General features: G+C 39.2%; 14 protein-coding genes and 1 pseudogene across 19 annotated transcripts in view; 6 read left to right on the forward strand and 9 right to left on the reverse strand.

Moving 5' to 3' along the window:
• The first annotated feature begins 6,671 nt into the window (after positions 1-6,671).
• LOC144644638 (uncharacterized) lies at positions 6,672-37,174 on the forward strand. The gene is made up of 12 exons (XM_078504171.1): positions 6,672-7,118; positions 21,372-22,110; positions 23,564-23,810; positions 25,255-25,544; positions 26,302-26,602; positions 27,303-27,532; positions 27,971-28,124; positions 29,038-29,141; positions 29,669-29,812; positions 30,916-31,110; positions 34,169-34,258; positions 35,429-37,174. Exons 1-12 carry the CDS (start codon positions 6,793-6,795, stop codon positions 35,489-35,491), a joined length of 2,883 nt encoding a protein of 960 aa, XP_078360297.1. The 5' UTR covers positions 6,672-6,792; the 3' UTR covers positions 35,492-37,174.
• On the forward strand, positions 11,727-16,949 carry LOC144644656 (uncharacterized). Its single transcript, XM_078504188.1, has 7 exons — positions 11,727-13,591; positions 13,694-13,903; positions 14,433-14,562; positions 14,835-14,986; positions 15,445-15,518; positions 15,695-15,839; positions 16,294-16,949. Exons 1-7 carry the CDS (start codon positions 13,354-13,356, stop codon positions 16,623-16,625), a joined length of 1,281 nt encoding a protein of 426 aa, XP_078360314.1. The 5' UTR covers positions 11,727-13,353; the 3' UTR covers positions 16,626-16,949.
• A 701-nt stretch (positions 37,175-37,875) lies between the features above and the next one.
• Positions 37,876-43,680, reverse strand: LOC144644659 (uncharacterized). Its single transcript, XM_078504191.1, has 2 exons — positions 42,395-43,680; positions 37,876-40,161 (listed from the first exon to the last, which is right to left on the reverse strand). Exons 1-2 carry the CDS (start codon positions 42,708-42,710, stop codon positions 39,161-39,163), a joined length of 1,317 nt encoding a protein of 438 aa, XP_078360317.1. The 5' UTR covers positions 42,711-43,680; the 3' UTR covers positions 37,876-39,160.
• A 250-nt stretch (positions 43,681-43,930) lies between these two features.
• LOC144644669 (uncharacterized) lies at positions 43,931-46,621 on the reverse strand. The gene is made up of 2 exons (XM_078504201.1): positions 46,143-46,621; positions 43,931-44,648 (listed from the first exon to the last, which is right to left on the reverse strand). The coding sequence occupies exons 1-2, from the start codon at positions 46,514-46,516 to the stop codon at positions 44,078-44,080; spliced, it is 945 nt and encodes a 314-aa protein (XP_078360327.1). The 5' UTR covers positions 46,517-46,621; the 3' UTR covers positions 43,931-44,077.
• A 403-nt stretch (positions 46,622-47,024) lies between these two features.
• Positions 47,025-50,428, forward strand: LOC144644667 (uncharacterized). Its single transcript, XM_078504200.1, has 2 exons — positions 47,025-47,553; positions 49,319-50,428. Exons 1-2 carry the CDS (start codon positions 47,144-47,146, stop codon positions 49,887-49,889), a joined length of 981 nt encoding a protein of 326 aa, XP_078360326.1. The 5' UTR covers positions 47,025-47,143; the 3' UTR covers positions 49,890-50,428.
• A 2,056-nt stretch (positions 50,429-52,484) lies between these two features.
• Positions 52,485-59,151, forward strand: LOC144644684 (uncharacterized). Its single transcript, XM_078504218.1, has 2 exons — positions 52,485-52,605; positions 58,401-59,151. The coding sequence occupies exons 1-2, from the start codon at positions 52,551-52,553 to the stop codon at positions 58,745-58,747; spliced, it is 402 nt and encodes a 133-aa protein (XP_078360344.1). The 5' UTR covers positions 52,485-52,550; the 3' UTR covers positions 58,748-59,151.
• A 2,974-nt stretch (positions 59,152-62,125) lies between these two features.
• On the forward strand, positions 62,126-71,395 carry LOC144644668 (uncharacterized; annotated as a pseudogene). Its single transcript, XR_013569161.1, has 2 exons — positions 62,126-62,607; positions 70,059-71,395. The product of XR_013569161.1 is annotated as an uncharacterized LOC144644668 (transcript).
• Positions 71,396-71,640: 245 nt separating this feature from the next.
• On the reverse strand, positions 71,641-84,386 carry LOC144644674 (proteasome subunit beta type-4-like). The gene is made up of 9 exons (XM_078504206.1): positions 84,226-84,386; positions 82,123-82,199; positions 81,805-81,934; positions 77,329-77,412; positions 73,832-73,894; positions 73,653-73,734; positions 73,087-73,203; positions 72,456-72,544; positions 71,641-71,766 (listed from the first exon to the last, which is right to left on the reverse strand). Exons 1-9 carry the CDS (start codon positions 84,360-84,362, stop codon positions 71,754-71,756), a joined length of 792 nt encoding a protein of 263 aa, XP_078360332.1. The 5' UTR covers positions 84,363-84,386; the 3' UTR covers positions 71,641-71,753.
• Positions 84,387-84,659: 273 nt separating this feature from the next.
• Positions 84,660-86,440, forward strand: LOC144644698 (vacuolar protein sorting-associated protein 72 homolog). The gene has a single exon (XM_078504227.1). It carries the CDS (start codon positions 84,678-84,680, stop codon positions 85,695-85,697), a length of 1,020 nt encoding a protein of 339 aa, XP_078360353.1. The 5' UTR covers positions 84,660-84,677; the 3' UTR covers positions 85,698-86,440.
• Positions 86,441-87,581: 1,141 nt separating this feature from the next.
• LOC144642069 (uncharacterized) lies at positions 87,582-96,292 on the reverse strand. 3 transcript variants are annotated; one of them, XM_078501067.1, is made up of 2 exons: positions 96,078-96,292; positions 87,582-88,778 (listed from the first exon to the last, which is right to left on the reverse strand). In XM_078501067.1, exons 1-2 carry the CDS (start codon positions 96,130-96,132, stop codon positions 87,712-87,714), a joined length of 1,122 nt encoding a protein of 373 aa, XP_078357193.1. In that variant the 5' UTR covers positions 96,133-96,292; the 3' UTR covers positions 87,582-87,711. The 3 variants fall into 3 exon arrangements, with proteins under 3 accessions (XP_078357193.1, XP_078357195.1, XP_078357194.1); XM_078501069.1 differs by lacking the exon at positions 96,078-96,292 and adding an exon at positions 92,724-93,089; XM_078501068.1 differs by lacking the exon at positions 96,078-96,292 and adding an exon at positions 89,941-90,018.
• A 1,613-nt stretch (positions 96,293-97,905) lies between these two features.
• On the reverse strand, positions 97,906-102,893 carry LOC144641624 (uncharacterized). The gene is made up of 2 exons (XM_078500671.1): positions 102,777-102,893; positions 97,906-98,475 (listed from the first exon to the last, which is right to left on the reverse strand). Exons 1-2 carry the CDS (start codon positions 102,826-102,828, stop codon positions 98,135-98,137), a joined length of 393 nt encoding a protein of 130 aa, XP_078356797.1. The 5' UTR covers positions 102,829-102,893; the 3' UTR covers positions 97,906-98,134.
• A 13,835-nt stretch (positions 102,894-116,728) lies between these two features.
• On the reverse strand, positions 116,729-120,593 carry LOC144642070 (uncharacterized). The gene is made up of 2 exons (XM_078501070.1): positions 120,156-120,593; positions 116,729-117,265 (listed from the first exon to the last, which is right to left on the reverse strand). Exons 1-2 carry the CDS (start codon positions 120,205-120,207, stop codon positions 116,913-116,915), a joined length of 405 nt encoding a protein of 134 aa, XP_078357196.1. The 5' UTR covers positions 120,208-120,593; the 3' UTR covers positions 116,729-116,912.
• Positions 120,594-122,742: 2,149 nt separating this feature from the next.
• Positions 122,743-126,711, reverse strand: LOC144644699 (uncharacterized). The gene is made up of 2 exons (XM_078504228.1): positions 126,525-126,711; positions 122,743-123,330 (listed from the first exon to the last, which is right to left on the reverse strand). The coding sequence occupies exons 1-2, from the start codon at positions 126,577-126,579 to the stop codon at positions 122,981-122,983; spliced, it is 405 nt and encodes a 134-aa protein (XP_078360354.1). The 5' UTR covers positions 126,580-126,711; the 3' UTR covers positions 122,743-122,980.
• A 10,828-nt stretch (positions 126,712-137,539) lies between these two features.
• Positions 137,540-141,439, reverse strand: part of LOC144642364 (uncharacterized) — a gene marked incomplete at its 5' end in the record, with an annotated part of 5,997 nt that continues 2,097 nt past the window's right edge. The window contains 2 exons of the mRNA XM_078501330.1: positions 137,540-138,568; positions 138,917-139,198. Coding sequence (XP_078357456.1) covers positions 138,375-138,568; positions 138,917-139,198 — 476 coding nt within the window. The remainder of the gene's footprint in view (positions 138,569-138,916; positions 139,199-141,439) is intronic.
• Positions 141,001-141,439, reverse strand: part of LOC144641553 (uncharacterized) — a 12,480-nt gene continuing 12,041 nt past the window's right edge. For all 3 annotated transcript variants that reach the window (XR_013568573.1, XR_013568574.1, XR_013568571.1), the window contains one exon: positions 141,001-141,216. The gene's annotated coding sequence lies outside the window, so the exon portion shown is untranslated. The remainder of the gene's footprint in view (positions 141,217-141,439) is intronic.

The raw sequence follows: 141,439 nt of genomic DNA on the forward strand, positions 1-141,439 counted from the left end.
CTTAACATGTATTTAGGAACCGAATTCTCTGGCTTTGGTCCTTTTGATAGCCCCCGTTTTCATCTGTAGCCTATGTACCGCTGTAAAGGGTATGGTTTTCAAGCAGCTTAGTCTGGGATAGGGTATAGAAAACAGAGAGTTTTGGTCTAGAATTGGGTATCATTTACCGGGAGACTGATCGGTGGTATGAAGAATTAAGTCCAGAATAGGAATAGAAATTCGAAAACGAAAGAGACTTTCCTAAACGTGAGTAAAATCATCACGGTAGTAACACTGTCGAGGGATGGTTTTCCATTAAAAACACTAATAGTGATACAGTTCTAAAAACAAAAATAAAACAAGTCTGGGATGGGGTAGGGATTTTCAGTTTCTAGTTTAGTATAGGGTTGCAAAATCAGCTGAACATGGTCTGGTATATATAAGATGAGGGTTTCAGAATTCCAGCAGCACACCCCCACCCAAAAATACACAGTACATCCGGGGGGGGGGGCTTGCAGCCGTCTCCTATTTCCGCGAAGTATTTATTTATTTATTATTTACGGTTGCTCGCAGGCTATCCCATCCGGTACCCCAAGCCAGAATTGAGAATACTCGAACGAAGCGCTAGAACTGATCACCAAAACCAATATATCGCTTTTTTATACCATGCCATAGAATACAGCCAATCAGAATACAGGAAAGCCGTTGTATATTCCACGGTATTCAACCCAATCTCCAATAGTGCGCTACATATATTCTTGACGAAATTTAGTAAGCGTATTTTCTATGGCATGGTATAAAATAGTTACACAACACCTTCTCGTGGTATACTTAACAATTATTTTACGAGCACACGTTGGCGTAGTATGAGTTGGTAGATAGCCAACGAGACGCGTAGCGCCGAGTTGTATCCAACAAGCGTGAGTGGAATAATTGTTTTATTTAAAACGCCGGAAGAATTGCAATATTTGAGCTCCCCAGCTATTTTCGTTGACGCGTATCGGCTACCAAATTTGTCGTCAATTGTATATGAGCTCATATACCATTGCCTGTTAACCAATCAAAACGCAGGAATTGCAATATACCATTGCTAGTTTTTAATAATAAATCTTTGGCTGTTGTCTTTCAGTTGCATGTTCAATAAAAATGTTAAAAGTTTTTAACACAGTTAAGTGAAAAGCCTCAGTTGAACTTTTAACATTTTTTAAAAATCCATATTATTATTAAAAACTAGCAATTGTACTTTGCAATTCCTGCGTTTTGATAGGTTAACAGGCAATGGTATATGAGCTCATATATTAATCATCACAAATATGGTAGCCGATACGCGCCAACGATAACAGCTGGGGAGCTCAAATATTACAATTCTTTAACCCCCGCCCCCACTTCTACATTTCAGTGCCAAAAGTATCGCTAGTGCGGCTAAAAATTGTTTTGTCAAGACAAATTGTTTTATCAGGATCGTGCTTGATGGAATAATATGATGTAGAACTTTCAACGAAACTCCTTTCCCAGAACCGCTACTAGTAGGAGAGGTTCGCAGCCTGTTAAGATTGTATTTGACAGGCATCTACCCTCCGACGTCTAAAGAACAACTTAAAAAGCACCATGAAGCAGGATCGTCTGAACTGCCTAGTTAATTGTCCCCGCAGGGTTTTGGCCCAGAGGCCAAAACTCGAGGAGGCAGTAACGATAGGTTTTTGGCTCTGAAGTGTACTAAATGCGCGGAAACGGATAACCAGCTGGGGCGCTGTTTAATGGACGGCTTGGACGGCTTGTACGGGGGAGAAAGCTAGGTAGAGCACAGGTTCGCTGCACGGCACTCGTTACTCAATGCCAGAGGTACAGGGTCGTTAGCTTCTAGATCAGTCGGACAGTATTTCAGCGGCAGTAAGACACTCAAGGTTTAGGAACTTCTTCTATCTTCTTTATTGCATCTGGACTAAACAACTCTTGACAGCTGTAGGTAACTCGCATCTCGTAGGTAGCTCGAGGTAATTCAAAGGTAATTCAAATGTTGTACAGTACAGGGCTACTTATATATGCTCAAAGTGCGATCAATAATGACAGGTGAACTACAAGTTCAAATAAGGATTTCAATATACATCTAGTTTATCAACATCGATCTCTAGGAAGGAAATTGCTTAACACTTAAATCTTCCGTTCAAAAAGGTTTCAGGATATTGCTTAAGATAAAGGCAAATAATAGTGTTACTTGTAATATGCTAACCTCGCATTTTACAGAAGTCTGAATATAATTAGATTACTGACATAAAGCGAAATACAACGAGAAACTGCATTAAAGATCAATAAGAAGTTCATTTCCATCTTAAGTTGTATAATTATATTGATGATTCTCTATTTACAATGACCTCTGCAAGACTTTCCTTATAGTACGTGCTTGATTTATATTCGAGTGCTCTGTTGTGCAAACAACAGAGCTTATTGCTAAGGTTTTGCTTAGTTTGCAATTCCTAGTAGATTGCGGATGAGCGGAACTGATTTACGATAAGATCACTAATAGATCGGAAATTCCCATAAGGAAGGTAAATAAGTTATAATGAATCTTGCTTATGGTCAAGGCTAAATCAACAGATGACATCGTAAGGTTAAATATATTTTACAATTCCCATTTTTCGATATATTTTCTAATATTTAAATCGCATAGGGAGAGTTTGAAGTCTGCGCGTATGATCTGCTTCATTAGTTCTCCTCTGGGAGAATAGGGCCTTTTAGTATACTGAGCCTGAAGCGTTGCATCTCAGATGTTACTCGGGCTGTTTTGCCGACGCTATACATTGTCCGCACATTCCTGCATCCGATCTTATGTACAATTTTTGGATTAGCCAACGACCCTTTCAGCACACGAGCTTCTTTGCAGATTTCGTCCGTGTCCGTCATTCTGCCCTTTGTCCCAGGTGATGAAGTTGTCCACCGGAGTTAGGCAAGTCGTCGTGCTTGATCCAGTGTAGACTGTCCTCAACGAATCTCTGGTTTTCTGTAATCAGTAGTTTTTTTATGGTGCAGAGTGATTAGAAAGGGGTTGGTTTGTTGTAGGGGTTTTCCTTCCCCTTGGCAGCTGCCTTCTGGGCTGACAGGTGCTATCACCTGGGTTTTAGTTTGGAGTTTTCCATCTCCAAGATGGGCCGCCTTCCACAGCTTTTGAGCCCCACCTGCCCCTTTCACCTCGTCTGCAGCCTAGATGTGAGCCAGCTACCTTGACGTAGTTCAGCCGGTGGGTCGACACCGTTGCCCGGGGTGTGGCCGTTGCAGTGCATGCAACTTCGAGGAGCCATACGTCAGAGCTGGATGCTGCGTATGAACCAGTGCAGTTTAGCCACCCTGAGAGTGAAACCGCCTCCCTGCAAAAGTACTACCACTCACAAACACCCCATACACCCCCGTCTGCGCGTATAATATCCGTATATAGTATATACCAGAGAAAATCTCGATTTGCCCAAAGTGGGCGCGCAAATAGTATCGGGAGTTGCGCAGAATGCCCGCAAATAGTATCGGGAGTTGTGATAAATGCCTGTAAGATGATTGGTCAATGATGACGCAAGATGAACGAATGTCTGCGTGGTGATTGGGTGATGATGACAACCCATCAGCGTAAACACGTGCGCACTAGACAACAACGCTGCAACAAATTCTTGCAAACGTTGATAAGAGTTGATTTCCAGCTTGAAGTAAAGATGGTTTGAGGTTTTATTCGAGGCCTATTCATTTCACAAGGTCTGAAAGCCGAAAGCTATGCAGTCATTGAAAAGAGTTCGCTATAACTAATTCGCAGAGAAGTAAGAAAATCCACATTTTCACTTCTGAGTGGTGCTGTCTACAAAGCCCCGAAGACGAAATTTGTCTAGGAACGCGTACGAACATATCTACCAATTTGTCCGCGATTTACGATAAGCAAGCCTTAGTCCAATACCGCGACCGCGATTTACCAGGCACAAACTACTTAGCCACCACCGGAGACAAAAGTCTTGGATCAGTCCACCTCCAGTAACAGATTTTCGGTATCCTTTTATTGTTAAAAGTTGATCATTCTCATGTCATTCTTCAGTCTCTTCATGTTTGGGCTCTCAGCAAAAATATATAGAAAACAGTTTTGCTCAAATGGTAATTTTCAGGAATCGTTTTTGCTGTTTCTAAAGTTTATCCTCGCGCGCTAAGATCTAGACTTGGCACAGTGAAGCGAGTTCACATCAGTTGTGAGTTCGAGTCCGCAAAGCTAAAGCGGCCCATTGAGCGACGAAGTCGCGAAAACGAGCGACGCAAGTCGCGAGAGGTCGACCTTCGTCCCGGCGTGTCAAATACATAAAGACAAACGACTTTGTCTAAAGTCTAGCTGAAGTCTTGCTGAGATCAGGTCACTCACCACAGAAAAAAATGACAAAATGATGTCAAGATGCTGCAGTCGCGCTGTTGTATTTTTCAGAAGAGAAGGCGAGAAACCATTAGAAAACACAAACCGCCAGGGAGTGTTTTCTTAATATTAAAACATCCCAAACAGAAAATAAATTTCCAAGTCAATTGAATAGACAGAAGAGCCAAGATATCAAACGATAGAATTGACTGTAGAAACGGATGAACAGAAAATAAAACCTGATTAACAGCGGGGGCAACCTAGTGTCAACTATTTCTAGTTTATGCATTGTTGTCACAAATCGATTACGGACACACCAGACACTGTTTTAAAAGACATTTTGGTAAATTTGAGTAAGGGGATGTGCTTGACTTATATCGCGAGGGGGGGGGGGGGGGGGCCGGGGGACCAGGCGGACGTGAGACGGACGACACCCGCAGGAAGAGGAAGCGCACGGAGAGAGCCGGAGGGATGCCGTCGCGCGGGCGGAGAACAGCGGGGGCGGAGAGCGCGGGGGCGCAGCGCGAAGACGGGAGAGAGACCCCGAGACCCCGGACACGAGACGGGGAGGCAGAACAGACGCGAAATCCCACGTCAAACACCCGAGGTGGACGCATGCACACACCCGAAGAAACCGAGAGCACCCGACGACCGACACGAACGCGACGACGACGGCGCGCGAGGGAGCGACCGGGAGCGCGGGGGGGGGGGGAGGGGAACCGCGACCGAAGGCGGGGGCACGGGTGGACGAGGTGGCGCGGAGAGACGAGAGGAGACACGGTCGCCACCGTGCGACAGGCCCGAAGCGGCGCCGCACGACTGGACCGAGTGGAACACGACGCAGCGTCCCGGGAGAGGCGACCAGACGGGAGGACCGAACCCGGGAGAGGGGCACCGCCCGAGGGGGACAGACCGGAGAGCCAGGACACGGGGCGCCCCCGCCCCGGTGCACACCCACCAACAAGGGGCCACCCACCGACGCCGTGCTGGCCACCAACCCCACGCGGACGACCGAAGGGGAGACGACGAGACGACGACGGGCGGGAGGGAGGAAAGGGAGGCGAGAGGTGGAAGAACAGGAAGAAAGACGCGGAAAGGCAAGAGGGAGGAGGGGGAGAGGGGGGACGAGAAGAGGCGGCACGAAAGAGACCAAGAGGGAGGGGCGGGACGGGGAGGCAGACAGAGAGGAGAGAAGACAGACGACCAGCGAGGCGAGGGCAGGCAGAAGAGCCGGGACAGACGCGGAGAGAGACCGAGAGGAAGGGGGGGAGCGGAGCGACGGGAGCGAGAGAGACGACGGCGCCGAAGGCGGCTCGGGCGCGGAGGAGGGGGCGAGGGGGAGGGCGAGGACGGGGGGAGGAGGAGGGAAGGCGAGAATCGGAGGAGAGGGAGCGGCCGGGAGAGCACGAGAAGGGAGAGGGAGGAGGAGGGGGAGGGGGGGGGAGGGAGAGGGGGGGGAGGAGGGGGCCAGGGGCGAGACGAACGAACGCGAGCGAAGGAAGCGAACCGAATGCGAAGACGTGGAGGAAGACCACGAGAGAAAGAGGAAGGAGAGAGACAGAGGGGAGCCCCAGACAGAGGGCGCCCGGCGCCGGAGCGCCCGACGAAAAAAACCCCCAAAAAAAAAAGAACCCCCCGACAAAATCCACCCTACGGGCTGCGCGACTGTATTCTTTTGGCCCTTCACGCAATCTTTGCCTCAAAAAGTTCTGTGATGCAGATTCCTCTTATCTTTCTTCTTGCTGCCAGTGAGTGTCTTTAACCACTGCCTGGCTTTCTTGTTGCTGGTGATATCCATCTTAGGCCGAACGCACTACCCAAATCTCTGATTGCTATTTATAGCTTAGTATATTGCCTTTGAATTTTATCGCTACGTTCGGGGGGACACCATACCGTGTCGGGGGATCTGCGTACCCTTCTGCGCGACGCCAGACTGCTCTTCGGGACAAGCTGCACGAATTCTTCTTGAAACATCTCTAACGGTGTTCACTAACACTAGCGTTTTAGCTGCTGTGAGGCAAGTTGAACGATACACACAGGATGTGCCGTACTGCAACGTGCCTTAATGCACGGGGCAAAAATTCCGTACTGAGAAATTAGTGATGTTAGAAGACCAGCGTTTTTTACCCGTTTTTAAAACGGTAGAAACATTGTATCAATATGTGCGTGGATGACGGGATCAATCTGCAGCGGAACTGAGCAATTTACTTGGCTCATTTAGGCGCCATGGCTCACGATTGTACGTTTTTCCGTCCCGGCACACGAACGCGCCACTGCGCGCGAAACGTGCAATTTCCCCCTTAGGACCCCTCCCGTGTCAAGTTAAAATTTCTTCATTTCCTGGGTCCTGGAAGCCGGAGGCGGGATGACTTTGTGCTTTGCATTATTCATGACAAAAGAAGTGATGTTGTGTAATTCAAAGGATAGGATGTGAAAAGCACAAAATGGGTGCCGCAACAGAGTTACACAGGCTGGTGGATTTGGCCTTACGTTCTCCGGACGCTGGTGTTGTAAACTTCAATCACCTTCACACACTGCTGCACGCCATTTTGAACCACATAGGTTTGAGCTACGATCCGCGTAGCGGAGTGCTAAATACTCAACTAGCTGATTCTTCTGATCAGGCAGATGACAAAAGCACTTCATTTGAGCAGTCAAATGGAAAAGACAAAGCGGTCACAGAAGTCGATGACTACAGTCGAGATGAGAATCCTGTTGTCGATTCTGATCAGTTACGCTCGCATCTTGACCAAAGAAGTAACCTCGACAGGTAAAGATAATCTTCTTGTTTGCGATAAATTTATTAAAGTTCAGTTGTTCGAATATGCAAATAGCTTAAGCTGTTAAAATGGTAGCTAATGGTGTTTATGTGACACGCTTTTGTTAAATCTCTAAAACCAGGGTTTGTTAAAAATACACCGGCTATCTACTTGTAAACTTAGGTCAGCGAACCATCGCACAAAACAACACAACAATTTGTTCTGTTTATCCTTAACGGGCTGAGTTTTAGTGGTGTCCTTTTGATGGAACTGATGATGAATGTTATAAATTATTCAGGTACCGTCGGCTATCGTTTTAATGACACTTCTTTCAGCTAAAAATGCTAAAATGACTTACTGATGGCTAATATAGAACATGAGTTTCAAAAACTTCCTTTGACATCGAAGTTTTGCTCTTCGTAATTACGGGAAATGCCACATATTCTTAAACGGATTTCCACTAATTGCATGTTTTATTCAATAACAACAATAACGATAAGCGATTGAAATCCCAACAATTTTGTCATAGCCGGAGGGTTTTTACTAGTACTTGAAATTCTATTTTTAAAACTATAAAACCGGCTGCTGTAACTTTATAATCTTTTATAGTTTGAGAAACAAGAACGCTATTTCAACAAAGAAATCGGAGATCTTTGGATATGTTGACGGTTCGAAGTGCTTGTCGCTGTGGAAACGGAGCAAATTAAATTTTAAAGTTTACATTGCCCTGAACGATACAGTTTATTTGTCATTTGAAGGTTCGCCTGTATTTGAGTTTCATTTTTCTTGCAAGCTTGACCGTAAGCTTTATATATCAACCATAAACCGCCTCTGTATCTAGTTCAGTGTTCAAAATTTTTGGTGAGAATTTGACATCTGTTTTGGAGGAGGTAGAAAAGGTTTCAAACCTTAACTGATTAAATTTTATTATATCAACACGTACTTGACAATGGCTACAATAAAACCCACCACACTATTGTTTTTTAATTAATTTTTAACAATTGTTTTTTGACATGTTCCTGTTGCAATTATTGATTTCAATTTTCTTAGCCAATCAAAGGGCCAACTATGACAAGTTTCATATAGTAACAGTTTCATTTAAATGATATATGGTTGGATTTTATCCATCCCCCAGTGAGACAAACTGAAGTTGTGTTCTGTGAAGTATAGAATTTTTAGTTATACAGTAGAAATGGCTAAAGCATTTTATTAAAGCAACTGTTGGCCACCTCCGCTGGATAACACTCCCTGAAAGGGGCTTTTCAGGGCTAATATAAACACATACTAAAACAAATAATTATTGTAAAATGAACATCAGGTGACTACAGTAAACACCCGCGTATAAGAACCTAGTGATTTAAGAACCTACAGGCTGAAATTGGGCATTTTAATACCCAAAAATATAAGAACCTATTTAGGCTGACAAAGAACAAAGGCAAAAAAAAAACACTCTTATTTTGTAGCCAAAATACTGGATTTTAATTGATAGAAATTGTGAAATTTCTGAGAAACCACATGAAAATTATTTGTTTAATTGAAAATCTTTTAAATACAGAGTATAGAATACTGTATAAAATTAAAATACAAATGTTAAATCATTATGACATACTAGTACTACAGTAGCTCTCTGAATGGTATCACTATGACAACTCCTACAAATAAGAACCTAATCAGCCTGAGTTCGGAAAAAAAAAAGATAAAGTCTGTCTCTGAGCCATGAGGCCCATACAGCCGGAGCTTATCCCGGTTTCAGTAGCACTAAGCGACTGGGAGTATTACTACTCCCCCCTGGATGGGGTGCTAGTCCATCGCAGGGTTACCCCCCAGCAGTAAATTCGCCGGTACCCATTTATACACCTGGGTGGAGAGAGGCACTGTGAGAGTAAAGTGTCTTGCCCAAGAACACAACGCAGCGCCCCAGCCAGGCCTCAAACCCGGGCCGTTCGACTCGGAGTCGAGCGCGCTAACCATTTAATAGGCCACCGCGCCTCCCACAAAATATAAGAACCCATTCAGCCTGAACCCAAAAGTTCTAGGTTTTTATACGTGGGTGTTTACTGTAGTTGGCACTCACACAGGAAAAAATACCCGATTCCCATATTGGGATTTTTCAATAAATTCCCATTCTCAAAACCCAATATTGGGTGTTTTGTGGGAATTTACATAAAATTCCCAAGTTGAAAACCTACATTGGGAAATTATGGGGTACTAAAGACCCAATGCTGGGAGTTAATTGGGATTTTTTTTAGCCAATGCAAGGGGAATATTCCAATGTTGGGAAACCATAAAAAATTCCCAACGTAAAGTCCAGTATTGGGCATTAATTGGGTACCAAAGTCCCAAAATTGGGAGAAAGAAAGTTTAAAAATGGGAAAATGTAAAAATTCCCAAAGTAAAAACACAGTGTTGGGTATTGACTGGGAGAGAAAGAAGCAAAATTGGGATTTGAGTGACAATTTTTCATAAGATAAGTAGGAACTATCCAAAGTTGGATATAACCTGGATTTTAATAACTATTCCAACTCTAGAAATTTAGTGCGAACATGAAATCCACAATAATTATTTAACTACTCATATTTGAATATCACATCGTGGGTAATTGTACATCATTAAATAATTTTCTAAAAATGTAAACATTATGTTATGGGGTGTAACACTCACATTAGCCATTCCAAAATTGGGGTGTTTACCTACTGGTTCTTTCTAACAACTCGTATCATGGAGTGTTCAAGTCTACAGTTCTTTGTAGATCCTATTGTTTCCTTGCCAATTTCCAGTACAAATTCCAAGTATGCTCTTGAAGTGCACTTGTTGAGGTCGTGTACCTTCACGCACCCAGAGGCCTGACTGTCTACCCCAGCGAGGATGGGGCACAAAGAATTGCACTTGAACAGTTTTGTTCCTCATGTGTATTGCCAGAGCGAGCCCCCGCCATGGCTCTGGGTCATCACCTTTTATGAGTAACATGTCGCCCACTTCTGGATAACAAGGGACAACCACACTCGTAAGTGGAAAATGTGGCCTTTGGAAGTCAACAAGAATGTACATGTTTGGATCAGAAAGATTGTCAGGGTCTGGGAAAAGCATAACTTTTCGCTGGATACTTGGTGAGAGTAGAATTATCTCTGTAGCAGATGGAGAAAGAAGGGCTCCCTTGCCCCACTGGTAAACTCCTCTTTCAGAGCCATTCATCACAGGTTGGAAACAATCTCCCACAACAAATATATGATTCTTACCATTAAGAGTTGTCCACAGAAACTGAGTAATGTTTAAAACACCCTCATGTTCACCAGAAACTATGACATTCTCACCTACTCTGTAAAGAATCCCTCCATTCTCAGTGGTGAAATAGATACTGCGGCATTCATGTGCAACATCACTAAGGCAGTTACCCATTGGGTTGTCATGACATAGGAGCTCCATCATGACATTCTTCTGGGTTTCGTTGGAAAGATGAACAGGTTTCAATGCTCCAACCAGGATGCCACTTGTTTTAGAGAGATCAGTTTCTTGGTCACTTAAGTGCTGGATGGTATTTTCCAATTCAACTAGTGATCTGAAATGTACTTTCTCTGGATAATCAACGATTTCTTCCGAACCAACTTCTTGACATTTAAGGGATGAACGAACCTTAAGAATTTCTCGTCGCAGTTCTGCACGAGCAAATGTTATTTCAATGTTTTTGTAATTTGTTGATATTGCAATATACCGACCAACTGCACGCTCAAAGTTATAGCACCAAAAGTTGTCCGGAGAACCAAAATTTAATACATCATCACTTATGTGAGTTAGGTTGTGATTGACAACATGACATCGTGTTAAACCCTGGCTTTCTTCAATCAAGATGTTGTACCTTACAACAGCTTCATGAAAAATTGCTGTCGAGTCAATGGTCCACCCATTTCTTCCTTGGCAATACAGGTATTCAACAATTCTGGCTAAACACTCCCATGCTTCAAAGTGTTCTTCAGGAATAAGGCCTCCCAAAATGATCTCTGAGATAGGAAAGGTAAATTTCTGAAATTCCTCTGCTTTCCAATAACCTATTCTGGAAAGTCTGCTTGGATATCTAGAAGCAAGAAATTCTGCAGTCCAGGGTACTTTAGACAGCCTCTCCTGTAGTTTATGCTGATTGACAATTTGATTGTCCAAAAGGAAATTTAAGTGGTTTCTTATAACACCAAGAGAAACACTGTGCATAACATCAAAAACACAGTCTTTGCGGTAATCAAAACCATATAGTGCATGGAGACGGTGAAGTGCAGACAAGCCAGTAAACCCTGATTCTTTGGCCATTGCCTGAGCTACAGTTTTTCTTTCTTCATCTTCTATGTTTTTTAATGTTTCAATTTCATCATCCATGTTTCTCTTTGGCCAAGGATATTTGGCTGATTTTCTGTACTCTCCATAGTAATAATGATTACTGTTTGGATCCAAAGTACTACCACATTTGCAGCGACGGCAAGGGTTTTTGCCACAGAAGATTGCTTTACAAATTTCGCAAATAGCAACATGGTCTCCAGTAACACATAAAACAAGGTGTCTTAGTATTGCTGGCCCCGCAGGGAACTGGGGCAATGAAAATCTATAGTCAACTTCAATGCCATCAATAAATCCATTTTCAATGTCATCAAGGATAGGTGACAAAAAGGGATCAAAAGATATTGGCCGTCTCTCAGGTAACAGATATGCAGGTACAAAACCAACAACAAATATTTCTGATTGCTTTTGTCTGTCCTTCTTGCTCATGTTTGCTATCTGCACTTCAATTGCTCCTGATCCATGATTATATTTGCCATCAAATGGTTGAAAGCCATCCCAGTGTAGGATGTATGCAAGATTTCTCGGATCTCCGTTTACTTTCTGAATAGTATGTGCAACTGTGACTGTACAGGATTGACAGGTTACCAGCTTCTGCCCCCCATCAGTATCAGGTGAAGAATTAATTTGCTGAACAGAGATAACTCCTCCACAATTGAGACATTTGGCAGGTACTTGCCATTCCTCCTCGGGGTTCCAAAACCATTGAAGTTCCGAGAAACGTTTACCATCCCATATTTCTCTTTTGCTTTCAAACCCTCAACCTTCCCGATTTTCTTGTCCAAGCCAGTGTTCTTTTTCGAACCAGTGACCAAGAAGTTTCTTGCAATAACTAGGATCACTTGCCCAAAGATTAATTTTGGGACCCAAACCAAGATAGTAATATGGAATAGTTCCTTTCTTGTTACAGTGGGGACAGAGCTCGTCTTCTGATGACATTAAACCGTAGTGACATCTGTGGCTCTCATCAAGGCAAATCATGTACTTTTTTGCATCTCTGTAGCCAACAGAGTGCAGTAGCCGCTCTGCATCTTTCCAACATTTTGGCCACAAATGGATATGCTAACGAAACCCCATAGCAAATAACTTCTTTCCCCAGTCCAAGATATGATCAAATCCGATGTTCGACAGCTTTAATTCAAGCTGCAACTGCAGCGCATCAAGGATGGCATCTACTATCTTCTCAGTTAGCACTTTGGTGCAGTCTGGTTCATCTTCATGCGAATCACTCACTTCTCTTTCTTGGAGAGTGTCAGAATCGACAACATTAGAAATTGCAACCGAGTCATCAAACATGACTTGGTCTACGACATTTTGATGCTCAGGCGATGATGTCTCCATGTCCAAAGCATTTTGCTCCAACACACTTTCCTCTTCCAATGAATTCAAGCTTGTGTTTGCCTCTAAACTGCTATACGCGGAAAGATGAAATTCGCGTGTACGATGTCTGAACGCGGTTGATCTTGAAACAGCTTTGCCGTTACAATCACTACAACCACAGTGCACATGTTCTAAATGAGCGTCCTCGCAGTCACAAAGCCAAATTTCCCACGTTTCACCGCAAAACGGCGAAAATGCCATCGTCTGGTCACATTGTCTTTTGATGTCGGCTTCAAATGAACGCCACAGGAATTAACAGAGTACCAAGGTTAAGTTGTATGCTTCTTTTCTTAAATAAAGCCAAGTTATTCGCTTTTCGACAGTACAAAAACATTGTTTTTGTGTTGCAATATTTTGCAGTAAAGATTGCGAAGGTTGCTACCAAGTACCAATCCCCAGACTCATCCCAAACCTTTATCAACTGGGCGCGAGTAATCACTAAGCCAATGAAATGCGAGAATTTTAAAGGCGGGAAAAAAGCGCCAATCAGCAGCGTCAGCGCTAGTTTTGTATTCCAGTCGTGTAGTTCTCGGAAACATTTCCAAGATGGCGAGCGAACGGGTTAGTGTTCGTCCTTCACGGACTCCACGTACATGTTCACCTGAAGAAATGCTAGTCGAATGCCAAAAGGAATTCGAAAACGACACGGAAAGTGCGAGCTTGGACGATTCGTGTTCAATTTTAACCCAGTCACAACATATTTTTCCTGTTAAGCTGAAGAGAGAAATGGCCATGGCCCGTGTTCCCGCCAAAAGTGAATCCTGCCCAAGCAAGAATGTATCAGGTTATTTACGGCGTTGTTTTCGTTTCTTATGATTTCTTGTTTTCGTGAGGTAGCTTAGTATCGTGTTTAAGATATAAAGACATTTTATTCCTTTTTTAACAGAATGGTCTATCGCAGAGGTAAAGGAATGGGCAAAGAACACGTTTGCGAGCGACTCTATCGCAGATAAGTTTGAGAATGAAGAGGTCGATGGCAAAATACTGCTATCACCAACTGTACTGTCCGTACAAGCCATGGAAGCTCTAGGACTCGATACCCTCGGAAAAAAAGGAAAATTCCCTGAAGCGCTAAAGGAGCTTAATGGTTCCCCAGGTATGTACAACCTTGTATTATTTATAAAACGTTTGGTTTTGTTGTTGTTTCAGGCAATATATTAATAGCTTTTCCCGTCAATTCAACATTATTTTTTCACTCAGAATATGGTCGAATAAGATAAAGATTAGAAATTATAAATTTGAGACATGAAAATAGCTCTAAATAGCTCTCCTGATCACTTATGCAGTAAACAGTCAGGATATGATACAGAACTGAAATGCCATATACCGTTCGAGCCCCCGCAAGCCCCGAAGGCCCACACCGAACAACAACACCGGAGCCCCCCGGAAAGCCCCCCCACCGGAGACGACTGAACAGGGCAATGGCGTGCGCAACGCGACACACTCCCGAGGCCGCGAAACGCCCCGCAAGCCCCCCGAAAAGCCCCCCGCAAAGCCCACCCAAACCCACGAAGGAAAGCCCAGGGCAACCGGAATCTACGGTATCTAAATTTTGATTAAGGGAGCTCTTAAGAGACCACCATTATTCGTTATGGTTAAATTATTCTCGTTTCCTTTTACTTCAGCTGAAGGTACTAACTTAGAATCTCGGGCATCTTTGCCTTTGCTGGAAAATAGACTGGGATCAGGCAGACCTAACGGAAAACCAGACATAAAAACACTGGATCCATCTACAAAACAAATTTACCTTTCAGTGTAAGCAGTTTATATTGCTACTATTATGTGCAATGTTTTCTACCAATAAATGAAGAATAGTAAACTATTTAACAGCTTTGTTCTCTGGCATTCGTGTCATATTGCAACAATAATTATAAATAGCTGACAATTCTTAGCTGTTACCAATGTTGGCATGCACTATTTTCGCAATTTCATTAATGACATGAGCAACATTAGGACCTTATGAAACCCACAAAAAAATGATTACCGTATGCCTGTAAGTGGTAACAGATTATTTGATTATTTCATAGGCGAGCAAGGATCCGCAGGGCGACAGAGGATGAATTTCCTGGAAACAGCATCCCAACATTTAGAAGCAACCCTGATGCAAAAAAACGGTTGGAAAACTTGGTGAAAGTGCTGGCAAAAACCTGTACCATTAAAGAGATTGAATTTGCAGAAGGTAATTTTATTGTAACCCATAATAATAACATATCATTTATTAGAAATAACTACAGAATGATGAATTAAAGGGGCATTAAAGATTTGCAAGAAGAAACAGAAAAACACTTTGAATATGCTTTGCTTTTTCATTAAAGTTATGTAACATAAGTGCGCATGTATTTTCTTTATTATTACATCTTTGTAGTATGTTGGAGTTAACACATCAGGGTTCTGTTACAAAGAACTTTGCACCAGTAGAATTTATCATGCATATGTGCAATTGAAACACTATTTAATATAACATTTAGTGCTCTTGAGGTTGTTGGGTAACTTTTCCAGCATACAAAAACACAATCTGACATTTGATAGGTGATAATAGGTAATATACATGTACTAGAAGAGTTGGCTTTTGTAAGAAAATTTTTTGCCTGTGTCGAAAGAAGTAATTAATAATTATTATGTTAATTTTCTCAACAGATGGTATTAGGTCACACATCATGTCAGTGTTAAACGAAAGGAGACGCATGGTGGCTTTGGGGCACAGCTATGAGGTACATGTACAAATGCACTTTTCAGGGGAAAGAAGAATTTGTAGTCTTAGTTGGGCATGTGTTGTTGCATATATACATATTATACATGTTATCTGCACTTTTTCCAGCAGCTTAAACATGCTTTGTTCTTGTAATATACGCATACGTAACTGGATTCTTGTTTCAACATGTTTTAGAATAAGCGGAAGTCTGGTTCAGACTCTTCAGCTAGTGACAGTGAGCCCCTTCTAAAGAAATCAAACAGTGATTCTACAAATGCAAGCTATTCAAGTTGTGATAACAGTGATGAAATCTCTGAAGAAGGAGAGGTACACGTAGATGGTAATAGGTCCACTTCTCATTTACTTTTTCATTCCATACTAAAAGAATACTTAGTTTCTTCAGAGCATAAGGTTGATTTTTTTTTAAGGTCTTGTGTTAAAGTGCACCAAAACAACCAGGCCTGGTGTAGGATACAAAACTATAATAAAATATTACCAATGTTCTGCACCCCATCATGACCATGACTTAATTAAATTAATCATGAAAGGTCAACTGCTTAGTAGAGTACAATCAATATCTTTGAAAACAAATGACCCAGAATTTTGTTCTAGTGCACTTTCTACTTATTGATTTCTATTATATCAAAATAAAGTATTACAGTGATGTTTTATTAAGGTCCCTCCCTTCAGTGACATTGGGTTGCTATTTGAAACAATGTTAACTTGTCCATGCAGTAAAAGGTGCAAATGCATACTTTGCAGATTTTGATTGAGTTTTTGCATTACTATTTCAGTGGGTAAACTCACACTTAAAAGCGCAGAAGTTATCCTAATGGTTGCATTTGAGGAAAAGAAAATTCGCGATGTGAAACTGCATGGGCAGATATTACCCTCCTGTCGATTTCTGAAAGTGTCTGGTGTGAGAGGAAAACCTAAGCCGATGGTGTCAAAGTTCCTTTCTCAGGCTTTAATTGATAAGGGATATGTCTGTGTTAGTGACTCAGCCGACTATGCTAATTTAACATTAAGTGACGTAACTCTTCCTTCTGACAAAGACATCCGAGAAGATGTGAAAGAATGGGTAAAATCAAACCAGTGTGAAAAAAATAGAGAACGAAGGTTATGATCCTCAAGGCAAATGATGCTAGGGTTTTGCAATAAGTTTTGGAAAGTTACAGTGTAGTCTGATCTACAGTTAATCACTGTCCAAAATACATTTGTACCAGGTGCCCAGCTAATTCAGTTGATTATATGTGCAATGTAGCCATAATTGCTTTGCGAGATTTAGATAACATCCATAGGTCCCTTTCTTTTAGTACTCATTTGGACCACAAATGAACAGTTGAGCCAAGGAAGGTTAAATGGACAAAGGGGCAGCAGTGCTTGCACTATTATATGTATAATGTTAGCAGAAATGGCTACAGAATCTTCTGTACTATCTCTTCCACATTTGCGAAGCCTAAGTAAGAACTGGTATTTTGCCACATCAGAAGCAATACGCAAAGGAAATAGCATATATGACAAACACATTGCTTCACCTGGCACTCGATTAGATGTTGAGGAAGTAAAATATTTATTTAAAACAAAGCTTAACAAAGATGTTGATGTTTCTGAAGCAAAATCAGTTTGGTTGTCGCCATTTACTGATCCCATTGCCTGTACTTTTCATTTTAATCTTCAACAGTTTTCTCTTAAGAAAGGAAAAAAGTTTGCTATATTCATATGTAACTGTAAGTCAGTGTTGATTGTCAGTGAAGGAACCGGGTATGTGTTGGTGATAGATACTCACTCTCACCCTGATTTAAGCAGTGGATCACTTTTTATTTATGGGAAAGCAAGTGACGTTGCTTCATATTTATCCAGGAAATGTATGTATCAGGGCAAAAAAGTTGGAACACTCACTGAAGTCTCATTTACAGTAGTTATAGATTAAAGGTTCTTGTAGGAATGATTCTATAGAAGTCAAATATTTCAGGTAGAATGCCTTTAACTGTGCTGGCCTAAAAAATTAAGTGTACCAGCAGTATTCTTGAGTACTAATTAATTAAGGCAAATTAAGGAATAAAATCTTAAAGGAGCTATGTCAGGGAATAAAAACAAAACAGGCAAATGTTCTCAAGTTTGTCATTCACAATCCATCTTAGCCAAGGTCAGTTGAATTAATCCGTCGTTGTTTAGTTTTAGATTTTTATTACCCTGTTGGTGTTTCTTCGATAGAAAACTATTATTTTGAGGTTTACTTCAATTATCTAATCAGGAAAAGACTCAAAATACCATGACAAAGCTCCTTTAATTTAAGCGAGTATGTTATGTATGTGGTATATTTCCCCATAATCTTTATGGAGTAATTGAAATCATGTACTCTACCGCACTTCGGTATGATAACCTGGCCTTTAGCCCTAGCATCTAATTTCTGATTTGAATTTCAATACAATATGCATATGCAGGCCAATGAGAATTCAGTTTTGATCATCAAAGATTTTAAAGTTTATTTTAGTGTCTCCAAATTATTGTGTACACTGTACAAGAAATACCGGTACTTGAAACCAGCGGAGAGAATTTTTAGTCTATCAGTAATGTTGATGAAGGGGCTAATTAAAAGGTTAATGGCAACCAGATAAGGTCAGATAACAAACTCACAAATTAAGCCGAGAATCAGTTAGATACTGGGAAATAATGACAGTGATGTATTTGGAAACAAAGCTTCGGAAACAGTTTGTTTTAGGAACAGGTTTTGGAGAATTTAACTTTTGTACTTTTCATTTCAATCTCTCAACCGATGTTTTCAAAGAGGGGAGTAGGGAGTCTAACTTAGAGATTCTTCCATAGTGAAAACAGTGGGGTAGTTTGTGTTTATAGGAGGCTTGTGGAGTTGTGTTTTTTATTAGACTATTTAACAAATTGAAATTTAATGCTTAAAGAATGTAATTGTTGAAGTTCAGTTTACCTGTAAAAAAATCATAATAATAATGAAAATTAATTTGCAAACATGGATAATTTTAATCGCTCCCAATTGTCACCAGTTTTTTTAATGGTATAAATAGTAATTCAGTAGCATCCTTCATGTATACAGTGCAATCCAGGTACACTGAACTACAGTGTAGTAATTAACACCAATGTTAATCTTTTTATGATTGTGATAAACACTTTTTGTTTTACAGCTAGCATTAAATTTTTGCATGCCATAAAAGGTGCAAATTACCAGTTCGATCAACTAGCACTGTATGTCATGATCAGCTACCAAACTACAAATGTGTACACTTGTCTTGTTGAATTGTCTATTATTTTTGTGCTGTATACAGAATTACTGTTTGTACTCAGGTGATGTTGCAGTAAAAACATGATTGTATGAAAACGCTATTCTAATGTTCATCATAGGTAATAAAATGTTAACAGTTTTGTTTACTGACTAGCTTTGGATTATACACATTTATAATTGAGCAAAATAACCATTTTGTGAATCAGTTTGGGAAATTTGCTTCCACTTCCCAATATCCCAATTGTTGGTAATAATTAATACCCAAGACTGGGGAAATTATAAATACCCAAAATATGAGTTTTGATACCCAACAATGGGAAAGTCATAAATCCCCAAACTTGGGAATGTCCAAAACCCAACGATGGGAAAATTTCAAATAACCAAACTTGGGAAATTATAATACCCGACAAAATTGACATTGGGAACAGTCTCATTTTCCCAAGTAATGTCAGCTTTGGGATTAAGTTGGGTATTTCTAGAAAACCCAACAAATTCACCTTCAGTTCCCAATAAGGGAATTTGGTATTTTTTCCTGTGTCAGTTCCTGTAGTGAGCCTTTTTTCATACATGAGGTACGAGTCACACTTGAATCAAAATGTTTACACCAAAAGGATTCCTGGGTCATCAGGTTACCAAGTGGGAATCGTATCTACTAGGCCAGCAATGACCAGCTGCCAGGATTCTGAATGTTTTGTCTGGAACCCTAACCCCAATATAAAGGCTAACCGCAAGCAACCTTAGCTAAAGTAGGCTAGCCAGAGAGATATTAAGGCTAACGGCAGCACTATTTAGGTTATCTGAATGCTATAGGTAGGTAGGTAGGTAGGTAGGTAGGTAGGTAGGTAGGTAGGTAATACTTTATTTAAAACAGTCGGTAAATTCCATTCAGGTATACATAATAAAAAAGGAACAAGGGATAAAACACTAACTAAACTAACTAAGAGAGGCTAACTACTAGTAAGAACAAACAAACAAAAACCTGCTTTACAAGGATGCCGTGTACTTATAATTTAAATGCAAAATGAGCCGAACTTGTGATTTTTCAATTTGTTCTTAAATTCGTTAAGTGTGATGGATAGTTTTATTTCATTCGGTAAGCCATTCCATAACAGGGCCCCGCTGTAGCTAAAGCTTCGTTTACAATAATTAGTGCGCGGCTGTGGTATGGATAGCTTTCCTTCAGTATTCCTGAGATTGTATGTCAAGGCTTCATTACGCGGGAAAAACCGAGAACTCAAATAATTCGGAGTCAGGTTGTTCACAGCATTATACATCATAATCGATTTACTCACGGGCCTTTGATGATCAAGTTTGTGCCAATTTAAACTATGTAAGAGTTCATCAGTATTTCTATCATAATTAGAGAAGGTTATGATACGCGCAGCACGGTTCTGTAGCTTTTGTAGTTTCTGAGAGAGTCCCTTTGAACAGCATCCCCACACTACACTACAGTAATCGAAATGAGGCTGAATTAATGAATTGTAAACGATGAGAAGTATCTCACGTGGAACAAAATCCCTTATGCGTTTAATGGCGCTTACGCCTGAGGCAATCTTTTTTGAAATTTCCTTTATGTGAAATTCCCAATTTAGATTTTGATCAATATATACGCCGAGAGATTTCGTAGCGGATACTTGTTCAACAGGGATTTGATTTATTTTGATTGAGGGATTCTCAGGTAGATTAGATAGCCTTTGTCTAGATCCAATTAATAAAAATTCCGTTTTTGTCAAGTTTATTGTAAGTTTATTGGCTGCAAGCCATAATCGAATTTCTTCTAGATCAGAATTTATACATTCATTTAATTCTTCGACACTATTGCTCGCAAAAGTAATGCTGGTATCGTCAGCATACATTCTCGGTTGCGAGTGACATAGACAATTGGGTAGATCGTTGATATACAATAAGAATAAAAGGGGGCCTAAAATGGTTCCCTGTGGAACACCACATTGAAGAAACCTCTCGGATGATTTATTACAATTTACTAGACAGGTTTGTGTGCGACTATTTAAATAAGAAGAAAATTATGCCATAATTAAGGCTAACTGGAGTGTTAATAATTAAGGCTAACCCAAGTTCTGTTTACCATTCACTACATGAACTGGGTGTTACATGATATAATATGTCATCAGCTGTCTCATCATTGTCTCACTACTTGAATTGAATGCAGAATAGTCAGTCCCAAATGAACAATAGCCTGGTTAAATAATCCCACCTGGCAAACCAGTTGCTATTTACAAGCATAGCAGAGGAGTTGAACTCGGGAATAACAACAACAACAGCAGCTAGTAGTCAGAACAGGATTTGAACCTACGACCTCTGGATTTCAAGTCCAGAGCTCTGACCACTGGGCCACACTGTCTCTGTTTAAGGAGAAAATTGGAACATGTAGAAGCTGTTCAATTTACTTCCGTATCATTCGCTGTATGTTTTGCAATAGGCAATTAAAATCTTGTGAGAAGTTCAAGCCATCACACTTACAGTTTTAAAAGCTTCTCTCGAGACGAGCCTCTCGTCTCTAGAGTGGTACTATAGAAGGAAATTAAAGGAAATGATTTTGGTTATAAAAAATCTTATTTACAGTACTTAAATTATGATTCGGTTTGATTTCAGTTTACAGACAAAACAACAGAACCTTGAGAATAAAGTTCAAGAACTGGAGGACAGATTAAAGATTCTTGATAATCCACCGTCCAATCAATTTATCATAGAACAGGCACGACAGAAAAATGACACGACCCAAGATGACGCAACCAATCAAAATGTGCTTTCTGGAATGTGGCAGTTTATGAAATTTAATAAGCGACTTCAGGCCACTGAAGAGGCTATTGACAGAGTTATGACAATCTTGAACGAATTTCTTGGAAGTGATGGAAAAATTATCAGTGGGGTCAAAAGTGAAGTGGAAGATATCGCCAATGAACTGAAGAATCTGAAAGAAAGTTTTCTTGGTCAAAAAACAGATGGCATTAATCGTGGACAGGATTTGTTACCAGTGAAATCTGTTGATGTTGATGGTTCACAGCAACATCAGTTGAATTCCCTTGAAAAACGACTCCAGGATAGATTTGTAACAAAGGATGACTTGTTGGTGTATGTTAAATGGCCTGCCCTTGAAGAGGCTTTGAACGTTAAAAAAACTGACCTTGAAAAGAGATACAAATCTGAAGGACATAAAGAGGACAGCAGTGTGTTACTAGAAAAGACTTCAGATGATCATTTTGATAGTGAAAATAAAGCATCTGATACAGAGTCAGATGGAAGGCCACAGACAGCTCCACTTGCGTCAACCTCGCACACACCAATTCCAACACCTGAGATTCCTAAAACGGCTTTCACTAGGAGTACACAGGTAGGAGTCTTTTGGACTAAATTAAGCAACAATTTGGCTAAAATTATTCAGTGTTCTTTGAGGAGGTCAAGTCAATAAGGTGTTAGTAGCAAATTTGACTAAAGATGTTGAAATAATATTTAGTCATACTTATTACACCAGGGGGGACCCTATAAAAGTGCCAGGGGTAATTATGTACCTTGCAAAGGTTAAAACTCATGGGTTGATATGGAATGCTTTTTAGGGTATTAAGTCAAATCAAAGCTGTCACTAGCCAATAGGCTAGCTAGCAAGAAAGTTAGTCTTGAGCCCTGAAAAAAAAATTGGGATTAAATTTTCTAAATACCAATAATTACAAATGAAGAAGCGTTCTCAAGTCTCTCGTTCTCTCGACTTGAGAACGCTTCTTCGTTTATTTTCACTTTATCCAAGTCACCATTCCACTTAACACCAATAATTATACCTACTCAGAATAAATATTATTAGTATATTACCTGCACGCAACATGTGTGTGTCATGGCTATATATAATCAGGGCTGTGCTTTTCTAGCAGTGCCCGGGTGCCTCAGGTGACTTACTTTTGTCTTTGGGCGACCAGTATAACTTCTCTTTCATGAAAGCTTTTAAGAGCTTGGCACCCAAAATTTCACATAGAAGAACCTTTGGGCAACCTGCAATAATTCTAAGGTGGGTGGGGACAGGGGGGTCTGAACCTCTCGCCTCCTGTACCTCTAACTTGTGCTTCCCGTACCTTTTACTCCTGCTTTCCGCCCCTTTCTGTAGTGGTGCCCTCCTCTTTGTCCCATATCTATTGCAAAATATAATGAAACATTGCAAAATTTTTACTTGTTTTCTCCCGGTTCCCGCCACTTATGAATCCCGCTTCCCGCCTTCTCTTCTGGTGTGATTGAATCACTAAGTATGGCTGCCCAATCTTGTAAGCCAATCGTGGTTATTCTGGGCAGCCATGTACTTTACTTTATTTCTTTTATTATTGTATTGTTAATTTAATTGAATGTAAAGGGTGCAAATAAAGTTGTTGTTGTCTTCTCCTGCTTCCCGCCCCTTTTCTCCCTGCTATGAACTCCCACAACCAGTACTTATCAAAGAAAGAAAACAAACAAGCCTGACAACTTGTAAATGAACATTTGGAAAAGGTGCCAAAAATTTTCGTGAATTGACACTTTTATGGAAAAGTATGCAAATTAATATTACATAAACTACAAGGGAGTATTTTTTCATTGCTTTTGCAAGTTTGACAGCCCCTAAAAGCTGTTTGCAGTGACAACGATGGCCTATATTTTGAACGGAATAAATATTGATACACCACAAGCGAGAAAATACCATGAGTACTCGTGTGGTAGATGCGGATCAATGCCTACTGTTTCTTCCCCGTTTAGCACTTTGATGGCAAATTAGCCGAACTGATTGCAAAACTCTCTTGATTGTTAATGAGAATCTCCTCTTTATCTAGGAAAATATTCCAGAAATGTCTGCTGCAGATCATCCATCTCAAGAAATGGTGGAATGTCTCAGGCAGATTGGAGAACTGTCAGATAAACACAGTATTGTTGAGAAAAATGTGGCTGGTGTGATTGAATCACAGCAGGAAATAGCTGGAGAGCTGGCCAAAGTGGAACAAGCTCTGCCACAAAAAGTCAGCAAAGAAGATTTGAACATTCCTGATGATCTGCAAGATCAACTGGCTATGCTAAAACAAGGTATGCAAATCTGATTTTCAGGGCATACTTATATAAACACCTGACTTCCAGTTATTTTTTGTGGAGTACAGTATTAATTTATTACTCATTTTGATCCATTACTGTCCATTTGCTCTGCCAATCTAAAAAGCGTTCTTCAAACTTACTTTGATTACTTTGATATGACTGATCAGTAATTTTAGCCTGAGTTTAAGGTGGCTGAATACAGTTTTTACGTGGCTCAAAGGCGCGCGCTACGATTTTCTGCTTGACGTCATTATTGCTCGCGCGCGCTAAAATGGCGCTAGCAACTCTAAACAGAAACGAAAAAGAGTTCCATCTGTTTTACCGCGCTTTACCACATTTTTATACAAAAGAAAACTTCAAAATACCTTCAGATACGTCTTGAAACCTGGGACGGAAAACAATACGACAAAAAAGGTGGATAAACAGCCGACAGAGAAGTTTTAATTCTGTCTTTCATTATCGCCCGCGACGCATGGCGTCATATTAGCGCGCGCTCGCACGCGCAATTTGATTCACTTCGGAGGTCGTAAAAGCCAGATTTTGATCCAGATTTTCTCGAAAACCTACCGTACAACCTATTATGAAACTTTCACAATTAAATGTAAGGGGTGAACCACGTCCACAGCCAAAATTTTGAAAAAATCTGTAAGACAGATTTTGAGCTATTTTAAAAATCGGCAAAATATCACATTTTCCTATTTTGCGAAAAATCTGTCTTACAGATTTTTATATTATTTTGCATGAACGATAAATCAAAGCCAATTTCTTATTTCTGAAATTTTGAGGTAGGGTCGTACGGGTAGATTTTGAGAAAAACGCTGTTTAAACTACTAGTGCCAGTGTCCTCTTAAGCACTCGGCCGTTCATTTAAGCTGTTTATTAGCATTTTTATTTTCTAAATATCGCATTAGATGGTTTTAGGATGTAACAAACAGTGATAAGAGAAAGACAAAACTTTTCTGGAGATTGTACAAGAGAGTTAAAGGTTGGACTGATTTGCCCTCTCAAAACTGTATTAAGCCACCTTAACAACTCAAATTTTGGGGAAAAAAAGTTTTTTGAAAGTAAATCAAAGAAAATCCAAAGTCAAGTCTTTAGTAACTCTTTAAATGACCAAAATTAATAAATAACACTTGCAATAGTTCATTATCAACTGGAAGTTGAAAATGAACTGCCATAGCGAATTTGGAAAAGCTGACGTTTAGAGCATTTTCTCCAACAAAAGGCTAATGCTCAAAACATCGGCTTGTCCAATTGTGGCGGGTTTATTTACTTTTTTCAACTTCCAGTTGTTAATCAACTAACTGTTTCACCTGCCTGCCGAGGCAGCACAACAGTTTCTTTAGAAACCAATAACTTTGTAAAAAGGTATTACAATTTTCGATATTAATTTTTATTTTTGTAAACTTCAAAATGCCACTTTCTGCATTTAATTTAGGTTTAGAATTCCTGAATACAAATCAAGACCTGGTTGCTCTTGCGGAAATTAAGAAAATGGCTCTTGACAACAAGGAGCATATTGAGGCAGTCAAGCGTGAACTTGCCATGCTTGCTCGGCAAAGCAAACCAGCCTTTACAGGAGTGGTTACCCAGTCCCCTGTCATGGACAGCAGTGTGTTGGATGCGATTAGAGAACACTTGACTGATCTACAAACAGAACAAGAAAAACTGGCTGTAACGGCAGACAGACAGCGTTCTGAGGTAGCAGAGGACCTTGCAAGAAAACAGGTAAATAAAGGAGCAGTAGCTTGATGTGTCAATTTGTCTCCCAATCAATCAATCAATCAATCAATCAATCAATCAATCAATCAATTTATTAATGTCATGCGCGGGATGAGGTTGCCCTCTATATCCGAGCCAGAGGCTCATGTTAAAAGCGCATGACAATAATTAAAATACATTATAAAAACAATTAAAAATTTAAAAATAGCTAGATTACAATATCTTATGAGTAAAAAATTTTAAAATGTAAAAATGCTTTAACCCACCCACACTAAATGTTACACCCAGGATTAAAAACTTGAAAAATGATAATTATACTAAAAATAAGTCGCTAAAATCTATGAAATACAATAGTTACATTTGCAACTAGCCTCCCCCATTCCTTCAGCAGGGTTCCCACAGGTCAGGAACTGGTGGGGCAAAAATAAAATTCTTCAAGGTCAAGGAAATGTCAGGGAATGTTATTTCTCATCCTGGAAAATTGCCATTTTGAAGAAAAGTCAGGAAAAATTGGAATATAACACCGCTAATTTCATACAATTGATGGCTGGTGGGAACATTTCGTGTCAATGTGATCTCAGCGAGGTTTTTTTTGTTGTTGTTGCAAGCAGAGGCTGGAGTCCCCTGCTATATCTGACATTTTGTATGTCTTTTGTCAAGGAAATTTTATTTTTATCAGGGAAAAGTCAGGAAATTTTGACTGTGAAAACTGATGTCTGGATCCATGTTCAGTAATGCACAGTATTTTTTTATTTTATGGCAGGAACACATTGAAGCACTGTACAGTTACGTTGAAAAACTCCAAGAAAGCAAAGCAGACAAGGAAAATGTTGCAATGGAAATGAACATCAAAGCTGATAAAGCTGCCTTGGACAGTAAAGTGAATGTTTCAACGTTTGATAACACGTTTAGCATGCTTGACGAGGGGCTGAGGGAAGCGCTACAAAAAATGGATGATTACATGAACGAAGAAATGGCTTTGAAGCAAGCACTGAAGCAACTTTCTGTTGATATGTCAGAGAAAATGGATGGCCAAGCTTTCCAAGCTCTAAAGAACTATTTAGGTAGGGGTTAGGTATTGAGGAAATGTTAAGGGGTGTAGATTTTCTGGCAATTTTTTTTTAGCAATTTTTTTTAGCGTTAGCCCACTCCCCTGAGTGCTCTAAGCCCTGGGTTTACTAGAACTCGCCGTACAAACACGACGTCATTACGGTCACTTTTTTTGGCTGGACAAAAAGTTTACCCTGTCAGTTTAATTGAATTTAAGTAATACATAAAACTCGAGAGACAGTGTCTTGAGCATCGCATTTTCAAACATAGAGAAGAGAGTTCAAAATACGACGCACAGCTGATGATATTTAACAAACTGAGATGTTTTGAAAATTTAATGGACACTGTACTGAAAGTATTTAACAATTTACACGTTACGCAATTGAGAATGCTTACGCGATGTAAGGCCAGATGCACCATCATTTCAACGCTAGCGGGACTTCGAACGCGATGTTCGACGAGTTAGCTTTCACCGAAAGGTCTCTGATGAGTCTCTTGGCGGAGACGAAACATGCGTGTCAGACCAGCCACGAAAGTACTTTCTCAAGTGTTTGAGATATCAAACCCAAGGAGAGGACGGAGAAATGAAATCGTGAAGATCTATGCTTATTTCAAAAGAGCACATTTCTGTGTCTCCTGTTGTTTGTGCTTTTTACTGGTAAAAGGAAACAATATTTGAATGCTACATTTTAATTCTTCAACTCTCTATTTCAGAGCGGCGTATTGCAGATGTTCAGAAATCCAGAAACCTGATTGCAGCGGAGACAAAAGTGGACTTTTCTGACGCCGCTGGATTCCGTAAACCGATCAAGTTTAATTGTATCTCCTGCAGTAGACCTGTGGAACTTCCTTTAAGGGGCCCTCTTCAGGCCAACCTACCAGCCCCGAGAGGAGTCCGAACAAAGAGATCCAAGGGCCCTTATTTGTCATATGAAATGGACCAGGTTAGAATTGTTGATTGTACCGGAACGGAGTAGGGCTGTTTGTTGCGGGGTGTAAGGGAACTTCGACTCCATGGGAACGGTAATGAAAACTTAGATTTAATGAGTGGTGCAGTAGCTCAGCACGAGTGTTATACATGAAAACCTTGGCGCAGTTCTATTCGTTCGCTGCCAAACATATAACGTGAAATGACCTTTATCTGGAGAACGTAACCAACGACGGTGATATTTTTAAAGCCTCTATTTGTACTTAAACAAATATCTCAATATTTTCCTCCACGAAAAATTTCTGACCAAAAAAGTCGAATGGTTCAAAACGATTGCCAGATACGTTTTAAAACGTAAATAAATGTTTTACAAAGTGGCTGTTATTATACTGACAGAGGTATCCTCGGTGTTGAAGATATTTTTACATTGTAAAATTAATTTATGTTTTCGAAGATTCGCCAGTATCAACGTGGTCATTTCAGTGGCGGTAAGGCGGAAAAAACGTTGAATGACATCATTACCGGTCGACCATGTGGAGGGAGCCACACAGTAATGTATCATCCAAAGAGACGGTCCAGGACCACGCAGCTCAATCAAGTGTTGACAGGTTTGTTTTCTATCGTAGAATGAGTACTACTAATCAACGATAACCTTGACTGACAGGGAGATTAGAACAAAAACCTGTCTCTGAAAATTGCCCGAGTCCGCAGTTTAAAGGTGGATTTCCACTGACGCGTTATTTTACGTGCGTTTACGTGCGTGAAAAAATTTAGAGACAATGTATGAAGGCTTGCGTAACGTGTGCGGAAGTCGTTCATACATTGTCTCTTTTTTTCACGTACGTTAACGCACGTAAAAAATTACGCGTCAGTGGAATTCCAGCCTAAGTCTGAGAAGTGCCAAGGAACATATCATATGATTTGGGGGTCGATCTTGGTGATACCGTATTCCGTTATTGCGAACGTCGTTCTGTGACGAGTCTTAAGGAGGGGCATGTTGTGGGTTCAGAGAGCACACGAGTGCTTGTGCTATGTGTTTGTCCCACTACCTGGAGCTCAATAGCGCTAATTGAACGCAATACAAGATAGATAAAAGGCAAAAAAATAAACATCATAAAAACGTTTTCTCTTACTCGCCTCTCATCTATTCTGTGTATTTCCTATTCTACTAAAATATGCTAAATGAATGTTACGCAGCACTTCCCAACCGTTAATTTAAGCCGGGCAATTTCGGCACTGATCAACTGTTCTAGAATTAACTGAAATATCACAATAAAGGGGTAGAATAACTCAAAAGAAACAAAGAAAGAACAAAAAAGGGAAAGGGTAAAGAAAAAAATGGAATTTTTTTTTTTTTTTGTTAAAAAAAAAAAAAAAAGGGGGGGGGGGGGGGGGGGGGGGGGTGAGTCCCCGATCATTAATCAAACACGGTTTCAGTAATAGAACAATAATTTACACAAATCTCGACTGGGGATATAGCGCAATTAACAGTTTTAACATAAATCCACCGCTATTTTTCAGCGCGTGACGATGCACCGGATATTCCAAACTGGGGGAGGGAGTTGTCTGTTATTGACATGCTAAAAGGATCAGATGGACATGTTTACAAAGGGCGCTTTAGACAGGTATGTGAGAACTCTTGCACGAAACCGCTGGCTTTTGAAGAGTCCACGATATTCTACGTTTACCGTCGTGTGGCAACGACCACGATGTGCGATATCCGGTGGTTTCCTTCAAAATGATTAAGGAGTCCTTTATAGAGAAAAAATAAAAATAAAAAAACATAAATCACTTTATTTAATTAAGTGTTAATGTATACATGAGCACGGCTGTGCTAATTGATGAACGCACCGTAAAGAGATGTGGTGACATTACATTAATTAATTGTTATTACAGCCAGTAGTTTACAACCTTCATCTCAGAAAGTATGTCGATTTTTCGCCGTTATTTAGAAAAGAAAGGAAGAAAAGCTTTTGGACCAGAACTATAATTGTATTTTTTTATTTGACAAAAAAAAAAAAATAAATAGAAAAGTTGGTATTGGGGTACGTATGGGAATACGCAGATAAGAGAGACCAAATAACAATTCAGACTAGCTCTTTAAAAACTTGCTTTATGTAATTCGTGGTGCGAATGTGTATTTTTCTTACAGACCATCCCGCCCATCGCCAAGAATTCCCTTCACTCTCCCCCACACGAACACGAATTTACATCCTTGAGCAAGGAGGATTCGCAACTTACGTCATCACGTTCGAACTCAGGCCCCACCTCGCCACGGAATGCAGCAGTAGGGCAGGTAAGAGGAAAATAAACATTGAAATGTTTCCATGCAAAAATATGATACTTTATTAAACAAAGTTAAAACATCGATCTTTTGTCCGTGAAAGTGAATGTATATAAAAACGTTTGAAAAGTTTGTCTGAAGAAAAAGCTTCTAGGGATCTTCTCTCTCAAAAGGAGATAATTTTGTCCTGACCTATACACGTCCTTTTCGGGTTTGTTGCCTTTATAAAGGTCTGATGTTCATGGACGAGAAACCTGCCAACACCAAAGCTGCATATTCCGCGTCAGGACCGCCGCAGGCCAGAACACACCTACAGAGCCGTAACCTCTGAACTGCCGACTATCACGCTAAATCTCGAACTCTTTTACACCTTAGAATCATCTTCTTTAATTTTTAATCATTATTTGATGTATTTTTAATTTTATTTGTATTAGTTAGTAGTTTTTTTTTGAAGTGAAAAGCCCTGTGGGGAGCTGACTATTAAAGTTCTTATCTTATTTCTTGTCTTATCTTATAAATGTATAATAACGATATAAGAGCTCAAAATAGTTTTCAGAAGTTGCCGGTCATGTTGACCGGCCAAACAAATTTTAGCTCGGTCAAATAGTCGTTTCTGACCGGTCAAAATATTTAGAATAGCACTTTTAAACTACCACTCGTTTCTGCTATTCGCAAGATCGTCTTCATTTGGCATAGAAAACCCCGCTATGTCTTCATTGTTTAAGCTGCAATTTTTATGCAATAGCTCACTTCGAATTCTTCAGTGAAAAAGTCAGTCAAAAATTCGTTAGAATTGAAGTTAACGCTTAAAGATAAATTGGTATCAAATTAAAAATTTAATTTATTTTTCTGGTCATCAGTTTCTGTTTGTTTTTGTTTTTGTTTGTTTGTTTTTTTTTTGTTTTCATTAAAAGCCACGTACGTGACCGGTCAAAATGACCAACAAACCAAAACTTTGTCCGGACTAGTTGTCGTCTTGACCGGCCGTTATTTTGAGCCCTGAATATTACCAATTCCATTTTTGTGCTAAAATTCCATTATTTGCCCCAAACTCGATGCTGTACGACACCTACCACATTTTTAGAACCATGATTTTATTTTAACTTTACAAACAGGCAGCTGAGGAAATCTCTAGGGAACCAAGACAAAGCCCGCGAGAGTCACAGTCACGTAACACATCCCCAAGAACACGGATTAGACACATTGTGAAACGTCACAGCTCCGAATCACCACCCGCTCCAATCCCCTCACCGTCTCCTCCTCAGAATGAGGCTCAGAAGGCGTTGCAGAAACAGCCAAGACCAGGAGAGGTAATAGCACTGGGCTGGTCACAAGACAATAACTAATATCTGGTGTCTTTTCAGGAACTGTTGCTCTGTGACCCATTCACGCCGTCTGGAAACTCTTTTTTGCCTAGCAGCAGCACCCGTCTAATTATTACCTTTTTTTAGTTTCATTTCATTTCTCATTTCTGCTCCTTTTTAAGGCGCAAGCTTTCTTCTTTTTAAGTTTATTTTTCACAAAAAACACAAGTTGAGGTAGATAGACAGACTTTAAAGGGACTATGTCACGGAGATTTCGCAGATTTTTGGTCTAAACTGTTCTGAAGTTAACGGAAGGCAACTAAACACATAAAAAAATATATCTTTGAACATCTTAAGGTGACTCGATCGAAATAAATGACTGTGTATGCCTGTCAAAGTCTAATAACTTCACCATTTCTGACTCGATTTCCCAAACTTCGCGATTACGAAGTATACGCACGTCAATAGGCGATAATTATCTTCGCGATTTACTTTATGAACAAATATTTGGATAAAACTGCTATTTACAGAAAACTGAGCGCTAGACTTCGTTTAAACTACTGCAATTACTAATTATAACATCTTATTATGACTCTCCAAGTTTAGAAATCGTCGGAACAGCCTCGTTACAATTTGATCATCAAAAATATCTCGAGCAAACTTCGAGGCTGGGAATGCTCCAGCGCTTCCACATTTCGCTCAAAAGTACCATAACCGAAGACAAGAAAGTTCAATTCAGTTAGCTCCAAACACACAGCTATGCAGCGAGAAAATTTGAGCAAATACTATAAACTCACCATTGCGCCAAAATGTAGGGCGCCAAATCGTTTTCTAAATTACAGAAAACTACCGTCGACTTAAAACAACCGGACCATTAAATTGAACATCTTACACAAACTTTGCGCTATTACGTTTCTGAGCTGCCTTTATATGGACGAATTAATTTTTTAAAGTGAAGCACTACACCAACTCTCTTTGAGCACGGCCATTTTCGTTTGAATTCTACAGCTGACGCTATGCAAATTGCCTTGAATTTGATGGGAATTGAATAATTCACACAGGATAAGGGGGTGCATTTTACCCCATAAGACAGGATTTTAAAATAAACAGACTACAATTTTAATTTCAATTTTAGTACCAACCCTTTTCAAATTTCATGGCATAAATTAAGGACACCTCTGACATCAGAACATGAAGCAACTGAACACTGTCAATGCACCCCCCTTATCCATGTGCAAATTTTTCAAATTCTTATAAATTCCAAGGAAATTGCATAGCGTTAGCTGCAGAATCTAACAACAACATGGCCGTGTTCACAATAGGGTTGGAGTAGTGCTTCTCTTTAAAACATTATTTCATCCAAATCAAGGCAGCTCCAGAAAAGTAAAGCAGCGCAAAGTTTGTGTAAGATGTTCAATTTAATGGTCCGGTTTTTTAAGCAATTCGTACGGTTTTTCAGTAATTAGAAAAACGTTAATTTGGCGACCTTCCTACATTTTGGCGCAAATGGTGAGTTAATAGTATTTGCTCAAACTTTTTCATCGCTGCAAATAGGTGAATGTGATTTGGAGCAACAAAAGATGATTGAACTTTCTTTGCCTTCGGTTATGGTACTTTGGCGAATGTGGAAGCGCTGGAGCATTCCCAGCCTCGAAGTTTGCTCAGATAACTTTTTGATGAAATTACGAGGTCTGTTCGACGATTCGGTTGGAGAGTCATAATAAGATGTTATAATTAGCTAATTGCAGTAGTTTAAACGAAATCTTAGCGCTCAGTTTTCTGTAAATAGCAGTTTTATCCAAATAGGTTTGTTCAATAAAGTTAACATCGCGCAAAACTCACGATAATTACATCGCCATATTGACGTGCGTATTATTCTTCGATAAATTTCGAGTAAAATGCGAAAGTTTGAAGGAAATCGAGTAGAATGGTGAAGTTTTGACATTTTTGACAGGCATACAGCACGTCATTTATTTCGATCGAGTCACCTTAAGAAAGATATAGTCTTAATTTGCGGATAGAAATCAAGTTAAGGCTACAAATATCGATTTTTTGAAGACGCGCAGAAACAATTACGTTTGCCTAACGTTTTCAAATTGCAATCCGTTTCCATCCGCGCCATCCGCAGTCAATAATGCTAGTTAACAGTTTCAGTGCTCTAATATAGCAATTCTTAATAAAAAATGCAGTATTATTTCTAGGTTTCATCCCAGGGGGGTACTCCGACTTGTAAATGACGGGGATGACGAATGAAGGCAAAACTCAGGACCCAAAAAAATCCCTAAGTCTTCCGACATTACCCAAAAAAATCCCTGGACCAAAAATAACCCCTAAAAAAATACCTCATATTACCCCAAAAGCCAGGAGGGGCAAACGCCGCGTTTGGTATCACAACCATAATCGCCAGGCAGCAAGACTTTTGTTTTAATACCCTAAAAGATTCCCTATTTGAATCAAGTCACCCAAAAAAATACTTGCCAAATCTTCTTACCCAAAAAAATCCCGGAATCGAAAATTTCAAACCCAAAAAAATCCTTCGATCATCCCCGTCATTTACAAGCCGGAGTACCCCCCTGGGGGTTTCATGCGGCACAAATATAAATTTTGACTGTTCAAAGATCTGGTAAAATCCGTGACATAGTCCCTAACAAGGATAACAAGCATAAGACTAAAAAAGCGCGTAAAATTCAGTGATTTTTTTAACCATTTTTGAATGCCTGGAGTCGAACCTCGTGACCCGAAAAAAAAAACCTTTGGAATCATGATCATACAAACTTCAATTGTATTTTAGCGAATAAAGTAGTTCATTACTATTATCTTGGTTATTTGTGTGTGATTTTAGTTGGGGAGAGATTGGATGCCAGCAATGTGGGGCGCGCGAGATGTAAAGGGAAAAGACGAGGCCTTCTTATTCTTCCTTATCCATTGCTCCTTACACCGCTCCATGTGGCTCCAACACTAAAGCTATTGATCTTTGATAAGAAGTCTGTGGTGCTTAACACAATAAGAAAGAATAAGTGTATTTTTTTCTCATGTGATTGTTACTTTTATTCTTGTGTAACAGGACAGTCAGTCAAAAATGTTTACTCCAGCCGCTCCGAGGCCATCACCTGACGGAGCCGGAGAAAGCGACGAAATTGATCCGGGCGGGACTGTGAGTGCTACGTTATGACATAACTGTGGTTTTGTAAGCAAACATACCCTCTCCCCCTACCCCTTCCTCAGCTCTCCCCCTGTTCTGTGGGCTCAATCATTTTGCCTTGAACGCGACAGCAAATCAACCTGAAGATCAATTCCTGATGATAAATTCTCGAATTCTGTTGTGATATAAAAAGTACAAATACAGTTGAGCGAAAACAGTTGATCTCTCTTTGAAATAAAATTTATATTGAAAGACACGAGACAACATGGATTCTAACCATGTCCTATCTTACTTTTTTATTTTGCTCGGTAAAAGAAACGAGAATAACATTTCTGGGATTCGAACCTGGGACTTACGTGTCCAGGGGCCAGTTTCTAGAAAGCCCCGAAAACGTAACGAGCCCGTAAAGCCATTTTAAATTATCTGTGTTTTTAAAACAGGGAATTGTATATGCCTGAAACTTTGCATGAAGGAAGCCTCCGCATATTAAATATCATGGATTAAACAGCTCTTTAATCAAAGGGTTTAAGATTTTGTTATGGCTTTACGGGCCCGTAAAGTTTTCAGGGCTTTCGAGAAACGGACCCCAGATCACACACCGTAACCACCGTTCTAATTGCTGTCAGAGCTGCAATTTTTAAGCGTGATAAAGAGCTGACCATGACAACGAATGGATACTATTTAATTTGATTTTTACTCTCGTCATTTCACTTGATCAATTCTTAATATTATTCTATATATTGTAGATTTAGTACCTAACGCCAAAACGTCCTCTGCCTTACTGCAGCGCTATTCCCTGCAATTGTTATTCCATGATTGGAAAGATGATCTTGTTATGTAAAATTGCACAGTTGTCCAAAATGCTTGGACTCGATTAACTGTTCACAGCCCTCTATTTTCTTTTATTTTTCTCCCGTGGTAAACCAAGCGAAAAGATCGTGAGAGAATGTTCGCTCACCAATCGCCCTAGACCCCCCTCCCCTTCCAACGACTTGCGTTCCGCCCTTCGCTCGCTTAGCTCGCCGTTTTTCTCGCATTCGACAGATAGAGGCTGTAAATAGTCTAGGACTCAATGTTGTCTATTGTCTCCCTTTTTAAATGCATGTGTTTCTCCCTTAACCTTGGCTGGTAACATAAACGTTTTATTGTTTTGTTGATGTTAATTTTGTTATCTTTTTCAAGGGACAAGGAACTCTTCCTCCTCACACAGAGCATGATGATGAAGCTTTAACTCCGATGGATTAACTTAATTAAACCAAGAGATCACCAAAGAGAAAGAATGGCTTACTATATAAATGTTTATAATATATCACAGTTCTTTTTAGATGTATCATTTTTATCACAAAGTTTCTTTTATATGTATCTTTTTTGCGAACATAATATATCTTTATTTACCATCGCGCATTCGGTACAAGGCCTTTCATTGATCTCCACAATCGCATTCGCTTCACAATGATATTTACTTTGGCGAACTTGTGGGTGTGACGTCGAAATCTAGTAACTGTGATAAGTATGAGAAGAATAAGAAGGAAATTGAACGAGATATTTTCCTTTTAAAAACGTCCAATTGACAGACGTGTGGCTAGAGTTGCTATTTAGCCAAACAGACTCGTCAGTAAATGCTTGAACGTTTGAATTCGTGGTTCCTTTCAAACTCGGCACATTAAATTTTGCGTCATTCCATTGTTTTAGTTATGATGCATTTTTTAAATTGTTTTATCGCGTGAATTTAATGCAACATTTAAATAATGACGTCGGCAAATTTCTCTTTTTACAGTCTTTCAGATTCTGGTTTACTTGAATTTTTCTCGTTTGTTTGACTATTTTACTCTGGTGAATTGAATTCGCCCGTATGACCACAATCTGGGCGTCTAACAGGCCACGACTCTATTATCATCTGCCATAATTTTATCCCATCATTAATGCGAATTACATGTAATGCTTACATACGCAACATGCTGTTTAAGTTGTGAAAAGTACTCGGACACACTTGACGCAATGAACTTATTTGATACTAGAAGTGCCGATTGTATAAATTAAAGCAGACAAGTGTGTACTGCCGTGTACAGTAAAATACCTTTAATATTACATGAAATTTTCGCGACACGTTAATTTCGCGAATTTCGCGATTCCAAAAAAATCGGAAATTAAAGTGACGCGAACATTAAGTGTCGCGAACATAACATGATGCGAAAATTAAGTGACTGACATTATGTCAATAATCAAGTAAGAATATGTTAAGTACCACTGAAGGAAGGAGTTTTCGATGCAAATGTATGTTGTCGTCAATTGACTCAAGAACAATTTACTCATGCACGTACAAGCATGACCTACTTGTAGACATTGTGAGAACTGGTCTGTTGTTGCTATTGCCGAGATTAAGTCCCGCCATTGCGCGGTTTTTGATAATTTTGACGTTATGGTTTATTTGATGAAGTTGTTTTATTTAATTCAAAGGCATGTAAAATAATATTGCCAAAGATTTTCGCAAAATCGCGAAATTAAAGTGTCGCGAAGTATGCGCACCTCAAAATCGCGAAATTAACGTGTCGCGGAAATTTCATGTAATAAGGTAGTAAAAATTTGGAAAATACGAGAGTAAAGATTTTGCTTCAGAGAGAGGAATCAATTAAATGCAAGTCAGATAACACTTGTTTCGTATGACTGGTCCTTCTGATTAATAGAAATAAGTTTCAATCAACAGTCTTTAATTTTATAAAGAGGATTTTCCAGCAGTGGAAATGGTGTTATTTATTATTGCTAGCCTTCAAGGCTTCATGTTGTGGTTTTTGCACCTCTACTCTCGTCTATGCATAAGGCACAAAATTCCAATTCCTCTAACTGAGTGCAACATCTTTCTCTTAATGTTGCTTAGAAGAATTAAGTGATTCATCAAGGCCATATCTCCCAGTTGATGATTTAATTTATTTTCACTTCATGTCAGCTTGACAATGAAAGGAAAAATAGATAAGCCTAGATTGTATTACGTTTGCATTTTAGAATTAAAGGAGTGGGAATACATGAAATATTCCCACAAGATACGCGATGTAAATATTTAGTAACAACCAGAATAAATGTAAATACTTTTACGTTGAAAATACTGCAATCAAAATCCAACTTGTAACTGCAAAAGATGTAAATAAAGATGTTATGTCATCCTGCAATGTTTTTTTTTTTCCTACTTGAGTATTTTCAATTTTGATACATATCCCCAAACTAGTTCACTTTCAAAGCGACAAACAAATTTTGATCCAGAAATAATTATAAACTGGAAATTATTTACTATTAAGCAAAAAGTCAACAGTGTGTAGTCCCTGTGCAAAGAGACACTAAGGAGGGCACGTCAAAGCTCTTCGTACATTTTAAGGTTACAGCTAAACTATTGTACAACTTTCAATAATGTACATGTTTTGACCGCCATAAAATCTGGGTGCTGAATTGACAGCAATCTCATAATAGCTGCCACTTTTAATCAATCGGGTCCTTCAGTTGAGGGTACGTCTTACAATTTTTCTTTTATAACAAGACATTTTATAACAATATAGGAAAAAGGATAAGCTATGCGCGATCAAGAGCTCTGCATGGCGTCGCACTCGTTTGCTGAGGGCTACTTAATGAAACACAGAGTCTTTGGTTGGAGTAAATTTGGCCACCCAAGGTGACGAAGTTTATTTTCAAGATCTGCCGATATACACTTAACAAATATCTACTCAGCAAAGGTGGGGGGAAAACCGCCACCTACTAAAATTGTAAATAAAACACTAAAGCACAAAATATATAGGTAAACTACGGCAGTAATCCACAGGCAGGCGGAAGGGGAGGAGGTGGAAAATTAAAAATTCACTGACAGCGAAGCGATGTGACCAGTGAGATGGTGCGCATCTAAAAGGGGCGAGTGCAATGTAGAACACACTTAAGAAATGTGACATCCCGAGGTCGGTTGATCGTGATTGGTTGGAAACTTAATAGTCATTTTACGTCAAACGCCTTAGCCTGGGGGCGACTGCCTTCAAGGATGCCTTGTCATAAAATCCCATTATGATCTTGTCATAATGGTTTCTTTTTATAACAAGACATTTTATAACAATATAGGAAAAAGGATAAGCTATGCGCGATCAAGAGCTCTGCATGGCGTCGCACTCGTTTGCTGAGGGCTACTTAATGAAACACAGAGTCTTTGGTTGGAGTAAATTTGGCCACCCAAGGTGACGAAGTTTATTTTCAAGATCTGCCGATATACACTTAACAAATATCTACTCAGCAAAGGTGGGGGGAAAACCGCCATAGAGCCACAGAAATGTGGCACCCCCACCAAGACAGCGCAGAGCTCGACCGAAATTTGATCGGAAAGTTGCAGCCCTTGCGTGACCAACTTAACAGACCAAATGGAAAATATATATTATATAAAAGGTAATTGCAAATGCTGAATGGTAATTATATGTGAAAGCACATTGACTGTCGTACCTTCAAATCTAGCAAAGAAATGTAACTGTAATAAATTGCCGTGATCATGCATGCGGCGATGCAGCCCCTGTCTGACCATCGTCGCATACACGAACGGTATTTAAATGGCGTGAAATATTATGTGATACGGTAATACTGAAACCCAATGGTACGGTGCGGCCCCTGCCGACCCTTATCACGACTTACAGGCTTTGATATACACAAACAAGTGTAAACGACACCATAATAAGAAACAAGAACTGATTGAAACGTTCTACATTATAATATACCTAAAAAAGAAGCATGGCAGCCCGTGACTGACCCATGTTCAAAATGAGATACCTTAAAATATAGGGTTTCTAATGTAAACTCGGAAATGTATGGCAGACCGTTGCTGACCCATACAAAACAGAGACTAAAATAGGCAGTTGAAACGCTATGCAGGGCAGCCGTGACTGACCCCTGCTAAATTTAGATAGCTTGTAAAGTAGAATTTCTTATATAAAGTTTAAAGGCATCAGATTTCCATCGACCAAGAGCTCGGATCTGTGCGTCGGAGAAACCTTTGTCTGCCGCGAGGCAGGCCGCTCCTATGCGAAAGCTGTGACTTTTATAGCGTTGTGGGTCCAAACCGCAGAAGTTTAAACAGCGCCTAAGTTCTGTATTGAATTGGGTAACCAGAATGGGACTATTGTCGAGATGACAAAAAAGAGGACCGGGCTTATCACCTCGCATTTCACAGTACTGTAGCAATGACTTTACCGGACAGAATTGTAAAGTGTTGTCGCCCGTGATAATGATATCAACAGGGCGGTTGTTTATATTGTGTTTAAAGTGAGTAATGGTTATCTTAATCGAGTGGATCTTTCCGGCGGATTTTAGGAGCCGCAGGTTATCGTATTGGATGACCGCATTGGAACGCGCGCTCTTGGCCGCTAGTTCACTGATGCGAAAGAAACCGTAGAAGGCTGTCAGAAACATAGCAGAAAAAAGAACACGCTGGGCTGCCGATGAGTTGGTGCGTTGAAGAGAGTTTACGAGGTCATGTAGTATGGGTTTTGATATCGGTAACCTAACATCACTAGATTTCCGACGACTTAGCGAGGTTAATAGTTTTTGGATTAGAAATGCCTTTGTGGGATCACGCAAACCTTTCATCTTATGGACATAGCCGATGGCCGATAGATAAGAAAGAATGGTCGCAGGCGACAATTTTTTACCGTCGAGAAAGGAAATGAAAAGCGCCAAAGAGGCGGTGGACAACGGCAAATGTACTGCGTCTGTCTTATAAAATGTTGCGTGAAATTCTCGAAATAGTGTCCACGCTCTACGATAAGATTGACACGAACCAGATGATAATACAGAGCTCAATAGACTCTCTAAGTTGGCAACCAACTCGTCGGCAAAAGGTTCTCGGGCACAATGGTCGGTAATTTGTCCGCCTGGGGTGAAAGTTCCTTGAAGCGTGCTATCTGAAATCGGGAAAGACAATCGGCCCGAGTGTTGTTAAGACCGGGTATGTGACGCGCACGAAATAAAATGTTATAACTAAGACAAGTCAAAACTAAGTCGCGAATCAATATCATCACTAATTTGTGTTTGGATGTTTGTTGATTGATGATACTAACCAGCGCTGCGTTATCAGTAACAAACACGATACAGTGGTTGGCCATGTGGCGACCCCAAATACGCACTGCGACGGTAATCGGAAATAGTTCGAGAAAGGTGATATTCAAAGATCGCCACGTATCAGGAAAATGGCCATAGAACCATTTATGGTTTAAAATAGCGCCATAGCCCTTGGATCCGGCCGCATCTGTAAACAACTCAAGGGAAGGAGAGGTGTTCCAAATATCGGACAAGAAAAACGACCGGCCATTAAAGTCGGTTAGGAATTTTAGCCAGACCTCCATATCGTGTTTGGTTTCTTTACCAAGCCTAATGCGATGATGTGGGCGACGCACCCCAACAGTGAGATCAATCAAGCGGCGAAGAAAAGCACGTCCCGGGACTATGACGGAACATGTAAAATTTAATAGGCCTATTAGGGACTGTAATTCTCGCAGAGTGACTTTACGACGTTTTCTGAAGCTTTCAAGCAGTAAGCGGCATTTTTGAAGCTTATCTTCCGGCAAACGAGCTTCTTCTTTTATTGAATCGAGTGTTATTCCCGCAAACTGGATGACTTGAGATGAGCCAAAAGTCTTTTCGTGAGCAATCGGCACGCCAATGTAATCACACATGCGAAGAAAATTGCATAAATCATTTTGACATTTATCTTTGGTACTTGCGATAAATAGAAAATCGTCAAGTATGTGTAACACACTCGAAGCGCCAAATCGGTAGACCGAAATCCATTCCAAGCAAGAACTGAAAGCTTCAAAAATTGCACACGAGGAAGACAGTCCCATAGGAAGACAAACGTCAAAATAAAATTGATTATCCCATTTCATGCCAAGTAAAGGGAAATCGGACGGGTGAATTGGAATGATCCTAAAAGCAGATTTTATATCTTTTTTGGCCATGAAGCAACCAGCCCCTAACCTCTTTATAGCTGTAATTGCATCAGAAATTGACGCATAGCGAACCGAAGAATTCGCGTCGGGAATGTGATCGTTTACTGATGTACCAGGCGGGTAAGATAAATGTTGAATCATACGAAATTCCGAAGGGGCTTTTTTGGGGACAATGCCTAAAGGGGAACAGACCAGATTTTGAAATGGAGGGCAAGAAAAAGGACCAATGATTCTCCCGGCCTCGCATTCTTTAGTCAATTTGTTGAGCACTATTTGAGGCTGTTCTAAAGCGCTTTTAAGATTAGGTGATTGCAAAGCGTGCCTTTCCCCGACAAAACCGACTTGAAAACCAAAAGTAAAGCCTTTAACCAAATAAAGGAGAAGTGAAGCGTCATAGCCGCTGAGAAGAAAATTAAGCCGATCCACCTTTACGGGTGTTACTGGCTTGTGGCGCGATATTAGAAATGTTGGCTTTAACGGGGCTTCCTTTTTGTTGACTGAGTGCACACTGTGTGGCAGGGTGTTTTGAGCCACATTTGAAACAAACATGCTCAAACCGACATCCGTTGCACACCTTTCCCGCGTGGAAACGCCAACAAGTGCCCTTGGGAAATGACTGAGAGCGGAAGCGCATTGGTCCTTTGTCAGAGGGAAATTGGGTTTTTGGACGAAAATTCGTTACAGCCTTGAGCCACAGTTCCCAGTGGATGGCATCCCAAGGATACTGTTCCGGGGCTGATTGCCTGATGAAACGAAATTGTTCGTCATAATACAGCCAATCGCCTGGTTTGGCGGCGATATCACGAACAATTTCGCAGTACTTCATGAGCTGGGGCGTGTCATTGGCCTTTTTCTCTGAGTAAATAGCCACAAATATGTTAAAAGCGGAAAGCCACTGCTGTATAGTGTGAACTTTTTTTAACTGATTGACTCGGTTCGAGGGTCAATTGAGGGCGGGTTGACTCACCATCCGAAGAGGCGAGGGTAAAAGAAAATTTTTGATTATTTGGTGAAAAGGAGAGTAAAGCCCCGAAATCAATATACTCATGGGACCAGATTTTGGCTTTGATTTTGGAGCTCACTCGACTGCTTAAAGGGACGGCTACACTAGAAAAAATTTGCTTGGGTGCCCGCGAGGCTAGCCCCGGCTCAGCTAACGTTAAGCCATTTGTCGTACTTGGTTGCGTACCTTGGGTTATCCCTGCCAAAGAGACGTTTACGACTTCGTCCACCACGGACTGCTCAGTTGCAGAAGCGGGTGTGGTACTTTGTACGGTTTGTGTCTTTTCCCCAAGGGCCTCAACCACGGCTTGCTTCACCGCCACGGAAATGGAAGCCGAAAGGGCTGTTAAATTTACTGCCATGTGGGGCTGTTCTTGCTGTTCTTCCTGCCCAACTTCGTGCCTCTTGCTTTTGTCCGGGCGGGTTTCTGCCATCTCCGACAAACGTGGACGTGCCCGTTTTGCATTACTTCGTGTTGGGTAGGGTCGCTTCTTAGGCGGCATGACTTAAAAAATGAAAATTATGTAGATTAAAGGAAAAGCCGAAGGCTGATTGCCACAGGTTTCCGTTAAGATAAGATAGTAAAAAGGTACCTGACAGGAAACTGAGATTGTGGTTGTAGATTAAGGAAAAAATGTGTCATAGAGGAGCAGATTGAAAGTTGAGCCTTCAGATAAATGATAAAAATGTGTTCGATGGCAGAGAGGCGAGCTCCCCGCATGAAAAGAAATTTCGAGCCACATATATATTGAATAGGACCTCAGTGTCTGGTTGCAGAATACTAAAGTGCATTGAGGACACACCCAAATCGGGCGGCCGAGTATGATTGCACACTCATAATATTCACCAGAACACTAAAGGAACATAAGGCCAACGCCAGCATTCAAACAATTCTGCATAAAACAGATATCAGTTATACAACTGAAAGGGTGCAGCCATAATAAAAACGCTTGCCCACAGATAAGGGGCAGCGAAACATTAAACTGAAAGGCTGTCACAGTAAAATATCAAAGGCATGGCGAGGCACGTACTAAAATGAGGGCTCGATGTTAAAATTCGTTAAAATTCATCAAACAGGAATGATAGGGAACAGGCTCAATGACTCCAAGAATGCTCCTCTAAGACTACGGTAATATTTTTTCTGGCCCAACGAATTTAGATGCACACCATCTCGCGCGTAAACGTTCTGAGTTGGGCGCCAAAAACCCCTATGGCCCCAGAAAAAAGCGTACGGTATGTCCTCCAAGACTACTCTGAGATACTTAGTCAGAAGCTTGGCTTTACGGTTGAACGTTGCCGCGCCCTGACGCATAATAGTCTGGCACACGAAAATGAGGTTAACATTGTACACATCATGCAATAGTCTTACAAAATCATCAATGTTAGAGCCAACGTGTGCGGGGTCAGATGCCGTTAAATCGTTTGAGCCTAACTGCAGAATTACGATATCTGGGCAGAAAGACTTAACGACATTTAAATCGTGTAGGATAGTTTTGGCAACCGTACGGCCACCAATCCCGTGCCATTTAATCGTAGCACGTCGAGAAAGATATAACCATTACTTGTGAATAGAAACCAAATTTCGGCTATAAATTATATCCGTGTTTGAAGACGCGCGGAAACAACTTAAAAAGTTTAGCCTCAATTTTTCAAGTTGTAGTCCATTTCCATCATGCCCATCCCAGCCAAAGACGCTTGTTAACAGTTTCAGTGCTCAGACCTCTAATATAACAATTATTTTATTAATAAAAATGGACCATTATTATTAGGTGTTCAATGACACAAATATAAATTTTGGCTATTCAAAAAGTCTGTTAAATACCGTGACAGAGCCCCTTTAACGAAGTTCTTTTTTCCCTGAATTTCGCCACTACAGATTTGTCAGGGCTAGGAATGCATCCATTGTATAGTACGCGTCATTTCCGCCATTATGAAGAATGTCTTCATCAAACGCAATTTCCAAATCAATCAGCAATCGTTTGAGACTATACAGCAACGGCCCGTCTGGTAGCAAAGCCATGGCGAGGACCTGCGTGTCGAACATGTGTATTCCTGATACAGAAACACCACAGCTGGCCAGGAACTCTTCATCGTGAGCTCCAGAGTGAGTAACTAAGAAATCTGCCTCATTGATGTGCTTCTGGATCTCTGCAGCAGCCTTCCTGAGAGACTTGTGCCTGGAGGTACCAAACTTAAAGCGGTCTCTGTTGTCAGGAACATAATCTCCGTTTGCGTACTCGAGGTTTTCTTTGATGATGTAGTGAAATGTTTGCATATCTTCGTCCGGGTTATCTAACGTGGTCATAACGTAGCCGATCTCCAGGATGATACTGTGGTCGTGCTCATAAACTTCCAGGTCAAATGCCAGAATAAGCGCTTGTGGCTGGCTTTTTAGAGTCCTGTGCAGTTCTTTCACACTCTGTTTTGCTTCCTCTTTTTTCCTAAAATGTTTGAATGATAAGTGGCACGATCTGAGTTTAGACCGAAGATGAAGTGCATTTTCTTACTTATATTTGACATCGTCATTTAATTTTTTGCCCATTATACTTGACCAAGATGTTAGGAAACAAGTTAGCTGGCTTGCAGACAGATCAAGAACTATTCGAAATAACCCCTTGCGTATTAAGCCCTCTCTCCTCCGCAGAGGTCTCTTTCGTGTTTCGGGCGATTCGGACTGGGAAATAGGGAGAGGAACGGGGAGAGGTGAAAAGTAAGCGCGCGGAGCCTGGAGAGAATCAAAACCCCCGCGCTCCCCCTTTTTTTCATTTTTCGTGTTTTCGCCTTCCTCCCCCCGTGTTTTTTTCGCCTTCCCCCACGAAAGAGGCCTCTGCGGAGGAGAGAGTATTAAGCCCTAGCCAAACGGCAACGCAAGTGGACGCAAGTAGTCGCAAATTGAACTTGCGTACAAACTTGCGTTGGGTGGCAAAACGGACTCGCAAGTTTACTCGCAAGTGCACGCAAGTTGTCAAAAAAAGCCAATTAATGCCACTGTGCGCGCTGCAATTCAATATTTGAAGTAAGCATCAAAACTTGCGTTGACTTGCGTTGGGTGGCAAAACGGACTCGCAAGTTTACTCGCAAGTGCATGCAAGTTGTCAAAAAAAAAAGCAATTTAATGCGCGCTGCAATTCAGTATTTGAAGTAAGCAACAAAACTTGCGTTGACTTGCGTTGGGTGGCCAAACGGTGAAAAACTTGCGTTCACTTGCGAGCAAATTTGATCTCGACCAGAGTGAACGCAATTCAACGCAAGTGTACACAATTCCAGGCCAAACGGAGACGCAAGTAAACCCAAGTTTTCAACTTGCGTCGACTTGTGTCTCTGTTTGGCCAGGCCTTTATAGCCCACCGATTAATTTCGCGCACGCTCATTGGACAAAACACATCACGTGGTACAAATCTTTTTTGTTTTTGTATTGTTACTTCCGGGCTTTAATTTCATGTAAATGCTGACGCATCAGTGCAAAATAGTAATTTACATTTGAAATATGTCAGCAGTACCAGCAAAGAGGTGATATGACAGCTTTTGCTGAGGTTTCTTTTTTCCGAGAAACCCACTGCGATGTCATATGAGATTCCGAGAAACATCACGTCACGGTGCGAAAATAACTTGAAGAATAACAACACTCAAGTATCACAAAATCCAAGAGAAATACAAAACGTGTTTGCCTTTTTTAATATTTTTAAGAAAACATGCTGGCTAAAATCTCAGTTCAGTGAAATGAGAATTTATAGGACAACACGCCACTTCACCATCCGGACTTACTTAGTTCAACAATTTGAAAGAGGTAACTTCGACGTTTTCTTTCAGGAATTATTCAAATATATTAGTCTTTAATCGCAGATGCAGATCATAATAAGGCAATGCATCACCGATTTAAACAACGGGAAAAACTTAGCGTAGAAGTAAAGCAGTGCAAAAATTAGACGTCTTACCTTCTTATGATTTCATTATTTTCATCTTTTAGGGACTTGCAAAAATCCTTGAAGGACTGAAAATCCTGAAATGTTTTCCGTTTCTTTAGGATAGTTGCGTCTCTAATCTGTGCGACGTCTGGTAAGGCCTCGTCAATACGTTCTTCAATTTCTTCCTTGATTTGACGGTACTTGTCCGGTTTAACAAGAAGATGAACTGTACCATCAAACATCTCCCCAACGACAAACTTACAATTTCTGTGATTTCTATAAAAATTCCGGAAGAAATTTTTGATCGAGGTAGCAGCGCGAGGGTTTTCCTCTTCAAAACATCGGCACCATTTTGCTCGCATGGATTCGTATTTATACAAAATATTTGGACCCACTGAAGTCATGCTGTAAGGGAACCCAAAACGGCGAAATACTGCTTTACAATGTCTGATGTTGCCTCACTAAAATGAAGTTAAATCTGACAGAAAGGCATTTATTTATAGGTATACCCCTTTACGTAATCAAAACAGGAAGAATAATCCGAGTGGTGTTCACGTGATCTGTTCTATCCAATAAAAGAACGCGAACAGCCTACGCGTTAGAGCTCAGAAAATGTAGAATGACACATGAGCAGCGTGCCAGAGCCGGTTTTTAAGGTAAATAAAAATTTCTATTTTTATTACTTTCTAAATTTCAGGAAATTTCCCGTTCAGATATTAGTTGCATGAGCTGCATCCTAATTTAGTCGACAGAATTTGCAAATTATAGCTTTTTTCCCCCATGTTTAAGAAAATGAAAAATAACTTTTTTCTTCCGTAAGAAAATGATAATGGCTTCTTGGCGTTACAGTTTAATGATATTTACTAATAAAAACATTGAAGCTCAATGACCTTCCGGGGAAAAGTTTACTATTGGCTAAGAGCTGGAAAATTAAACATGTATTATTTATAAGGTGATAAAGGTTCTACCGGTTGTCATTATTAGCGCAGCAGTTTTCACTGAAGTACATTTTCCCTTCACTCGAAAGCACAATGGCAGAGGCAGGTGATGTCCCCGCAGCTAAATCGGAAAATCCAGTCAATCGCGATCGTTTCCATAAATACGAGTCCATACGGATCGAGTGGACGAAATATTTCGAAAAAAATTATTTCCATCAAGCTCATACAGTCAAAGGTTTCTTCAAAACCTTTCATCGAACCCACAAAGGGTTTCAATTTGTCGTTGGGGAACTTTTCGATGGCACGACTCACCCTCTGGTTCGAGCTGAAGATTACCAAGCTATTAAACAGGAGCTCGAGCGAAGAACTGGAAAGACATTACCTGAAGTTAGTAATGTCTCAGACGTAAGGATTAAAGACGAAAGAAAGTCGTTCACAGATTTCGAATCTTACCGGGATTTTTCCATGTCCCTTAAGAATGAGAACGACGGAGTAAGACGAAGGTAAGTTGGGTCGAAATATACTTATCCCCGATAAATACAGGTTCGATAAAGTTCTTAGTGATTGTGATTTGTTGTGACATGATGTTTAATGAGTATATCACCATGAAGGGCTCGAATTAAAGGGTTGATTTACTTAGATCATGGGAAAAAACATCGTGTTTATTTATTTTCTTACGAGAGATGGTTTTCTGTCCTTGCATTTCGTTTTACATAACTTCTTTGCTCCTAGGTTTTTTAATTAGAGACAGATTCGTACGACTGATTTAACGATCTAATCATTTCTCTTGCTCGCCCGAACTGACTGTACAAAGCAAGAGTCTGCGGGAATGGAACATTCTTGGAGAAGGATTTTTATCGTTTTTAAACGGGGCTTATTTTTCGCTTTGCTGTATAGTTCATGAAATGTTTGAATGTTAGTAAAACAAGATAATTTGTTGTCTTTTTTATGAATTGTTTTTATTCTTCGCACCGGTGCGCTTTTCTTAGAAAACGATGCCAGCGGCTATGCTTTTCCTGGAAAGAGCAAACACTAATAACCTTAATTTATGCCACTGCGTCACGCAACTGCATGACGTTAACTTCATTAAAATTTTGTTTTTAAACACGTAGCAAGAACAATAAAGGGAATTAAGAAAGACAGCTAGTTAGTTCTTTAACGAAAACGAACTCTTATATTTGGCAATTATGTACGATCACTGTTTCGCATTTCTCAGAAACTCAGTGACGGAAGTAAATTTATGCTTTCCTAGAAACAATGTTATGAATAATGAGGCTCAATAATCATGGTTGAGAGTTCGCATAGAAGATTGGGAACGAGTAAGAGATTTCCTTTTACACATGCTAGACATGCTAGGCGACTGGGGCAAATTTAAAGGGCGCTTTCCATTCGACCAAAAATCCCGGTTTGAAATTCCGGGTATTCCGTGTGGCGAATAGAACAGTATTTTCCGGGTTGTTTGCACCAACAAAGCAAAATAAATGGAGGACTCGTTGCTTCTTTTACTTGCTTTGGAGTTGTTCGACGACTCTGAAGTTAAAACGAACGATATTTTAAGCGAGGATGATGACATTTTTTTCACTACAGCTAGCTGTTACCTGCGAAGGTTTTTTTTATTTATTTAGAGTCCACGACTACTTTGATATACGATACCAGCATATTTCCCTGACGAGTCCAAGAGTTACTTTCGAGAAACGAGAGAAACATGCGTGCTGTTTACTCGCCAGGCCATGCTCACAGGAAGGATACCACTTCGTAACGGATCTGGACGAGCAATCATTCATGCTCGAGTAAGAGCTGTAAGCTTTCGGTGACAAACAAACACGCCGAGCACTGTGTTGAGAAGCCATCTTGACTATGCGGACACGTTTGATTCCGGCCCCCAGAAGCTGGGCCCAAGCAGGAATAGTCGAATGGAACGGTACTTTCCGGTTGTTCCGATTTTCCAGAATTTTAGTACAACCTCGCGAGGTTGTACTAAAATTTCGGAATTTTATTCCGGGATATTTCTGTTCCATTCGCTTCTCAACCCGGAATCCCCGGAATTTTGGGTTGAATGGAAAGCGCCCAAAGTTTGCAAAGTGTCGGGATTTCTTGTCGGCATTTGGGGTATTCGAATTCGTAAGGCGTTTAAACATAGCTACTAACTATGGTTTACAATGTCATGCAGAATTCAACCTGATCCCTGTTTATCGTTAACAACACTGGAAAGCCCACACAAATACGTGATCTGTTGTTTTAATAATTATTCAGTAATTTTTTTTTTAGGAGAAGGGAGGAGGCAAGGCAGCATGTTAATCTACTCCGCAGCACTCTCAAAACAAAACCAAACGCTCGCATAGTGACGTTTGATGTTGAGACCTACGAACACGACAAAAGTCTAACCCTTGAAGTCGGCTACGTAATCACAAACTTAGACAAACCCGACGAGTATGACGCCTACCATTACATAATCGAGGAAAACCTCCACTACTCAAACAAAGATTATGTTCCTGACAACCGCGAGAGATTCAAATTTGGTACGTCACAGCGCATGTCCCTGAAAGAGTCCGCTGAGAAGTTCATGCAGCACATCGCTGACGCAGACTTCTTGGTGACCCATGCAGGACACAATGACGAAAAGTATCTTGCAGGGTGTGGGATCTCTTTGGAAGGCAAGCAGCAGTTCGACACTCAGACGTTGGCCTTGGCTTTGCTGACTGGCGGACCTGTTGTTTACAGCCTGAAACGATTGCTGAGTGACCTGGAGATTGATTTTGATGAGGAGGTTCTCCACAATGCCGCTAATGATGCAGTTTATACCATGAAGGTGTTTCTTGCCCTTAACAAGAAAATGTAGACGTTTTTTTCTGTATTACCATGCATCCACAAGAAGAGGATAGGCCCTTCTATAAACTTTTAAAACTTTTATTGTATACTAACAGGAGACCTATACCTTAATTTCGTGAAAAGTAAACTTTGCTTTTGTTATACCTGAGTGACCTGGAGATTGATTTTGATGAAGAAGTTCTCCACAATGCCGCTAATGATGCAGTTTATACCATGAAGGTGTTTCTCGCTCTTAGCAAGAAAATTTAGACTTTTTTGTATTACGATGCAACCACAAGAAGAAGATAGGCTTTAGAAGATAGACCCCTCTCTAACCTTTTTTGTGTAATAACGGGAGACCTATACCTTAATTTTCTTGAGTAATGAACTTTGCTTTTGTTATAACTCGAAACTTTGGAAGTCAGTGCAGCTTTGGTTACCAGTCCTTTTTTCAGTGATTTTTTACCACCACTGGAGATCGAATATTTATTCATGAAGACTAAGAGTAAGTGACTTGTTGGTTACGAACTTTAGGCATAACTTAAAAAAATAAAAGAACGCTTCATTGCTTTTAGATCTAAAGTTATTTACTTTTTGGATAACTAGCTAGACACTACGAACTACTAAGCCTGAATTTCAGCCGTCTTCCTCTGGTCGCTTAATTCAGGCTACGAACGACTGAGCGAAACTGCCATCAGATCATCAAAAAATGGGCGTAAAATTATTTAGTTTTACAGGGGGTTTCAAACTATTCACAAATGTGCTTAAATTTGAACTTGTTGGCCTTATTTACACCACTTTATAATACCGATTGCATTGTAAAGCTGGTAAAAACGATAATCTCAGTTGTGGAACAACTAACCATCGGATTTGCAACAAGCAGCATGTAAAAGGTATCCTTAAAAAGCTGCTCTTTATCGCCTCAATTATATTCTCTAATGGTTGTAGTTTGTTTGATAGTTACTTAGTTAGTGTTTGCACAGCTACTTAACTACACTACGAAAAGATTCGGACACCTCGTTTACGTGAAAACCAACTTGGAGAACGGTAAAGACGTTACTTTACCCCAGGAATCAGCTGCTTGACAGGAAAATCCTAGAAAAGTTCTGTGTTACTTCAACGTGATTAAAACTGCATTTTAGATCGAAGGAAAACATCGGATTCCCATACAAACACTGTAATTTCTGACGGCGTTGCCTACCCGTCAAAATCGCGTCCAAAACCGCGATGAGGTCCATGTTTTTGCTGAGAAAAGGTCGGCTAATATTGCAGTTGTGGCATCAGCATACTGCAGGAGTTAAGTTATTTCTTGTTTTCTATTAGCAATTCCTTTAACGTCTGGATTCTGTCGAATGGCAAAAGCCAATGTTTCCATAGCTACTACGGAAAGATATGGAGACAGTGGATCTCCTTAGCGGACACCTCGTTCAAGTGGAAATAAATTTGAAATCGTAGCGTTGTTCACAATACAGCTTTGTATATTTCTGTAGAAGACTTTGAACCAGCGAAGAAATCTGGGTCAAAGTTTTAACCTACAAGACATTTTATAAAAGAGAAATTCCCATTCTGTCCCAAAAATACACGAACAGTTTCTAGACCGAAGATTACCGAAGATTTTCCGATTGTTGTTCGAAGGCCATACGAACGTTTCCGATCGTTTTTTGGAACTTTTCGCAAGATAAACGAAGTTTCCCTAAAACTTCCAAGGAAGTTTCGAAAACGTTTGAACTCACTCACGAGACGGAATATCTTGACAAACCAATTTTACGCTGCGCTCGCGATATTTTCGGCACCAAAACGTAGGGGGCTGAGCCCCCCCCCAAATTTTCGTTTAGGTGAAAGGTGGGGGGGGGGGGCTAAAGACCCCCTGCCCCCTGCTCTGCCGCCTATGTACAGTGAAATCTATTAAACAAATAGACTGCACTGTCTCGCCTATACAAGCGATGTTTCACATAATGATATTCTGTCTGATTAGATCTTTTTAATACATATTCTGTCCGGTAAGACATTTTTTAGCCTGCATACAATTGCTTTGGCCATTCTGTGTTTATATCTGTGATAATTGGTTGTTTTTTGACAAAGCTAATACAACTACAGTCCGACCCCTATAAAGCGGCCAGTAATCAATGTCCTGAAACTATTGTAAGAAACAAGTATATATAAGACTGTAAATAAATGTAATATACGAAGTTTGGCTTTGTTTTCAACAAGCTCGGACGGACAAGAGTCTAAAGTAGAAAATGACGCCTGAAAAAATTATTCAAACACAAGTTTGTTGTTGTCTTCGTGTGATTCCATGATTGCTTTCCATGCTATTTTTGTATTGAAATAACGTGACAGGCCTTAAGCTTATTTCTGACGAATCCTTATTAAACGGTGCCATTTCCCCGAGAGCGGCAGCTTAATAAGGGTTCTACTGTATCACTAATTGACGCCCAGGATGTTTATATAGGAATGCTATCATTCCCAGTAATCAGTAGTTTTGTAATCAAAATTGTCAAGGAGACACACCATTATTTATAGGCAGTTATTTGCAGATCACGTGGTGGGCTCTCGGGCAATGAAAAGAAAAAAAATGCAGCGAATGATAATTGCCTATGATTGCATATATTTGGCGGAGCGTCTCTTACATTTGTACGCTTGAAGCTTAACCGCCCTGGGATCAAGCAACGAATTGTGAGGAGCCACAAACATGAGCCGCTTTTTGCTGACAGTGACTGTTATTCTTGTGCTAGTAGCTGCGCCTGGTAAGTGTTTTGTTTAAATGTTGTAATGCTGCAAATATGAAATATGAATCATGTATATTTCAGTACAGTAGAGCGCTCCTTTTCTAACATTCAGAAAATTCCTTATTAAGAACAGTTTAACTGGCCCCTGCATACCAAAAGCCCATACTGACACAGCGACACGCTTAAGCTTACAGACACCTGTTTATACACAAATATCCTATACCAGTCAGTCAGGCCTGAAAGGAGCTGGCAGTGTTTGAAGATAACGTTGCGAAGTGAAAAGTTAACGCATGCTGCATACTCGGCATATTGAAAAGTTGGCTCACATCGAAGAAGGCTTTTTCAATAAGAACTGCTTAGTTGCTTATCGCTCTGGAAAAGTGAGGTAAAAAGTGAATCATTAGTAAATAATAAAGATGGTAAATTTCAAGCTCGGTGATAAATAGTGAAGAAATTATTCAACATGACACGAGCGTGGGACAAAGAAAAAAATCTTAGTCCCCGACGGGAATCGAACCCATGACCTCCCAGAATACCGGTTGGGCGCTCTAACCAACTGAGCTACGAGAGACTCGTTGTGAGCTTAGGCCATTTACTAGGTTGATATGTGACACGCGTCCTGCATACTGCTTGGAACAGCAATGTCATTGCTGTTCCTAGCAGTATGCAGTATGCAGGACGCGTGTCACATATCAACCTAGTAAATGGCCTAAGCTCACAACGAGTCTCTCGTAGCTCAGTTGGTTAGAGCGCCCAACCGGTATTCTGGGAGGTCATGGGTTCGATTCCCGTCGGGGACTCAGATTTTTTCTTTGTCCCATGCTCGTGTCATGTTGAATAATTTCTTCACCAAGTGAATAATTATTAACTCGACTCTTCTGCATAGTATTGTAAACCATTTCGTCCTCTTTAAACTGTTTATTCACAATACCTTACATAGCAACCAAACGAGGCTTTTCAAAATTGTCACAAAGAGAAAGATCCCGTTTTATTAACTTTTCTGAACATGTTTTAACTCAGAAAAAAAGCAGTAAAGAGGCCACTTAGCAACCTCATAGGATTAATAGCTATTAATCAAAAGTGCTGTTATTTTTGTCGGGCTCATTAAAGGATGCTACAACACTTCTGAAATGCAAGAAGCGTTCATGACTTTAAGTTCAAATTATGTGCAAAACTGATAGAAAATGAGCGATCGATAAAAAATCCATTCATGAGGGGTAAGAAGCTATAAAAAACGGCATCCAAAAATATATTACAACTATAATCAGGCAGAAAATGGCACAAATTCTTATTACATTTATAGCTATTTCTGTTATGCGATGTTTGCCCTGAAAGAACATTTGCCTTCGGGGCAACCCTTGACTTTAAGTGATCGAGTCTGTAAGTTTAAATTCTCTCTTGAAACAACACACTCAACGAAAATTGCACCAAATTGGCAAAACATTGAAAAACAAACAACATTATGTGAAACTATTGCTGAAGAGCTTTCATTTCAATGGTCACACACTAGAACTCCGTCCAAAGCCATAGGATTTAGAAATAAAATTGCCTTGGGGTTTGACTCTCTGCGGCTCTCTGGCATGCACGAGATGTTAATTGCTCATCTTCATTTACGTCATTCAAGATTTCCGCGTTCCAAAAAAACAAAAAATCAACTCAGGCACAATACGGGTAGGTAAACAGTAAACAGACTAAACATGGTTAGTTGGAAAAGTCGCCAAAATTGTTTTTAATGAGGAATCTGGCTTTCTGGATTACCTTCTGGCAATCCGTAAACGTTGTAAAGCTACCAGTGCCATCACACACGAGAGTTTGGTCATCGGACTAAATAAAGTTAGATTTCACTCCAGTGGGTCGGAGAGTGCAGAAAGGGTAAAGTTGGATGACAACATCTCTTGTTGGTTGAAATGCTAGTGAAAATAGTGTTTTAACATTTTTTGTTGCAGTTCACTACGTTTTCAGCAAAAACGTCAAACTTTTACAACAACAGCCTTGCTCCACACGAGCTGAAAAAGACACAATAAAGAATAATTAATTTACTGAAAGTAGCAAAAGCTAATCGAGGCGAGCCAAGTAACTTGAGACAAATTCTGCAAAATAATCTATTATGAAGTACTAAGTACGTTGCCTCTACATTTCTTTCAACTAAGATATACACACAAAATCAGCAATTCAACTTTACAGCTTCTTGCTTCTATGTGCATTTTGTTTCATATTTTTTCATCCCTCTGTTTACTGCTAATAGATATTTCGGTGATATATTCAAATTGACGCTTGTTTCATTGAACCAGAAAATTTCCTAAACATATTCTAAGCTTGTTTAGTTCTTTAAGTTGTAACGCAGGAATTTCGGACTCCAACAACTAAAAATTCGTTCGAGAAGTGTGGTGCTACTGTTCTATGGTCAGTTTTGAGGTGATCTTTAAAAAAGGCCGAATGTTGATCGCGTCGAGTCAGTGTGAAACAAATACAAGTCATGCTGGGTTTGCACGTTTGGAAGACATTTTTGGCATTCTGAACATCGTTCAGTCGTATATCTTTTATCATTGATTTCTATTGTCTGTCTAACAAACTTCAAACAATTCAAGACAAAGAGGATTGCTTTCTATCTTTGTATAAAAACTTAGTGATTATGTCGTCAACAACAATAAATGATCATTTTTTTGTCTCAAAATAAAAAAAATGGTCTGTCGTTAGTCTAAAATCTAAATCGTTGGCTTTGATTAGGTTAAAGCAACGTATGCCCAGAATTTAAGTGAATTTCATCACAGTCACATCCATCGCGGTATACGGCAGTTGGTTTGCTGGAAAAAAACAAATTTCACCGATACACACGCAGGGTAAAAGAGGCTATCCAAATAAGACTTCGTTCATCCAAGAGAGGATGAGGGGACAGAGAGGAACTTAGAGGGCGTTGGCCGGGATATGTCAAAGACAGAAAAGTTATTTTTAGACATGCGGACGTCCACAAAAGCGTAGTTCCGGTTCTAGTAAAGTCAATAAATCGGGCCAGCGTGACATTTGTTTTATCGGCTAATCAACATTCAGCATGTCATTTTTAGTGGGCACTGATTTTACAGGCGTTTGGACTTCGGCAACGATATTAATGTCAATGATAGATTGTATCGGAAGCTTTCCAAAGTAAGCGTCTCCTGTAGATGCTAAATAAAAATCATGACAGGCCTACACCAATATTATTTTCTCTTGCCTACACGGACTCCTACTGTTTATTATTACTATTTGCGACCTGATGTTTTGACCCGCTGTGTCTTATACTGAAGTATCGCTCTGAGAAGCGTGTCTTTAAGCGTTTTGCTTTTTTAATGCGACAACATAGAATAGGTGGCTTTCGAAAAAGGCCTTCTCCTTCTGCACACTATAATTATTATTGGGAAGCGTTTTAGGTCAAATAGACGTTAGTGTAGACTGGAGGTCACACAAGTCTACATGCTTTCCTGCAGTTTGTAGACATTAACACCTCTCCCATTTGCTAAATGATTTTGCCCGTGCGGTTTGATTTGGCTGATATCATTTTGCAAGATATGTTTTAATCTCTCAAAATGTTCGCCCTGGAAGGACTTTGTCGGAAGCTTTCTTTGAAAGTGTTATTTTATTTTATTTTATTTTGTGACGCCGAACCCGGCTGTTTAATTAACTTTGCTTGAAGGTGTGATGTATCTTATCACAGATGACATACCGGTATCTGTGTTTTTACGGTTTCGTTTGATTCGTCAGAGAATGTCGAAAAAGATATACCGTATTTACTCGAATAAGCGCCGCGGCGCTTATTAAATTTTTCGCGTCTCAAGTGCGGCGCTTATTCGAGGGCGGCGCTTATTTGAGGGCGGCGCTTATTTAAAATTTGGACGCCATAAAGAATTTAATCTTTTACAGTAATTGAAAATAGCGTCTTTTGATTGTCAGTCTTCGTCTCTTGCTGAAGAAAGAAGTAGCGCTAGCTGTCTTGGCAATGTTCACGGCCATCACAACATTTACAGAGCTGCGTATTGCAAGAATGTTGGATAGAAGAACTAATGAGCGAGTGGTAAAACAATAACATTGAACTGCAAAACATCGCTTTTGATGAAAAAGAAATTTACAAGTTTGTTTTAGAGTTGCTTTGTAGTGCTGCTACTAGTTAAATGGAATTCCTCAAATAAGCGCCGCATCGGGACTGCGGCGCTTATTCGGGGGCGGCGCTTATTATCTTTTTTGTCCCAAATGCGGCGCTTATTCGAGGGCGGCGCTTATTCGAGTAAATACGGTATATTTGTTTCAAAGAGACGCTGTGCCGTATTCGATCGGGCGTTTTGTCGCTTGAACTCGACGTAACGGAGGTTTTTCATTCCCCTGTTCGCACGTATGGTCTGGCACCGCATGAATGAAATGTAAGATTATCTCTAGGCGTACTGGGGTCTGTTATCTGTTTTGCATGTTTATGCAGGTAAAATTTATATGGTTTTGACTTTATTCTTCGCGAGCCATTGGATTTGAAAAAATGGTAAAATCTATCTCTTATTCCTAATATTTCCTGCGAAAATATTATTTCACAACTCGCTCTCTTCAATGAAACGTTTCCGCTATTGTTAATGACATTTCTCACACCTTGATCATGAATGGCGTGTGCGGAAGCCAAGAAAAACAGACACTTTCGTTTTGCACGCGGCTAAATATAACTTTTCCGTCTTTGACATATCCCAAGGCCTAGACTAGGAGACTACCTCTTTGTCCCCTCATCCTCTCTTGGTTCATCCTAATAACATCAATAGAGACAGCGAAATTGAAATTCCTGAAGCACGAATACCTATACGATCAGAAGACACAACAGCCGGCCAACTACAAAGCGAACCTCTGAGGGAACATCATCTGTTAGTCGGAATAATGATGAGGATCGAAATGCACCAATAGCAGCGAACCAACGTGCCATAAACAGCGACGCGCAAACGATCGACCTCATCGCCTGATGAGAGACTAGCAGTATTGCAGTCAAAACGTCGCGATCAACATCTCAAAACGATTTAATCGTGAGACAAACGAATAAACGTTCATTCCTATTTTACACCACGATGAACAATATTCACACCTTTAATGACAATAAATTTCTTCATCACTAATTATAAGCTTCGCGATTGAGTTGCTGCTTCCAACTATCATCACTATCATCTGCGCGATCAAACGGAAAAAACTATCATCAACTATCATGTTGAATTTGAACACGTCCAAACTGAGTGATAGTTGGTGATAGTTGATGATAGTGCATAATAGTTTGTGTTCAAACGCGCGTGATAGTTGTGACTATCATCAACTATCATGACCGTTTGATCGGGCCTTAATTTTAGCTGCATATTTATCAGGATTGTAGTTGAATAACAGATATTAAGAAGGAACATGATGAGCAAACAGCATTTTCCACCAAATCAGCGTGCTTTAGGGACGGTCCATTATTTTCCTGGAGGGGGTATGAAAAATTTTCCTCTGCGAACTTTTTTTTAAATTTATGCACCTCTGCAAACAATGTTTTGCGAAATGCAAACTATTTTTATACATATTGTGTTTGCAAGCAATTTATTTTGTCTTTTTATGCCCTGCAAACAATCTTTTTTCAGTATTTTCTGTACCCCCCCTCCTCCAGAAAAATAATGGTCCGTCCCTTATACCTTGAAAATGCAGTCGGGCGTATTGCTTTAATGTTTGAACAAGGCTCCTCAATTTTCTACAGACAAATCTTTCAAGCAACAATATAAATATCGGGTTGAAGCAAATTATTCAAATTGAAAGTAAATGTGTTTTGTATGTTCTCTTTTTTTGATCAGCTTGCGCCTTGAAATGTTATGATTGCAGTGGCAGTGAAGCCACTTGCAGCAAGAGCAATCTGGAGGGCAGCAAGGACAAGTATTTGAAAACGTGCCCAACAGGGTTAGACCAGTGCTATAGGACCTGGCTCAAGACAGATAGCAAAACCACCGTGACGAACGGCTGTTCTAGTCAGTTTGTCTGTGGATTAACGAAAAACGCTTGTGATAAGCGTGACGACGATGATGGCGTAGGTTGCAGGTTTGACTGCTGTGACAAGGACGCTTGCAACGCGGGCTCACCTGTCTCCTTCGGCATCTTCCTGTTGACCGCGTGCTCTGTCCTAGGCCTGGCACTGCTGAAGTAAGCCGCCGACCACGCAGGCTTTTTTGCTTTTTGATGTACTCACTGCATTATTGTCATCTTCGAATAATAAAGACTACCAGTATTGATACCAGTAAAATGGAAGCCTTTAAATTATATTTACAAACAAAGGCTCGCTTCCATTATGTACCAGGTGTACAATCACTCTTTTCCTGATCAACTCACATCTTTGCTCGGAACACGTCATGATGATAAGAACTATAAACTGAGACGCCCCAGTGACTTTTCTTTTATACGTTATAACAGTCCACTTGGTAGAAATAGCGTCAGGCGATATCCGGGCCCATCTTATGGAGTACAATATTCCTTAAGACTTCAGGAACTTTTCATCCTTAGGTTGCCACATCAGACCTGCCACGCCAAAACATTATTTATGCACGTACTCACTGCACGAGAACTTTGCGTTTTTTAAAGCTGTACTAAAGTTAAATAATTCAAGTAAAATGAAGTTGTACAACTTCATTGTAGATTTTAGCTCACCTCGATTTGTACTTTTTTAATTTTCTTTAAAAACGTCGTTTTCAGTTAAACTTCAGCAGCGTGATGTTCCGTAGGGTTCAGGTTAAGCGAGATTTCCGTAAAAACGTAAGGCCTTTTCGGAGCCTAGTTACTAAGCCAGCTTAAACAGAGGGGGTCTAAAGAGACCGGGGTTTAATATCAGATTCTGTATCATGAAACAACTAGAATTATTGTCACTTCCCGTTGGTAAGATGTCAGACCAGGTTTGATTACACAGCTAAGAACCAGCCAGTCCCCGACACCAGTACAGTAAGGCACCTTTAAAATCGATTCAATTTCATTATAAATCAGTTTTCTTTAAACTTGCTTTTCTGCCCTACCCGATCCACCAACGCCACCCAGCTCAGTCTTAAAAGTTTCACTTAATTTGCCACTAAGAAGAGCCAATATCTTTATGTGCCATTTTGTAGAGAGCTGGGTGCTTAACAACTGCAACTCTCGCCTTTCTATTTGATTCAAATACGTTGATGATAAGAGGCTGCAGAACAGGCCGTTTATTTTGCGCTCGCTGTAAAACCCGCAAAATAAACCGCCTGTTCTGCAGCTTATGATGATACCTTCACCTTGTTTAACAGTATAAACGTAGCAATTCAGTTTCTTCATTATACCTCAATAACTGCCATGCAAATATCAAATTAACCGTTGAATTTCAAGCGAACAATACAAATCCCATTTCTGGATGTTCTCATCACACGCCACAGTCACACTTTATCAACATCTATTTACCGAAAGAAGACTTTCACCGACCTGTACACGAAATGGTACTCTTTCAAGCCCAGAAAATACAAGGTAAACCTCAACGCTGCCTTTTTGTTGTTTCCGCATTTGCTCGTCGCTTTCTCTTCTGCGCTCTTCTTTAAATGAACTGAGGAAGTTGCTGTCACAGAACGGTATAAAATGAGATAAAACGGATGAAATGAGTCTGAAATTGGCCTAGCTGCACATTCACAGCGTAATCAAAACTATAACAAAATTCTCGATCGGTGATTGGTTATCAGCAGCCCGATTTGAGCACTAATAGGACAGTGTACGCGTCATGCTTGTAATTGGACAGTGTAATAGGACAGTTTACGCGTCATGCCTGTGTAATTGGACAGTACGCGTCATTTTGCGCGCGCTGTTGTTGTGCATTTTGTTGAGTAAACTATAATGTTTTTCAGTTTTTATAAAAACGTTAAACCATTTGACTAAAGGTTAGTTTGTTTCTCAAATTTTGTCATAGTTTTGATTAATTGGTAACAGGACTTCGTGTCGTCCAATTCTGTCTGTAATCATACTCGTGATTAAACAAATCGGACTCCCGCTTCGCGGTCGTCCGATTTTGTTTATCACTCGTATGATTACAGACCGAATTGGACTCCACTCAGTCCTATTACCATTATAAATTACAAACTTATTGCTAACCCGAGGTGGCCTCCCCCATAAGCCTTGCGGTTTCTTTGAGGTCTCCTCGCTCTATCTATTTGAGTTATTTTAATTTGTATGTTTAATTCTGAAGTGGCAAATAAATGATGATAATGATGATGATGATGATGATGATGGTTATCCTACTGGTATATATTGTCAATTACAATATTAATTATGTTCTAAATAGGCAAAAAAACAGTAAAAGGGAACCACCCACCACTGTCCCCAAAAGGAAATACTTTTGATTCACCCTTTTTTAGAGTAACAAAGCAATATTATTAACAAGCAGCTGAAGGCGTGCATCAATAAATTTTATCAGCATTTTATGAATACATTGACCTTAGCTGAGCTATGAAGCCTTGATAGATCAAGATTGATGATGAAATGAATGAAGTCAACTTTTTAGCCTGAAAAAAAATTCAAGCTTAAGGCTACAACGGGATTTCAACCCATGACCTGCGCGATACTGCTGCTGCTTTAGGTCCATATCGGGACCTCTGCTTATATTTCAAACCTACGTTACCTTGGAGATCGAATAGACTTTTTGCTGCCTACTTGTTATCCTGCTGTGTACATGTAAAATGACCTGCAAGTCCCGCTGCAGAGTCAAATGTCTTTTGTTGTTTGAACATGCTGACGAGTCTTGAAGGTCAATTTGCATGAACACAGAAGAAAAACAAGCAGGCTGCGAAAGGTCTATAGGCAAAGTTTGAATGAAGATCAGTACAGTCATGCCCAGTTCTATTTCGAAGCAGACGACTTCAAAAACGTCTGCTTAGTTCATCTATGCCGTCTCAGAAGTGAGAGCCAGGATTACAGGAGGTGGTCGCTTACAACTCAAGACGCGGTTACAAAGGGACGTTCGACTGTAATAGAAGGTCCCAGTGGGATTAACCGTTAGCCGTAAAACGGCCAAAAATTTAGCCGTTAGGCGTAAAAGTTGGAAAATTTTAACCGTTAGCCGTAAAATATGTTAACCATAAAAAAATTGGTCAGTAATTATAAATAAATCAAACTAGTTTACTTCATCGTCCCAGAATGGTCCTAAGCTCCTAAAATATGTTTTTCAATATTGGAAATTAATTTTTAACATTTAAAAACAGTGGAAATTAATTTTTAACTTCTGTTAACCGTAATGGAAACAATTTAACTGTAAGCCGCAAAAAAGCCAAAATTGTAACCGTTAACCCTAAAAGCCACCACCCCATTGAGACCCCCGTAATAGTATGAAAACATTTTCGACCCCAGGCCTTCGCTCAGGAAGAGCTCTTGGGTCCTCTTGAAACATGCCCCGTCATGACGCCTCGTGATTCGTTGATAATTCAGCGAGTATAGTATGCCCTCATCGGTAGAAATAGATCTAAACAGTCTTGATTGGTGGATTATTTTAAGAGCATGATGCAACTACAAAGACTAAGTGAGATAATTGCACAGTCCTTTATACCATTTTTAGCGTCTAGTATAGCGAACGCCACTGTTGTGCTTATTTCCCTCAAAGCTTCTTTTAATTTTTCAACCATGGCAAGTGCTCTAGAAAAATCACCCGGTGATGGCAGATACGATCGCTACCACAAATACGAGTCCATTCGTATTGAGTGGTCCAATCATTTCAAAAAAAGCTTCCCTAAGCAAGAGCCCATCGTGTTTGCCGTTCTTCAAAAATTTTCATCGCAACCACCGAGGATTTCAGTTCGTCGTCGCTGAACTGTTTGATGGGACAACTCATGTTCTTGTCCATTCGGAGAAATGCGCCGAGATCAAAGAAGAACTTGAGCAGAAAACAGGGCGAAGCTTACCTGATGTATCTAACGTCTCAGATGTGAAGGTAAAGCAGAAGGGAAGATCGTTTCCAGACTTAAAATCTTACAGTGATTTTTCCCTGTCGCTGAAGGCCGCGAATGATCGAATCAAAGCAAGGTAAGTGAAACAATTGCACAGTCCTTTATATCATTTTTAGCGTCTGGTAATTAATGGAGAATCGAATATAGCGATCTATTTGAGCTACGAAGCAATAGTGTAAACGTTATTTAAGCTTGACCCATTTATTAAGTAGCAGTACTGCTTCGTCAGTTGAGCAAGTCGATTCGTATGACTCGGCACAATTCGACAAAGAATCAATTAAAGATTAAGATTTTAAAAAAGTTTAGATGTCAACTACATAGACGCCGATTTTCGATAGTCCTTTCCTTTTTGTAATTTTATTCGGTACGAGATTACAAGAATATTGCAATAGTTAAAATTTAGTTAGTTGGTCCGAGAATAGTCGTGCGCACAAAGTTCGTATTTTCGGCTTCATAATTTTGCCATTTTTTAACTAATAACTTCCCTCGATTGCCCCTAATTTCAAGGAGCTGGAATAAAAATTTTGCTTTTACAGCAAGAAAAGTAGATTTACTGCTTTCTATGAAAACCACCTACCGCGCTTTTCTCAGAAAACAGAATACATGTTGCTACGTGCACGTTAGTTTTTCTTGGAATTGGAAAAGTGGATTAATATTCATTTTTTATTAACCGGGCAGAGACTGGGCCGGCCCGGTTCATAAATCGCCCGAAGTTTTGTCGTTGTCGTGTCGGTAAATCGTTCCAGACCCGCTCGGCCGCTTCCTTGGCCAGGATTCAAATCACGCACTTTTGATATTTATTCGGCAGGAGCCGAAAACCCGGCTATTAAATCACTCTTGTATTTTAAATTTTATCTAAAACCCTGATTTCTGTTAAGCGTGAAATATATATTTTTGTGTTATTCAAGCGTTTGGATTGCGAAACCGGTTATTGTTTTGACAGATCCAAACCGCAACGTCAGTCACGCAATGTTTTTGCAGCAAGCTTTACGCATAACTGCTTTAAAAAAACGGCTGGTAGCCAGAGCATTTTTGAGCCGGAATACTTTGAAGATGCTTTCCTTTTAATAGGAAGAATTATGTCCATTTTCATCCGTACACAGTTGAGCTGGCAAAGTCGCGTATCAGAGACGATTGAATGTTTGCACAGCAAAATACAGTGAAAATAATCTTATTTTGGTTCTTGATGTAAAAGCTTTACTTACACACTTCCCAAGTCTTCAGTAAACAAAATGGTAATGTATAGTATTTCTACGAACTATGATGGTATTTGTGAAGGGATCCGTAAAGCCAGCAAGTAAAACAAATGGTCTGCAAAAGGAAAATGAAATCTTGGGGCGGGTAATTTAATATTTGTAATTAAATTCTACCACGGCATGCAAAATTTCGCGGTTTTGAAATTTTCTAAATCTTTTTGCCTTTTAAAGTGTTTCTTGACCCCATCTTCACTAAAAATTTATCTAAAACTTTTTTCATGTTTCCTTTATTTTATTCACATTTGTATTAGTTGCCTTTTTAGGCTTTTGAAACGAACACGGCATCTATTTATAGATTAAGGCACTGTGTGATGTTTTTTTAAATACACATATTTGCGTTATTTGTCGTAGTAGTTCACTCGGCCGCTTTCTTGGCCAGGATTCAGATCCCGCACTTTTGATATCGTACTCAGCAGGAGCAATTCAGTAAAAAAATTTCTAATACCCCGATTTCTGTTAAACGTAAAAGATATATTTTTGTGTTTTTATTCAAGCGTTCGACTGAAGCGAGTACTGGAGTCCGAAACCTGTGATTGTTTCGACAGGTCGAAGCTTTTTTTACATCAGTCACGCAATGTTTTTGCAGCAAGCTCCTGCATTAAAAAACGGCTGGTAGCCAAAGCATTTTTGGTCCAGACTCTACTTTGAAGATGTTTTCCATTTAGCAAGAATTGTGTCCATTTTGTCCATTTCCATCCGTGTACAGTTGGACCGACAAAGTCGTGTGTCACAGACGAATTGAATATTTTACACAACAAAAGAACCTTATTTTGTTCTTGATGTAAAAACTTTACTTGCACACTTTTCAAGAACTCAGAAAAAAAAATTGAAATGCAAAGTAATAATATAATAATTTCTTCAAACTAGAATGGAATTTAAATCGGTAAAGCCATCGTGTGAAATAATAGACGGCAAAAATGAAAACTTGTCCTTTGGCGCGGATAATTAATTAAATTTTATCACGGCATGCTATTTTCACGGCTTTTAAGGATTCAAAATTTTTAATGCAATTCAATGTTTCTTCGTCTCATCTTGAATCTTTTTTTTTTACATTTAGTTGGGATTTTTAACAGCATCTGTTATCTAATACGTGTGATCTAATGCATGCCCTTTTTGTCTCGTGTCGTCATCGTCATGACGACACGAGATAATTGTACAGGGGGATATTTTCCCGCCATGTCAATATTTTTCCCGCCATGTCAACATTTGCTTTGTGAGGCCGCGGAATTTTCCCGCCATGTTAACATTTGTTTTGTGATCGGATGCCGCCGGAATTTCATATCAAAGAATAATTGTTTCTTTACAAAGGTCGCAACTTAAGCGCTGGTTTATCAAACAGTAAGTTAGGAGTATTTATTGTAAAGGGCTTATTATGTAAAAATACAGGCACGCTAAAAAGAGATGACGTTTTTTTCTGAACTTGCAGCAAACGAGCAAATTTTAAGTGGTCTAACAGGCAATAAAAATGGAACAGAAATAAGGCCTCTTTTAGCTGGCAACAGTGCCTATCCGCTAACGAACTGGCTAGTGAAACCCTACCCGGACAGAGGACGCCTGACTCAGGAGCAGCGAAAGTTTAAAACCTAAAGTTCGGTGCGCTACGATCTGTAGTGGAACGAGCATTTGACATGTTGAAAGTTCGTTGGAGAATTGCGTTGAAAAAGGTTGAACAAAAAACGAGCATCATTAAAAAGACTATGATTGCTACGTGACTTTTGCACAACTTTGTATTGAAAGGGGTGACCTTTGTGGCATGAATAACAACAATCAATTTAATAACAGAAGATAAACGATTAGATAAAGACAATTATTTTGATGCCAAATCTTTAAAGTGCCTATGAAATGAAAATCAAGTTGAACTCATTTTAAAGGCCTTTCAAAATGAAGAAAGATGGTGTTTTCCTTTTTCTGATATCTTTTCTCGTTCCAGAGATATTAACGATTTTGTATTATGCAAATTAGATAACTGATGACGTCATAAGTTTGACAGAAATTGATGTAAAAACACAAAATCAGTAATATCTCTGTAAATACTTAAGCAAAATAATTGAAACTTGGCACCAGTATTGTACCCCAAGAAATACACCACATGTTGCATATTTTGATGTTGCTATGGCAACAATCTCGGTTCCAGATCTCTTTCATGTGGATATAGCAATCCCGGGTTTTGATCCATTCCAAACCTTATCCTCCATCTTTAGGGTCATTTGGGTGCCTACCGCAATGAGCACATTACGTATGTTTGGAATGACACCATTTACTTCTCACTGTAAAGCCATAAATCGTGATATTTGATTCAAAGAAGAAAAAGACTGGGACCAAAAGTGTTGCCATAGCAACATAATTATATGTACCATGTGGTGTGATTCTTAGGGTACAATACTGGTGCCAAGTTTCATTTACTTTGCTTTAGTATTTACAGAGATATTACTGATTTTGTGTTTTTACACCAATTTCTGTCAAACTTATGACGTCATCAGCTATCTAATTTGCATAATACAAAATCGTTAATATCTCTGGAACGAGAAAAGATATCAGAAAAATGAAAACACCATCTTTCTTCATTTCGAAAGGCCTTTCATATGAGTTCAACTTGATTTTCATTTCATAGGCACTTTAAAAATGTCAACTGTGGCGTTTGTTTGTTCAAATCTAGCGTTGTGCTGTTCCATACTTTTTCCCACATTTCAATAAAAGAACTCTGCCAGTCTGGAGTCGTACTTTTTTGCCTTTCTTTTTTCAGGCGGTTCTGATTCATCGAGAGAAACATTTACACTTTCGATTTGCAAAGCCTCGTTTACACTCGGCTCTGAGGTAAAGGTAGAACTCAATGTATGACCGAAAGAGGGAAATTATATTTGATGAGTTTTCTTAGGATTGAAGAGCAGAAATGTCAATCTAAAGCGCAAAACATACATTGCTTTTTTATTTTCTTGACCCGAAGATTGACCTGAGTCAAGAGGCACTACATGTAGCTTCATATATCCTGCTGTGAATTCCACGCTACAATGGACACAACAGACGACAACAACAGCCTTTTCAGTGCATGAATGAAGCTCTTAAGAGGAATACACGTAGATGTGACGCATTTTTTTCTTTAAATTAGCTGTACGCTTTTCAATTTTGGATATATTTGAGCTGCAGCCAGCAGTTATCAAGAAAAATACAGACAAGTTTTACGTTCTTAAAATAACATTCTAACCTTTGCCGACAAGATTGTACTGAAAATCAATGAAATTAATTGTAACTCAAGCAGAAAACGCGTAGAAGAAGAATGAAATACACCAGGTTATTACAAACGCATAATACAATGTACTAACCGAAAGAGAGAAATTATATTGATGAGTTTTAGAACGGATCTGAAAAGCAGAAGTGTCTAATAATCAACAAGATGTCATTAGATGGACCTGCCTGTAAATTTTTCGTTGTCGTTGTTGTGCATATAACGCTAGTATACCGCAACTTAAATTGAGCGAGAAAAGCAGTTTTTAGCATGAAGCTCTAAAATCTCTTTGGAGTGTCTTGTCTTGTGGTCGCTTGTAAAGTTTTAATTTGTGCAATTGTGAGATGTATCAGAATAACAGCTTCACGTTGCCAATTTAAAGAATAGCGTGCTTTCATTTGATATCTATTATTTTATCTTGAGAGTTTTGGAAAGTAGTTGAAAATCATTTCTGTTTACCAAGCGTAGGAAAATGGTGGATGTTTCAACAGGATATTTACTGTAACAACTGTATTTATAGAGATTACAGTCGTGGAATATAGCAGATATAGCTTTTATATCAACGTAACTAGTATCTAATGGTAAAAATGTTGCTGAAAGAGAGGACGATGTAAACATCAGTTGTTCGATCGGTAAGCATTGTTCTTATCTTTGTGCAGACAACTTTTTTTAAATTTAGCCGCGGCAACAGATTGTATCGGGGTTAAAGAGGGATTGTAATCTAAGCAATTAGTTGGTCGGGATTGAATGTCAAAGTTAATCTTGCACACATAACACATGTCGTTTGAACAAAAGGTTTGAATCGTTTGAATCGTTAGTCGATTGAATACCCAACCATTTTAAAGTTATGACCAGTTATGGTACAGCATAGTAAGCTCTGTGTAGAAGTTAAAGTCTCTCTTTAAAAGTGAGATTTGTGCGAGTTAAACACTACTACATAGTTTATTGCGTACGTTCGCGCGGAATCACGTGTCAAGCAAGATCGAATGTTTTCTATTAAGCAGAACCTAGCAGAATATTTCATTCAGTAGATTTAAATAGCGAAGAAAATGACTGTAATTTACACGTTCTTCAGCCGCTGCGTTGTAGCTTTGTCGTTACAAAAACATTAAGACCGGCTCAAGAGTGACCAAAACCAAATTTCTCCTCACAATATCAATACTAAATCAGGAGAAGAGGTTATAAGAATTAACAAAATCATCACCACTCGCATGTCATTATCACTTAACAGACTAAGCGTTCACGAATAAACACCCAAAACGATATCTCATATAGCGTGAAGAAAGCACATGGAAGTCATAGTATAAGTATACAGTAGAATGTATGCTTAGTGAACCAAAGTGCAATACAGTGCAATGTCTGTCATCTTTTTCTGCTCTTATTGGAGTTATATAACTGATCAACTTTACAAGCAATAAATAGACGTGAAAAGCGATCTCTTTTTTAAATAAACTCTAAAAAGTGACACGAGACACTAAGCCCAGAGGGCTTTTGATTAGTCTTTTTATTTTCTTTTGTAATTTTGTTTAGAAGTTTTTCTGTTATTCTTGATATTTGACTCGTTTTATTCGGTTTTTTATTATTTATGTGACTCGTTTTATTCGAGCAGGAGCCAATACTGTAATTTTCTGGCTACTGCGCTCTTTTTAGCGAGAAATATAAAATATTTATTTTTTGTTTTTCATTCAAGGGTTTTGAGTTTCAGTCGGAATCGAACGGCGATGGAGAAATGACCTGCAATGAATCACGCAATCGAGAACTCGCGTTTGCGTGACTGCTTCCCAAAGTTGACATGAAGAGCTTGCATGTTTGAAAGCTAAAAAGCTTTCTTATCTTGTTCTTATTCCCATTTGTTTGGTGTGGTACATTTTTAAAAATGTTTAAAAACGCTTCTTAGTTTTTAACGAAATCTTTCTAATTGTTTGTTTGTTTTGGTCGGAGATCATTTGTACTCCATTTAACTGGTTTGAGTTCATTTATTCAAGATTGCACACAAAACGTTTTCAATACCTAGGTTATTCAGTATTCAGAAAAAAATAAAAATTTGAAAGCCTAAGCAGGAATTTGTCCAAGCATAGACAAACAATCCACAGACTTGCGTGTTACTCAATTAAATGGTATTTTAAAAGTTTTTGCTGTACTTGCCTATTCAAGTAGTTAGACATTAACCGCCCGGTTTTAAGCATTAAGCTTTAAGCGTCTTGTTGTGAAAGCAACCGGCAGAACTTTCTTTATCGGCTTACGAGAATTGTTAAAGACTTATTCGACGTAAGAAATGTTGATCGAGTTCTTATTTTGAACAACAACAATAATCAAAAATGAGAAATCGAAAAGCATATACATAAATGCTACAGTTGGCCGATCGCATTACAAGAATCAAACTTCCGCATCACTAATATGCCACAGTCTATAACTCATACGCTTTTCTTAGAAAGTTGCATAAATAGTTAATTCTTTCCAGGAACTTAAACGATTAATGTCAACAACTTCATTCCTGGTTTGCTTTTCATACGCAAACAAAACGTTATGCCGATGTTGCTAATGTTAAAGCAATGTGAACAACACTACACAGTGTGACTGTATGTCGCTTGTTTGTACGAGGCTTAGCTCTGTTCTGTCGCAGACAAACGATACACTACAATCATTTATGGCCACACCGAACAGTTTGTTTAATATCACTGTTAATGTTTCCGGCGCTCTGTCCTGTAAGTCCTGTAACGATATATAACATGCATGATCTTGCTTTCACCGCCATATGTTTCAGTGTAGCTTAGCAAAAACATAAATAGATGTTTGTTTAATTGGTCCGGCTGAGCCGGTACAACTAATATACGCAGTGAAATCCCTTTTATTCTGGATTTAACCTGTATCTGTCATAGTGAAAGTTTATTAATTTTATGCATTTAAAACTACGCAAAGTTTTGACATGCATTACACTTTGTGACTTGGATAGAATAGAAAGGAGCCGGCTGAGCAGCACTGTACTAGAAAAGATTATATGATAGAACGAGCGTTTAAGCTAATTTTCTTGTATCCATCGATTTTCAGGAGAAAGGAAGATGCCAGAAAGAGTGTCGGACAACTTCGCCGCTTCCTACAAACCAAGCCGAATGCTCGTATTATGGCATTTGACGTGGAAACGTATGAAAACGACCACAGTAAAATTATTGAAATCGGCTTTGTCGAGACGTCCTTGGCAAGACCTGAAGAAAGCGAGCAAGCATTTCATTTTATTATCGAAGAAAACAGCCATTTTGTAAACAAGGATTACGTTCCTGACAACAGGGATAAATTCAACTTTGGAACTTCACAGCGCATGTCCCTTAAAGAGGCCGCTGACAAGTTCATGCAGTATATCAGGGGAGTGGATTTCTTGGTGACTCACTCGGGAGCTAATGATGAAGAGTACCTGGCCAGTGCCAGCATTTCCTTGGAAGGAAAACCCATGTTCGATACACAGCTCCTAGCCTTAGCACTGCTGACCAGCGGAACTGCTGTCTTCGGTCTCAAACGTCTGCTGAGTGACCTGGCGATTCCATTTGACGAGCACATTCTTCATAACGCTGGAAACGATGCAGCCTACACCATGAAGGTGTTTCTTGCTCTGACCAGGAAAATATAATGAAACATTAACTTTGAAATACAACTTATCTTGGAGCATTACAAAACATTTATTACACAGAGTTCTAATGCGAAGTGAACTTCTCACATTAATCGAACTCGTGTTTGTCCTCCAGATTTTTAGTTATGCAATTTTAAAAGATTTAAGCGAGATCTCAGATCAATAGGCTTTTGCATATCACGTCGGCTGCTCAAAATTGATGTCCATACCTAAGCCTTGTTTATCGGCAGTCTCTTTCAAACCTTTGGTCCCTCCCACACCATTTTTGCTTGGGTGTTCTTAACACCTTTGCTGCTCTAGGAATTCGTTTTTGAGAAAATTTTACAGAACCTCGTGGTTGAAATTAGCTGAGAGCGCTAATTTTACATTTACGAGATAAATTTATAACTGCAATAGTAGCAATTGCATGTAGTGGCTTGTTTATAAGAATTAGAATCAGATTATTTACTTAGAACGCAGGGGTTTCATTGATAATTTTGACGCACAACCAACGAATAAGGAAAGTTCCTCATTCTCAGTCAGCAATAGGTTTATATGCGGTGGGAAAAAGCTATTGAAAAGTAATTTCAAGGTTGATATATCCTATATATAATTGCTATAAAACTCGAAAGGAGAATAATTTTTATCTTTCAGTTAGGCACAATTTGTTATTTTAACCAATTTATGTCGTTATAATATTTACCTTTTATCAAATTTAGGGTATGTATTAGCACTGATGTCATTGACTTGATTTGACAATAAAGAAAATGAAGGTTATAATGTTGCCATTTGTCAAAAATACAATTTAACATGCTGTCCCTGTAACAAGTTAGTAAGCAGACAGGTAAAATATTTGGAAAACAAACAAAGCTTGTAGGCTCAAAATTTGATTTCGCATACACGCGAATACCTCTAATTTCCCTTCAGAACTTTCTAACAAAATGTGTTCTTCAATTGAAGTGTCTACTACAACTCCAGTCCAGCCATTTTGCACTTTGAAAATAATACAATTACAAAACAACAAAGCAGTTATAGTGTCATTATTTTATTGCAATTTTTTTACACGTATATGATACAGACACAGAATAAACGACAAACAGAGAAATTGAACCGTTCAAAACAGTAACCCGAAGTTTCAGGTTCTACTCGTAACCTCTGCAAAAGAATTAAAATGAAAATGTCCAAATTAGTAAGTCAATTAACATTATACTTCCTTGGTCCAGAGGGTTTTCTTTCTTCTTTCATCTACTTCGCCGCTTCGCGATTCAAATAATTGATTGATTGAGAAATAGAAAAAAAAAACCCTGGAACCAGAGTAACATTATACATGTACATGTTCTTCAGAACTGTCTTAAAATACTTAACCCATTGATCAATAACTCATGCAGCAACCTTCACATAACATTCGCCAAATTTCCCCTGACTTTGACAAGAAATTTAGAATTTTTCTCACCAGATACTAAATTCCTGACGTATCCCTGACAATGCTTAAAATAAATTTTTCCCCTGACGTTTTTCTTATAACACATTTTGATATAGTTTAAAATCGCCTTTGTGCTCAGTTGTTTTAATCGTAAACACTGCAGAACAGACACAACTACACGAACGGGTGTCATCCTGACGTGAGAGTTAGAACCACCCTGTACAGAATAATAGACAGTACCACAGGAAAGTACAGCTCGGTCGATGGCTTTAATTTGAATGGAAATACTCCATTTCAAGTAAGGAACACATAACTAACTTTTGCTGTGGCTGAGTCTTAGAATCAAACGATCGAACGGTATTTACAATGTATTATATTACGCAAAAAGAATGAACAAAAGAAATAAAAAAACAAAACCTACTTGACCATGGGAGCAATTTCCCAGTTAGTGTCAGCACTGATCGCTGGTTCAATAACCACGCCATCCTTTGTAATGACAGCAACTTCAAACTGAAAGTAAATGGAAATCATCATTGACTCGAATTTAAGCTGGAAAGGATACGAATTGGATTGATGGCAAATTTTCCACATAGATGACTAGTCACTGCAGTTTACAGTATAAAGTAGTAAGCTTAATTTCTTATCAATAATTGTGTGTGCCTGCCTGATTGATCCCCCCCCCTTATTCTCAGACAGTATGGGGCCGTCCGCTCCCTGATTTCTGAGAGTGAGCGACCTCAAACCATCCAAGAATCAGGCTAGCCTTATCTTTATTCTTGTACAAAGAATCGTATCCTTTCCTGTATACATGTACATGTATACAGCATGCTACACCTTGAAAGTTTAAACAAACAAACGAACAAACATACTGCAAATGTTTACTGTCTGAACTGTGTACTCTTTTATACTTTGATATGCTAAGCCTGCATGTCCCTGGCTGCCTAACAAGCTTTGAAGTGCATTGTATCTACTTGCTGCTTACTACATCAGTTACCATTTATTGGATATACCGGTAAGTAAACATGTAGTGCTTTATGATGTAAGTAACAAACCTTGTTTAGAGATCTGGCATCTCTGTAGAACAAAACTTGTAGACATTTGGTGATCACTTGCCGTGCCTGATCTAGGGACATGCTAGGATTCTTTTCAAATGCATCACGAAGAATTGGCTAAGGAGAGAAGAAAAATAAATAAAAAAATTATGATAATTTTTGGGGGAGGGAACAGTTAGTTAACATAGGTTATTAGAGGACTACAACAAGTGACAGATGTTTAAAGAACAACACAAAACACAAACAATATCTATATGTCATACACTTTAGCCAAAAGAGGGACACATCAACACTAAATTAAAATGATTGATTTTGGGATTTTCTAACGATATTGGTGTGAAATGTAAACACAACTTTCATTGAGGAATAAATTAATGGTACTATTGGCCAACACAAGAACACATGAATGCATGTATATTTGGAACTTATTAAAAAACTAGCCATGGTATATTGCATATCCGGAGTTTTGATTGGTTTACAGTGCAAATACCATGGACCACAACTATGGTAGGTTTAGGTGCACTCATGGGATAATTTTTAATTATTACCAGAGGGGCTAACCTCACCTGTGCCAGGTACGCTCCAAATCCAGTGGATATTGTGGGTGCCTCAAAAGCAATGCCAATCTTGTCAACGCAACCTAAGAAACTGATATAAACACCAGAACGTTGTTCAGGGCTAAGGTCAACAGAAAATGACAGTGAGCAGTTCAACAAATGGATAATATATCTACTGCAGCTCCTACCTTTCACCATTGTGAACACCGCCCACTACAATCTGATTCCATAGTGGATCAAACCGTGTACGCCTGTAAATACAAGAAAGTATCAATTAAATTGTATAATTGTGACCACAATGTACAGCTACAGAGTACAAGCGCAGACAGTACAGTCACGGCTCATACAGGTTTCATAACTTTTTATTCAAGGACTTTTCCAGGACTTTTAACAAACATTCAAGGAGTCTGTTTTTTCATGCACTGACATTATTTGTCACAATATTACATAGTCATGTCAACAAACCAATACCACTAAGTGCAAATAATGTCCTACATGATACAGACAGGAAAAAGTTAGTGTACAGATATATGTTTATTTTTAATTTGTAATTTTTAATCTATATTTTATTTAATTTTTTTAATATATTTTATATCTAATTTTTAATTTATATTTGTAACACCCATTTGAAAACCTAAGTTGAATTTGCGCGCTATAAATGCATATTATTACTAGTTGTACCTATCGGTAAGTGCCAACGAGCGAAATACTCATGTTTGTTCATAAGAACAGATATTGAATGGTTTTTGATAGAACTATATTTGAAATGACCAAAATATGGTAAATTGTATTTAGGTAATATGCGAAAAAAGTGCTATTTCTTTGGTGTTCATAAGTGACACAGGCTTGATAGCCTGCGTAGCAGGCGCCGTAGTTTCCAGTGCGCGTATTCTCGCGATTGCGCACTCTTTTAAACACACTAAAAAACGTACACAGATGTCTGCTACGCAGGCTACGGGTTTGACAGATTGATAACTCTTGACAAATCTTTAAATTCTGTTCAACGTTAAAATGTCACAAAATGTAGGCAATAATTAATTAATAAATGAGGTTTTTTGTTTTTTAAATACAACACGCGATGGTTAAAATGTTTCCGTCCACAAAAGGGATAGTTGCATTTCGAGAACTTCTTATAAATCAAATCCCAAAATCAAAACTGCTAAGATGCTTTTTTAAAAATAATTTTCAGTAATCAGAGACAGTAATGCACGGGTCAGATTTCAGTCTCGCATGTGAAGTGTCAAGTTAACATTACATTTGCCGTGAGAAGCAAAAAACTTTTGACTTTCTTGTGTGTATGACATGCAGTAATTTTAGTGAGTGTCGCTTTGTATTGATGTTATTCCTACGCGGAGCGAAAATGCGTGCCAAATAAAATATAAACAGTATTTGATTTAGAATAAATCATCGGTCAAACAATTACTACAAACACAATCAACACTAAAAGGAAGCATTTACCCGACTTCAGCATTTGATTTTCATGTCTCTCTTCGATCGTAAATCAAAGCACTCCAAAGTCGAAAGATTATTTCATCGCTTTGAAGACCTTGATGTTCATTTTTTCGGCGGTCGGATATTCTGTAGGGTATTCTCTTTCGATTTATAATTCCCTAAAGGTGTATTTATCGGTAAAGGGATGAATGACCACATTGAAAATTTTAACAGCGAGCCGCGTGGACGCCATTTTGGTCATTTGCTCTCTAGCAAGGAGTGAGAGACTGGAAACCAGTTGGGAAGAACAATACAACCCAAATATGGGGTTTACTTACACCCAAATATGGTCAAAAAAAAGTCCCTTACGCAGAACTTAAGATTTTCTCTGCCTATACACTCATACGCACACGGCTCTATAATTCTGCCGCCTCGACAGCCTCGCCTCTTGGCTCGGCTGTCTCGTTGGCAATTATTACAAAATGGAATGATGCAAATGTCACTGGTTGGCCAATTCTACTGCAGTTTTTGTGTCTTTCACTTTTCATGTGTGATTTCAAGGCACTCTCGCCCATGTTTGAAATGTCGATGACTCGATCCCAGCATCTGCACAAGGCCTTTTTTCTGTTGCCTTGAAATGCAGTCACCCAGCCTGGGAATTAATTTCACACTTCGAGCTGCATTTCCCTGGAGGTTTCGTTCGCAGAGAGGGGGGCTACACAATTCACTTGGGAAACCCCATTAAAGGCGCAGTTACTTTCACAATTAGGCCTAATTAAATTCATGGATCTGGTTGGTATTCATACTGCCCTTTTTATGTTTCAGTATCATCATAACTTACTACCTAAAGCCTTCAACAATTTCTTCTTAAGTATATCATCTAAACACAATTATAATACTAGGCTGGCATCAAAATTGACCTACTATATTAATCGTGTTAGAACTAATTATGGCAAATTTAATTTACACTTTTCTGGTCCCTCCATGTGGAACAACTTGGATGAAGAACTAAATATCTCTCCATTCATTTAAGCAAACTATGAATAAGCATTATTTAAGTACTTATGGTTAATGCTGGCTTAGTATTTTAATTTTATTTTCGTTTGTATTAAAGTAATATAAACCAATTTTGGTTCAAACATTAACTGGTACTGTTTTTTTTTTCTTTCTTTCTTTCTTTCCCTCTTTTTTTCCAATGTTCCTTTTTTTCCTACCTTTCTATCTAAATTACTATTTATACATACTTAGTTACATTGTACTTAATTTTTTTTGCATGGTACTTAATTACTTATTACTTGTCTTATTTTACTTTTGTCTTCTTTTATGTACAACCTTGTCAAAGCAATTAATTTTTTTTTGTAACTACTCAGCTTGTTTAGTTTATTTCTATTCTGGATAGTTTTTTGCCTATTTTAGTTAATTTATGTTATGCTGTAATTTTTTTTCTATTTAATTTGGCAAAATAAAATGGTTGTTGTTGTTGTTGTTTTTGCAGTTACTTAGACACATTGAATATTAAAGAAACACTGAATTGTCCCGCTATAAAGAGCTTCCCCTTTTTGCAACTTCAAATGCGTTTCTCAACCGATGGTAGATATTTTAAAAACAAATCAGTTGCCCAATCTTTTGAGGTCAAAATGAGCTCATTTTGCAAGGACTTTTCAAGAAAATTCAAGCACTTCTTATTCAAATTCAACAAGTTTTCAAGGAGAAAATCATTTTCAAGGAGTTTCAAGGACCTGGCAGTGTTTCAAGGAGTATTCCAGGCCCATCATGCGAACCATGGTACTCCCCACATGCAGCAGTAACAGCCACTGTCACAACAGGAAAGAAAAAGTCTTTGTAAGCCTAGCGGTTCACAACTGTCAGAGCGTATCGCATTCACTGAAGCATGAAGTCACTAGGAGTAATGCTTCTCCCCTGGGTGGGATGCTAGTCCAATGCAGGGTTACCCCACCCCCCTGCCATTTTGTCAGATTTCCCTAACAGTTCATCGGTTTTCATACTTTATACTTCTGGGTGGAGAGATGTCCTGTTGCCCAAGAAAACAATACAATGACCTAGGTGGTACTCAAACCCTGTTGCATGTGCCTGAACTTAATCTAATTTCTAAAAAAAAATTGATTACTGTGTTTTATACATGTGAGGAACAGACATTACAATTTTGATTAAATTACTACTCGAAGGTCCCAAATTTAGATAAATAAAAATAGAAAAAAACAACAACAAAAAAAACCAGCAGTTTGCTACAAACCTGTAGTACATGACTCTTGTTAACCAGGAGTATATAGATTTAGGAGTATACCCATGACCATCATTTAAACAGGCATCGTCAATACTACAAGATCAACAAAAATTTGTCATTGCACAATTTAATAACTCTCTGCAAGGCTGCTGCCTAAGGAAATTTTTTAGGAGCCCTTTGGGCTCCTAACTTCAAAATTTAGGAGCCCAAGCCATTATGTTAGGAGCCCAGCTAAAGTTGCCGAAGACAAATCTGGGGGGGGGGGGGGGGGGGGGGTTACTTAGGCAAATATGTGGTCGACTATGTGGCCTAGGAGAGGGGCCCAGTAGCCAGCGTAGCTTGGCGTTCTAGTCACTCGGGGAGAGCGAGAAATCGCGCGCGCGAGCAAAGCGACGGCGGAAGGCAGAAGGAAAGAAAGAACGCCAGCCGCCAGACGCCTCTTAAACGGGAGAAATCTTTTCACGTAATTATGTATTTGTGAAGACCGGAAATAAAAAGGTGACGTGTTCTGTCAAACTCACGTGTGGTACAGGATGTACAAAACAAATAAACCCCGGGAAAGTTATCAGGCTCATTTTCGTTTTTGCAAAATGTCTGCAAATTCGGGAGGTCCAAAGAAAAAATCATCTGCGAGTCGAAGCAGGGGAAGAAAACCAGTTAAAGTTTCTAATGATCACTGCCGAGTTTGTTTGCCTGCAGTAGCATCCATGTGTAATTCACACTGCTTTGCTTCATTCGTCACTTGTCAAATTCTAATTGAGTGGCCTGAATGTTGCGTGCATGCGAATGAGTCATTTGGAATAAATTAAAGCCAACAAACCAATCACAGGACAGATAAGCAATTTTAGCCAATGGGAATTAGCGGCCTCTGGAGGCCGCTAATTCGAAAGATTTCTCCCGTTTAAGAGGCGTCTGGCGGCTGGCGTTCTTTCTTTCCTTCTGCCTTCCGCCGTCGGTTTGCTCGCGCGCGATTTCTCGCTCTTCCCGAGTGACTAGAACGCCAAGCTACGCTGGCTAGGGGCCCAGGGATTGAACCATCCCCCAACATTATTGCTATAATATACCCGAATGTCCCCTAGGGGTACTCCCTATAGTGGACTACCGTATTTATTCGATTAAGCGCCCTGGGCGCTTATTAAATTTTTGGATCTTGAGGGTGGGCGCTTATTCGAGGCTGGGCGCTTAATAAATTTTCACCATTTTTTGCAAGTAGTAGGTTTATTTTGCAAGAAAACAATGTATTATAATTAAACGTGAAGGTGTACTTAAGCTGAATTTTAAATGTTCATTAAAAAACTTTCAGTAAAAAAATAAAAAATTTCGGTCTTCGGGATAGTCTCTTTGTATTACTTAGTCAATTTTAATCTCAACTTCAACAATAATCAAAATTCCTTTTATGCCCTCATTTTAGGAGGGTGGGGGTGGGCGCTTATTCGAGGCTGGGCGCTTATTGACTTTTCCTACCTATAGGGTGGGCGCTTATTCGAGGTTGGGCGCTTAATTGAATAAATACGGCCTGGAGGCTCCATCCAACAGGGATACCTTTTTCAGGCTCCAGGTATATAAAAGGGTGGGGGGGCACTCCCATACATGAGCTATATAGGTATGTGCCGCTGTGAAGAGTATGGTTTTCAAGCAGTTTAGTCTGGGATAGGGTATAGAAATTTCAGAGAGTTTTGGTCTAGAAAAGGGTAGCATTTGCCGGGAAACCGATCGACGGTATGACGAATATAGTCCAAAAACTCGGAAGAGAAAGAGGCTTTCCTAAACGTAAATAAAATCATCGCGGCATCGTTGTTCACAGATGGTTTTCAATTAAAACACTGATAATGATACAGTTCTAACAAAATGGAAGTCTGGGATAGGGTAGGGATTTTCAGTGTCTAGTCTAGTATAGGGTTGCAAAAATCAGCTGAACATGGTCCGGTATAGGGTAAGGGCTTCAAATTCTCAGCGGCACACCCCCACCCAAAAATATACCGAGTGTCCCCCCCCGGGGGGATTTCATGAGTTGCAGACTATACAAAAGGGGAGGGAAAACTGGTTTTAAAGTATTAAAAGAACCCTTCATAATGCTTGAACAGACCCACCAAATGCTCAAGTCATTTAATAAGTCTTTTAAAGTGTTATTATTCAAGTGAAAAATAAGTAAAAAGATGTAGTATTCCTTTTGTTGGTATGTGAAAGGGGTGTCATCTTCATGAGGGGGCATATGGTTTCTAAAAGGGTAAGGGGCGCTTTTACATACCAAAAATGGCAACCTCGTTCATGAGATCCTGGGAATGAGGTTACAGAAAGGGTAGATAAAAAGGGTAAGGGTACCCTGGGGCAGAGTCTCCCCATAAAACTGTTTTTTACTCTGCAGCAACCTAAGAGACCCAGAGAAAAGAAGTTTGATAAGTCATCAATATCAGCAATATATATTATCTCTCCCCTCTGTGGGTTAAATCACTAGCTGGGCAGGGAGAAATAAACCAACAATGAAAACTGGCATGCATTTAGTTGAAAGCACGAACGATTTATTCATTTGTTAAGCCAGTGCCAGTCTGAGTGCATTTCATGTACTTTCATTAGTTTTTTCACATAGAAAATCAATGAACATGAAGCAGGAAAATCCAGTTCAATTAATATTTTAGTAATCAAGGTTAAAAAGAAGCAATAATTTAGAAAAAGGCAATAAGAAGTCAAAAACACCTGTGTAAACACTTTAATTAAGTTATGATCTTATCTTTGTTACATGATAACCAGTTGACAAAAATAGAACAGAAAATTTAAATTGTGAAAACACTTCAAATTACTTAATTCATCAAATAAGTTGTTTATAAAATTAATGTAGTAACAAAAGCAATTCATTTTATTCAAACTGAACATCTGAGCAGGCAAAAAGAATTGAGGTTTCCAGCACAAAAATTTGCTAGTTACGGATCAATGCCCGAGAATGCTCCTCATTATAAATGCGAAAACATGAAACAGTTCGTTGAAAATAACAACCTTAGTCCACAAAAAAGCGGCAGCAGATATGAAATGTCACATGAAAAGAAAGAGGCATACACTTTATGTTCATTCTAAAGTTAAGCGTTCAATGCTTTATAGATTAAGCTGAAAACACGCCACGTAAGTTTGTGTACACATCACGATATTTGCACGTTGTTTTACGTAAGTTTAAGCCTGTCGGAAAGGTTTTCGTATCAAGCGTTTGCAGATTAAAATTATTTCAGACCTGATCCATGACTGCAGTAGCAAACAGATAGATTTCACTTTTGTATCCGTAAAATATATTTCTTCAGATTCACTTCGAAAATTCTCCGAAACGTCAACGAAGCAAATGAAACGTAATCCAGAACATAACACATTCCATATTTGGAAGTTAGACCCAGTCCTAAACACTTGTAAGCGAATGGTTTTCGAAGTTGCTAAATTTTGCAAAGACACGTCACGTACTTGATACGCTAAATGCGAACAATTTTAGCATTTCCGTTTAAAATGAAGCAGTTTTTTGTTTTAAATGGGATTTTTTATGCCAATGAAACAAGGTTACAAGGAAAATGAAGTCAAAGGATGGGAGTGGAAGATCAATGTTTAGGCGCCCATGCGGGCTCCTTGAACAAAAATTCAGTCGCCCGCACTCGTAACTTAGGCGCCCCTGGCGACCGGGCGCCCGTTAGGCAGCAGCCTTGCTCTGTAATAACTTGGTAGATGCATGCTAAGCATGATACAATTTTAAAACTTGATTTTGGTTCATGTTTACCAAATAATTAACCAATGCCAAAGATAAGAAGTACCACATTTATCACTTAATAAAAAATTTGGTTTGTATCTGATCTTAAAATCGGTTTAAAAAAGTTGGTAAAAACGTATAAAACTGAGTTTTCGGTACATGTAACTCTCTGTTACCTTCATCAGAGTTAAAATTGGTTCAGTTTTTGCATAATAAGTTTTTATACACCGCTGGTCTCTAGGGATGTTCACAATGTTAAATAATTGGGAACATCTTTAGAGACCGGCGGTGTATAAAAACTTATTATGCAAAAACTGAACCAATTTTAACTCTGATAAAGGTAGCAGAGAGTTACCGAAAATTCAGTTTTATACGTTTTTACCAACTTTTTTAAACCGATTTTAAGATCAGATATAAACCAAATTTTTTATTATACCGTATTTTCTCGATTAAACGCTGGGCCCCGAATAAACGCCGGGTCTCCAAGGTAGAGTGGTAAGTAAGCCTTTCAGGCATTTATTTGAGGTTTAATATGCTTTAGGGTTGATGGCAAGATACATTCATGCCACAAATAACGATTAAAAACCCTTGTTTAATAAACATTTTACTCAAATAAACTGCACCATTCAAATAAACGCCGGATCCACAGAGCAAATTTGAAATAAACGCCGGGGGCGTTTAATTGAGAAAATACGGTATATGTCAAACACTGATCGCCCTAATAACATTTATCACTTGTACAGATATAATTGCCATTTGGGACTTACACTTTTTGTTCCAGAAGTGATTTAAGGTATTGGAAATCGGCATAATCCCCTGAACCACCAACAACTGTGTTATCACCAACAGCTGTAAGTCTTGAAACCTCACGAAATCTTGCAAGAGACCCATAGGACCCTAAAAGTAAAAATGTGTACTTTAGAAAACAAAAATACATGTACATGTAGCATACACAAAGTTCTGTAAGACAGGGGAACTTGAGTACATGTTCAGTACTAAATAACCCCGTATTGTTTTAATCAGGTTCATTAAACATGACTCCTTTGAAAGATTTAAGCTTGTATGGTAGCATAACTGTTACTGACCTAATGTATCAGCTGCCATTAGAACACCACCATCAAACTTTACACCAAGTACTGATGTACCAGTTGTTGTAGGATATCTGATCAAGATAAAAAAAGAAAATAACAATAATAATAAAAAACATCAATCACTAATAAAACAATTTCAAACAAAGTTTTGTTTTACCGAGGTGTAATTAGGAATTGGTTCATGCTTAGCATGCGTATATCGAGTTATGGATGCGCATGGGAAGTTTGGGGAGCATGAGCGATGTGTGAGAGTTGCTCGAGGTGCAGCCAAGAGCAACTCTAGCTTCTCGAGTACTCTCCAAGTTACCCAAGTGCATCCATAACTCGATATATGCACAGGTACAACATGAACCAATTCTTTAAAAAAAATGTGGCTTATTAAAGTGCTGTTGAATGCCTTTCTACTAGAACTTGACGCAGCTCATGTTCAAATAAATTTGGGAAGCCCATGTTCTGGTTTGTTTTTGTTACTCTTGCTTATGGTCAGTCAAAGTTTGAAGGGGTTTCCGACATTGTTTCTCCTGATCAATCTCGAAAGTGAACTGGTGATAAATAAATTTTATTCCGCGGCCAGAACTCCTTAAATTGTCTTTTAACAGGTCTAGATTGAACTCTTTTGTAGTTAAGTTGTCAAAAAGGGCTTTGTCTCGCTAAACCATCTGAATAAACACCATAAAAATAAGGTACGAAACTTTATGTTCAGCAAGCCATAAAACGTATCGCGACATTCAGTCTGGCACTGTCTGCTTCATATAAAATTAATTTTTTGGAAGTGTTTACTTTCAATCAGTTCACAAACGCAAAAGAAGTCTTGAAAAAATCTCAAAAATGCCTTTGTTGTGTAATGAAGATAAATTTGACCAAGTTTCTGTTGTCTTCTGTCTACTTAAAATCTAGTTATCCTTGGTCGAACTTCATAATCGCTTGTGCGAAACAACATTTCAAACTTTGATTGACGGAAATCTCGGAAACTATTCCGCCAGTGTTTTGATTTCAGGCGTCACGTATCAATGTAAACGGTGTTAAGGTCAATGCCAAGGGGATAATTGGAAAGTTCTTCACTAGTTTCTCGGAGCTATAAAACTGGAAGGGACTTAAATGTAACTGCACGCATTTTACACCATGATAGCTCAATAGGAATTAGATTAGGCCAGTATTTATGCTATGTTTAAAATTTTTTTAGTTGATCCTTTAAATTCATATTTTTTTGGTATAAAATCTTAAGGCCTCCACAAACACAAAAGTGGTTGCAACTCATTGATTGTCATCGATTGGCGTTAAAAAAATCTTGATATCCGATGTTTCAGAACGTACATAATACGCACTCGCAGTATGCATGAATGTTTGAGATGATTAACTGATCTTTAACTGATCGATTGGCATCGATAATCAATAAAAATTGATGATCGATGAAATCGATAATCACAAAAAACCTGAGCATCGATTGTTAATCGATTATCGATATCAATCGATTAATTGGCATCAATTGTCATCCATTGATCAATTGATTTTCTAATTATTGGTTTCATCGATTGTTCAAGCCCTGATTTAAATGTTAGAATAAAGAAACATGTTAAATAATTTTTAGAGTTAGAAGATACAGCCAAAAAAAGTTCATGATTATTACACTGTACATACAGTGCACGTGTTGAATGTCAAATTGGTTTTCAAGTTAAATTTGTTTCCAATCTACATGTAGGTTAATCTTTTCAAACTGAAGATAAAATTCTTACAATGACATAAACAACTTGAATTCATTTGAAGGAAATCCCAATTAATTAATGCACATTATTTCAAGTTATTAGTGTTATTTTCAGGTTGAAACAGATTTGAACCAATTTGATCACCTGCAACATTCATGTATAAATTTCACAGCCAGTGACAGTAAACAAATGCAACTCTTCGACTTGCGGCTCAAACGCACGAATTGTATATACTGAAGCTGTACCTATAATAGTGTGGTAAATCATCATTTAATAACTAAGTTCTCTAACCAGTTATCCTCATAAAGACATTGAACAAAAGTCGGCACAGTGATGTGGAAAAAAACTTCAGTCCTCGTGTCACTGACTACTCTGGAACCAAATTTTTACTTACAAAGTTCTCTTTGCTGGTGAAATTTGCTCAGCAGTTTTAGAACCATTTTGGTTTCCTGGAAAATGATAAACAGCGCCTGGAGATGGCCCGTTACCCCATAGTTGATCTTGAAAACCAGGAACATTCATCGCCGCCATGTTTCTTCTCTTTTTGCCTGAGTCATTCCCAGCATGCATTGAAACATAAGTTCTTACAGGGGAGGGGTGAGGTTATTCGAAAACGGGACTGCTCAATGGGGGTGAAATTTTGTTTTCTCGGCTATTGTGATTATAAATTTATCACGTATCAATAATTTATTGTTTATTATGAATGGTAACTAAAGCCATTTTAAACGGGAATTTTAACTATTCAACTGCCATATCCCGCAATCCCCAGCCCCCTACCCCTACCCAAACCAATCTTTCTGAACCGCTGATTTGCGTGGGCTCAAACACGCTTTGTCGGTAATCAAAATGGCGGACGAAGTAGAAAGAGTAGAAAGTCTTGTCAAAGGCAGAGAAACTCGGCGAAATGCTGGAGGATTAATGTCCAAACTGATAGAAGATGAACAAGAAGTTGACGATTTTTATAAGACAGCGTTCGGCGGGTTTGAAGAAGAATCAGGCGATGAGAAATACTCAACAGAAGACGAAGAAGTAGACGCCGTTGACTCTGATTTCAGCCTCTCTGAAACAGATGAAGTGATAGATGACCAGGCGGACGAAGAACCAGCAAGAAAGCGGAAAAAGCAAATTATTAAACCATACAAAGCTCCGAAGAAGGATGCAGCGACGCCAAAGGCATCTAATAAAGAGTCGGAAGCGAAAAAACGGAGAAGTTTGGTGGAAGAACCTCGGGAAGGAGTTAGAAAGTCCACCCGGGCGCTTACAGTTGAACGCGCTCAAGCAACAAAAATTCGTTTCAAACAAGAGAAAGAGAAGAAGACGCTGCTAAAGAAAAAGCAGCCGAGAAAGTTTCTTGACATGAGGCGTCTAACACAAGAGGAACTATTGGCGGAGGCTAAAATAACAGAAGAAGAGAATGTAGCTTCTTTACAAGCTTATCAGCAATTGGAGGCAGACAAGAAGAAAACTAAAATCCAGAAGGTGGCATATAAGGGTCCTGTCATCCGCTTTCATTCATTGTCTATGCCAGTTATAGAGGTAACAGAGCCGTTGGTGAAAGTCGACGACAATGAGGATGATGAGGTGAATGTAGATTCATCCAAGCGATGCTGCAGAAATTTTTTGATCTTTACAGATCCAAAGAATTTTCCTGCTGCATACTTTCCCACCCAAAAGCCAAAAGTTCCACATAAGACTTACTGTCCAGTCACAGGGTTACCTGCTCGATATCATGATCCTGTCACAGGGCTACCATTTGCAAATGCGCAAGCATTTAGATACATAAGAGAGCGGTATGCTATGCAAGCAGAAGAAATTAAAGGAAAGGCATCTGACATGGAACAAAGGCGAGGGCGAAAACCTCAGTAACACAGATGTCTTTCCTCAAGTATGCTAAAGCTACATTGAGAACTACATGTATAATATTAAAACAAATACAGAAGACTGGTTGAAACGGAAATGGGCATTTTGTAATGCCATTTGTATATAGTTTATGCATACATGTATTATTTTGTCTGTTACTGTAAATCCCTACCTTCCATGTACATGTATAACCACCTCATTAATGCGACAATCTCCAGTTACAGCTACTTTTTGTTGGCCTTAGAAAAGCAAAGTGAGTCATTTTCTTTGCCTAAGGACACATTTTAACATCCAGCAACCCCAACATGCATGTATTATGAAAGTTGAGAGCAGTGTTTCATGTACAGTGTACATCAAAGAAAATTCCCCTGAAATTTTTTTTCTTCATTGTGGCCATCTGCAATTTATACCAAAGTCTGGGTCATATGAAGGCAAGCTCGTTTCCTGCTCCAGGTTTTTTTCTAAAAAGAAACTAGTTCTGTTCCTAAAATAACATTTACAATAGCTTTCAGAAAAACTCTTGTTTGCACACTGTAGTTTATGTGCAGTTGACAGTATCATGTTTTGTTTTCATTGCCAAGCCTCTAACAGGAGAATTCACTGCTGGCTTCTGTTCATGGCTGCTGAAAGAAAAATCCTATTAACTTTACAGGCTAGTAAAATTAATTCTACATGATAATTTGTCTCCACTTTCTATTTCGATTTGATTTCAGGGAGTCTACACCCATCCCCCCCCCCCAAAAAAAAAAAAAAAAAAAAAATACTGAGGGTATGCCAGCACATTTCCGATGCAGAAGACCCCAGTAAAAAGGCTTCTGAGTTTGTTTTGGATTCCCAAGGGGTCCCAGACAGAATGGTTGAATACTTCGGGTCGGAGTTACACAATGTAACCAAGCTATTTCTGTAGCCTTTCTCAAAGAAACGTTTTGGTACATACCCCTTTTAATATAATAATATTCTGAAGATGGACATATCTTTTCAAATGTGCATTTATTAAATTGTTCAACTAATTTCTTAGAAATATAATAGTAAATGCTGTTTTTTTTATTAAAATATTGTACATGTCCCCTGTATTTTACACATTGTATCTTTTGGTTCTAAAGTTTTCACATTCAAGTTGCCAAAAGCTCAAAATCTAAGATGTGTTAAGAAGAAACTGCCTGCCTTAGTTAAACAACTGCCTTTCATGAAATCCCGGGGGGCATGAAATGCCAGTTATATATAAGCCCTGTGCTAATACAACCTTTGTCGGTAAAGTTGATTAATTTTATATGGTTTTATTTATTCAAAAAAAAAAGACTGCAAAAGAAATTATCCACGGTATTTTAGGTCTGACGTAAGTAACGAATTTTAGAAGTCAGAGAAGTTAGGTTTTGAAGAGGTTTAGACACTGGTTCTCGCCAGCTGCTCATCAACCAATCTGATGCAAACCAAAACCAGTCGCGACGCCGTCACACGCGTTCTCGGTAGGGGTGGCGGTGGGGGTTCACCCATATATGAGCTATCTTGGTATGTGCCGCTGTGAAGGCTATGATTTTCAGGCAGTCTAGTCAAGGATAGGGTATAGTAATCAGAGAGTTTTGGTCTAGAACAAGGTATCATTTTCCGTAAGACTTATCAGTTCCTTGAAGAATTTAGTCTAGACAAAGTTGCCCGGCAGATTACACTTAAAAATCAATACGACGCCACGGGTCAGTACAGAAACTTTAATCAACCCAGGTAATATTCATAATAAAGAAAGCGTTGATAAATTAATAGTTCTAGGATAGGGCAGAATCGAGAGAGAACTGGACGCCAGCGCAAAACGGGAGGCAAACGGGCAAAACGTAAAGCGCGAGGGCACCCGTCGTACTTGCTTCGTACTTGCGCTCGCTTCGTCTGCTGTTCTCTTGCGTTCTTTTGCGTTGAAAAATAAAGAGGATGTGAACATTCTAGTTTTACACCGTAAACTGGAAACGACTTGATTTCGCGACCCGTCAAAGCCACGCGCTAATCTCCTGTCTTTAAATTTAGGACTATTTTATAAACTAAGACATTCACAAAATTCTCTTTTTAAAAGAGCTCGAAACATCTGCATGATGCAAAAAGCGTTATAGCCAGCATTTTGAAGTTTGTGAGTGTCAAACGGAATGTCCAATTTCTTGAGAATTTCTTCCATGCTATTTTCTTTCCTACACTCAGGGAACAGCGCATAATGAAGTGTCAGTGTGTCAATGATTTCCTTATCTTCCACATCCAGCCCTTGCGCTCTCAAAAAATTCCTTATATCCTCTGATGACGTTGAATGAGCAATCAAAAAATCCGCTTGCGAAATGATGTCTTGAAACTTGTCCAGTATCTCACTGAGGCTTGCTACTTCTATAGTACCAAATAACAAATCGTCGTAGTGTTTTTGCAGAATGTTTTCGTTAAGCGTAGCGGAATTTTCCTTTACGATGTAGACGTGATGTTTTTTGCTGCATTCTTGCTGACTTTCCAGTGAGAAAATAACGCAACCAAGCTGCAAGATTTTCTTTGGGTCCTGATCAGAAAACTTCGCATTGAACGCTAAAAATGACGGTGTTTTTTCGTCCATAACCTCGTTTATCCTTCCTAACGAATACACACCATTAATGTGTCTTTGCCGAATGATGGAACGATTTTTGTGGCGCAGTTGATCGCTAAATATGATAAAATCTTTGAGAGATTTAAAGATTCTCATAATCTGGGGTGTTTTCCGCGACAGTTTAGCTGGTGAAATTTCAGGCAGCATGTCGCCTAAATCTGCTGCTTTTTCCATCTTTTCTTTGAAAAACGTATAGCCTTTAAAATCAAGAAAGATACCAGCTGTGTGATCGACACCATAGGCTATCACGAAGATCATTTCTTGCAAATGGCGATCAAACACGTTATTGAAGTAGTATTTGATTTTCTTATAACAGTGTCTTCCCTTGTCACGACAGGCTTGCACCCAGGTCTCTCTCAGTGTCTCGTATCTGTACATGTATTCAGGGCAACTCTTGCATACCATAGTGCAGGGAAAGAGCTCTCTGTAATTGTCTCGGCGACCACTCATTTTTCTTTCACAAACGTCACTAGCCACTATATCTGCACAAAAAGAACAAAGCAAAACATTATTGTTCTCTTGTCACCTTTTTGCATAAACTGATCACGAATTTGAGACTATTAGTAATTGGTCAGAGTGATTTTGTTACTAGTAACTGTTGCAAAACTATTGTGACCACTAAACCAGTTGGAGCACGAGGCAAATAAATGTAACCGCTGGAAAGCGCGGGAGAAGTCACGTGATGAGCAATAAGGCAGTTTCCCGCCCTTGCCACAAGTTCGTGAAGATTGGTATCAGTGTCCAACTTGTCCTTACCATTACAATACAACTTTAAGCAGACAAGAATTAGGAAAATCATCAGAGAAGGGATGTTGCACCTTCATGCATGGTCATGTATTACTCTGCAAATTAGTTCTTAGCCATTAAAGAAGTGTGGCAAAAAGCCGCAAGCAGTGCAAAGCACTACAGCTAATACCTAACCAAGTTTTAAGTGCCCACCGATTTTATGTCGTCGAACACACTAGCCATTCGAAAGAATGCGTTTTCTTGTTTAAGATTTATTCATGATCACCCCCAATAAATTGAGAGAATGTCTGACATCTCTAGACACTAAACTATCGAAAGTTAAAGCAGCGCAATTGCATTTTCAGCTACAAGTCGAGAATTAATAAGTGCTTCAATTCCAACCACACGCATACACAGAGTACATCGCATCATACATGAGTATCCTGAGAGTAATCCCGGGGGGTGGTTTAAGCCCCCCCCCCCGAGTAATCTCCTGTCAGAGTCATCTATTAAAGCGGTGTACAGTCGAATTACACGTGTTTTGACGTTCAGATCGAAGGAATACCGGCCTTCGATAGGTGGCTATGACTTTGAGCTGTTATCTCAATGGCCCACAATTAATTTGTTTACAGTGTTTTCATTTGGCATTGCAATGTCAGACTAGAATAACTAGATATTCACTGAGCTACAAACTGATACTCCTAGTTTGTGAAATAGATTTCATTAACTAAAAGTTATGGTCTTCGAGCACTAAATCAAATTATCGAAAGCTGTCTCTTGGTCTTCAGAATACTTGGGGATTGTTTTTTATAATAAATTATCCATATACGTAATGTTATTTTGATGAAATGCTTGTGTGTGTATTTCTCAGGCTTTGTAATTGTCATCAAAATAAGACTGCTGTGAAACTCCACTTACCTTCAGACACTAAAGTTTGTACGTAAAGTTTTCAACAACAAGAGCAAAATCGTGTGTGTGGGAACAGAATAAAATTACAAATGCATTTTCAGGGTCAATTTGAGGTAATTTTATGCCTCGGTGATTTAAATACAATCAAGCTCATTTGACTTAAAATGCCCTTTTGTATGTTTTGTACAAAGCCTTATCCTTTGTTCAGCTTCATCCTTTGTGTTAAAAACTAACTTAGCCATGGTTAAATTGTACAAGGTTGGGCAAGCGTGTCAAAAATGAATAGACCTTTTGCTCCAGTAGTCACGTGACTTGGCCAGCAGGTCTCAATGTGGTTACCTGGCAACTGGGAAAATCAGCTCTTATTGATGTTTACGTCAGACTGGCCAGTTTCAACACCTCGCTTTCGAAGTGCAAACTTGCCTGTAATTTTTATCGCGAACGAATTCCTAAAGCAGCAAATATGAAAAAATATATCCAAGTGAAAACTGCATTACTGCATTAAAATGATTTATCTACCCCACATACTTGAGTTCGCATCCTTTGATTTTCATTTAACGAATTTTAAAATTAACTGGGCATGTTCCAACGCAAGCTTGAGTCACGTGTCCTCCCGCTATTGCTGTTGATGCCGGCAAATGGCCAAAACGCCTACGTCTTGCAATCTCCAAAACACAGCATCCTTTATGCAGCCAAATGTATACGGGACGGACGACGGACCATTATTTTTTTTTGAGGCGGAGAGGGGGGGGGGGGGGGGGGGGGGAATAAAAAATATTCCTCTGTAAAGTTTTTTTTTAGTAAGCACCTCTGCAAACATTTTTTTTGAAATGCAAACTATTTTTTGTTAAACATATCAAACAATTTTTTTCCATATATTTTCATAGCCCCTCCAAAAAAATGGTCCGTCCCTTAGTTTAGCCTTTTTCTGCAGTAACAAATTCGGCATGAACGATTTAGGTGATTCTATTTTTAATTAGTGCTGAGTTCTGCTCTGTCCTGTTAGCTGAAAAGACAAAAAATACTTCTTGAAATCTAATCGTTTACAGTTGAATCTTGATAACTCGAACCCTCAGTAACTCGAACCTCCCGCTAACTCGAAACTTTTTCGATTCCCTTCCAGCTCATTTTCTTACAAATTTTACCCTCGATAACTCGAGCCCTGCTCGAACCTTTTACGATTTCTCTTTAAGTATCCTGTATTTGTAAATTTTTGTGACCAGGAAGCCGGGTTTACACGAGCAATTTTTATGTGACAACTTTTATTTGCTCCCGATCGTGTAGATGAGAAAAATTGGTCAGTTTTTATGTGACAAATATAAATTTTGTTGACAAGCTGGCGAGCTAGCTTTTATGTGACAAATAAAAGTTGTCACATAAAAATTGCTTGTGTTAGCCGACTTTAAACGTCGTAACTTGTCCCTTGGGTTACGATGATAAGAACGTAACCTGCTATCTGTTTGTTTATTTATTGAGTGAATTTCTAACTGCAAAATGTAAATGTTATGACAACCTTATGGGTATTCAAATGCAAAATAAAGCTAATGTGTTTTGCTGCTTTTAAGGAAAATAAATCGACAGAGCTAAAAGCACATTTAAGTTCAAAACGCTTTCATTTGGTCGGTTCAGTATAATGTGGCGTCTCTTTGCCGTCTCTTTGTTCGTTTAACACTAACAGTAATTTGCAAGTTTCAATAATTGACTTTGTCAACGCAAAATAATTATTCATAGTTATTCTAATCGGCAGCAGCTGGCATGAATACAGCAAGAAAAATTAACAACTACTTAAAATAAATATTGTAGGTTTAAACGCTCGAGAATTAGTCTACAGCTGTATGACAAAATAAACATTTTTTTCATTTTCAGAAATTTGTATTTTGCACTTTTTTACCGAACTTGTTTTAATTGTCTAACATTGAAACGTATTATAAATTTGGATACACATAATGCTACTTTTAATTGTGACAATTATTTTTTTTCGTCGTGCGTTTGCTAAGTGCAATGTTTGCCATTGTCTTACACAAGGAAAATAGTACTTTCAGCCCAAAACTGCAGCTTGGACCGATACCTTCTAAAGTCGACAAATAATATGCTTCATTATATATCACAAATTATTGCTGTATTCAAACTGAATTTTAACATGGTTTTCTTGTTGATTTTTCAATGCCGCTAGGCGCTCCTCTAATGGTGGATTTCCACTGACGCGTAATTTTTTACGTGCGTGAAAAAAATTAGAGACAATGTATGAACGGCCTGCGTAAACGTGTACGCAGGCCGTTCATACATTGTCTCTTATTTTTTACGCACGTAAAAAATTACGCGTCAGTGGAAATCCACCATAAGAGTTATAAAGGCGACAATACTCATTGATTGATTGAATTGTTTACCTTTGCTTGTAGCTCGCCTAAGAGCCAGGCATAGAAAATTTACCATTAAAGAGTTTAAGAGAAAATGCAAAACCGTAAACATGGATTACAGTACCTGTAGATATATAGCAGGGTTTCAAATAAATGTATATATACTCGATGCATCTGTGAATTCATTCCCTAAGCAGAAGGATTTTCTTCAAATTTTTATATTTTGGTGACAATGTAGTATCAAGAGTAGTGGCAGTCGCTAGCAAGTGATCATCATAAAATTTAAGTATCAACATTTTGCACTGCGATAAGGACTTAACCAAATTAGGCTATATTAAAGCACGAGTCCAATTCTCGAAGCAGCGGATTAAATATCTAGCGACAAATATTTGATTGTTAAATATCATTCTCGCAAAACAACCCATTTGTACTTACATTCGATTGTTCGCCGTCGGATAAAATTCTCATATCAGCTCGGCAGGCCGCCTTGATTGGTAATATGAAAAGCTGTTGACAAGTTATATTAAAAAGGCGTAATATTTAAAATGTAAATAATGAATTGAATGGATTCATCCAGATTATCACGAGTGGCACAAAGCAGCGCTAAAAATGCACTATGCTTTCGTTTACTGCATGTTTGCGTCGCTAGTGAAAAGCACTCTTACAGCAAAGTAAAGTGTTTAAATAAAAAGGAACGTAATTGGCTATATCTAGAAGTACTATAGAATCAGTACCTCGTTTTTTCTTTTCTTTTTAATACGCATTTAAAAATATGTATTTCAATAAGAATATGACTTTGTATAAATAAGTCTTACTGCCACGACTTAGTTGCAAATGTTATCGTTAGAAAGCAGCATCATTTATAGACACATGAAACACCGCAAGTCTTTTTCACTGCAGCTACCACTTTTTAAATTTGATTTATTTAAAAATGAAACTTAAAAATTGAGAATTGAAATCGAGGTCGACTGAACTCGGGGTTGTTATTAGGCAAGACAAAAAGCTCAAATACCCCCACCCCCCTCCCTCAGGTCACAAATCAAAACCGGAAAAAGAAAAGACTCCAACTTGGTCCTTTAAATATTTCTCGAAAGAACAACTTACCTGAAATGCCAGGCTTATCCTGTATACCTTTGAAAACAGACTTAGAATTTAGCAAGATCTTTGATTCTTGTCTTATCGGAAAGAAAAAACATTATTTCTTTTCAACAGCAACAAGACTGATTTGACTATTTTGAGCTTTCCGCATGATATATTATGGGGGTTTTATTACGCGTAAAACAAAACAAAACTGGTCCCCCAGGAAAATTTGGATTTCAAATTCACCTAAATACCGGAAAATGCATTTGAAATTTTAATTGTAGGTTAAAAGGTTTTGGTAAAAGTATTGCTTGAAATGAGAAAAAAACGTTGGGATAGAAAGACGTTGCTCCACAAAACGTTAGATAAAACTACTCACTGACCCTGACCACTCATGAACCTTTCCCACCATGTTCCCGGGTATGTTGAAGTACCGGCAAATGAGATGTTACCAGAAGGAATGAAAACAGAAAAGGCAATTTCACTTTATGTTACAAAATCAATTACTTTTAGAATGGGCTTGAAAACAAACCGTATCGTCCTATAAACTAAACCCATTTGGTGGGATCGAAACTGATCAACGATGAAACACGCCTTTTTCATGAGAAGTCCTCTTAAAAACCAAGTTTTTAATAAAGGGCATGATCCTGTAGTAGCCTAACCATTTTCCAATAACTGAAAACCTTGAAGAAGACTGTCCGCATTTACTTGTTTTTTTTTTTGTATCTACGTTGAAGGCGAGTTTATTTTAGCTATAGTAACTGCTGTTACTTTCGTCCTTTACAAACTAAATAAATAATATGGCTTCGAGAAACGAAATATTTTCAGTAATTTTTCGCTTGTTTTTTTCATTCATTATATGTTTTTCCTTGTTACTGTAAAAAAGTGGGGGGCTAAAGCCCCTCTAGCCCCTCCCTCTGAGCGGTCCCTGAGGCGTGGTTCAACATCATTATTTTTCAAACTTTTTACACGGGGAAGATCGGGCGACGTATCCACAAAATAAAGCGCCTTTTTACATCGATATTTCAATTCATTTGGTTTTCTTGTTTAGCCAATCGAAATGGTGCTGCTGAATTGCACGTGTCGTTCAGTTGCTCTTTGATCGGTTACGACGTTTTTCAACTGACCAATGAGAAGCTAGAGGTGTAATACCTAAAATCCTAAATCATGCAAAATTTGGCTCGATTCGGGTTGCGTTTGCTCCATAAATTGCAATTACATAAAAAAAGCGCATTAGGAAGAAATTTGTCCTGTTCTCTTATCCTTTATATGCTGAAATTACTCCAAAAAAACTCGTTTTTTTAAACCGTTAATTGATTCTCTTGGCTCTACGATCCTAAATTTCTCTAAACCTTGCTAGAAATGCACTTTCTGTCCGGGGAAGAAGCGCGGGCTCATTTTTACCAAGCAGCGGCTGGTAATCGATTCTAGGTTCATTTTTCTCCACAACTCCTTTAAGACTCGTAGGCGGTGGAGCAGGTGGGAAAGGGGGCTGCACCCCCAAACAAATATTTGAGGGGCTCAACACCCCCCCCCCCCCCTCCCGAAAATATCACGAGCGTAGCGTAAAATTGGTTTGTCACGATATCCCGTCTCATGAGTGGGTTCAAACACCTTCAAAACTTTCTTGAAAGTCTTCGGGAAACTTCGTTTGTCTTCGAAAAAGTTCGAAAATAATCGAAAACGTTCATATGGCCTGTGAACAACAATCGAAAAAATCTTCGGAAATCTTCAGTCTAGAAACTGCTCAGAAATCATAAAGTTGCTAGAACAAAAAACGTTTCTCCAAATATGAAAACCTGCCAAGTTTTTTTGGGACAGACGTAGCCCCCTGCGTTCCAAAACGCTCCGCCGCCTCTGTCGTTCCAACCCGAGAAGAAAGTTCGGGGATGGAGCGCGGGCTCATTTTACCAAGCAGCGGCTGACAATCGAGCCTAGGTTCATGATTTTCACCGCAACAACTCCCTCAAACAATGAAGATTGTAATTAATATAAGGAATTTCATCCTTTTTCTCTTCCGGCGTTCTCATATCTTTCTCTTTGTCTGTTTGTTTCTTCATTTTGGTTGGAAAGTCACGTTTTCAAAAATATCAAACAAACTAGGGTCAGCCAAAACAAGGCCAATATATCGAAATTGGCCTATATAACAAATCAACCAGCAAATCAGATAAATATGTAGTTGGCACTCGGCATAAGTATGGAATTTTAAACTCGAAGTTTTGATGTTTCTTTCTCTCGGGCTAATGCTTAGTCGTTTGACTTGCCATGTGAAAACCAATACTCAGGTTCACAATACTCCAAACTCAGTTTCTCTCTTTACTAAGTGTGCCTGAATTCCACTGAACCACCTACACTGGTCCGATCGACTTATTACTCTCTAAACAGTGCTGGTATAAAACGCAAGGCTATTAATTAATGCGTAACTTTTGAAGTTCAGGAACGGAGGAGAAGGCGTAATTATGAAAGTCGTTACGAATTGCGACATTATGATATGGGCTATCAGCGACAGTTTGATTTATTACAAAATGTGACGTCCGTAGACTAATTTTACTAAAACTAAAAAGCCGTCGACGTTATTACAAAAACACAATTCAGCAATGCGTTTCATTACAAAATTAAAGTCGATTTATGGTTTGATTAATGTAATGGACAGAATAAACGAAGTGCATTTGAGAGTTATTATAATATCACTGATAAGAACAGACTTACCTGCGATTCCTGGTCTTGTAGCGCCGAGAGATTTAGCCAAGCGAGGATTGATCATTGTTGATTTTATCAGAGATCTTATATAAACTGAGAGTTGTTAGCTTTATCAACTTGCCTGAACTGTGAGAACCCTGCGAGGCTCATACGCTGAAAAAATATATTCCTTTGGCTGCATGCCCTTCTTATTTATATATTTAAATGGAACAGCTGCATAGATGTCAAGCTGTAGAGCTAAATTATGAACGAAGGAACAGAAACGATAAAAATTAAAACAATGTAGCTAGACACCATACAACTCAAAAGAACAGGGGTCGGGATTTCAATTGTCAATAGTAACGTCGAATTCAAGTAAAAAATTTATCAATAAATTATGATCATGACAACAAAAAGGGTTATGACTAAAATTTAATTAGCTGTTTTCTTTATCTGTCTTGTATAGGTTTATAACAAAACAATCTCTCCCCTGCAATGGATTTACATAAAGTTTAATTATTTCCTGTGCAAAATCAAAAAACAAACCTCGGTTGACCAGTCCGTATTGAAGTGGGAAAAAAAATTAATACCAACATGAAAATGCATTAATAAACATTAGTGAACTATCTGACAAAAATCTTGTTTTTCTGAAAATGTTTCCTGTGCTTAAAAGTATTATTCAAAAAATACCTCTTTATTACCACGGATAGCAAGAAAATTGAAAGAAATTCGAAAACCGGACCCGAATTGAAGAATTCGGCTCGGCACGTCGCTTCGTCGCATTTTCTTTAAATTGAACAAGAAATCGTTGGTACCCTCATTACAGGTTAAACGCGATAGACCAAAATGTTGGACTTAGCACGGATTAAAAGTAAACGTGAGTTATCCTTGACCGCGCAAAGAACAGTCCAAATTTGATTTCAACAGGCAGAGAACAAGGATGTAAGAAACCCGCTGGGGGACTTAAATATTATGGGTATATTAAAAAAGTGTACATGCATGATACGGCGAGGCTAAATCAGGTCCCAGGGGGGGGGGGGGGGGGTACTCGAGATTTCAAGTGACGGGGATGATCGAATGGGAGCAAAAGTCATGATTCAAAATATCCCAAGGGCGTCCAAAAAAACCCAAAACATTTCTAGACCAAAAATACCCCCCCCCCCCCTCCCCAAACAAATCAGCAGCAAAACATGTTTGTTTGTGCTTAATTCGCAGAACTACGCAGCCAAGGTAATACCACGAATCTTTTTTTATAGATTGTTTTTAATACCCCCAAAAGGGTAGAGTGTTATGGGTTCGAGTTCTGACTGGGGTCTTTGAGTTGTGTGATAGGTTACCATAGATGGTCTAACACCGTAAAATCCTGGTTATAAGCGCTGGGCTTATACAACTTCGTAAGGGCGGGGTGGGGGAGGTTGATAAGAGAAGAAAAAAACGCATTAAAACGAGCCATGGTGGTGTTGAACGAAATACGTTTTTAAGTTAAAAAATTATAATAAAGAAACATTTAGCCCTATTCAGTCATGTCATTCTGCAGAGCAGGGTTTATATCCGGGGGTGGGGTAAGGGGGGGGGGGGGCTTATAACCGGATTTTTTTTGTTTCCAGGTAGATGGGCCGTTAACCAGGGGGCTTATAAGCGGGAGGAGCTTATCGGGATTTTACGGTATTTCATCAAAGGGGAGTGACATCAATCCCAGTTGCTTTATGCTACGAAATCTGATATTAAACGCCGGTCTGTTTAGAACTCCGAAAAAGGCCTTACGTTTTTGTGATAAATTTCGCATAACCTGAACCCTACGGAGCATGCGCCAGTTGCTGTTTCAATGACCACAAGTATGCCAAAATTATAAGTTTAAAACTTAATTTTAATGAAAATTTTTAAAGTTACAAATTGAGATGCACTTAAATCAATAAAGTTGTTTTGTATTGACAACTTTTTTAACTTGAATTCCTATCTGAATGAGAACTTTACTACTAAACAGTAAAAAAGACGCCGATTTCTCGAGCAGTGAGTAATACAGGTTTTTCTTCTTATTCGAAGATGAAAAGCTTAAAAATCGGCAAAAGGCCAGCGTGGTCCGCGGCTTACATCAGTAGTGCCAGGCCTAGGGCAGAACACACGGTCATCAGGAAGATGCTGAAGGAGACAGGTGAGCCCGCGTTGCACTCGTCAGAGGAACAGCAGCCAACCTTGCAATCCACCTCGCTATCAACGTTGTCACAAACGGTTTGCGCCAAATCACAGCCCAACTGATTTGTGCAGTCGTTCCCCACGGCGGTGTTACCATCTTTATGGAGCCAGGTCCTTATGCACTTGTCTGCCCCTAAACCGCACTCTTTCAAATACTTGTCCTTGCTGCCTTCCAGAGTGCCCTTGCTACAAGTATCTTCAGTGCCACTGCACACATAACACTTCAAAGCAAAAGCTGATAAAGAAAGGAACAAAAAAACTTTCACTATATGATATTTCAAATTTTACATATATATCTTTATCTTCTACCGGTATATTAACCGGCCTGAATAATCGATGGAAATCAATCATCAGAAATCCAATCGATCAATTGATATTAATCGATAACAACAGTGGCTAATTATCAGCCAATCGATGACCAATCGACAATCACACGAAAAGGGTCCCGGCCTCATCGATTGTTAGTGGTACTATCGGTTTTCATTGAATAGCTTCTTACAACTTTGAAGCGCGCATCTTAGTTCCCGCCATCTCGATTTTGCCAGCTTTTGCTGAAAAAAAAAAGGGGGGTATAAATCCAATATTTCCAGCCCAAATTTTCCCCAAATCCCATTTCCCAGCTTATTATTTTCCCAGATTTTATGTCTGTGATTCCCATTCCATGTGACCAAATCCCAGTCCCAATGACCTAAATCCCATTTTCCCAATGAAAGTTTGCCCAGTTCTCATCATTTTAGCACTTCAGGCTCCTTACTAGAATTACGCGGGAATCACTGTGATGCTAGCAGGTTTTCTTCCGATCGGGTATTTGGTGTGCTCAGGAAAGAAACATATGTCTGACAAACCAAGCCACCGTAAGCTTCTGGTATCTATTCATTTTTTTGTTTAATTTGTGCCATCCTCAACTGGTTTCAAAAGTAAAGTCGTACTGTTAATTAAAAATCAAAAGTTTCCAAGAGACCAAGTCAGGTCCTGTCAGCTTATTGGTTCAGTAGTTGGAAATAGTCTACTGGATGAAAAACGGCAACACTATTCTTTTTCCATTTAGATATATGCGAGCGCAAAATCATCGATGATAATTGATAACAACCCATGGCAATGGATGCTGATAACATTTGAAATCATTTTGTTGATAATCTTAACATCTTAGTCATTTTGTCGATCGATATTTAATCAATTGTGGTCGATTATTATCGGATGAAAAACGGCAACACTATTTTTTTTTCCATTTGGATATATGCGAGCGCAAAATCATCGATAATAATTAATAACAACCCATGGCAATAGATGCTGATAACATTTGAAATCATTTTATTGATAATCTTAACATCTTAGTCATTTTGTCGATCGATATTTAATCGATTGTTGTCGATTATTATCGTTCATCCATTTTACCGCTGTCGAGGCTGAACTGACCAGCTTCTAGTTGGCTCCCGCTTGCAGATAGCTTAGTTGCACCGTATAGCATCTTACAGCAGAGGTTTAAGCCCGAATATCCCTAGCGGGGGAGGGGGGGGGGGGGGTTGAATATTCTTCAGACTTTCTTTTCGCAACAGCTTAAGTTACGTCGATGTAACTGTATTGCGATCGGCATAGGACATTTATAAAATAAAACGGATTTTTTAAGCCGATCTGTTTTTGCTACCTAAATTTTTGGTGACTACTGTTTACCTTTATCAGAGTTCGACTAAAAGTTCGTTGGTGCTCGCGCTACCAATCCGCGCGCTTCTGGCGTTCTTAATTTTGAATTAAAGACATCTTCAAAGCGGGATTTTACAATTTTCCTAAAATGAACATTGAGCACATTTTTGCGGCCGGTGCATTCCGTTTGTTAATTATTCTTTCTCGAATATTCTTAGACATAGTGAATTTTCCGCTGGGAACTTTTAACTCTTTTATCATGCAAATTCCAAATTCAAAAAAATTTTTCATTGTTTTGTCTACCAACATGGCCGCCTTGTCACGTGGTTGCAAGCCAAGAAAGCTAAATGTAGTTACCCGTCTTTCGTTGCTCGTTTGGAATACAGAAGTATCCGAATGCCATGTGTTCAATGAAACTTTGCACGTTTTCGATTTGGCAAATTCTATAGGCAAGATAAAGACGAGATAGAAATTCTTTTGATGTTAAAGAAGAATAGAGTGATGTTGATGAATACTAAAGAATGTTAATTATTTGCATAATAAATGAATCTCAATGACGTCATCATAAGATTTCTTGAAGTCTTTTTGCGATAATTTGGCTAACTTGATCACACTTGATCACACAGGAGTAAAGTTTTGGTCGGTTCCTTAAAGAACAAAACGTATTAGTAATAATAATGAAATAATAATGAATACAGTGTATTAGCCAGTTTGGCATCCTGAATATTTTTTTAATTACCCTGTTGCGCGGCTCAATTACTCACAAAAATCCCTTAACCCTTCACCTTTTAGGTCAGTTCTTTCATGCTCCGTAAACCAACGATCAATATCATTATTGTGACTTGAACGAGTCTGGTTTATTTAAATTCTGAACACCTGTTGCTCTACCTTAATCATCCAAAGCCAACGATTCAGTGATTTTAGAACCAAATATAGTCTAACAGTGGTCTTTTATCATCTGGGAACAAAAACGCACAGTCATTACTCATTTATTGTTGTCTTTCCTATTGTCATCATAATCACTCAGATTTTAAACAAAAATAGAAAACGACTCACTATCGCCTTGATTGAAGTTTTAAGACAGAGAAACAGCAAAGTAAGGTTAACAGAGTGGTTTAACTGAACGTCTTTAACGTTCACAATGCCATACTCTGTCTCTATCGTAAACCGTGCGTGACTTGTTTGTTTCACACTCACGCGATGGAATAGCCCTTATGCATAATTACGTCAGAGTGGCTAGTTCCACCACCAAGCCTCGCTTTCGATGTACAAACTTGTAAATTTTATCAAGAACAAATTCCCAAAACAGCAATGTTGAAACGATTACCCACGTGAACACTGCATGACGGTGGCAAAGGATTGAGAGTAATAGCGAAGCGCGCGAGGTCTAAAAATAAAATGCAAATTATTATACCCCCCACAAAGCTCAGAAAACATCAGCGTGTTCTGAGTGAAATAGAAGGAATCTAGGCAAAGTTTTCGTTTTATGAAAGTGTTTTAGGAACACCGGCCGTTTTAAAAAGTGTTTTAGGAAAATCGTAAGACATTACGGTTTGTTTGTCTGAGTTTTGGTGGTGATGAGTTTTGATGATGTTTGAGGTGGAATTAAAAAAGGGCGCCCATTTGAATATCAATGACGTGATATCTATGAGCGGGAAACATAGAGATTAAACTTTCGGAAAAAGTTCATATAAGAGCGGCAAAATCTCTTAGCAACGACGTTTCAAATAAAAGAAAAGTTTAAACTATGTACTTATTAAGTATTTTATTATTCGAAATATACAAGATCTGTCGTTAAATTTTGTTTTACCAATTGCTCGCCCTTGACTAGTTTTCATTACCCTAGGGGGAGTAATTTAATACTCTTTAATGTGTTTTGTTATGTGCAAGGAAAGATGTTCTTTATTCTGTTTAACTGTAAAAAGAGTGAAAGACAGCGAAAAATATCAAACTTCCAATATTTTTACTAAAATTTGAACCAAGTATGCTATCTAATTAAAGTTGGAATAGTTTCGAGACTATTTATCAAGGCTCAAACATTAAGCCTACTAATTTTAAACTTAGTGCGTGATCTTTTAGACCAGAGCTATTGCGCCAGCAGTTAAATAACTTTCAAAACTTTACGAATTGTGAGTATCTAGAGGCAGTGTCGCACAGAAAGCCAGTTCACTGCTCGAGTTTTTTCATTGCAAGCGTCAAGCAGAACAGTGGAAAAAATTCTGGAAATTTTTTCCACCCAAAAATTTAAATAACTTATTCAAACTTCACAGATATCAAGACAAAACAGATAGGACATTTTATATCTTTACGTATGGTCTTAGTGGTGATCATGAGCTCGTATTTGGGCTTCCTTCGTTGTTTAGGAAATTGTTTGGCATAAAAAAGTTGTAAAAATGCAATGACTGTTATGATTATTTGAAAACGTGGGCCTCTTTAAATGAAACAATTTCTGATCATGGTCATAGCTAAAAACATCTGTTCTTTATTTACTCTGTTCGAAATACGTCGATTGAGAATTTCGTCGCATTTTATTTTGCGCATTTTATTTTGTGACTAAGGCGAGAAAATTTGTCCTCGCTGACGCATAGTGCGTTTAGACTAGCTGCTTGCTGTATACAAGGGAACAAATCTGGTGGCCGATGAAATATTAGCAAGTCCTAAGCATGATTGAAAGCGAGTCACATGAAATGATTTGTGAATATACAGTAATTTGGTATAGTCAAGTTCTAACTTTGCTCGGTTACTAAATTGTCATCAGTCGCTATGTCTAATAACATAAACAGCTAAGGAGTTATGAGAACAAAGCTTCGTTTAGCGTGCTCTTTTCGATCTACAAGCGTAAAGAAATCTACCGAAGTGACTTAGTAGGGTACTCGTGAAATAATGCCAACTCACCTGTTGCTACAAACACAAGAAGAACACTCGCAATCAGCAAAAAGCGACCCATGTTTGGCTCCTCGATAATTTCGTTGCTAACAAGATGTGGCTTGTATAAAGATCAGTAGGCAACACCCAAATATATTTGCCCGAGCATATATGTATATCAATGACGCATTACAATACTTGTTATATCCTGTTTGCAAACATGTTTATCAATCGACTTAGTTTTGCTTTCTTTTGATTGGTTCACAGACCAGTACATCGCCTGCAGCAATTATCCGCCTACAGACGTAGCAGAAAAATGAGTACGCATGCTCGTGTCACGCGAGCGATTCAAGGGGTGTTTTATTCTCGTCCCCATAGCCCTTTTCGTTTTTCTTTGCCGGCAGGGCCTTGGTACGAGAAACGAAGGGCTATGAAGACAAAGGGTTTTCAGTCCTAGATTCTAGGACTTTCGGTCTTCATGTATGCAGTCATAATGTTTCAAAAGAATGTATGGGAGAGTCATTTCGTTTTTGACTTCCGTTCAATAATTCTTTGTTTGAAACAGCCAATCAAAAAAAATTCGAATGAATAGAAAAATCTTATGTCCCCAGAGCCCTTCGCTTTTTCGTGGAAGGGTTTTTTCCGGCTAAGAGAAGCGCTTAGGGCTATGGAAACGAGAATGGGGGTGTTTGAGATAAAAAAACGACAACGTTTGGACCATAGAAACTGCCCGACGCGAGAACGTATTATAACAAACATGTTAGGCAATTAAGCAACACAAGAAAACTACGCCAAAATATCTTGAAGATTACAGCCTTGCAGATTACAGATTACAACTTTTTGGATTTTGGAGCACTTAGCAATTTTTTGGCATTCCAGTGAGTAACATTCCAGCATTTTACGAGCACAGTTGGGACAGGCCTATCTACACATATCCAGAAAACATTTACTGATATTTACGCATACGCTCAATCAAACCGATGCTGATAAGCATCGCAAAGAAAACCTGAACTGGATTAGGCGAGGTATCCTTCCCTGCCTTATTAGATTAACACTCGATTCAGACGCTGCGTCACACGTTAAAATAAAATGGTACATCATTCAAACTAAAACAAAATATTAAAAACAAATATTTTGAGAGCCGTACAAATAAGCAATTTTTCACGCTTAGCTAGTAGTCTTGACAATTCGGTTCAACAAGTTTCCAGTTGTAACGAGGGAAATTAGTATAATTCCCGTGATTTCAGAGGAATAGTCCAGTCAATATAAGCCATTTCGTTGTCTAACCCAAAACAAATTGCAACAAAAATAAAACATGCCTTATTCGACTTTGCATATATTGAGGAATAACATACTAAAAGTCACCGTGAATCGGAGTATTGGAACCTCGTCTTTTTTTGCGATATTTGAACTACAATGAAAGATGAGAAATTTAATTTATGCATAACTAATGTGATTTTTGCAAGTAACATTGAAGGGTCCTTATCGACAGAAATAATCAAGCTAGCAAAACCAAACAACGACAAGCCAACAAATCAGTTTACAACAAATGTAGCAGTTATTACTTATTCTATTTATTGCGTGAAATGACATTACTATTCTGTCCTTTTTGGAACAAAACCCTTTCTACTTATTGGAAGTGCCTATAATTCCAAGAATCAACACTGATTGATCTTTGCAAAAGTCCCCCGAGTGACTGAGCCGTCACAGACGCCGGGGACACAACCCCGGCGTAACTATGGGCACGCCTCCATCTCTGCACTTAATTCTTTTACAAAAGGATGAACAAATTCTTTCAGGAGTAGCAGAATGATTTTGGACAAAAGAAAAAGGGTTAAACATTTGGAAAAAGTTTGGTAACAACCTGCAAATGACTTCAAATTATTTATAAACATTAAATTCAAAATTGATTTAAACCACAGTGACAAGTTTGGTATCACTCTATATCCACTCTACATTAGCATTTGTATACAGCCACGTCAAATGCTATACAGTTTTGTACGCCAATTAGTCCAGTCAAATTAGTATTGCACCCAAAACAAATTGCAACAAAAATTAAACATGCTGTTCTTGACTTCAAATTTGGTGTAGAATACGCTGCTGAAAGTCACCGTAAATCTAAGCATTGGAACCTTGTATTTTTTATGACTTTCAAACCATTGGCGAAATTCCCAAATTGGCTGGTATGTAATATGGCGGAACCAAATAAAAAAAAGTTCTAGCGTCTGTAATTCCACGAATAATAAAGACAGCTAAACCAAAATTGATATAACAACTGATTGATTCATTACCAATATAGTAACACAAATGTTTTCATGTGTGACGTAATGATGGCGTCACAGATTGGCTTTTATGGAAAGGATCATTTCTTAATTAACAAATACATAAGCTGAAATGAGCTCGAACTTTCACGTCTCACAGATCCTCAGTGCAACTTTCTACAACAACACCTGAGCAAAGTAAGCTTATACACTGCACCCGTTTGGTACCCCAGTTGCTTTTGCATTCGATTGCTTTTAACAAGTACGCTTAAAGTGACTGCGTGTTCAACTGCACAGGAACCATGCTTTCTTTAATTACCTTCCATCGGTTTCCATCCCCAGTCCTCAGTGCACTTGTTGACTCCATTCCACTGCTGTACTTGATGATAGACCCTCAGGCTGTACTACGAATAGGCATTATATCCCGACGTGTGGGTAGCATGCTGGGTAAAACTTTGCTGCGAAAGTGCCTCACTTGAAGGACATCCAGCTTTTCTCCAGGTTTATCATTTTAGAGACAGAACAGGGAGTCAATCTCCTGCTGTAATAACGGCAACCCTAGTGGCTTGTTGGTAGTTAAATACTTCAGAATATTTCCTGAAAAATGCCCCAGAGTCGAGTTTCTTCAAGGAAACAGATTTTTGAATGCCAATGCCAATATTTACTTTATGTGCTGGTTCAGTCAGATCATAATTTATGTCCACTGCTCTTGAACAGAGTGAAAGGAGGAATGTATAATCTCCAACTATTACAGTGTTGCATCTTGTGACAACTGTATTTTGTATCAAAAGGACTTCGGCATTACCCTACGCATGTAATACGTCATTACTATGCCGTTTAAAATGCAGAGGTAGTAGCGCGACGAACCTTATCTTGTTTCACATTTTGGAAAGGAAATCTTTCTTTATAACATACACTCTTTCCCGAGTGAATCTAACATCATGCATCGCTTATCCCACATCTGACCCTTTTATCGTGAGTCATATTTGGTGGCTGGTCTTCTCGATAACCATCCAAAAATACAGTGGCAGAGCCATATTTTTTGAAACATATGTAAAGTAACGACTGGAAATAACGTCATACATACAGTGTCCTAGTTGCACATGGCATGAGTAAGGTATGGCTTATGTCCTGCCGAGAATGAAGCTAGAGTTTGGCCGTCGGAGTTTTTCGTTTTTAGGAGCGTCAGTTTTTAATTGTTTACCGTCGGACATGAAAAAATTGAACTCTAGACTTCTTTTTAAACAAAAAGTTATAGAACATTTTTATTTGTAATTTTTATTCATAAGTTTTTATTCGTTTTTAACCGTTGTCTTTTTAACATTTTTAAACTTTTTTTAAACTTTGTAAGTCATCTTTTTAAATTATAATATCTTACAGGACCCCTAAGATAACAGTACTCCAAAGTACTGATGGGTTAATCCTGTTAAAATATTTGTTTTATTTTTTATTTTTTAAAAAGGATTTTAAAATAGCGAGAAAAAGGCGTGTCTGTTGATGAGTTAATGCTTTCCACCGCAGTGGTTGAACAAATGTGACGATTGGCGTACAAAACTGTATAGCATTTGACGTGGCTGTATACAAATGCTAATATTGAGTGGATAGAGTGATACCATACTTGTCACTGGCTGCCCTTTTAAACTCTTCAGATATTTCAGGCCACCAGACCCTTAATTATTTATTAATACCATATATATGTCTTTTCCTTTTGAAAATATTTAGGGTGAATAAAGTTGTTGTTGTTGTTGTTGTTGTTGTTGTTTGAATTCAAAGTTTGAATTCATGTTTATCAAGTCATCTGCAGGTTGTTACCAAACTTTTTCCAAATGTTTTAACCCTTTTTCTTTTGTCCAAAATCATTCTGCTACTCCTGAAAGAATTTGTTCATCCTTTTGTAAAAGAATTAAGTGCAGAGATGGAGGCGTGCCCATAGTTACGCCGGGGTTGTGTCCCCGGCGTCTGTGACGGCTCAGTCACTCGGGGGACTTTTGCAAAGATCAACCAGTGTTGATTCTTGGAATTATAGGCACCTTCCAACAAGCAGAAAGGGTTTTGGGGGAGCAAATTCACGCATTACGTTTTCTGACAGATTATGTTAAGGGTTTCATCCAAGACGCCCGCCATAATTGTTTGCCGCAATTCTAGTTATCAGACGGTAACTTTTTTGACCAGCGTTTATTCTTTCATCAAAAAGGTATAATTATACTTTATCAGTTTTCAGTATCTTTAATTTTTGAAGAAAACTCAGCTTTTTTAATGAAATATCCGATTAGCGAACGTTGTTACTATACTTGCATCTATGCCAGAATCCGGCCGCTGGTAGTACGTTCTCTAAGGTACCAAAAAGGGCAGAATAGTAACGTCATTTCACGCAATAAATAGGATAAGTAATAACTGCTACATTTGTTGTAAACTGATTTGTTGGCTTGTCGTTGTTTGGTTTTGCTAGCTTGATTATTTCTGTCGATAAGGACCCTTCAATGTTACTTGTAAAAATCACATTAGTTATGCATAAATTAAATTTCTCATCTTTCATTGTAGTTCAAATATCGCAAAAAAAGACGAGGTTCCAATACTCCGATTCACGGTGACTTTTAGTATGTTATTCCTCAATATATGCAAAGTCGAATAAGGCATGTTTTATTTTTGTTGCAATTTGTTTTGGGTGTAATACTAAGTTGACTGGACTAGAAGTCAGTTTTAAGCTCACTGTTTTGCTGTAGAGATTCGACCGGGAGTCTCGTTAAGAATAAGAAAGTAATCGTTAAACATTCGATCATGTAATTGTAGTCCAAAATTACAAAAAGCTATATATGGACGTGACACAGTTGTTATAATATTTAGCCGAATTTACTCGTCTCACCGATATAATAGTGTGGTGTATTTAATACAGAAAACAGTGTGTAAACTCCGAGTTACAACACACACATGGCAAGAACTCAACTAACTCGATCGTACACGGCCTTCTTGTCACGTGACGACTCTACTAGTCCCAGGACTCCACATTCCTCCCCCCCAAGTTCTTAAACAAGCAAGAAAACAAACGTCAACGAGAAAAAAAAATTAACGCCTCTGCCCTAAAACTTAAAACTGTTCACGGGGGAGGGAATGAGTCCATTAGTAAAAACGCTGCGGGGGGTTTCTATTCCTCGCTGGGTATCGCCTGACAGGGGTAGTTGGCCCCGAGTCCCGAACCATTGTTGCACTGGGTGGTTCTCTGTCTCCATGGGCAACCTCGGGGTCATTTACATCAGGTACGGTTATCTCTGGATCCACACCTTCCTGCTGCAATGGGCTAGTAGTTGGTAATGTGACACCAGGGTTGAAACTTTCTGTGGGTCGAGCAACTAGTTGATCGTGGTGTCTTCGAACCACAGTTCCATCTTCCAACTCAATTCTCGCAGACAAAGGACCAGTTTCCTGGATGATAGTTCCTGGAATCCACTTGGGGCCTCTGGAGTAGTTTCGAACATTCACTGAATCGCCGACTTCCACTTGACGCATTCGGCTATGCTGATCATGCTGTATCTTCTGTCTTGACTGTGTTGCATGTACCCTTGCCGCTACATCTGGTCGCAGCAGATCGAGATGTGACCTCAGACTTCGTCCCCAGCGTAACTGAGCAGGAGACTCACCCGTGGTGCTTTGGGGGGTAATACGATAACTTAATAAGAACCGAGCTAACTTGGTCTCGACAGTACCATCACCTTGCTTCTTCATCCCTTGCTTAAACGTCTGCACCGCTCGTTCTACGAGGCCATTTGATGATGGATGATAAGGAGCAGAGGTAATGTGCTTGATGCCATTTTTCTGTAGAAATGACTTGAACTCGCTGCTAACAAAATTGGACCCATTGTCTGACACTACAATCTCTGGTAGGCCGTGTGAAGCGAAGGTTGTCCTCAGCTTTTCAATGGTTGCGCTGGAAGTGGCAGAATTCACACAATGGATATCCATCCATTTAGAATGCGCATCAATAATTAGGAGAAACATCTTGCCCATAAAAGGATCGGCATAATCTACATGTACTCGAGACCAAGGGCGGCCTGGTCATTCCCAAGGGTGCAACGGTGAACTGGGTGGCTTCTTTTGGTGGCTTTGGCAGGTAACACAGCTTTTCACCTTTTCCTCCAAACGTGAGTCCATTTTCGGCCACCACACATAGCTCCTAGCTAGGCTTTTCATTCTAACAATACCGGGGTGGGACTCATGTAGTATGTTCAACACTTCCTCTCTCCCCTGTGGGGGTATCACGACCCGGGATCCCCAAAGTAGGCAGCCAGCATGTACACTCAATTCCTCTCTTCTAGCAAAATAAGGCTTCAGGGCTTCTTCTTCGACTGCCATGGGCCATCCGTGAAGGACGAACTGCAGAACTTGAGAAAGTACTGGATCACGGGCTGTCCACAACTTCACTTTAGTGGCATCCACTGGGCTGGTGTTGATGGTCTCTAGAAGGTGTATAATGTCCCCTGGGATGGGCGTGGTCTCTGGAGCAACTGGAAGGGGTAGACGACTGAGGGCGTCTGCGTTTCCATTCTCTTCACCAGGGCGATAAACAAGCTCATACTCATACGCAAGCAAAGTCAATGCCCATCGCTGCATCCTACTTGAGGCCATTAGAGGTGTGGCTCGTTCAGGGTTAAGCAGCCCCAAAAGTGGTTTGTTATCTGTGTAGACCTTGAAATGACGTCCAAAAAGAAATTGATGGAACTTCTTCACGGCAAAAACTACAGCTAGTGCCTCTTTATCTAGGTGGCCATAGTTCCTCTCTGCTGTGGAGAGTGTTCGTGAGGCATATGCAACTGGTTTCTCTGAGCCATCTTTCATAACATGAGCCAGCACTGCCCCAATACCATAGGGTGAAGCATCACAAGATACCACCAACTGTTTCTCAGGATCATAATGTACGAGTACATCTGATGATTGAAGTCGATTCTTGGCCTTATCAAACGCCTCTTGTTGCTCTGTACCCCATTTCCAACAGATATCTTTCCTCAGAAGCTCGTGCAGTGGCTCCAGGGTGGACGATAGGTCGGGCATGAACTTGCCATAGAAGTTAAGCATCCCTAGAAAGGACTTCAGCTCAGAGGGATTGGTTGGGGTTGGGGCCTCCTTGATGGCCTTCACCTTTGCTTCAACTGGATAGAACCCTTCTGCGTCAATGCGGTGCCCCAGGCACTCCAAAACGGGCTTCATAAATTGGCACGTTTCAGCTTTGAGCCGCAAGCCGGCATCAGAAAGGCGTCCCAAAACTTTCTCGATGTTGTCTAGGTGCTCTTCCGTGCTGGGCCCTGTGATGAGGATATTATCTAGCAAGACTCCTGTCGAAGGTATTCCTTGCAGCAAACCCTCCATGGTTCTCTGGAAGATGCCGGGCGCTGTAGAGACCCCATACGGAAGGCGGTTATATCTAAAAAGGCCTTTATGGGTGTTAATTGTCAAAAACTCCCTTGAGTTCTCATCCACAAGCATCTGCTCATAAGCATGGCTCAAGTCTAACTCAGTAAACGTTTGACCCCCAGCCAACTTTGTGTATAGATCATCGAGCTTGGGGATAGGGTAGCCATCCAATTTCGAGACCTTATTGACGGTAAGCTTGTAATCTCCACAGACTCTTACTGTGCCATCACTTTTCATAACTGGGACAATGGGTGTGGCCCACTCGGAATATTGAACGGGTTCAATGGTTCCTGCCTTCTCAAGTCTTTCCAGGTCTTGCTCAATTTTCTCCCTGAGAGCATATGGCACTGGTCTGGCTTTATGGAAAATGGGGGTGGCTGTGGGGTCCACATGGATCTTGGCCTTTGTCCCCTGTAGGGTCCCCAGACCCTCCCCAAATAGCTGTGCATGTTTCTGCAAAATCTCTCCAAGTCGCTTGTCATGCGAAGTAAGTTGCTTAATCCTTGGCCAATTTAGCTTAATTTCTTCCAGCCAATTCCTCCCCAACAGAGCTGGGCCTTCTCCACTTACAACTAACAATGGCAAGGAGTATTCGCCCCCTTCATAATGTACATCAACTGTACACACCCCTTCGGGCTTGACCTCTTCCCCAGTGTATGTACGAAGGACAATTCCTGATTTCTCCAGTGGCGGTGCCCCGTTTTGTGAGACAAGGTGTTTGTAGGTGCCTTCACTTATCACTGACAATGAAGCCCCTGTGTCAACTTCCATTTCTAGTGCTTGCCCACCAACACTCAGCTGTACTTTGTATGGCAAAGGTCGTTTACCGCCAAGGGTAAACAAAGAATATGCACCCACACCCTGTTCTCTCCCCATTGCCTCCTCTCCCCCCTCTAGGAGATGGGTATCCTGTGGGGTGTCTGACTTCTTATTAGTACTAGGAGGTGGTAGTTTCCCTTTCTTTTTGTTCTGGCACACTCGAGATAGGTGACCCAACTTTCCACAAGCATAACATTTCGCATCCTTAAAATGACAGCTTTTGGGGTAGTGATTACCGCCACAGCGATAACAATTAACTTCGCCACCCTTTTCCACTTTAAAATCGACTTTGTTGAGCGAAGTATCCCCTTCCTGAGGGTCCCCCTTTTGTATCTCCGAGGCATCCTTATCCGCGGCCTCAATGGCGAGAGCCAGATCGAGCGCTCGCTTCAGGGTCAATTTCGGTTCGGCTAGTAAACGACGCTGTATTCTGATGTCGTGAACACCACACACAAGCCGATCACGTAACATTTCATCTAATGTTGCCCCAAATTCACAGTGTTCGGTCAGGTGCCTCAACTCAGCTAAAAACATGGCAATTGTCTCACCTGGTTGTTGAGTGCGAGTGTTAAACTTGAATCGTTGTACAATAGCGGAAGGCTTTGGCATGAAATTTTCCTGGGCGAGTTTCGCTAAATCCTCATAGGTTTTGGTCTTCGGGTCCTCCGGAGCGACCAGACTTCGTATAAGCTTGTAGGTTTTGGCCCCCACACTAACCAGGAAAATGGATCTTTTTTTTGTCCGGATCGGTTATCTCGTTTGCTTCAAAAAAGTGATTTACACGCTCAGTGTAATGGCGCCAATCTTCCGTTTCGTTGTATTCGTCTAATTTCCCAAATGTAGGCATTTTCCGTGTAGACTTCGCTTCACTCTAGTCTACCTGGTCGTGGTATTCGATCACGTTCCTCGTCGCCAAAAATGTGGTGTATTTAATACAGAAAACAGTGTGTAAACTCCGAGTTACAACACACACATGGCAAGAACTCAACTAACTCGATCGTACACGGCCTTCTTGTCACGTGACGACTCTACTAGTCCCAGGACTCCACAAATAGACAGTGTTTGTCACTGAGAAAATTACACAAAAACCAACAGTAGTTCGACTAGTTCCTGCCCAAGTAGAAATTCATTCATCGTGCGTTTGGAAATTGTACACCTGTACATCTGCAGCTTTTGTTCATAACCGCAGTTCATTTAGTAGGACAAACATTTCGGTACCTTATTTTTTTGAGTTTTCCGTTCATAATTAAAAGTTCCTGGTTTTATATTAGTTTCCACGGAAGTTCGCCAGCTGAACTTATTTTCCTTAATGAAGTTATATTGCTTTTCATTCAAGGGTTGCTCTTAGTTAGTTAGCTGAGCAAACCAATTCCAGAAATCTTAATAAGCTTTTCATTTTTAATTTTCTATGCTTGCTTTAGCTTAATTTAAGTTCGCTATTTCTAATTTCAAAGTTGTGATTTTTAATATAAGTTCTCGTATTTAATTTTGTAAGCTTCCTACTGTTGATATAAGTTCGCTCTTGTAATTGCAATCGTTTCCTTATTTATTGTACTCAATAGAAAGCTTTTGTTCACATTGTAAACACCTTATTTGTAGCAACGATATATAAGGAGCTACGTTGTAAAAGTTTCTTTGATTACATCGACGGTGTGATTAGTACATCGATGATTACATGCTACATACGAATAAACTACTGTTGGACCCAAGTTCTGTCTCAGCCTTACGTCTGTAGTTCTGAAGTTCCTTGAAGTTAGATCGCCGTGTACAGAAGCTAGTGACGAAGCTTCGTTCCCGCAGCAAGTGAGTGCTCTACCGAGTTAAGTTCCCCATATTTCAGTCGCATTTGAGTCATATCTCAGCCAGATTTCAGCGTAGTTACAGCGCACCTCCCGTACAGTTCAAAAGTCGGTTTTAACTCCACAAGCAAGGAAAAACTTATCGTCACACAGTGTTTTACGATGTATGAGCTTCATATATTTATATCTCAAATATATTGCTATTCATTAAAGGCAATTCCCTATGCGGTTCCTTTGATTCTGACCCAGCTTTCCACTGTGCGCAGTTTTGGACCCAACCGAAAGTGAAATTTCACCTTTATGGAGGGCTAAAACGCGGTGAGAAAAAGAGATTTTGAATTTTTGTTTCCGATGTTCACATCAGCATCCCACTTAGATTTGATCAAGCAAATATAAAGAAAATCTGTCACATACACTCTAAGTACAGTATGGGGCCCAGTTCTCGGCCGGGTCCAGTTCTCGGCCACTTTGTGTTCAACGCGTTTTTTCACGCCACAGTTGAATTAAAAGAAAAAGTTATTTCCTTCAAACGATAGACTGATTCTTGTGCTCTTAGTATCTTGAGTTTGATCTTTCAACTCGCTATAGAAAGCTCACACGTCAAGTTTATGCGAAGGTAAATGAATTTGTTTTTTGTCGTTTGTTTACGGCTCCTTAAAATTCATGGATGTAGTTAAATTCGTATTTTGTCCGTGAGCCCCTACCAAACGAGCTAATTTTTGGCATGTAAAACTTAGAATAATTCAGCTTTCTGCTTAAGTTAACTTTTTGTTGAACCGTTTTATATTTTGGTCTTAATTTACTTCGACATTTTTTCGTGCGACTTTTGCGTATTTGCCAGTTCTCGGCCACCCTGCTCGCTATCACAGTTTAGTGCTTTTGTTTTTAATATAATTTCATCTGCTGCAGCAATAGTGAAAGAAAGAAATGTTTTAAAAATAAAGTTCAATTAAATATCTAAGTTTTGAGCTGACTTTTGTCTGTTCTATTATTTCTACAACACCTAACTCTTTCAAGACCTTTTCACTGCAAAATAAACCATCTAAATGCATTGGTCACACAACGTAGTTTTGCGGGTTTGCCAGACCCTGCACATAGGCAAGCAACTAGGCGAGTTAAAAACCTTCTTTTCCAAAGTGAAACAAAGTCTCATAAAATAATTTGGGATCGACGTAACATAAATAAGTTTACAGAGTAATTTTATGACTGTGGAAATTAATTGAGCCTTTTTATACAGAAAACTACGCACAAGCTTTTTGGTGGCCGAAAACTGGGTCCGGGTGGCCGAGAACTGGGCCCACAAACGGAGCTTTTATTTTTATTATTGCTCGGGCAAATTAATTATTGACCGGTCAATAGCTTCACAACAAAAAGCTGAATAATGTAGTTAGCTCTGGGCGAAATTTCAAGTTCCTGTGGTTCTTCTGAGGTAAGAAATACAAGTTTACGTCAAAAGTGGCCTAGAACTGGGCCCCATACTGTACTGCCTACGTTAAAATCTGTGACTTTTTTTATACGTTAGTTCATTCCTGTTACCAGAAAACGTTGTTATTTGCTAAAAAGCTATGCAATGTTTTCTCGTGACATGCCGCGAATATCCTTTGTATACACACTCGCCTAAAGGCTCGTGTAAATATTGAATTATGCAGCACTTCACAAGCAAACTAAGCACGCTTGTTTACGTTGTTTGACCCATGGATATTATTCTGCTATCATGATTGCACTAAAGCTGGAGTATTTTGGTTCGCGTTCATCAGATCTGCACGCCTCTGCAAGATGATTTTAAAATTGCTCGAACAGTGCGCAAGACATGCAGTGGGTTACAGTAATGTTTTGCGGATACTTACTTCAGGATATGGGTTTGGTTAAAATAACTGTAGCACATTCACATTTTTTGCTCTTTCAAACTTGTTCATGTGTTCATATCTACTGGAAACTATGCTAAAGGCTCTTTAAAAGCGCATCATACTTCTTTATTGTTAATGAACAGGGAGGGGGGAAGGTGTCTCTAAGGAAAATGTTGGTTCAATCATCACTGCCAGTATGACGTCACGCTTCGCATGAGTGATATTAAAGATGGCGGGCAAGCGTCAATCGAGAAACGAGTCAAGAATGTGGCATTTTACTCCGTTACCTTCCTTCCTTTACTCAAGTCAATAATGCAGAGATGTTAGCGAATGCAACCGTCCCTCTTCTGCTATTTTTTGGTAGATCAGACGTTATATTCATTATTTTAAATCAACAGAAACACCTTCGCAAAGTGTAGAATGATCAATGAAATCTGTAAACAGGTCAAGCTTTCGAGGGTCCTTGCACAGCGAATTTAATTTTTATTGTAACAGAAATAGGAGGTTTGGCACAGGATGTACGGTTCTTGATGTACGTGCAGTATCAGACTTTCAGCATTCGTGGATCTTCATGTCTTTCCTCTTAAAGGTGAAAATCGGAGCAATCAAAAGGAAAAAGGCGCTACACGGTAATTCCAGTTGGTCACCCATCCATGTATTAACCTCGCCCGACAGGACTTAACTTCAGCCAGATCGGATGGAGCCTGCGCTTTCATTGGGTATTAGAGAAAAACAACACAAAATAACTTACTCTAGTCTTAATTAATCGGTAATTTTTTACTACTTGTCTTGCGGCAACGAATTTGAACTCATGTCTATTTCGCACAACACGTTTTCCCTCGCTCAAACCACAATGAAAGCGCTTGCTCAATTAAAGCTGGCCAAAGTTAAGGCTTGCCGGGCGGGGTTAACACTTGGATGAGTGACCGACTCAAAATACCCCGTGTTGTTAGCTTTTCTTTTTATTTATTTATTTTTTTCAGGAGGTATGCAATTAATGAAATTTAAGAGTCGACACGGCAAGGAAAGCCACAAAATACAACAGAACTGCACAGATACCAACAGTAGTACATTATAATAAGCCAATGAATGCGAATAAAAATATATGGAAAAATAATTTCTACATGAGATCGCGAAGCAGCGATCGGCGTTGTTGACATGTTCTGGATAAAAATTATATCTTTGCACTCGAACGGAAAGACATGAAGTTTGGCTAACTCAAGCGACACGGAAGGCCCCGGAGATTAAACGTTAATATTCAAGGAGTAAAACCTTCTATTATGAAGCGGATTTGAGAAAAATGTTTGGGTGAAAAGGTGGATGTTTTTGATGTACTTCGCTTGACCCGAAAGCAAAATGGCGGTCCCGCCTATTGTCCCGTTCAAGAGTTAAAAATAACAACCAAATTACAGGATAACGGGCGCAAAAAAAAAAAACAGAAACAGATCGTACACACAGAAAGTTAAGGCATCAAACCTAACTACTGGGAAAGAATTAGCGAACAATAGCGATATCAGCACTAATGATAAGCCTTTCTGGACCTTTGCTGTGACGTACTCACGATTTAATCCCGCTCATCTGACCAAACCGAAGGAATCGCTCGCGCGTTGCCATGTGACGTCATACTGGCAGTGATGAGTCGGTCACGAATAAACAACTGGAAACAATAGAGTCACCTTCCCCCCCTGTTAATGAAGAATATTGCAAATTTTTCTCGAGCATTGTTTATGTACTGAGCAGTGCAATCATTTGTATGTAAGGGCAGACAGACTGTATAAATTTTAAAAAAGCCTTTGGAAAGAAATATTCTTGTGGGAGTACCTTGTTCTGTCAACATCGCCATCAGCACTGACTTTTCTTTTCTAAAAATATGAAAACTTTAATAAATTCTAAAAAAAAACACAATGTCATTTCAAACATTTTCAACAAGAGTTAGCCCCAAATATGCTAGCATATTGATATTAAAACAACGCAAATAATACAGCAAATGAAAGTCACACGTAAAGCAAATTTGTCGAGGGTTCTGCACATCTTTGTTTATTTCAGCAGTGCCAGGCCAAGGAGGGAGGAAACGGCCATTAGAAAGACGCTGAAGGAAACAGACGAGCCCGCGTTGCATTTGTCAGTTGTACAGCACGCGACACCACAGTCGTCTCCGCTATCCTCGCACTTTTCCTTTGCTTCTTCACAGGCGCTTTTAGTGGTGCACGTCATCGTGACTGCATGGATATCTAATGCAGTGCCATGGACCCTCTGACAGGTGTCAAGGCCACTAGGGCATGTTATCACATACTTGGCCTCGTTGTCGTCCAATTCAGTCTTTGAGCAAACGGTATCTTGTTCAGATTCCTTGCCAACTTCAAAGCAAGTGTAGCACTGGAGGCTGTAAGCTGAAATAAGATGGAAAAATACCGACTTAACTACGGAATTGCTGTGCAAAGTGAAAGACTGCAGTGCTTTCAGCAAAAGCTGGCTATCGAGCCCTGAAATCACAAAATTGTAACAGTTCTTTTTAAGCGTGCTTTTTTAAATTGATAGTGTAATTGTAGTTATTTACTTTAATTTATCTTTTATATTTTTACTTTTTACTTCTTTTTATATAAGGATGTTTTAGCTTCTTTGATGTTTAATTGAAAACTTTTAACTTTTACGTTGTAAATAGCGTCTTTGGACCCTTGGGTAAGGGCGCTTTGGAAATCGTACGATTATTATTATTATTATTATTATTATTATTATTATTATTATTATTATTATTATTATTATTATTATTATTATTATTATTATTATTATTATTATTACATCAATGAGATGGACTTTGACATTGAAAGAGGACTTGCAGGACTTTAGGTTTTGATATTCAGTAACTACTACATTTTGATATTAAGTTTGACATTCAATTTTTATTAGAATGTTATTATTCAATTATTATTACAATGTTGAAATCGTGGCCGGGTTTTTGAAATTTAAATTTTGTATTAAAAAATAATTATTTATTATTAATATTATTGCAAAAACATTTTATTGACTTTTTTACAGCTTTGTATCTTTTTCATTGATGTGTGTACATTTTTTCAATGATTATGTGAAATAAAGTTATTGTTGAAAAAATATAATTATTATTATTCTATTATTATTAAAATTTTTATTCTCACGGTAGATACAAAATTGAACAATCGATCATGAAGTAAAATGACTCCACCTCCTTTTATTTCTCTATAATATAACGTGTTCGTATATTATTGGGAGGCAACGGAAGAATACAAACAAAGAGAGTACCTAAATATCATGCAATCTAATTCACTTACGCTCGCCTCTATCCCGGGGGATCGGGACTTCTCTATAGCAGTTACCTCTATGCTCGAAAGGGGGTGCTCCGTATGGTGGACTATACAAGGAGACTCCGCCCTAAAGGGGTAACCTTTTCAGGCTGTAGGTATATAGAAGGGTAGGGATTTCACGAGTTGGTCAAGAGTATATCAAACGGTAAAGCATACTGTCATTTTGATTTAAAAGTACCTTTCAAAATGTCTCTAACAGACCCACCGAACAGTTGATTCATTTATTAGTTTGTCATGTGAAAAAAAAGACAAGGAAAGAGATGCCGTATCCCTCCAGTATATGTGTAAAAGTGCTACCATTTTCTATCGAAGGTGTATGAAAAGGTTACCGTTTTTGTCAAATATGGTATATGAAAGGTTAAGGGACCTCAGCGCGGAGCCTCCCTGAGTACTCCCCCGAGCCTCTTTAAAACGGCCAGGATGTTTGTCCCGAACGTGCACCGATCCATACAAGTACAGCTAACTCTGCCTCACGGTCGCCGTTGCGGGGAGGATCAACTGTAGACAGTCCTTAACTAAGCACAGGCCTTATAGCTTTGAAGACTCCTAAAGTGATTTTTTTTTAATCGCCAGAATCTAATTTCATTTGTTAAAAGGGGCTTTGTGACGGATTTTCACAGATTCACATTTCTGTTGCAAAAAAATGTAAAATTAATGGTTCATTTTTATTAAAAATTGCTATGTTAGAGCACTGAAACTGATAACGAGTATCTTTGTCTGCGGATGGCTTGGATAGAAATGGACTGTCAACTTGAAAAATTAAGCTTAACTTTACATGTTGTTTCCACGCGTCTTAAAAAAAAATCGATTTTTATAGCCGAGGGACGATTTCTGTCCGCAAATTAAGGTGATATTTCGCGTTAGATGTTTAGAAATAATGTTTTTCATGGGTTAAGTTGCCTGCCACTAATTTCAGAACAGTTTTGACCAAGAATCTAGAAAATCCTGGTGACGTATTAAACTCACGTCCTGACATAAAATTAAAAAGAAGAACTAAAGAAACACAGCAGGACAAATCAAGCCAATTTGAATGATATCGCCAACTTTTTGACAGTGTAGCGAAGAATGAAATACAGAAAACTGATGCTTTTTACAGTTATTCCTACTCGACTTGAAATTAAGACTGGATCCACAAAGATATATATAGAATCGTAATTTCGTGCTTCCATGCAGAAAGAATCCTAATTATTTATGGTTTAAAAAGCACTGTAAGCAGACTTAGCAGGCGGTCAGTTTATGACAAAAATCACAAAAACAATATGATAACAATTTGCGTCAGTCGTTTGTTCCGCCTGATGAAGTTAAGTCGAGCAGAGCCAATAGCTCAACATATTGCAACAAGAACTGTTCTTTTAAAAAAGGTGGTATACGGTCGCATGAACTTAACAAGGCCTACTCCTTCGTCCATAACAGCACATCATTCTATTAAAGTGAAATTCTGGCCATTTAAAGGGATTCCACTTCTTTTGAGACAAAAGCTCCAACAAGCCCGCTTTTGGTTGCCAAGGTACCCCTGAATAAACAAGACGACGAATTTTTGCAGCGCTGGTTTAAATCTTAAATCAAGCAAGAGTTCCATGTTCGTTATTTTCATTAGTAACACAACATTACAAATGAATTTCTGAAAAATCCTGGTGGTAAAGAGAAAACGTCTGTTGGCCGACATTTTTCAAATACATTAAACATTACCAGGCTTTGCTTTCAACCCATATGGAAATGTTAAGATGCGAATTAAAACACTTGGAACAGGTCATTACCGTCAATTTTACTGATTTACTTAGTTATTGCTTAACTTTATACATTGAGACTGTAGGCCAGTGCCCTAAAGCTAAACGAAAGTGTTTCCTTAACACTGCTGTGACTTGCATTGTACTAATATTATTCTAACATGTTTGAGAAGTTTGTAAAAGGCCTGACTGACTAGTTACAAGTAATTACTCACCTGCCGCTACAAGAACAAGAAGAAAAGTCACTGTCAGCAAAATGTTGCGCATGTTAGTGGCTCCTCGATTCCGACGTTACTCGATATTCAGTCAGTTTGTTGAAACATTCGGTTACTGAGAAACCTGTCCTGGCGGTGTCTTCGTTGCGTAAACGTATGCAATATTCCACCCTCGTTTCCAGGGCTTTCCCGTCCCATCCAGAGGGCCAAATGGGGAGGTGGTTTTAACGGTTAACTGTTAATAATTTGGCTTTTTTTACGACTGACGGTTAATTTCTTGTGACAGTGTTAAAAATTTACATTTAGTGTTCTAAACAGTTAAAAATAAATATCTAATGTTGTAAAAAGCTAAAAGTTAATATAACATATTTTAAGAACTCATGTTATTTTAAATTACTTTGCCGCTGAATTCCAGGAGGCGGTCAAGTTTAAGTCAAATGACCCTCGGCTGAACGTCATGGCTTAGTCGTTAAGGTACATGTAAACCTATTTTACGGCTATAAAACCAAACATCAAGTCAAAGGCTTGATGTTATTTATGTCGAGACATTTGGCTTCCACACATATTTGTTAATCCGATGGTGGTCAGTCGTGTGACATAACAGTCAATCAGATGTAAAGGCGTAATCAGTCCGTCAGTATAAATGACGGGTCGCATTGTCAAGTACTCCCTCTTGCTTTCACCATCACAGCGAGTACATCTCCTGGGAAGACAATTTTTCAGTGTCGAGAGCTCAAGAAAATATTTTGCGGCTTCATCTGAAGCAAGATGTTAAAGTGTTACCCTTCAGTTTAAAAGATAAGTACAAGATTATTGTTCGTTGTTTTACTAGCTATACGGTGTCTTTTTTAGGAAGACTTATAATCAATCTGCATGATCGTGTATGTTTTGATAACACACGCAGTCAGCTATTGAAGTCAGCTAAGCCAGATACGGTATTTGGGCGTGTACTGCTCGAGCCTTCGACATGGCGATCCTCTGGTTATTTTTGTATCCACTTCCTAGCTAAACCCTTCTCTTTTCCTTCCTTCGTGTTGTAAATTATAAGCTGACGTTACGTTAAACTTTATACATGTGCACCATCGGAGGGATGGCTAACATCAATATGCTCATGTTATAGATCGGTTCCAGGTACATTGAGCAGTAGCTCATTGAAAGGCTTTTAGTAATTCACTATCACATGTGAACTACGGTCCACATATTTTCGTGCTTACGCTTTCGATTGTATTTGAGGAGCAGAGTTTCTTGCCGGTTCATATTTCTCCAAGCCGAATTGTTATTGCCTTGCCTCTTTTTATTGTTATTGTGGGTTGCTCCACTTGGCAGGCTTTTTATATTATTGGCTCAGTGGTCCTTGTTCTTGTACGATCTCGGTATCGTATTTTTATCGGCTTTGACAAGTTGCTTGTTTCGCCTTGCACCTGGCATTTTTATTTCCTGCTCTCTCATGTTTTTCATTTTCGTTTAATTACAATTTGCAGCTTGAAATCAGTAACCTTAGATGATCTGTTCGTCGTTTCTCTATTCGCAAACCGAGCTTCTCTGTGGCTAGGCTGTCGGGGTTTTTCAGACAACAATTGGCAATAGGCCTTTGAGGTGCGCCACCCCCTTTTTTGTCGTGCTTTGCCGTGACGGAATCTTTTATTTGTACGTTATACATGCCAAAAATTACTTTGCCGCTGAATTCCAGGAGGCGGTCAAGTTTAAGTCAAATGACCCTCGGCTGAACGTCATGGCTTAGTCGTTAAGGTACATGTAAACCTATTTTACGGCTATAAAGGGTTATTGTTTTTTAATTTTACGCCTAACGGCTAAATGTTTGGCCATATAACGGCTGTCCACTCTTGTGCATGGCGCAGGGTGCAAAGCTGTATATTTTTGAGTCAATAGGATACCGTGAACGTGTAAGGCACAATCACTGGCCAAGCGAACACGAATCGCGATTCAATACACATCGCGTGTTCGTGCAAAAACTATAAAATTATTAAAATACGACAACCGCTCGTCGTTTTACAAAAAACAGAGGGGAAAAAAACTGGAGAACAGGCTGCAGTACGCTGTAGTTATCATTGAATAGAGTTTGTTTGTATTCCGGTGAACTGTATTATAGAGGCTCTTTTATTGCGGTTTTTAGTGATATGCAAACTCTGAAAATATAAATCTCGATCAATCACGTTTTACCAATAATGCACTGCGAGCTACTGTCCAACCTACTCTGGGTTTACGCTATTTACTGCCGTCAATCGTTTTTGCGGACCTCTTGAGAAATAGAAGTTCACTTCAACCAGGTCAAAAGGTTAAATTTGTCAGTTGTGATTGGTGGATTTCGATTGATTTTGTTTGTTTCTGTTTTTCATGGTTCGTTAGCTGTCGCCATAATAATGATTGACGGCAGCGAGAAACGCAATCGTTAGTGGGATTTTGAATTTCAGAGTTCGCACATCACTGAAAACCGCAATAAAGAATTGAGTGGTGTCCGTAAGGAGAGGTTTGACTGCGGAGGACAGTGAGCGTCCCCCAAACCAAAACCCCTATGGAAAATTTACTCGCCTTTTTTTTCTACTAACCAAGTGAAAGCTACAAAACATAAGCTTAAAAATGTTTTAATGGATAAAAAGTTGGTTACAAATTTAAATAAACGAATTGTATAATTGGCTAATTAAGTTTTTCTCTTAGTGAAATACAAAGTGCACCTAAGTTAATATTAAAACGTGTTCCCCTCGTGCAACAATGTTGTTTCATTCGTATTAGAACTCCACAACTTTGACTATTTGAAGATAACCGTGCAGTGACTATAACAAAACATAAATGGTCTGGTCTGCGGCTTACATCATTAGTGCCAGGCCCAGGACAGAAGACACGGTCAGCAGGAAGACGCTGATGGAGACAGCTGAGGCCGCGTTGCATGCGTCAGCAGCACAGCAGCCAATTGCGCAATCGTAGTTGTCGAGATTATCTTCAAGGAGGTCACAGGCGCTTTGTGTCAGGTCACATTGTCCTTGATTACTACAAGCGTTCGTTACCACAGTAGAACTTTTGAATTTTTCCCAGGTTCTCATGCACCTGTCTGATGATGAAGGGCAGTCAATCAACCTGGTGTCCTGGTTGCTCTCCAGAACGCTCTTGCTACAAGTGTTTTCATTACCACTGCACACATAACACTTCAGGCCAATAGCTGATAAGAACGAAAAAATAACATTAGATATTTAGAGGATATTGGACAGGAAAAAAAAAACAGTTTTTTGTGTAATAATGCTTTGAAATGCAAGACGAGATTTAGGGGTAATTTGCACAAAGTGCGAGAAAAAGCAAAAACACAAATTTCAGTAGTAGTTCTGTAGATGAACGCATGGTGAAAAGAAATAATTTTCGTTTTTCCCGGAACAAGTTTTGTTACACATATACGAGCAACTTCTATCACAAGAAACATGTCGCTTGAGATATTTGCTGCGTAGCAGTTAAGCTTCTTCTTCCTACTCGGGGGAAGCTTTGAATTTTGACTTTTATAGCGGAGCACCATGGGTAAAGAAAATAAGCATTCCCATAAAGCCGAAAAAATTTGGTTATCGAGTGAGCGTACGCCCGCTCCCGCACGCCTACAGACTCTCAGGGGAGGGGGAGGGGAGTCACAAGGCAACCCTAGCGGGGGGAGAAGAATGTCATTTCGGCTGGTATTGAACATCCATGTTATGGTAAATTGTCAAAATAAGGTATTCGCTGACCAGTATCACATGACCATAAGGCGGGCTCAGGTGTACAGCTTATTGAGATCATACGTTTTTTGAAGCTGACCGCTGACCATGTTATTTTTTCCATTGAATTGCAAGTTCAAATTTATTTTTTGTCTAGGGTAATGAGTGGATTTTGTAAGCGCAATTTCCCTTTGCGATTGGAGTTGACGATTTCTTTTGGCTATGGATCTTCCTTATACGTTAAATAACTTCAACAACAGTATTTTCAATGAGAGTTTTTACACGACATTTTAAGAACCAGAAAATAAGTATAGAGCTCCGCTTTTAGGCTGTATTAGACTGTATTAGACGATTAGAGTTTGTCTTCCGCTTGCGACCAACAGTCCCCAAACAGTTCCGCTTTCTTTTGTAACAGTCTCCTCGGCACAGATTGGAAAACAATGGAAAACCTTCAACGGCACTTGACGATGAAAGGAAAACGGCGATACGAAAATTATATCTTTGCTTCATTTTACCTAAATCGAAATTTTACTCTTTTATGTTCACTGTGAACACTTTCCGCCAAGATGTTGCGACACTGTCTGCTTTTAGCTCGGTAACCGTTGGTTACCAAGCTAAATCATGCCTAATAAGGCATGCAACTCTCGACAACTTAACCTGGGTTGGCTTTTTCTGGATTCTGCCGGCATTTACTGAGGTTTACACGTTTTTACTGAGGTTAACACGACGTTTACACGTTTGTCATTTTTACTTCAGTTAAGTTAAAACAAAACTTAGGTAAACACCTCTCGTGTAAACAGGTGAGAGACAGACATGGGCTAATGATCATGACGGAAGTTTTTAGCAGTCAACAGTCTGTATCATGCAACACTGCGTAGTAATTAACTTTGCGTGTTGTTTGTGAGAATTAACCGATGGAGCTTCGTTTTTCTGTCACTGCATTCACTAAGTTCCGACCAAAGTCTACGGTTAGGTGATTTTTTAACTGAAAACAGAACAGCATTGTTTCATCATAACACTGTCATCAATTACTCACCCTTTACAACGCTTACTCTTATCAGTTATACGATCATGTAAAATCACTCGTTTTCGTATTTATGTTCTTCATCCTACATATTCAGTGTCATCCTTTTTGTGTACTCCAAGCATTAACTGAATTTTTTTAAATATACCGATGAATATTTGAAGGGCAAGCTAATGATATTGAAGAAATAATGGTATTCTTTAAAGACCACAGCATGTTGTTGTTCCTGATCCGTCCATCGCCATAAATAGACGTTCTTTAGATCTAACATGTCGACAAAATGTTACTTGAAAGAAAACCGATTATCTTTTGCCTGGGGTAATGTAGATTCAAGAACGTAAAATTCTTATGATGCAAATGATGATGAGCAATTAGCCCAACCCTCAGAGAATCAAACTTTGAGTCAATTTTACTGACAACCTTTAGCTATGTGAAAAAAACCCTAGTGTGTGACCATTCAAATGAAAGCTATTCAGCAGTACTTTAACGTTATACTGTTCATTTTTTTAGCAAAGTCGGTGCAATTTTTGTTTTGTGTTGTTTCTTCAAGTTTGAACTTAGAGACGGAAGTCAAGATTACCCCGAAGGCACTAATTCGGTCATGGAAAACATCACGAAACAGACTGACTGTAATCACAATTTAATTTGTCAACCTGTGTCTAATAATTTGAAAAAGCAGTTTGTTTTTATTTCCATAATTCCTTCCCAGCAAACAAAGAATTTTATATTAGTAATTGTTTATCAGTTTTGCACATTCTTCTTTTAATAAATTATCAGAGCCCCTTTTTTCAGTGTTATGGCATCCTTTAACGAGCGGTGAGAGATTTAGATTGAGCTACGGATGGCAGCCAGAAAGCAACCTTTATTGTTTTCGGCGCGTTTTCTTCTCATCAAGAATGAGTTGGAAGGCCCCCGTTTTGGTATTTGTAACTTGACTTCACGGACCAAAATGTCGAGAATAAACGTCAAAGAAGAAATAATCGACCTACGGTTGCCGTCCATGGCATGAATGCTTCTGTGCTTGAGCACCGTACTGTGAAAATGCAACACCTTTGATTTAAGAAAATTTGTTTAAGTTTTCGCTTCAATCTTCGTAGCGTTTTTGAGACTGAAAACTTGTTTAGAAAAGTCAGTTAGTGTGACATTCTTGAAAGGGAAAAATCGATATACATTTGTGAGACGACAGAACGGCAGAAGTTACTCCTCGCAGTGTAGTCACATATTTGTAATATATGATATACTTTGAACCTTCAGTAAGACCTTTATAAATCTCAATAAGTCGATCGGTCAATAAGCAACTACAGTAAGCAGTTATGACTGAAAGAAACTTTCTTCGATCAGCCAGTCTTTGGATTAGTACGGTCGAGTATGCAGTAGTGTGGCGTTGTTTTGTCATTTAACTCTACTTGTCTCGCTTTTTTCTGCCGAGACTTGCGACTACTGAAGAGCCGACCAAAGAGCGATTACGTCTAAACAGGCGTCCGTACGCTTAAGCGTGTAACTATGTCTATGTGGGCTTCCAAAAAAAACTCTATACGCATTATCGAGACGTCCACAGCAAGCCCTTTAAGTGGCGCTCGACTGTACTGAAACAAATATAACGTAGTTTTCTTATTGTTAGCATTTTGCCGCTTGGACAACACTCAGACTTACCAGGCACAACTACTAGCACAAGAACAACAGTCACTGTCAGCAAAAAGCGGCTCATGTTTGTGGCTCCTCACAATTCGTTGCTCGATTTCAGGGCGGTTTGTGCAAACTATGACACACCTCGTTCGTCTACTTGCCAATTCACCTCACCTCTCCTACTCGTTACGTGCTCTGTCGCACGTTAGGCCTAAATAAAATATGCACTATTCCTGATCACTGGCGCGTTACCATACTTGTATATCCAGTCAGTAACCCTGTTTACATCTCGAGTGATAACAGCCAATTTAAGGTGGCATGTACTGTCAACTCCTGGTTTGGTCAAGCCCTGGTCCTTGAAAGGATAGATAACGCTATTTACCAAACGAATATCACTATCCAGTGGATAAAGTAGTCGATTTTGTCCGGGATTTGAAGGAATGGCCATTCAACCACTAATGACGTCACCAATTTACACATCAGCAGATTTTTGTGATGTACAACTTATAGAGTTTGGATAGATCTTTCCACAGGACTGTCCGTCTTGACTATTGACTGCATTCTGACAGAGCTAATCGAAAAAACGTGATCAGTTTTTGGTGTACTTGGTGCTAAAACAGGCCAATATACCCGTACTTGATCATGGTTTTCTTTTCTAGGGTTTTCCATGGATTAAGATCAAAACTTTTCAGGCCAGTAGAAGTGGTGCACAGATTAAAAGATAGAGAGAATAAGAAAGCAGAGAAAAACGAAAAGGAAAGGAGCAAGGAAAAAAAAAATCGGAACGGTTCAGCAAAAAAAAGAAAGAAAGAAGTCCAAATTTTGGCTTATGCGCATGCGCCAAGTAAAATGTTGTACATTTTTACATGGAATTTTCAAAAAAAAACTGACTGCAGTGTCAGAAAAAGTGCATTTCTAGCCAAGTTTAGAGAAATTTAGGACCGTTGAGCCAAGAAAATCAATTAACGGTTAAAAAAACGTGTTTTTGGAGTAATTTCAGCATATTAATGGTTAAGTTTCGAGCTCTCCTTCTATTTGAAAGTAACTGTCTACATTCGAAAAAATACTTATAATACTTTAAATTCATTTGCATGGGAACAATTTGATCGGCAGACATTGTTTGCCGAATCATGCCATATTTTTACAGGTCTGTTTTTATTTCCAAATGTTGAATTTTTCTTTTTCCATGATATTTTAATTACCTTGCAGTGGCTTTCACATCTTTCGCATTTTCGCGACTTCTCTTTTTAGTTTAATCTGGTTCCAGGATTCCAGTAAACTGTTAATGAAACTTTGCAAGAAAATTATCGACATTATCAAGCATGCCCGCTGAACTCTTCAAGGAAATATGTCAAGCCGCTTTTAAGATCTTTACCGAATAAAACCTTCTTCGAGACCGCGAGAAAGAAAATCAACAAAACTTTTATGGTGTCAAAACATGACTTTTAAATATATTCTTCCGTTATCTTAACCCTATAGGCCATTTCCGAGTTACCCTTTGCCTCTGTTTCAAAACGAGTCTACGTGCGAAATCATTCAAATGAAAATGAGTTTGATTTGTATGATTGCATGGTTTCGCACGTAGACTCGTTTTGAAACAGATGCAAAGGGTAACTCGGAAATGACCTGTTCAGACCGGGCTTCTTTGGATCTTCTCAGTCCGCGACTTCTAGAATATTAAACCAATCACAATGAAACTCAGAGAATTAACCTGCGATCTGGCGTTATTTTTCTCGCGGCGGAGGGGTCAACCCTCCGCCGCGAAAAAAAAGAAAGCCTGATCGCAGGTTATAAGAGAATATATAGTATGTCCAAAAATCTTTCTTTCGATATACGTCACGTGGCATGATGACGCCACATCAGTGACAATAACATCATGATGTCAAAACGGCCGCCATCTAGGATCCGCCATATTGGATTTCAAACTTTTACCAAAACGTCAGAAAACCGCCGAAAATTACTAAAAAGTACTCAAAGTCAATAAAACGGCGAAAAAAAAAACTTAAAAAGGTAAAAAATAATTGCAATAAAAATAAATTATTATAAATAGGAACAAAAAAATTACAAATTTGTCAAAATGCCGTTGCCATGATAACGTCAAGTTCACGACGCAACCACCTATCCTACCAAATTATTTTAAGAAAAAAAAACGCGAAGTTTGCCAGCGTTTAGTTGAATAGTGAAATAGTCCGGTCTGGATATAGTGTTAGGGCAAATTCATCAAAGTAGTGTCCACTTCAAGGTCCATTTATTATTATTATTCAAAGAAAGACGGCTGGAAATGTTATTGCGATTTATTCGATTTTTTGGATTTTTATGTGTTTTATTGGATTGACAAAAGTTTAAGAATTGGCCTGTTTCTTTGAAATCTGGATCGCAGAAAATTCACGTTTCACTGATTTCGAGATTTTCTATTTATCGTTGTCATGGAAATATTGAGTTTCCTAAAAATACCTTATACCAAACGTCAATTTAAGAGCAATAACTGGTTTAATTTTCATACCATTCCGATTAAACGAAGATGGCTATAAAGCTGATTCAAAATTTTATGTATGGTCCGGTAAAAACTGTCTCGAGAAAAAAAATGCCTGTCTCTTATAATTAAACTCCACTGTCGTTTCGAAATTTAAATAATAAAGAAAAACGAAAAGAAACCTGGTAGTAGGGATGTATTTATAAGGAAACAGTGCTAGGCTATATTGATAAGGGAAGAGAAACCCTCCTATAAACTATATCAAAGATCAACCCGCTTTATTCACTGACCACACGAAGACTACACAAAGTAGGTTTAATGTTTTAATAGCAAAAAGATCGCAAATTGCACTAAACTAATTACAATGAAGTTATTTGCAGCTGGAAAACGCTTCTCATTTTTTACTCTGATTGAAATACGAATTGCACCTAAAAGAAATATATAGACGACTCTCTCCCGTGTAATGTGTAATAGCTGCTTCACAACAACCAATGCCGCTTGGTTTGCGGCCTACATCATTAGTGCCAGGCCCAGGACAGAGGACACGGTCAGCAGGAGGATTCCGATTGAGACAGCTGAGGCCGCGTTGCATGCATCCTCGGAGACCCAGGGGCAGTTAGTGGGGGCGGGGGAAAGTCTATACGGGCGAAAAAAAAATCGGCGAAGAAAAGTCTAGAACGAAAAAAATAGCCCCTGGGGACAACCTCTTACCGGACCAGTTCCAAAAGGACGCCGTCGTTCTGGCTTCTGATTGGTGCCAGAAAACCTTTGTTATTTTCTGCCCAATCACAGAGCGGCAAGACCAGGAGTCGTTTCGTGTGTTCTTACACGGATAGATACACGAAGCCTAGTTGGTCGCCATGTTTTCTGTTCGTTGAAGCTACAGTTGGAGGAGAAAAGTTGCAGTCACAGATGTAGGGGAAATCGTTCGGCAAATCTGCAAGAAACTTACGCGAAATACGCTGGAACTTCGTAGGTATCGTACACACACCGATTAACTGATGTCGATATAACTTGGACGTGTTTCGAAATTCGCTTTCTTTGGCTGGACGAACAGTTTCTGGTTCTTTCTCCTGCTTTCTCGCATCACTTGCTGTGACTAAAACTGTGTCAAATATGCAGAGTATTTTTTTTTATCGCACGGGCCAGGCAGGTATGTCAAGCAACGGACAGCTTCGTGTACGAGAGGAGCACAACTTTCTTCAGCTTTCTTTGAGAACAGTGAATTTCATGATGTAATATTCCTTTTTTCCCCTGACATAAACGTGCAAATGAAGCTAAATGTAAATGTACTTATTTATAAGCTTAACTTGTTTATTTAATCTTAGTTTTTAATTCTCATCTGATGTTTTCACTGATTTTTATTCGTGAAATGTCATTTTAATTTTGTAAAGTGCAAAAGATTATCATTTAATGATATTGAGTCACAGAATTTTTCCAAGCCACTGTATATACCAATGTCTGTCGTTTTAATCGACTCCTCATCAATGGACCTGACTGTTTTTTGAGATGTAGTTTTTTTTAACTGTATAACTAAAAACAATTTATAGCCTGTGTGCCTCTGCCTAGTCTAGTTCAGTCTACAGTGCATGTGTGATGATAAATGGGATGAAGTAAATTGATTGATTGACAAGTGGTTTTCAAAATGCCTTTGAAAAACAATGACTTCTTCATTTTGATAATACAGATTGAGATACTGTCAGTATATTGTGCTTTTCAGTAACATGAACTCAGCTCAATCAACCGCTAAACCGGTTTACAGTTTTTGCTACTGTCAATCATCTAAGCGGACCAGTCACGGGAGAAATTTAAACCAGGTCAAATATGTTGGCTTGTTTTTTAAGGTTTGTGGGTTATTGCCATTATTATGATTGACGGCAGCAAAAAAGCAATCTTTGGGTTTTGAACTTCAGAGTTCAGTTGTTACTGAAAGTGATCACTGATGTATTTACATATGTTGTTCATACCAGGATCAGGTGCCACTGTTGTATTTTTAACTCAAGTTGTGCTGCACAGTGATAGAAACATGCCTGGCAATTCAATGATCATGTTGATTTTTCAGTCAGTGACACAGGCAAACTTGTAATTTCAAATCTCTCAACATGTAATGAACAGTATGACATCTTAGTAAGTAAATTCCAGATGCTCTGCTTTTTACCTACAAGGCTTGTGGAAGGTAACCCTACACGGTAGTTCCCTATGAGAAATATCCTGTTTACTGCCAGGATGTGACGTTTTTAGCAGCTGCATTCATGAAACATGTAAACAAAACATAAAGATCCTAAAACAAACCTTTTTTGTGTTCAAACAAGAAAAGAAGAAAGGCCAACAAGGCCTTGACCTCGCTCCCAATGACCTTGCATTGACCTCGCTCCCAATGTGTGGCTTCAATAGCTCAGTTGGTAGAGCATTGCACCGGTATCGCGGAGGTCACGGGTTTGTATCCCGTTGGAAGCCCTGAATTTTTTTTCAGGCTTCTTTATTCCAATTGCTTATATTGGAAATTCACTGCGACGATCATTTATCACTTACATATACATCCGCAGTTCATATGTGAATCATTTCATATACATTACATCAAGGTGTAGAACAGCAGGCGTTTGTGTAATTTCTTGCCTTAAAAAGGCCACCCATTTGGCTTTGCAGCCATTCTTTGTTTTGAAACAGTATAGTCACTTCAAAACAACACACAACCTCAACGCCAAACAGATGAACATAGTACCAGGTGGAACAAGTAACAGTACTAGAGTCTACAGTTACCTCTTAGAATGCAATGTGATGGCATTGCATTCCCATCACTGAAAAGCCCTGTAAGGGGAGTGTCAAATTAAAGTATTGTATTGTATTCTTTCATCAGCTTTGACGATTTAATTTTTTTGAGATCTTCCAGGGAAATGCATTTTAATAAAGACTTTTTCCAAACAATTTTCCTACATTCCTTGTCCAATTCCAAGCAAGAGTGACTGATCTGTGCTTGACACAGTCCTTTGGATTCAACTCCTTGTTGTCTATCAGGCCATACAAATTTACTGGTAATTCATTCATCATGCATGATGCTTTTACTGGGGTAATTGACAATATTCATATTTGAAAGATAAGGTATACAAGTTACAGGGGCATGCAACAAAGCATTTTTGTAAAGTATAAAACAGGGCTGCCATATTTACACTTTGAATGCAGCATTTGAGGTAAGGAAGTAAAGTAGTTATTTGTACAATTTCACTTTTTCTACATTCGAACACAGGTTGATAGCCAAATATAAGTAATAGGAGTTATTCCCAAAGTTTAGGTGACTATTGGTAGATATTTAATGAGCCACTTTGGTGCAGTGAACCACAAAGAGGTAGTATTTCCAATGAGAATAATGAAAATAATACTTGCCTACCAAATAAGAATATTTTACAAATTTTAGATGGAATTGGTTCTTATAAAAATGGGTGTCTAAATGGTAAATTTCAGGCTGTGGCTTGTAAATCTTCTAGGCTCTTACTGGCAAAACTTCACTATGTAAGTATGCACCATACTCTCTAAGACAGTACATGTATGTACCTCGATATACATACTGAGGAACCTGAAGGGGTGAAATAAGATTTGACAAATTTAAATAATTTCAGAAACTCGACCACAAGGTTTCTCTTTTTATTAACAACAACAAAAGAATAGACTCGACCGTCATAGGCCGTTTTACGGATACGGCATTTTGCCCCCTTCGCATCCTATAATGCTTATTAAAATGATTTATTCTTTTATTGTGATAATTTCACAATTACCATAATAAAAGAAAAGCGAAGGGGGCAAAGTCAATATCCGTAAAACGGCCTATGGCAATTTTCTTCCAAATGAATATTACTCATTGTGAACAAGTACTCACATGGCGGCGCTCGATAGCATTGGTGCACTCGTACACGAAGCTGTCCGTTGCTTGACATACCTGCCTGGCCCGTGCGATAAAAAAAAATACACTGCTTATTTGGCACAGTTTTAGTCACAGCAAGTGATGCGAGAAAGCAGGAGAAAGAAACCAGAAACTGTTCGTCCAGCCAAAGAAAGCGAATTTCGAAACACGTCCAAGTTATATCGACATCAGTTAATCGGTGCGTGTACGATACCTACGAAGATCCAGCGTATTTCGCGTAAGTTTCTTGCAGATTTGCCGAACGATTTCCCCTACATCTGTGACTGCAACTTTTCTCCTCCAACTGTAGCTTCAACGAACAGAAAACATGGCGACCAACTAGGCTTCGTGTATCTATCCGTGTAAGAACACACGAAACGACTCCTGGTCTTGCCGCTCTGTGATTGGGCAGAAAATAACAAAGGTTTTCTGGCACCAATCAGAAGCCAGAACGACGGCGTCCTTTTGGAACTGGTCCGGTAAGAGGTTGTCCCCAGGGGCTATTTTTTTCGTTCTAGACTTTTCTTCGCCGATTTTTTTTTCGCCCGTATAGACTTTCCCCCGCCCCCACTAACTGCCCCTGGGTCTCCGAGGATGCGTTGCATGCGTCAGTGTCACAGCACCCAATTGCGCAATCGTAGTTGTCGAACTTATCTTTAATTTCGTCACAACCACGCTCTATCGCTTCACAGTCCTTTACATTGCTGCATTCTGAGAATACCGTGGTGTTAGTTTCTGTTTTCCTCCACAGTCTGCTGCACCTTTTGGTAGACGATGGACCGCAGTCAAACAACTTGGTGTCCTTGTTTTTCTCAAGAGTGCTCTTGCTGCAAGTGTCTTCATCACTAGGCATAAATAGATTGTGCTCGGCAACTTTTGAGCAACTTTTAGCGTTTTGAGCAACTTTTTGTAGTAACAGCAACCTAGGGCAACTTTTGCCTTCCTTGGCAACTTTTGAGCAACAAATTGATATAAAACCGATCCAAACCATAAAAGGTCGTTTTATTTCGAAGAATTTTATTAACACTGGTTTTATCAAAACTGATTTTTTTTACTTTTCTTATTTTATTTTTTTTTTAATTTTTTTTTAATTTTTTTTTTAAAAAAAATACTAGTGAACAGCACACAGCATAACAATGGCTTTTTGTAAGAATATTTATCTGAAAATGTTTAAATGGCAACAAACCAAACAAACATGTTTTGAGTATATATCTAAAACAAAACGACTCTAGAGCAAGCAACTTTTCTAAATTTTGGTGGCAACTTTTTGATATTTGAGCAACTTTAGAGCAACTTTTGGGTATATTGTGAAGCAACTTTTCCTGAATTTACTAGCACAATCTATTCATGCCTATTCATCACCACGGCACTCATAACATTTCAGGCCAATAGCTGATGACAAGGAAATCATAATAGTGGATTACAAGATCAGACAAGACTGACAAGTGATTTATTAACAACCTGGGTAGACTTTGAAACAGTTTTTCCCTATTTTTTCGAGACACATCTGACATATTAACTATGATATGGGCAAAAAAGAGAGAATGTCATGTGTACATGTATTCAGATAATTTCTAACTATGATTTTACTGGTTTAAAACATCTTTAACCGGAAAGACAGCTTTCCTGTACGTGATATCGATCTTGTCACAAATCAAAAGTGAAGTGGCTAGTTTTTATGTCACAAAGAGTAAAGCAAAAATATCGATGTTTTGTGCTCATAAATTCGCCATATAACTTTTTTAGCAATGGAATTTCAGCGTCGTAGATTGTAATTGAACGTTCGACAGTGAAGAGTTATAATTTAAAAAACATTGAATCAATGTTTTCTTCTTTCCAGTGGATAATTCTTGATGTGAGAATGAAATAGCGTGAAGTTGTATCTGATACTTTGAAAGCTTGTTCTCCATGCTGTTTGCTTTGTTTTTTTTCGGCTTCTGTTTTCGCCTGCAGATCGGGAGTTATTTTGGGTTCTTAAAACTGTCGTTTTGGTGCGGGTTTAGTTTTATAAACTACTAACGGAATCTCGCCTCCACAGCCTCCATATAAACGCAACTGCACAACTGCATGTCGTCACACTAATCATTTACCATTAGTCCCGTGTTTTTTTTTTTTCAGTTCAATTACCTGAGTTCAGTTTACCAAGACTCATGGGAACAGTATAAAGACGGTTGGTAAAATACTTGAGGTCAGTAAAACTTTCGGCCAGCGCGCAGTTGAGAATTTCAGCTGCATGTATATGCATGGGGGCGAGATTCCTAAACTAAACATCATGCAAACCGAAATCCTTCAAGAATTGGTTCCTCATGGCTTTAGACTTCTACTTTGAAGCAAATTTTCTTTTTTCTTTTCGATTCTTGTATAATCATTAGTAATACTTACCCGTGGCTATGCAGAGCATCAAAACAGAGACTTGCAGGAGCTTAGTCATGTTGATGGAACATGAGGTATTACACTGTCAAGCACTGTGTGTCGAAAAAATTCCGCGTCACAGTTTTATGTCAGTAACAGCCAATCAACGCCGGTATATCAAAGTCATTTGATTCTCTCGCAGTTTTAGTTAGTTTAAGTAAATTACTAGTATGTTAACTTAAATTACAAAATCAAGCATTCATTCCGTTTTCTGGTTTTTAAGCAGTAATTTTTTCTTCCTTTACCATAACATTGGCTTTCTTGCAGCATACGTGCTTGCACTCCGGTCCATTAGTCAGTAAAATTACATAAACGTAATAATGATTTATTTATTAACTCTATTACAATAAACCACTTGTTATCGTCTGGCAAGCGGTCACTCTGTAATTTAAGTCAATATAGCCTGTCTGTGTGTGTTTATTAAGTTACGAAACCATTTATTTTGATTTCTTTTTACGTTTTTTTTATAAACTGAAATACACGCCACATTTAAATAACTAGTTTACAATGCACAACTTTACTGGCAATTTTTTATTTCATGTTCTAAGAATGCGCTATAAATATGTAGATATGCTTGGATCGTGATAGTGGACGTGCTAACAGTTTAGGTTAGCCGTGAGTCAGTAATAATACATCAACGTTAATTGTTGATCAAACTAAAAAAGCTACGTGGATTTGTAAGTCATTTTACGCCCGTTAAATTCAACAAAACGTTTCCGCGTGGGATGTAAGGGGGTGGATATGATAATAATAATAATAATAATAATAATAATAATAATAATAATAATAATAATAATAATAATAATAATAATAATAATAATAATAATAATAATGACGGTATTTATATAGCGCATTTCCATATGCTCAATGCGCTTTACAACACTTTACGAGGGACTTAGACAGACTGCAATTAAGCAGTTTACAACGAATGAGGATTTATTTTTACAGATGCCCCCAATGTAATTTCGGAACAAGACCAGGCCACAACACCGGGAACTCCATGCCCTACTCTTTGCGACAAGTATATAAGGATATGGGCTTACTTTTGTAAAACTCCGTAAACTTAACATATATTGAAACATCCAACCCTCTAATAAATAACCAACGAGGCGCAGTGAAGTTGACTATCCCTCATAGAAACGAGGGTGAGTTTTGTTTAAGTAGACACTAAAGGATTGTAGTCCAGAAGTAAAGACATATAATTTTATGTATTTTCTCTTTTACGAGAACCTTCACCATTACGACAACTTGACTATGAATTGTTTGAAATAATTCCAAATTTTACAGGACAAGTGAGAAATAACATTAAATTTGGAATCTAGGCATTATTTCAAACAGTTGAAAGTCAACTTCTCGTATAGGCGGATGTCTCCTTTAAGAATACAGTAAAACCAACGAGTATGACCCTAGTTTTTCCACGTTAGCCTAAAAAGGCTATTTTGGTTCTTTATAGGTTCATATTTTCTGAGGAAAAATTTACATTGCGGTTGCAAATGAAACTTTTAATGATATTCAGCCTGTTATTTGTAAAAAAAAATTGCACACCAAACAAGTGTTTATGTAAAAATGAAGCACTAATCATTTGGAACATGACATTATATACATGTGCAGTAAAATAAACATTTTTTATCAATGTTAGAAAATTAGAACCTGTTTTCAAATTTTAGGCTAAATAGGTTCTTATAAAAATGGGGTTTAATTTGAAAATTTCAGCCTAAAAGGTTCTTAATTAAGTTCTTACTCGCGAGTTTTTACTGTACTTAACGCGCACGTGATTCAATCAACGAATAGCTTAGAAAACAAAGCGAAAACCAGAAGCACCTGAACGTGTGAAAAACCTTCTTATCTAGCTCTCTCGCTTCGCAAGTAACTCTTTCATTTCGCCTCATCCCACTGAAAGTACATGTAAATAGGTGTCACACATCAAAGAAATAGATCAGAGCAAAGGAAAGACTCATTTATGACAGTGCCGAACACACTGAACATACCGCCCGCGATGCCTACGTTAGTGTCTCCGCAGCTAACCGCCCACTTCGCGCCGTCAAGTTTATCAAAAACTTTTTCGCCAAATCCCAGCAAACTTTACCGGTGCAGCTGCTCAACACGGCTGTATTGCTACTATTCTAGATCCAGGTCTAGGTCCTTTGATTTCTTTTATCTCGGTCTAATCGAGTCGTGTTGTGTATAGAAGGACAATGACGTTGTGCACCAAGTAAACTTATCTCTGTCAACGACAGTGTGCAAAGGAAAAGGTGAGTTAATAAAATTGAATTGATTTATAATGAAAATGAAGCAATTTCAAAGACACCCTAGTTTACTGCTGGGGTTAGGTCCACTCTAGATCATGGTCGTGGTTTAGGATTGCCTGTCTCAGTCGTTCGGTTAATATAGGCAGCGAAGAACGGCGAGTGAAAGAAGAAACGAAAAAGGTTTGTCGGAGACGCGACGAAGCTGATTTTCCTTTTGTAAACGGCCGATGTTATAATTAACGGTCGATACCATTATTGGAAGCCAAGAATTTGGAATGGACGATGCCATATCCGCTCCATAGTATTGGCCTGGAGTAGGTGGTCTTCTTATTAGATGAAGCTAGGCCTTGATAAGGAGGTTGTTAGACTTACGTTAGATTCACGCTAAGGATAGGGTCAGCTATTATAGATCGATGTGACAGCTAAGAAAGGCACTGGTGACGGATCAACGTGGTGGACGCAGTGATGAGGGAGAGATCTGGATGCTAGCATGCGAGAGTTTCAGGGTTGAATCCTCTCTCACCCTAAGCCCCTCGCCATTTTTTGCACTCGCCGTTATTCGCGCTCATTTCATTTTTTCGCGCTGATTCCTAACTTAACGAACGCATGGGTTCCTGTCTTGGTTGGGGTCAGTGTGTTGTGTTTTTGGGTAAGGTACTTTATTTTTACAGTGTCTCTCTCTCTCTCCTCAGACAATTAATTTTAAAAAATAATGAAACAACAATAATGTCGAATTGTATTGACACTATTCTATGACTTGAATTCTATTCTGAGTGAATATTTTAGTACAACTGCTAAACAGTAAAAAACACACGGATTTCGATCTCGTGCAGTTAGTTAACTACAAACTACAAACTACAGTCATGCTGGCTAGCGCAGCTGCTTGTCACGGTGATTTCGCCATCTTTATTGCCCCAGGCCCTCATGCACTTGTCTTCCCCTAAATTGCAAGTTTTCAAATACTTGTCCTTGTCGCCCTCAAGAGTGCTCTTCTTGCAATCGTCTTCATTGCCGCTGCACACAAAACATTTTAAACCAGGACCTGATCAAGGGAAAAAAACATTCAAACCCACACACTTTAAAGTTAGTTACAATCTTAATGTGTTGGTATTCTTTTACGAAACAATAAATTTCAGTTAAGCTCGTGTCCCAGGATAACACTTATCTCCGATGAGTCTTGTTGTCGATTAAAGATTTCGTGATTTCTGATACCAGCTAACGGGTTTACCGTTTTTTCCTAAACTAAACCTTTTGAACATTACGGATCGTCACACTCAGTTGTTTTATTATTCCATCCCTAACGTTCTTACTTTGTAGGCTTAAGGCATCCTGCTGTAGATATCTACAATTTTTGTTTGCATATTTAAGACGCATGTAGCAAAATATGTACCTTTCTCAGTTGTGCCCGCATTGCATGCATCACTGCCACAGCAACCAACCGTGCAATCCACATCGTCAACCTTGTCACAAACGTTTTGCGCCAAATCACAGCCCGACTGATTGGTGCAGTCGTTCGTCACGGCGGTATTACCATCTTTATGGACCCAGGTCCTAAAGCACCTGTCTAACCCTGAAGGACACGTTTTCAAATACTTGTCGTTGTTGCCCTCCAGTTTGCTCTTGCTGCAAGTGCCTTCAGTGCCAGTGCACGTATAACATTTCAAAGCAAACGCTGATAAAGAAAGGGAAAAAAACATTCCAAACAAATTCACTTAAGTGATAATTTTAATCCGTGTTATAACTCTTTACTGAACAATAAAATTTTGATAACGTTCAGTTTACTAATCATATTTTTTTAGCAAAAATGCCTCTTTCTGTAGAGCTATTTTTGCCTAAGGACGAAGGATAACCTTGGCCAACAAGGTGATTTTGTGCCTAACGTCAGAGCTTGTGACTGGCGGAACGGACGCGGACGGCGTTCACTACAGAGTGAAAATGTATGATTCGATCCGTTTTTTCTTTCTAGTGGATAACATTCAGGGTAAGAATTAAATAGCCTGAAGCGGTACCGAATACATTGAAAGCTTGTTCTCCATAGTAACGCCTGCTAAGATGTTTATTTCCTTACGTTTGTTTTGTGTTTCTTTGGTTACCGGTAAACAACTCGTCGATATTCGTTTTGGTGGTTTGGCTCGAATGAACTACTTATAAACAATGCAATCTCGACTCCATATACACATGCAACTGGACTTCCTGTGTTCTGATCGATATGAGCTCAAAGTTTGCCATCGGGCGTCACGTTTTCGGCCGTTGGTAACATGTAGTTCCGACTGACCCTCATCTATCATTTTCGTCTCGTTGTTCAGTTCAATTTCCCCATTTCAAATCTTACAATCTTACGAACCGAAGTCGTGCGCAAATGGCTGCAACAGGAGGCAAGCGTGGTCGAGAGGTTTAGGGCGCTGGTGTTGTAATCTGAAGGTCCCCGGTTCAAGACCTGCCCCTGCCACAAGCTGAATTTGTTTCTCTGTTGTCCCGAGTTTAAATCCTCGGTCACGCTTTGTACATAGCCATCTGGTCTGCCTCCTGCCAGTTGGGATTTTTAACCTTGTTGTGTTCGTTTAAAAATATTTGTTTCCTCTGTTTCAGTGGCTTGCCTGTAAACTAGCTATCTCGAAGAGAGATGAAGCAAAGTACATGACCACTATAAGAACCATTTACAATTTACAATTTACAACTTCAAGGACACATCATTCTTTTCATGCTATCCTAGCTTTAAAACCGTTTAGAGTGTTTCGATTCTACTTTAACGCAGATTTTCTGTTCTTTCGGTTATTAAGCCTGGTTTTCACTAGCGACGCAAGCACAAGCGCAAGCACAAACGCAAACACGCGAACAGGAAAAAGATGATCCTTGTGCTTGTGCTTGACACAAGTTCAAGCATAAGCATCAAAATTCAATGTGTTTGTGCTTTTGCTTGCGTCGAAGCTGTATTCACGGTGAAATAATAGCTGTTATCTCTACGCTTGTGCTTGTGCTTGTGCTTGTGCTTGCGTCGCTAGTGAAAACCAGGCTTTAATTAGAAATACTTACCCGTGGCCACACAAAGCATCAGAACAGAGACTTGCAGGAGCGTAGTCATGTTGTTGTATCATGAGATACTACACGATTGCCAAACACGGTTGGCATAAGTTTCGCGTCACAACTGACTTAAAAACAAGTTGACACTGCAGCTGTATCCACTCAAAGTATCAGCCAATCAACAGCGGCTCTCAGATTCATTTGCATCCAACAAGGCGGAACTGTATCAAAGTTTCCCAGTTTGTGCACGCTTATAATTTACTAGCAAGTTAGCATTCAATTAAATTGGGACAAAGTTTAACAGTCGTACTTTAACAGACAAAGCCGTATTTCTGGTTTGAACTGTAAGATTCCCTCCCTTACTACATTATTTTAATTTGGATTCCTTGCAGCGAACGTGCTCCCCGGACGTGCTTGCATTCCGGTCTATTAGTCAGTAATAGTACATAAACGTTATGGTAATAAGTTCAATGTATTTTTGCTAGTGGTAACAACAGGTTAGAAAGTGCGGGCCTAGAAAGACTGCAAATGTTGTCTTGTAAGGGGCTTAAAAAGGAGGAGTCAGTTTGGGCCATGGGAAGTGGAGGTACTGGAGCGAGTTTGCACACTTGAGATTGGACCAGAAGCAGGATTCAAGCATACGTTTGCAAGCACTAAATTGGCAATATCCTAAAAAGAAGAAGTTAAAGAAGGTATTTCAATGCGTTGTAAAAATCGATAAAAATCCATTTTGGGATAACATTACAGCGAGATTTCCCGTGTATAAGCGCAGTTACGTGAACACAAACTTATTTTACGCACTTTCCTTCTTGTAAAAATACCGATCACAAACAGGTCGAATGTACAAGACTGGACAAAGTTACCACTGGTTCTCCAGAGTGGGGCTGTGCAC

Source organism: Oculina patagonica, chromosome 2 (genome assembly GCF_052425735.1).
Source record: "Oculina patagonica isolate OP01 chromosome 2, crgOcupat, whole genome shotgun sequence".
NCBI lineage: Eukaryota > Metazoa > Cnidaria > Anthozoa > Scleractinia > Oculinidae > Oculina > Oculina patagonica.

What these genes read in the sequence shown, in the direction of transcription:
- LOC144644638 (XM_078504171.1), top strand. Translation starts at nt 6,793, where the DNA reads ATGGGTGCCGCAACAGAGTTACACAGGCTGGTGGATTTGGCCTTACGT. An exon ending in CAAAGAAGTAACCTCGACAG is followed by an intron (nt 7,119 to 21,371) that starts GTAAAGATAATC and finishes GTTTGATTTCAG; the next exon opens with TTTACAGACAAAACAACAGA. An exon ending in GGAATGCAGCAGTAGGGCAG is followed by an intron (nt 29,813 to 30,915) that starts GTAAGAGGAAAA and finishes CTTTACAAACAG; the next exon opens with GCAGCTGAGGAAATCTCTAG.
- LOC144644656 (XM_078504188.1), top strand. Translation starts at nt 13,354, where the DNA reads ATGGCGAGCGAACGGGTTAGTGTTCGTCCTTCACGGACTCCACGTACA. An exon ending in CCCAAGCAAGAATGTATCAG is followed by an intron (nt 13,592 to 13,693) that starts GTTATTTACGGC and finishes CTTTTTTAACAG; the next exon opens with AATGGTCTATCGCAGAGGTA. An exon ending in CTTTGGGGCACAGCTATGAG is followed by an intron (nt 15,519 to 15,694) that starts GTACATGTACAA and finishes AACATGTTTTAG; the next exon opens with AATAAGCGGAAGTCTGGTTC.
- LOC144644659 (XM_078504191.1), bottom strand. Translation starts at nt 42,710, where the DNA reads ATGCCGCCTAAGAAGCGACCCTACCCAACACGAAGTAATGCAAAACGG. An exon ending in TTTGGCAGGGATAACCCAAG is followed by an intron (nt 40,162 to 42,394) that starts GTACGCAACCAA and finishes TCCCGATTTCAG; the next exon opens with ATAGCACGCTTCAAGGAACT.
- LOC144644669 (XM_078504201.1), bottom strand. Translation starts at nt 46,516, where the DNA reads ATGACTTCAGTGGGTCCAAATATTTTGTATAAATACGAATCCATGCGA. An exon ending in AATAATGAAATCATAAGAAG is followed by an intron (nt 44,649 to 46,142) that starts GTAAGACGTCTA and finishes CAAACATTTTAG; the next exon opens with GAAAAAAGAGGAAGCAAAAC.
- LOC144644667 (XM_078504200.1), top strand. Translation starts at nt 47,144, where the DNA reads ATGGCAGAGGCAGGTGATGTCCCCGCAGCTAAATCGGAAAATCCAGTC. An exon ending in AACGACGGAGTAAGACGAAG is followed by an intron (nt 47,554 to 49,318) that starts GTAAGTTGGGTC and finishes TTTTTTTTTTAG; the next exon opens with GAGAAGGGAGGAGGCAAGGC.
- LOC144644684 (XM_078504218.1), top strand. Translation starts at nt 52,551, where the DNA reads ATGAGCCGCTTTTTGCTGACAGTGACTGTTATTCTTGTGCTAGTAGCT. An exon ending in TGTGCTAGTAGCTGCGCCTG is followed by an intron (nt 52,606 to 58,400) that starts GTAAGTGTTTTG and finishes TTTTTTGATCAG; the next exon opens with CTTGCGCCTTGAAATGTTAT.
- LOC144644674 (XM_078504206.1), bottom strand. Translation starts at nt 84,362, where the DNA reads ATGGCGGCGATGAATGTTCCTGGTTTTCAAGATCAACTATGGGGTAAC. An exon ending in TCACCAGCAAAGAGAACTTT is followed by an intron (nt 82,200 to 84,225) that starts GTAAGTAAAAAT and finishes TATCTTGATCAG; the next exon opens with ATATCCTACAACAACTGGTA. An exon ending in TTGGAGCGTACCTGGCACAG is followed by an intron (nt 73,204 to 73,652) that starts GTGAGGTTAGCC and finishes TTCTCTCCTTAG; the next exon opens with CCAATTCTTCGTGATGCATT.
- LOC144644698 (XM_078504227.1), top strand. Translation starts at nt 84,678, where the DNA reads ATGGCGGACGAAGTAGAAAGAGTAGAAAGTCTTGTCAAAGGCAGAGAA.
- LOC144642069 (XM_078501067.1), bottom strand. Translation starts at nt 96,132, where the DNA reads ATGATCAATCCTCGCTTGGCTAAATCTCTCGGCGCTACAAGACCAGGA. An exon ending in TACAAGACCAGGAATCGCAG is followed by an intron (nt 88,779 to 96,077) that starts GTAAGTCTGTTC and finishes CTTTTTGTGCAG; the next exon opens with ATATAGTGGCTAGTGACGTT.
- LOC144641624 (XM_078500671.1), bottom strand. Translation starts at nt 102,828, where the DNA reads ATGGGTCGCTTTTTGCTGATTGCGAGTGTTCTTCTTGTGTTTGTAGCA. An exon ending in TCTTGTGTTTGTAGCAACAG is followed by an intron (nt 98,476 to 102,776) that starts GTGAGTTGGCAT and finishes TTTCTTTATCAG; the next exon opens with CTTTTGCTTTGAAGTGTTAT.
- LOC144642070 (XM_078501070.1), bottom strand. Translation starts at nt 120,207, where the DNA reads ATGCGCAACATTTTGCTGACAGTGACTTTTCTTCTTGTTCTTGTAGCG. An exon ending in TCTTGTTCTTGTAGCGGCAG is followed by an intron (nt 117,266 to 120,155) that starts GTGAGTAATTAC and finishes ATCTTATTTCAG; the next exon opens with CTTACAGCCTCCAGTGCTAC.
- LOC144644699 (XM_078504228.1), bottom strand. Translation starts at nt 126,579, where the DNA reads ATGAGCCGCTTTTTGCTGACAGTGACTGTTGTTCTTGTGCTAGTAGTT. An exon ending in TGTGCTAGTAGTTGTGCCTG is followed by an intron (nt 123,331 to 126,524) that starts GTAAGTCTGAGT and finishes CGTTCTTATCAG; the next exon opens with CTATTGGCCTGAAGTGTTAT.